This window comes from Rhinichthys klamathensis, unplaced genomic scaffold, assembly GCF_029890125.1.
Source record: "Rhinichthys klamathensis goyatoka isolate OS25496 unplaced genomic scaffold, OSU_Roscu_1.1 h1tg000372l_1, whole genome shotgun sequence".
NCBI classification, from domain to species: Eukaryota; Metazoa; Chordata; class Actinopteri; order Cypriniformes; family Leuciscidae; genus Rhinichthys; species Rhinichthys klamathensis.
The window spans coordinates 2,239,754-2,383,932 of record NW_026606879.1 but is presented as its reverse complement, the minus strand read 5'-3'; the positions used below and the strand labels follow the sequence as shown (position 1 = coordinate 2,383,932).

Genomic DNA, 144,179 nt, shown 5'->3' with positions numbered 1-144,179 from the left:
TCTACACGGTCTGCCAGTGGTGTCAGAAGCGTGTCTGGGGTCATAATCCAGAACAGTTTTTCTACTTCGTGTCAGGTGGTGCTGGATGTGGCAAATCACACGTCATCAAGTGCATATACACGGAAGCGACCAAGATTCTGCGTCAACTGCCTCGACTGCGGGAGGAAGGAGATCTGTCCGTGCCTACGGTGCTCTTGAGTGCGTTTACCGGAACCGCGAGCTTCAATATTAATGGAAAAACGTTACATTCGATTTTAAAACTTCCAAGGAATCTGAAGCCACCGTATCAAGGACTTGGAAATGCCCTAGATGAACTACGAGCAACACTACGCGACGTGGAGATTCTTATCATCGATGAAGTGTCCATGATTTCGAAGGATCTTTTTGCCTACATAAACTGGAGATGTCAACAAATCAAAGGCAGCAAGAAACCTTTCGGGGGAATCTCTGTCCTCGCCGTGGGAGACTTTTATCAACTGCCACCTCTGGGCAAAGCCAAACCACTCTGCGTGTACGAAGACGATGTTTTGGACTTCTGGAAAGACCATTTCCAAATGGTTACTCTCTCCGAGATCATGCGTCAGAAAGAAGACTTGGCTTTTGCCCAACTTTTAAACCGCATACGGGTGAAGCAGAAGACCGACGAGCTTGCCGAAGAAGATCGAGCTTTGTTGCTCCAGGCTGTGAAGGACCCCAAAGACTGCCCGTGTGATGCACTGCACGTATTTGCCACCAACAAGGAAGTCCACAGACACAACACTGAAACAATCCATGCTCTTCACACTGACATCATTACCATCGATGCCGAAGACTACAGGAAAGACCCAAGAACGGGAGGGATGAAGAGACAAACGAAGCCCGTCACCGGTAAAAAGGACGACTTGCCTGACACCATACAAATTGCGTTGGGAGCACGCATAATGTTGACTAGGAATTTGGATGTCGAGGACGGGTTATGCAATGGGTGCTTTGGGAAGATTTCTCGTATTGTCAATAAGACAAAAGATGGAATCGACACCGTACACATGCTAGGGCTTCAGCTCGACAATCCACATGCAGGCAAGAAACACCGCAAAAGGGTGCAAGGTGAAGAAGACGACTTTGTGTACATCGAGAGATCCGAAGAAAGTCTAAGGAAAGGAGCGGTTCGTCGACAATTCCCCATCAAGTTGGCCTACGCCTGCACAGCTCACAAAGTCCAAGGCATGACGTTGGAGAATGCCGTGGTTTCACTGAAGAAGATTTTCGAGCCGGGAATGGCCTACGTTGCCCTCAGCAGAACGACCTCGCTTCGTGGACTACACATCACGGACTTCAGCGAAAAGAAGATCTATGCCGATGCTACAGTCACAGCATCGTTGGGAAAGATGACAAGAGCATCATTCGAAGGAATCATGCCGCTTTTACAGCAGGTGAGGGAAACCAAATTGGATCAAACACTTAAAATAATTCATCACAACACAGAAGGACTGTCATCCCACATCGAAGATATCCGATGCCATCACGAACTGCTTCTGTCGGATATTCTTTGCATGACGGAAACTCACCTGACCGGGTCACTCATATCACCCCACGTCCAATTGGAAGGGTACAACGCATTTATGCGAAACAGACATGCCTCCTACTCGACACACCAAGAAATTGCAAAGAAAGCTGGTGGTGGAGTCGCAATCTATTGCAAAGAGCATATTTCAGCTCAGGCTAGGCAGTTTGTGCAAAATGTGACCGATCTGGAGTATGTCGTCATCAAAGTGGATAGCCCGATCAAAGCAACAATCGCTGCTGTGTACAGGCCGCCACACTACGGATTTGAAGAGTTCTCGAAAAACTTGAAGAGTCTGCTGGATTATTTGGACATGGTGGACGAACATCCCACAGTAATCTGTGGAGATTTTAATGAGGATCTCCTCTGCGCAGGGAAAAAAACTGTTCTGGAATTGTTTCAGTCTAAAGGATACACGCAACTGATCACCACAGCAACAACCAAAAAGAACACCCTATTGGATCATATTTACGTCTCTCGTCCGGATTTGTGCCTTCAGGCAGGTGTCTTGCATACCTATCATAGCTATCACAATCCCGTGTACTGTGTTTTGCGTTAATTCGTCTTTTTTTGGTGGACCGATATTGTTGTGTTTGGTGGTAGGTTAGTATGCCATACGGAACCGTTTGCCACTGAAACTGCTTTATAACGCACCAGTGGGGCTTCTACGGCCTTATTCAAACGGGTTGGCGCGTATGGTCGGGTTGTTATGCCATACGGAACCGTTGCCAATGGACCTGGATACGTGACATCAGCGGATCTTCGAAAGCCTTCATCAAACGGGTTGGCGCGTATGGTCGTGTTGCGGTTAGATTGTGGCGTTAGAGATTGTGGTTAGGAGATTGTGGTTAGGTCATGCCAAGGGTTTATACCACTGAGCTACGAAGGAGCAACCTCAGCAGCAGCAGGAAGGACGGAGGAGGAGTGTGACAGCTCCAGGGAGGACACAGACAGTCAGAGCAACAGTGGCAGTAAGTTATAAAAGACAAGGGAAAGAGAGAAGTAGCCACCATTGTAATGTTTGATTTTGACCTTATAACATACATTGTAATTTCAATTGATGTTCAATCTACACAATTTGTGACAATCTGTGCGGGGTATGCAGTCCCCTGCTATTCTATGATTGATATGTACTCTTCTGTAAAGTTGCAGGAAGAATTGGGAGACCATAGCAGTCCTGTCTGTGTGCAATATACCTTCTAAAGCTAAGTGTTAAAAGATTTTGCTTCAGTCTGTGTACTACTGCTTTTCATAACTGCGTTTGAATGGAAATGTTATATTTGAATCTCTAATTTTGATTTTTATGTTTTTTAGGAACCAGCCAAATGAAGTGAGATTGTCTGAGAAGATCACGTGTGCTACATCAATGACGATGACGAGCTGGATACCAGATTATGTGCCAATTTCTTTCCGTAAGTTTTATTTCTGAGTTTTTTTTTTTTTTTTTATTACTACGGGTGTTTTAGTGATCCCATTGTTCATTTATTCATTTCTTTACCAGAGAACAGGTCCAAATATCTATGGCATTGAAGACAACTCTGAAGAATGAAGAAGCAGAGGAAGAAGCACACTGAGGTCAATACTACTGATAAGGTGTAGTATTTCAGTGCATTTTATTATACAATGGTTTCAGGCGTTTTCCCTGGTCAAAAAATGTCTTCGTTGGTGGCCAACAGACACTGTTGTCCTATCTTGCTCTCTTATTAAAAAAAAGATTTTAGCACTGGATTTCATAATTTTGTTATATAATCATATTGCTATTAAAAAGTTAAACTAAAAATAATTGCATCAAAAGGTTTAAGTGACCACAAGAGATTGTGGTTAGGTCTCAGCAGCAGGAGGGACGTAGAGGTCAGTAAGCTGGGCTGAGTTGAGTGGGGGACGGAGGGGGGTGATTTTGGGACGCAAGAGTCAATGTCTTCATGTTTGTGGTTAGGAGATTGTGGTTAGGTCATGCCAAGGGTTTATACCACTGAGCTACGAAGGAGCAACCTCAGCAGTAGCAGGAAGGACGGAGGAGGAGTGTGACAGCTCCAGGGAGGACACAGACAGTCAGAGCAACAGTGGCAGTAAGTTATAAAAGACAAGGGAAAGAGAGAAGTAGCCACCATTGTAATGTTTGATTTTGACCTTATAACATACATTGTAATTTCAATTGATGTTCAATCTACACAATTTGTGACAATCTGTGCGGGATATGCAGTCCCCTGCTATTCTATGATTGATATGTACTCTTCTGTAAAGTTGCAGGAAGAATTGGGAGACCATAGCAGTCCTGTCTGTGTGCAATATACCTTCTAAAGCTAAGTGTTAAAAGATTTTGCTTCAGTCTGTGTACTACTGCTTTTCATAACTGCGTTTGAATGGAAATGTTATATTTGAATCTCTAATTTTGATTTTTATGTTTTTTAGGAACCAGCCAAATGAAGTGAGATTGTCTGAGAAGATCACGTGTGCTACATCAATGACGATGACGAGCTGGATACCAGATTATGTGCCAATTTCTTTCCGTAAGTTTTATTTCTGAGTTTTTTTGTTTTGTTTATTACTACGGGTGTTTTAGTGATCCCATTGTTCATTTATTCATTTCTTTACCAGAGAACAGGTCCAAATATCTATGGCATTGAAGACAACTCTGAAGAATGAAGAAGCAGAGGAAGAAGCACACTGAGGTCAATACTACTGATAAGGTGTAGTATTTCAGTGCATTTTATTATACAATGGTTTCAGGCGTTTTCCCTGGTCAAAAAATGTCTTCGTTGGTGGCCAACAGACACTGTTGTCCTATCTTGCTCTCTTATTAAAAAAAAGATTTTAGCACTGGATTTCATAATTTTGTTATATAATCATATTGCTATTAAAAAGTTAAACTAAAAATAATTGCATCAAAAGGTTTAAGTGACCACAAGAGATTGTGGTTAGGTCTCAGCAGCAGGAGGGACGTAGAGGTCAGTAAGCTGGGCTGAGTTGAGTGGGGGACGGAGGGGGGTGATTTTGGGACGCAAGAGTCAATGTCTTCATGTTTTGTCTTTTACGCCTGTGTTATGGAAATCATCATTATGAACAGCAGCTACGCTAATTATTTTCCCTTTGCTTTTCTGCTGTTATCTCGGGACGCGAGTCCCGAGAAAATGGCGTTCGTCAGCTCCAGTTTGTATCCAGCCTCTCACGGAGACTTCAGATGCTCCAATCACAAAGCCTATGAAGTGACGACTCAACACGGGCGATATGGACTCTCTATGGTGGACGGCACTGATCCTCAACAACTCGTCTTAAGACCGGCGTGCATACTTGGACTTCCAAAAAATACTCTAAATGTTCCGATCCAATCTGACTTGTAATGCTGCCCGAATCATGCACTGTTCCTTCGTTGGCCAGAGGAGAACTGGCCCCCCGACTGAGTCTGGTTTCTCCCAAGGTTTTTTTCTCCATTCCGTCACCTGATGGAGTTTTGGTTCCTTGCCACTGTTGCCTTGGCTTTTGGCTTGCTTAGTTGGGGACATTTAACATTTAATATTCAATAATATTATTGATCTGCCTTACTTAAGGTGGACGTTGACGCAATTTCTTTTAGAAACAAACTTTGTTATATTGTTATATTGTTTTTGTTATATTGTTTTCATGTTATCACTGTGAAGCGCTTTGATACAATCTGTATTGTAAAAAGCGCTATATAAATAAAGGTGACATGACTTGACTTGACTTAAGTAATAGTCTTAATTTTCTAACATATAGCTAACAATTGAATAAAATTAACAGCTAGCTAACAACAATGTGCTTTATGATTTTAATCACTCCAGTATGAACTTTTTGACAATGTTATTTATTTTAAAAACTGCTGTTCAATGTTTATTCATGTTAGTTCACTGTATTTACTAATGTTAACACTTACAACTTTAGATTTGAACAATGTACCGTATTAGTAAATGTAAAAATCACTAACAAAGATTAATAAATGCTAAAAAAGTTAAATGCAGGAAAAACCATGGGTTTTGTTCAAAGATGTATGATTTGATGTAAAAACTAAAGCCTTACATCTGACCCATCAACTATGCTGCTCAATAAGTCTTGGAGAATCTGAACAATTCAAATAAATGTACTAACATTAGCATATATGTTTTACCTCCTCTGCCCTCAGGATATCCAGGGAGACAGATGCGTGCCATTCAGCATAGAAACATCAGAAACAGAGATCACCTGAGCGCAGAGAGAAACCAGCTTCTCCTGAGCAAACCTGAGAGACGTTCTGCGGGTGGAACTCCAAAGTTGAAACCAAATGTCTTTTTAAAGGCAACAACGGCTCTTTTCAGAGCTACCCACTCATTCAAATAAAGAGCATTTTTACAAATGTATTCACAACAAAATTCTCAGCACTATAGGCTAAACTAGTACATAATAAAAAATAAAAAAAAGATTTTTATAATCTTAGGGGTAATGCTGTATATCTAATAACTAGTAAAACACTAATCCATTTGCTGGGTGAAATTTGACACAACAGGCATTTTAAAAAAATCTTTTTTAAATAAACATTTGGTTAATTGGCACACACTGTGTTTTTGTCTTTATTGAATGTTATTGAAAGTTAGTCAGTGTCACATTATGAATATTTTCTTGTGAACTTCAGAGAAGATCCAGGTATATTCACAGATGGTTCTTTAAGATGGTAAGTGGCCGGGTCATTTAAAAGCTTACATTTAAATGAGCTTTATATACTCAACATTTATCAAATCAAGACCGCTACATGTACAGGATATCAACGGTCAGTTAATGTTTGATGCTTTGAACAGAATAACATGTATTCATATTCAGACACACTTGTGTCTTCACACAGCTTCACTGAACAACATCCAAATGGCATTTTAATTCAGAAGTGTGCATAATTGGAGGGATATTGATATATTTAGACGATCATAAATTTGTATTCCAATAAATTTTGCGACCTGATGACCATTGGCGTCAAGCGATCGCTGAACAAGCTCATGAAAATGATGACCAGATGGTGTACTATGGAATTGTAACATTTTCTCATTTCTTAATTCTAAACTTTAAAATAGACTTCTTTTTTATTTATTTCAACTACAAATGAAATTGAAAATGAAATATAATCTAACAGTTAAGTATTAATGTGCAGTTAAGTATTAATGTAATAATGTATACATATACTAGTGCATCTAATTTAAAACAATGATAGGAAATCTTGTTATGACTTTATAATAAATAAATACAATTGGAACTTAGTTAAAAATATATCAAAATATATATAGTGTTCACTCAAAACACCATAGCGACCGTTTAGAGCCACCTAGAAGCAACATTTCCAAGCCATATTTCAGCTCCAGAAAATAGAAGAAACATGGAGTTTGGCTTTTTTGACTTAGACTGTCAACTAGTCTTTAAATATCATCTCATAAACTGTATGAGCACACCATAGCAACCATATAGAGTACCCTAGTAAGCACCTGAACACATGAATAAGCCATATCTCAGCACCAGAACATCGTAGACACATGGTTGTTGGCTCGTATGCAATAATGTACCACACTCTAGCAACCGAGCGGCGAGTTTTGCCACTGCAAGCACCACTTCACATTTTCTTCTGGAAATGTACATTCTAGTTAGTGGTGCTTGCCTATGGCGAAGCAACACTATTGTTATCTCACATACTTATTATTCTTCTTCTTCTTATTATTATTATTCTTCTGGCCACTTTTTGACGCGCTACTCCTCCCGCAGTTTTTGTCACAGACCCATGAATGAGGTGTCAAAACGTGCGGCCTGTTCGGGAATGGTGTGCTATGACTTTTCTAAGAGATCGGGGGTACGATGGTCGCCACAGGGGCGAAAAACGGCCCAAAAAAATCCCATAGACTTAACATTGCGAAAAACTTTGACGAGCCGTAGCTCGGAACGAGGATGTCGCAGAAACGTGAAATTTGCCACATTTGAAGAGGCTGACAGGCTCTGTAAGAACATACCACACAATGGGGTAAAAGTTGCACCCCTGGGGCGCAGGAGCGGCCCAAAGTTGCCCCATTGACTTACTATGGTGTAGGACGGCCCATGAAATGGGCCGTCCTACACCATAGAAACCGCTTTTATATTGAACATAACTCTGGATCACAGTGTCATAGAGACAAGAGGGTGGGCTCATTTTACTCAGACAACCAATCAGTCTCTCAGGATCATTGTGAAGCTATTAAGCCACGCCCTAGCAACCATTTAGAGCACCTTAGCAACAACTCCCATAGACTTCCATTGAAAGAGATCGAAGGGATATCTCTGGACTCAATTGTCATAGAAACATGAGGGTGGTCTCGTTTGACTCGGGGCAGCAAACAGCCAATCATGAGTCACCTCAACACTTCCTAGCCACGCCCTAGCAACCATTGTCGAGCACCTTAGCAACCAAAATCCAAAGAGGAATATCGTCCATTCTGAATGTCACAGAGGCATGGGAGTTGGTTTATATCATTCATACTGACAAGCAGCCTTTGGAGTTTCATGATTGGCAGCTGCCAAGCCACTCCCTAGCAACCAAACAGAGTACCCTAGCAACCATTTTGCAAGACCTACATCTCTGCATCAGAACATCGTATAGAGATGGGGGTTGGTTTATACATTCACATTGACTTTGGAGCTTCATGATTGGCAGCTGCCAAGCCACTCCCTAGCAACCAAACAGTGTACCCTAGCAACCGTTTTGCAAGACCGATATCTCTGCATCAGAACATCGTATAGAGATGGGGGTTGGCTATTTTGACTCATGCTAGCAAACAGGACTTGCTACATGCTACACATGCTAGCAGTGAATAGCTACATGCTAATATTGATTAGCTAAGTGCTAAATCATGCCAATAAAATGCTACAAACTCAACAGTAACCATCTTTGACAACTACCAACCACCTAGTAACACCATAGCAACCACACAGATTACCCTAGCAACCACCCAGAACACCCTAGCAACTGCCTAGCAACGCCCTAGCAACCACCCAGAACACCCTAGCAACCGCCTAGCAACCACCCAGGATACCCTAGCAACTGCCTAGCAACACCCTAGCAACCACCCAAATTACCCTAGCAACCGCCTAGCAACCACCCAGGATACCCTAGCAACTGCCTAGCAACGCCCTAGCAACCACCCAGAACACCCTAGCAACCGCCTAGCAACCACCCAGAACACCCTAGCAACCAACCAGAATACCTTAGCAACAACCTAGCAACACCCTAGCAACCACCCTGAACACCCTAGGAATGCCCTAGCAACCACACAAATTACCCTAGCAACCGCTTAGCAACCACCCAGGATACCCTAGCAACTGCCTAGCAACGCCCTAGCAACCACCCAGAACACCCTAGCAACCGCCTAGCAACACCCTAGCAACCACCTAGTAATACCTTAGCAACCATGCTAGCAACATGCTAAACATGCTAGCATCATGCTAGCAACATGCTAATCATGCTAGCATAATGCTAGCAACATGCTAATCATGCTAGCATGATGCTAGAAACATGCTAATAATGCTAGCAACTAGCTACAAACATGCTAGCAACAGGCTAATCATGCTAGCATCATGCTAGCAACATGCTAATCATGCTACTAACATGGTAGCAACATGCTAATCATGCTACAAATATGCTAGAAACATGCTAATCATGCTAGCATCATGCTAGCAACATGCTAATCATGCTAGCATCATGCTAGCAACATGGTAATCATGCTAGCATCATGCTAGCATCATGCTAGCAACATGCTAATCATGCTAGCAACATGCTAGCAATATGCTAGCAACATGCTAATCATGCTAGCATCATGCTAGCAACATGCTAATCATGCTAGCATTATGCTAGCAACATGCTAGCAACATGCTAAACATGCTAGCATCATGCTAGCAACATGCTAATCATGCTAGCATCATGCTAGCAACATGCTAAACATGCTAGCATCATGCTAGCAAGATGCTAGCAACATGCTAGCAACATGCTAAACATGCTAGCATCATGCTAGCAACATGCTAAACATGCTAGCATGATGCTAGCAATATGCTAATCATGCTAGCATGATGCTAGCAATATGCTAATCATGCTAGCATGATGCTAGCAATATGCTAATCATGCTAGCATGATGCAAATAATGCTAGCATCTAACTAAAACATGTTTGCAACATTCTTATTTTTGCTAGCATCATGCTAGCAACATGCTAGCATAATGGGAGAATCTAACTAAAACATGCTAGTAACATGCCTATAATGCTAGCATGATGCTAGCAACATGCTAATCATGCTAGCATGATGCTAGCAACATGCTAATCATGCTAATCATGCTAGCATCTTGGTAAAAACTAGCTAACCGCACGCTAGCAACCGAGCGGCGAGTTTTGCCACTGCAAGCACCACTTCACATTTTCTTCTGGAAATGTACATTCTAGTATTGTGATTACTATTCACCAAGACAAAACTTCGGCACGCTACTCCTCCCGCATTTTTTGTCGTAGACCCATGAATGAGGTGTCAAATCGACCGGCTCATTGAGGAGAGGTGTGCTATGACTTTTCTAAGTGATCGGTTGTACGATGTTCGTTCAGCAGCCGATAAATCGGACGAAAAAATTCCCATAGACTTAACATTGGGACAACATTTGTGAGATCATATCTTTTGACTAGAAGGTCACAGAGACTTGGGGTTGGGCTCTTTTGACTCGGCCTATCAAGCAGCCAATAAGTAGTGACATAATAACTTCATATTCCCGCCCTAGCAACCACTTATGCCACCCTAGCAACTATAAAACAACATATTCAAGCCATATCTCAGCTCCAGAAAATAGAGGAAACATGGAGTTTGCCTTTTTTGACTCAGTCAACTAGTCTTTAAATATCATCTCATAAACTCTATAAGCACACCATAGCAACCATATAGGGAACCCTAGTAACCATACAAACACATGAATAAGCCATATCTCAGCACCACAATATCGTACAGACATGGTTCTTTGCTCGTATGCAATCATTTACCACACCGTAGCAACCGAGCAGCGAGTTTTGCCACTGCAAGCACCACTTCACATTTTCTTCTGGAAATGTACATTCTAGTTCTTATTCTTCTTATTCTTCTTATTCTTCTGGCCACTTTTTGACGCGCTACTCCTCCCGCAGTTTTTGTCACAGATCCACGAATGAGGCGTCAAAACGTGCGGCCTGTTCGGGAATGGTGTGCTATGACTTTTATAAGGGATCGGGGGTACGATGTTCGCCCCAGGGGCGAAAAACCGGCCGAAAAATCCCATAGACTTAACATTGCGTCAAACTTTGACGAGTCGTAGGTCGGAACGTGGATGTCGCAGAAACGTGTAATTTACCACATTTGAAGAGGCTGACAGGCTCTGTAAGAATATACCACACAATGGGGTAAAAGTTGCACCCCTGGGGTGCAGGAGCTGCCCAAAGTTTCCCCATTGACTTACTATGGTGTAGGACGGCCCATGAAATGGGCCGTCCTACACCATAGAAACCGCTTTTATATTGAACATAACTCTGGATCACAGTGTCATAGAGACAAGGGGGCGGGCTCATTTTACTCAGACAACCAATCAGTCTCTCAGGATCATTTTGAAGCTATCAAGCCACGCCCTAGCAACCATTTAGAGCACCTTAGCAACAACTCCCATAGACTTCCATTGAAAGAGATCGAAGGGATATCTCTGGACTGAATTGTCATAGAAACATGAGGGTGGTCTCGTTTGACTCGGGGCAGCAAACAGCCAATCATGAATCACCTCAACACTTCCTAGCCACGCCCTAGCAACCATTGTCGAGCACCTTAGCGACCAAAATCCAAAGAGGAATATCGTCCATTCTGAATGTCACAGAGGCATGGGAGTTGGTTTATATCATTCATACTGACAAGCAGCCTTTGGAGTTTCATGATTGGCAGCTGCCAAGCCACTCCCTAGCAACCAAACAGAGTACCCTAGCAACCATTTTGCAAGACCTACATCTCTATATCAGAACATCGTATAGAGATGGGGGTTGGTTTATATCATTCATACTGACAAGCAGCCTTTGGAGTTTCATCATTGGCAGCTGCCAAGCCACTCCCTAGCAACCAATCAGAGTACCCTAGCAACCATTTTGCAAGACCTACATCTCTGCATCAGAACATCGTATAGAGATGGGGGTTGGGTCTTTTGACTCATGCTAGCACACAGGACTTTCAAAATGCTAAACATGCTAGCTGTGAATAGCTACATGCTAATATTGATTAGCTAAGTGCTAAATCATGCCATGAACATTATAAAAACTCTAAAGTAACCAAATGTGAACACTACCAACCACCTAGTAACACCATAGCAACCATCCAGAATACCATAGCAACCACCCAAAACACCCTAGCAACCGCCTAGCAACACCATAGCAACCACCCAGAATACCCTAGCAACCGCCTAGCAACACCCTAGCAACCACCCAGAATACCCTAGCAACCACCCAAAACACCCTAGCAACCACCTAGCAACCCCCTAGCAACACCCTAGCAACCACCTAGAAGACCCTAGCAACCGCCTAGCAACAACCCAAAAAACCTTAGCAACCACCCAGAAGACCCTAGCAACCGCCTAGCAACACCCTAGCAACACCCTAGCAACCACTCAGAACACCCTAGCAACCGCCTAGCAACACCCTAGCAACCACCCAGAACACCCTAGCAACCGCCTAGCAACACCCTAGCAACCACCCAGAATACCCTAGCAACCACCTAGCAACACCCTAGCAACCACTCAGAACACCCTAGCAACACCCTAGCAACCACCCAGAACACCCTAGCAACCGCCTAGCAACACCCTAGCAACCACTCAGAACACCCTAGCAACCGCCTAGCAACCACCCAGAACACCCTAGCAACCGCCTAGCAACCACCCAGAACACCCTAGCAACCGCCTAGCAACACCCTAAAACCACCCAAAACACCCTAGCAACCGCCTAGCAACCACCCAAAACACCTTAGCAACCACCCAAAATACCCTAGCAACCGCATAGCAAAACCATAGCAACCACCCAGAACACCCTAGCAACCGCCTAGCAACGCCCTAGCAACCACCCATAATACCCTTGCAACCACCTAGTAACACTTTAGCAACCATGCTAGCATCATTTTAGCAACATGCTAAACATGCTAGCATGATGCTAGCAATATGCTAATCATGCTAGCATCTACCTAAAACATGTTTGCAACATGCTTATTTTTGCTAGCATCATGCTAGCAATATGCTAATCATGCTAGCAACATGCTAATCATGCTAGCATCATGCTAGCAACATGCTAGCAAAATGCTAATCATGCTAGCAACATGCTAATAATGCTAACAGAATGCTAACAACATGCTAATCATGCTAGCATGATGTTAGCAACATGCTAATCATGCTAGCATCTTGGTAAAAACTAGCTAACCGCACGCTAGCAACCGAGCGGCGAGTTTTGCCACTGCAAGCACCACTTCACATTTTCTTCTGGAAATGTACATTCTAGTTCTTTATAATATGCTCTATGGGAGGAAAACTATATAGCCTACAGACAAGAGACTACATGAACGCAATGTACGGCGTTTCAAGTTAATAACATTTCCTTCCCGAGCCTGTTAAAAAGAAAAAGCTTAACATGAAATAAAAATTCTGCAGTTGCGTTTAACTTTGCATGTGAATGGGAGAGCAACCGGTCCGAGAGTGCAGTGAAGTAAGTTTTAGGTTTGATATTCGCCTCATTTTATAAAGGGACCATCTGCAAACTCCACTCACAGTCAAAAAATAAACGCCCAGTCCAGGGCCGGCTCTAGCCCTTTGGTTGCCTTAGGCGAGATTGATTTTTGCGCCTTACTCATTACATAAATCATATACATAAATAATGAGTATTTATTTAACTAAACAAAAATGCTCTTATAGTCACTCCAAAACTTCAACAAGCAAATTATGACTTGAACTGTAATAAATTGTTTATACAAATGCTAAAAAAGAACGTTCAAGGATATTTCAATCATCCTACATAGTTGCATTGTTTAAATACATATTATCTGACCATGTAACTTGTAGTAGATAAATTACAATTACTACCACCACTACTATTATTACTAATCCATTAGGCTGCTACAAGGCTAGGGTGGTACGGGGGCATGATCCCCCGTAAGAAAATTTTGTGAATTTTAATGTTAAATTCATCAATCTGGTGCACTTTGAGAGTTCAAAATTAAAAGCTCCAACCCATATTCAGTGTTCAAATTAAACAAAGAAAAATTCAAACCTCTTTTAGTTAGTGTCTGTCTACATTACATAATAATAGTTATAATATTAATCCCATGATAATACTCATTGTAAAACAATGCACTGAAAAATAAAGGAAACTTTCATAAGTTTTGTACTAATTTCTATACTAATAGAAAGAGTATTTGTCTGTACTTCACATTAAAGATGTGATTGGGCCAGCCCAGTGTCAATCAAGAAAACAACCAATGGGCCGCTGATCTACGCGTTTCATGCGGTGTCAGAAAAAAAGCTTTTTTTTTACCAATGCATTACACCAGCACTAACCCAGCGCCGCCGATTAAGCAAAACAAAACGAATGGGCTATTTCTATTTTAGTCCCCGGCCGCTTTTTTGCTTTATCTATCTTTTTCGACGACAACTCACTACTTGTGCCTGTTCGCTCAGCGCTCACGGCGCCCGCGCCCGCTCGCGATATTATTGGAGGGGGGTCCCCTGTCAAAATTCTATGATGAAATCTTATGAGGGCGCCTACTCCGCTACACATACCGGTATACCCACTTTTTGCGCCACTGGCAGGCTTATGTAATTGCTCCACTCGTTGCAGTGTTAATGAAGTAGGCTACAATAAAAGCGGAAAGTTCCTTACGCGGCTCTGGCGCCCTCCCCTAGGGTTTAAGGCGCTTGCGCCCTTAGCATTTGCCTATACTGCCTATGCCACGGGCCGGCCCTGAAACATATTTCCAAAGTCTAGTGGGCAGACTGACTTAGCCTACTGTTACTGTACTATGTCCAGCCAATATCTCGATTGAACAGTAGCCTACAATTGTTTAATTTACTGTAAATTGTTTTTCTATTCATGTTCCAAAGGTTGTAGTACGTTCCTAGTGACAAGTCAGGTGAAATTTTACATTATTCACTTGTAGTAAGTCACCAAAAACCCGTTTGGTTAATTACAGTAATTTTTTTATAAAATAATAATTGTTTACTAAATAGGCTACATGAAGGGAGTTATTGGGGCAATTTCACCTGTAGTAAGCCAGTCTAGTCACTGAACATACTACAACCATTTTGAACATGAAAAAACCCTTTTGGTGAATTACAGTATTTTTCTGCAGAATACAGGCTACATGAAGGGAAGTATTGTCCAAATTTTACTTGTAAGTCAGTCTTACAGAAACCTTCTACGAGCTTTGGAATTTGAAAATGTCTGTTATTAAATTTAAAAAGTAATTTGAATTAAAACAAATTATACGTTTTAACCACTGATCTATATAGAATGACATTATAGATCAGTGGTTTTAACGCAGTTAGTGGAATTGGCAGACGTTCCCTTGTGCATCATGAGCTGTGGTTAGCGCGTCAAAGCATTCTCATGTAGAAATATGCAGCTACAGGCCCGCTACGCCAGTTGATTTTCAATTAATATTTCATGTCGATATACAATGGTTGCATATTGTTAAAACTCATCGTGCTATAGTAAGACTATATATGGCTTAAGGCTCAAGGGAAAACAAATGTACTGCGAAAATCGTCTTTAATATTTAAAAACAGACATTTTCAAATTCCTGCTTGTATACTATGTACACAATGTGTAGTCAGATAAAAATAAGCATATAATATGAACGCAACTGCGAAATTTCACCTTTTTTTTAACAGGAAGGAAAATTGTATTAACTTGAAACGCCGTGCGTTGCGTTCATGTAGTCTCTTGTCTGTAGGCTATATAGTTTTCCTCCCATAGAGCATATTATAAAGAAAAAGCTTAACGTCAATGCAGTAAGACGGTGATATTTAAACTCAGTAGCCAATACACCTTACTGAACATGCAACGCGCGATTGCACGTTAAGCGTTTTATAATGGTTTTCTATGGGTGTTGTTCATAATCTGACGTAATGTTTGCCTCTATAAAGTATGCTTTATTAATAGGGTAGGCCTATATTATTGTGTACTAAATTTGGTGCTTCAATATCACTCTCATTAAGCGTCTTAAATGCGGAAGAACGCTTGATTATGCTGCCGTTGTCTGTTTTAGCAGAATACTGCCATCTAGTGGTAGCAGCTTTTCTCAGACAGCTGTGTGTGGATCGTGCAAGGCGAAACCCGCGAAATGAAAGTCTCAAAATCCAAATGAATCAAATAGGATCGACTCAATGAATCGAGTCAATGAATGCACGCGCGTCACCTGATCCACACATGCACGTCTTCTGTGTTGCATGTGCAAATTATGATACACTAATACAAAGGAAAACATTTGTATTCACAAAAATGTCTCTATTTGTACAAATTGCTTCACATTCATTCAATTTTGAATTTTGCACACACAAGTTGAAAGGCATGGATAAAACATTTCTGCAACATGTATCAAGTTCATTGATAAGTGTGCTTGCACGTGTTAATCATTTTGATACTAAAATCATCCCATAAGAACAGGTTCAAGAAAAACAGATAAAAGAAAGGATGGTTCAATAAACTATATCTGACCATAGTAATTCAGATGATTCTGTAACAGGAAGTGAGTGTGAATCAGTGAGCTCAGTTGACTCAGTCTCTCAAAGAAGATCTGGGAGGAGTGTTTATACCCTTGATAAAATTAAGACCTTTTTGCAGAATACAAAAGAAATGAAGGGAGTTCAAGTACAAGAGTTTTTTTCCTGATCGTGAATTATTTATAGAGTCAGTAAGAATGTCAATGAAAGAAATAGGGCTCACAGAACAGGAAGTGTAGAGGTTAAAGAAAATTGTTCAAAAGTTGAGATCCAATATGCTAAATGATGAAAAAGAAGTGTTTTAATTTTTCTTTGTTAGTTTTTTGTTTTTGTTTTGTGCAGTTTCTTTTCTTATTTATTAGTCATTTAAGACTGGGCAGCCTGCACATAAATGGTGCAAGGGATTATAGAAGAAGAGCAATGCTTTTGGAATTAATAAGGCAAAAAAAAGATTGATGTTATGTAGGGCTGCAACTAACGACTATTTTAATAGTCGACTAGTCACCGACTATTGAAACGATTAGTCGACTAATCGAATAATTATTAAATTCTTCTAAAATTTAGCATGAGATTGCTTTAATTCTGTGGAAAATGATAGTAAACACAAGAAAGAAGGGGGTACTTCAATGAAAAATGCATATTTTATTGAACTTTGCTGCTGATAGGCTGATTCATACTAAAAGTAAATAAAAATGCCCTGTCTAAAACCAATTAGGCACAATGCTCGGTCAGTATAGACATAAATGCATAAATAAAGAAACTCTATCATTTTTATAAAGGACAGGCACATTTGTTTTATAAGAAAAAATACATTAAAATCAAGTAAACATTTTCTTCCTGTAAACCAGCACATTAGCAGCAACAGTAAACAAAAATATTAAGTGCATTTTGTGAGATACATTCAGTGGTCAATCTGTTGCAAAAGAACTTTACAACTCGTCTCAACATTATGAAATCTAACGGTTTTAAAATAAGCTTTCAGAGTCGTCTGAATTTAAGTTGTAACTATGGACTGTGTGATACTACCTGGACACAAACCTGTCATGGTGGACAGACCAAGTTTAAAATCAACATGAGGCTTTACCGAAAATACGCTTATATTATAATTAGGGCTGTCAAATGATTAATCGTGATTAATCACATCCAAAATAAAAGTTTTTTTTTTACATAATATATGTGGGTGCACTGTGTATAATTATTTTATATATATAAATACACACACATGCTTGTATATATTTAAGAAATATTTTCATGTATATACTGTATATAGATTTATATATAATTTATATTATATATAAATATAAATATTTTATATATAAATAATATTTTTTTCTTAAATATACATGCATGTGTGTGTATTTATATATATACAAAATAATTATACACAGTGCACCCACATATATTATGTAAAAAAAACTTTTATTTTGGATGTGATTAATCACGATTAATCATTTGTCAGCCCTAATTATAATACGCAACTTTACCGAAAATACGCTTATAAAATGTACAATGTACATCCAAAACAAAACGTATTGGCTTCCATGTTATTTAAATCTTACCGAGGTGAGTCAAACTCCGTTTCATTCAACTGTCCGACGTGCTTTCTCTTTAAATGTTCGTGCATCACCGAGGTGCTGCCGTGATACGCAAGGACTGCTTTGCAAACCATGCAGGTAATCTTTTTATTCGCCGTATCCAGGCTAAAATGCTCCCAAACTTTAGATGTTTTGGTATGCGCAGCTGCTGCGTTGGACGCCGCCATTTCTGTATGTTATCGCTCAGCAGAGAAGCTAATGCGCATGTGCGACTCTCGGCAGAGATTGTAATGAAGACAGCAGCCATATGTGTCTGTCATTAATGTTGTCGTCAAAACAACAAAAGATAGCTTTAATTGTAAGGAATGAGAATTAATAGCCCATGTATTTAATTTAGTCAGGAATCAGAACTAAAAGACTGTTATTTTACATTTGATTACTTTATTCAGTTTCTTTAGTATTTCTGAATACTAGTGTTAGACCTACCCAAAAACGTTTTTCTTTATTTGTATCTTTATTATTTGTATACATTTTTGCTACTTTTTTCAATTTAATTCAAAGATTGAAATCAAGCTTCCTTGTGTTGTGTAAACTCTTAAAGGGGTCATATAATGGTACATGCACTTTTACAAGTTGATTGTACTGAAATGTGTGTTGGCAGTGTCTGTACACAACCATCATATAATGATAAAAATCCATCCAGTGGTTTTGTTTTAATCTCCTTATATGTTTTCCCCTGCCTCAAATCGAGCCGTTCGACCGTGTGACGTCACACGGTCGGAAGCCCCTCCCACGATTGTTGATTGACAGGAGCGTTTCAACACAGACCCGCCCTCGCTCATGAGGGAGCTGTCAATCATAGTCTGCGCGGCGCGGACCGGCGCGGACCGGCGCGGTCATTGTTGATATGCTGGAGCACTGTCTATGAGCAGAATGGCATCTAAGCGATTGTGGTGTTCTGTTCTTGGGTGTAATAACGAACACAGCAGTCATTTTAATGTTCCTAAATCCGAACCGCTGAAGACGCAGTGGCTGTGTTTGTTTTCGAAGGGAATATTCCCCACGAGCAACGTCAATGCTCTCATGTTTGCGCGAATCATTTCACACACCAGACTGCTTTATAAACGAGGATCAGTATAAAGCTGGATTTGCTAAGAAGCTGCTCATGAAAAAAGGATCGGTACCAGATATTCGTGTTCCTGCTGAATCTCCAGAAGAACGGAAGTGAGTGTAACGTTTTATTAAACTTTATATTAATATATTAATCTTTGCAAATCGCTAGCTGCACGCTTCACAATGAATGCGTCTAAGGTTTACACTCAGGGTACATTACGGCATGTTTTCTATGTATGACGTTCTCAATATAATTCATAATCCCACGTTTATACTGAACAACGCGTTATGGTTATTGTGTTATTGAGTTACAAATGGTGTATGCACAGCACAGAGAGGCGGGGTGAGCAAAGCTCATTATCATTTAAAGTCATATGCACTGAAACGGCGTGCTGAAAACAGAGCTGTTTTTGACCAGGTAAAATAAGTGTTTTCTTACAATACTAATGAGAATTTTTAATTAAAGTATATTACAAACTTTTAATTTAGACCCTAAAGAATCATATTAGCTTGTACAAAAATGGCATTATATGACCCCTTTAACAAAATTACCCCATTGTAAAAACACGAGTGAGCAAACATTTAGGTGAGATAAACGTAATAATAACATTTTCGACAAAAAAAAAAAAAGTCTATATCGTCATAAATATCATTATCGCAAATATTCTTGAAATATCGTGATATAATTTTTAGGCTATATCGCCCACCCCTAGAGAGATGCCTCGGTCGGAAAAAAAACATAAAAATATGTCTGGCGACAACTTCGACAATTAAATTCATTGTCGACTATTTCTATTATCGATTTTTGTCGACGAATCGTTGCAGCCCTAATGTTATGTTTCTTCAAGAAACACATAGTGACCTGAAAAATTAAAATTAAAAATGGATGATGGAATGGGAGGAAGAAGTGATAATGAGCCATAAGTCTAATACTAGTGGAGGTGTAGCAATTTTACTAAGGAATAATATCAATCCTGTTTCATGTGAAGTAGAACATGTAGTTGGGGAAACAGTTGTTGAAACTACGGCTCAAGTTTGACCATTTTACTGTTGTATTTATAAATCAGTATGGCCTATTATTGGGAGGTGAAAGAGTCTTGTTTTTAAATAAAGTTAGAGACATTGTAAAAAGTTGTAAATCTGAAGAGTATTTTTTCATAGCAGGTGATTTTAATTGCACAGAAGATGATAACATTGATAGGAACCACAAAGAACCACCTATGGCTTCACAGCGTGCTTTGAGACAAATTCTGAAAGAATATGAATTATATGACATTTGGAGGGTGTTGAATAAAACACAGAAACAATATACATGGACACAAGTGAGAGAACATTATGTGACAATGGGTAGACCAGACAGGTGGTATTGTTTTAAGCATCACTTTAATATTATTAAACATTGTGCAATTTAACCTGTAGGCTTTTCAGTTCATAGTTTAGTCAGTTGTAATATCGTTATCACTAATGTAAAGCCAAGAAGTGCTTATTGGCACTTTAATACTATTTTATTGCAGGGTAATTTTTTTGTGAGGTGTTTGGTTATTTTTGGAAACAATTGAAGAATAGGAAGTCATCATTTGATTATATGCAGCAATGGTGGGATAATGCAAAAATAGAGAGCAATTGTGCCGTATTTATACATTCAATGCTTCTAGAGACATTTCCCGATCTCTGGAAGATCTAGAGAGAGAAATAATATAAATTCAAAATTTAATGGAATACGTTAGAGACAGAGAATGTGTTAAAGTTCTCAAAAATAAAAATAAAAGTTTTGGATGATTTGTTGGGTGTTAAAGCACAGGGTGCTCTGGTGCGCTCACGCTTTCAAAGTGTTCCGCAGATGGATGGCCCAACCAAAGAAAAATAGCCAAAAATCCACAGCGTTGTGAATTTTTGAAATTTGTAAAAATTTGTGAAATTCACAGCGTTTTGAAATAGGCACAAAAATGTTGTCTATTTTAAAAAACAGGATAAAATCAAGAGTGTGGATTGATTTTAAATTTTTTAAGATGATGAAAGACTTGATGTTTTTTTCTTGATGTTATAATGATGCAGTTTGCTCTGTTATTTTTTTCTTGTGTTACAATGAATATCACTAATGTAATGTGTATTATTGTGGTTATATTTATATTGGAATTGTGTTGTGTATAAGAATTGTAAAATAAATGCCATCCATCCATCCATCTTCTTCCGCTTATCTGGGGCCGGGTCTCGGGGGCAGCTGTCTAAGCAGAGATGCCCAGACTTCCCTCTCACTAGACACTTCCTCCAACTCTTCCGGGGGGACACCGAGGCGTTCCCAGGCCAGCCAGGAGACATAGTCCCTCCAGCGTGTCCTAGGTCTTCCCAGGGGCCTCCTCCCGGTGGGACGCGCCCATAATACCTTCCCGGGAAGGCGTACAGGAAGCATCCGGAACAGATGCTCGAGCCACTTCAGCTGGTCCCTATCGATGTGGAGGAGCAGTGGCTCTACTCTGAGCTCCTCCCGAGTGACCGAGCTTCTCACCCTATCTCTAAGGGATGGCCCAGCCACCCTGCGGAGAAAGCTCATTTCGGCCTCCTGTATCCGGGATCTTGTCCTTTCGGTCATGACCCAAAGCTCATGACCATAGGTGAGAGTAGGAATGTAGATTGACCGGTAAATTGAGAGCTTAACCTTGCGGCTCAGCTCTTTCTTCACCACGACAGACCGGTACATCGACCGCATTACTGCAGAAGCTGCACCAATCCGTCTGTCAATCTCCCGTTCCATCCTTCCCTCACTCGTGAACAAGGCCCCAAGATACTTGAACTCCTCCACTTGAGGCAGGAACTCTCTACCAACCTGAAGTGGGCAAGCCACGCTTTTCCGACTGAGAACCATGGCCTCGGATTTGGAGGCGCTGATTCTCATCCCAGCCGCTTCACACTCAGCTGCAAACCATCCCAGTGCATGCTGAAGGTCCTGGTCTAAAGGGGCAAGCACGACAACATCATCCGCAAAGAGCAGAGACGAAATCGTGTGGTCCCCAAACTTGACACCCTCCGGCCCCTGGCTGCGCCTAGAAATTCTGTCCATAAAAATTATGAACAGAACCAGCGACAAAGGGCAGCCCTGCCAGAGTCCAACATGCACCTGGAACAAGTCTGACTTACTGCCGGCAATGCGAACCAAGCTCCTGCTCCGGTCGTACAGGGACCGGACAGCCCTTAGCAAAGGGCCCCGGACCCCATACTCCCGGAGCACCCTCCACAGGACACCGCGAGGGACACAATCGAATGCCTTCTCCAAATTCACAAAGCACATGTGGATCGGTTGGACAAACTCCCATGAACCCAGCACCCTGGATATAGAAGGGTATAGAGCTGGTCCAGTGTTCCACGGCCGGGACGAAAACCGCACTGTTCCTCCTGAATCCGAGGTTCTACTATCGGCTGTATTCTCCTCTCCAGTACCTTGGCATAGACTTTCCCAGGGAGGCTGAGGAGTGTGATCCCCCTGTAGTTGGAACACACCCTCCACCTCCGGTCCCCCTTCTTAAAAAGAGGGACCACCACGCCGGTCTGCCATCCCAGAGGTACTGTCCCCGACCGTCACACGATGCTGCAGAGGCTTGTCAACCAAGACAGCCCCACAGCATCCAGAGACTTGAGGTATTCAGGACGGTTGAGCATAAATACCTCTGGCAGACGCTGAGAGAGTTTGGTTTCAGCCTGGGTTTCATCAAAATGATTGGGTTGTTGTATGTAACGATTGAGAGTGTACTTAAAATGAATGGAGGGTTGAGTGCTCCTTTTAAGATCACAAGAGGTATAAGACAAGGGTGTGCACTATCAGGCATGTTGTATTCTTTAACCATTGAACCTCTGTTATCAAGAATTAGAGCAAACATTGATGGGTGGAGTATACCGCTTACTGAATGTAAGAATAAGTTATCAGCTTATGCTGATGATATTGTTGTCATGATAAAAAATCAAGAAGTAGACACTCTGCAAGTAATAATAAATGAGTTTGGTCAAATGTCTTCAGCTAAGGTAAACTGGATGAAGCAATAATAGGTGGAAAGTAGGAAGGTAAATGCCTTCCTAAACTACCTGCTGGACTTGAGTGGAAGAAAAATGGTTTTAAATATTTAGGTGTATATCTTGGGGACGACAGAATGTTGCAAAGAAACTTGGAAGGGGTTTTGGAAAAAACAAAAGGACGTCTAGAAAAATGGCGATGGTTGTGGCCAAATATGTCTTTCAGAGGACGTGTGACAATCATTAATAATTTGGTGGCTTCAACATTCTGGCATCGCTTGGCATGTACTGGGCCGCCAAGTGGACTTCTTGCAAAACTGCAGGCTGTCATAGTATACTTTTTTGGACTAAGCTTCATTGGAAACCACAGAGTGTACTCTATCTTCCTAGAGAAGAAGGGGGACAAGGACTAATACTCCTGGTCGGCAGAGGAGCAACCTTTCGCTTACAGTTTATTCAAAGACTTTTAACAGGTCCTGAAGATCTGGTCTGGAGAAATGTTGCTAATTCTATTTTAAGACAAGCTGGAGGTTTGGACTCTACTTTGTTTCTAATCGACTCTAACAAGAATCAATTGAATGGACTGACGCCCTTTTATAAAGGGATCTTTAGAGTGTGGAGCTTATTTAAAAAGAGAAGAGGGGTTTCTGAGTCGTCTTTATTTTGGTTATTAGAAGAACCGACTGTGTTTGGAGCCAGGTTGGATGTATCAAGTAAAATTGCATGGGGTTTTGAAAATGTAATGTGTACATCAAGAAAGGTTAAATTGTATGATCGAATAGCTCACAAGGGGTAGCCTCTTGTCTAAGATTAAAATCGGAAAGATTAGCAGGGAAACTGTTGGCTGTTTTAAAGGGGTCATATAATGGTACATGCACTTTTTCAAGTTGATTGTACTGAAATGTATGTTGGTAAATGGTAAATGGACTGCATTTATATAGCGCTTTCACAGACCTAATGGCCACCAAAGCGCTTTACAATTTGCCTCACATTCACCCATTCACTCACTCACTCATACAGTTCTATTCATGTTGGCAGTGCCTGTACACTACCATCATATAATGACAAAAATCCATCCAGTGTTTTTGTTTTAATCTCTTTATATGTTTTTCCCAGTCTCAAATCGAGCCGTTCGACCGTGTGACGTCACACGGTCGGACGCCCCTCCCACGATTGTTGATTGACAGCAGCGTTTCAACACATCCCCGCCAAAGAACGTATATTCCTCGCCCTGAGCGAGCTGTCATCATAGTCTGTCATTGTTGATACGCTGGAGCAGAATGGCGTCTAAGCGATTGTGGTGTTCTGTTCTTGGGTGTAATAACGAACACAGCAGTCATTCTGATGTTCCTAAATCTGAACCGCTGAATACACAGTGGCTGAGTTTTGTTTTCGAAGGGAATATTCCCCACAAGCAACGTCAATGCTTTCATGTTTGCGCGATTCACGAATCTTTTCTCACCACCAGACTGCTTTATAAACGAGGATCAGCATAAAGCTGGTTTTGCTAAGAAGCTGCTCCTGAAAAAAGAATCGGTGCCAACTATTCATGTCCCTGCTGCACCTCCAGAAGAAGTGAGTGTAAAATTTTATTAACCTTTATAATATTAATCTTTGCAAATCGCTTGCACGCTTCACGATGAATGTGGCTAAGGTTTACACTCAGGGTACATTACGGCATGTTTTCTATGTAACGTTATGACGTTCTCAATATAATTCATAATCCCACGTTTATAATGAACAACGCGTTATGGTTATTGTGTTATTATAAACTGAGTACGTATACATCAGTAAACGCATAGCATTCGTACATCTCACTAAGTTACTCTAACGTTACCCTGCCAGTACATACAAAGATAGATCAAAGTGACATTATGTTAACCAACCATTCAGAAACGTCCTGTTCGAGTCTTAATTGTCGAACTTCTTTGCGGCCGTCATCTTGTACCGGGCCCGACTCCGGTTCAAACTGATACGATTGCACAGATGTGTCCTCAGAGACTCCTGCTGTCATTCTTTCTCCAAAATACACCCTCAACTGTTGTCAAGGCAACACTCCACGTGCATTATGTCAAAACGCCTGCAGAACAGAGGGGCGGAGTGAGCGAAGCTCATTATCATTTAAAGGCATATGCACTGAAACGGCGTGCTGAAAACAGAGCTGTTTTTGACCAGGTAAAATGAGTGTTTTCTTACAATACTAATGAGAATTTTTAATTAAAGTATATTACAAACTTTTCATTTAGACCCTAAAGAATCAAATTAACTTGTATGAAAATGGCATTACATTACCCCTTTAAAGCAGAAACTTATGGTAGAAGAAAAATCTCTCCTTGTGAGTTATGGTGAAGGAAAGGTGTTTCCAAACAATAAAGATCCTTTTCCAGAAGTTCACATTATTCCTGATCTTAAAGGAGCTAACGGGGAGATGTTGGAGAATTTAGAAGATCTAAGTATTCACGAGGCTGACCCGAAAAAATTGTATAGAAGTTGTGTTAAAGTTTTAAATAAGAAAACCTTAAATGGAAGAGTAGACACTGTTTGGAGAGACAAATTTGGTTTGGATCAGAGTGTAAAACCTGTGTGGAGAATTTTGTATAAACCTCCTTTAGAAAAAAGAGTGGGGGATCTCCAATGGAGAATTTTACAAGGCGCAGTTGCTGTTAATTCTTTTGTGAGTGTTATTAATCCAAATGTGTGTAATGTGTGTCCTTTCTGTGAAAAAAGGGAGAGACTCTTTAATTGTTTTATGGATTGTACAAGATTGTGTTCTTGTTTTTTTTACTTTCTCAAATTGTTGTTTAGGAAGTTAAATGAAGTTTTTACTGTTCAGAGTTTTATTCTTGGCTATCGATATGCAGCAAAAAAATAGAATAAAATGTCAACTTTTAAATTTTATTATAGGTGAAGCAAAAATGGCAATATATTTAAGCAGGAGGAACAAAATCGAAGGGTCAGAAGGGTCAGAAGGATGTTAAAATCAGTGGTGTTATAATGATGCAGTTTGCTCTGTTGTAGACGACCTTTTATTTTGTTCTTGTGTTACAATGAATATCACTAATGTAATGTGTATTATTGTGGTTATATGTATATTGGAATTGTGGTGTGTATAAGAATTGTAAAATAAATGTTTTGTTGAAATTCAATTCTCTCTCTCCCTCTCTCTCTCTGGCCTTTTACAGCCACATTTTCAAAATGTGCTTCATGTGCATTTTCTGTTTGCTTAGAGGCATTTGTAAACTGCCATACTAAAGTTCAGCAGTAATAAAATAACTTTAAATTTTCAACATCTTTTCACATCATGTCTTTTTGCACCAAACTATAGAGAGTAGTATCAATAACATAACAGTATTGATAAGTACAGGTATTGATAAAATTTAAACAATACCCATCCTGCGAGACAAAGCATCGGTCTTGATGTTTTTAGAGCCCGGACGGTACGAGATCGCACCCGGCCAAAAAAAGCACCCACCGAGCCTGCCTAGAGTTCAAGCGTTTAGCGGATCTAAGATAATCCAGATAAACATATATGAACTGATCAACCATGTCTCTCAGCACATCATTGACGAATGCTAGGAAAACCGCGGGAGCATTGGACAACCCAAACCATGACCAGATATTCAAAATGCCCCCTGGGGTATTAAAGGCGGTCTTCTGTTTCATGCCCCTCCCTGACCAAATGATAAACGTTACAGAGATCCAACTTTGTGAAAAAAGAAGCCCCCTGCAACTGCTCGAAGGCCGAAGACATCAACGGCAAAGGATAGATATTCTTTGCCGTGATGTTATTCAACCCCCGATAGTCAATGCAAGGTCGCAGAGAACCATCCTTCTTATCCACGAAGAAGAACACCGAGCCAGCAGGAGAGGAAGAAGGGCGGATGATCTTGGCTGCAAGAGAATCAGAAATATATTTCTCCATGGCCTCCCTTTCAGGAGCAGAAAGCGAGTATAACCTGCCCTTAGGCAGAGACGTACTAATCAGCGATCATGGGTTGCCCAGCAACGCAGATGACAAACACACACACAAAATCACAGAATACAAGGAAGAATCCACAGACCTGCGAACCGTGACATAGTGGGCCTAAGTAACTATAAAGTTTACTCTATTCTTCTCGCAGTTCACTGGAGAAACTGATGAATCCACGTGCTGTAAATCCGACCGACAGAACTCTCTGAACTGCTGCGCAAACAAATATGGCAGTGCCCATCTCACGTTGTAGATCAAGATAAAGATCATTATAAAAGATTTTTAATGACAAAACACACTCACTTACACGTATGTGAGAATCAGAATATCAGATAGTTGATGCAGGGGCGGACTGGGACAAAAAGTCAGCCCTGGCACTGTAGCCACTGTATCACTCCTTGTGCTAGGCTTTGCCTCATTCTGTTTTTTAATAAATATATGCGCTTATGAAACAATTACAGGGGACTTAATTAATAATTATTAATAATTACCTAATGTACAGTCAAGTTCAAATGTATCTACATGTAGACATCATTAGGATTATTGTCATATGTGTTCCCCTCTACTGTAGAGTTAATTACAAATCCAAAGTACATTTGTGTGTCACTGTTTTTTCCTACCTCTACCACACTCCTCCCTGTCTCTGCTAGGCCTACCATAGCATCCTACCTCACAGTACAGGTATTGGAAGACATGGGGTCTCTGGCTGTACTTATTCCAGCAACATCCTAGTAAATGAACACATCATAGGATGTTAACATTGCAGCAAAATGTTTTCTTACTGACTGCTCTCAACATTGGAACACACATGTAATAACAATAGCACAAAAGGGAATAGAATATATAGCAAAAACTATAAATAGTAGCAGCAGCAATAGTTGTGTGCGTGTGTGTGTGTGTGTGTGTGTGTGTGTGTGTGTGTGATTGTTTGTGTGTACCAACAGATTTTTACATTTTTAAATCCTATATACAATTATTTGTGAAATAAAGTTTGCTGAGGTGTTGCTAGTGTGTGCTGCATGTGCATTTGTGTGTGCGGTGTAAGGGTTTGTGTATGAGTGTTATCTGTGTGTGTGACTGTAGTGAGGTTAGATGTTGTGGGATGAAGGAGACGGGAACCGGCGAACATTCAACAGACTTTAATAACAAAACAAAACAAATACAAAACGAAAGTAAAAGACAGTAGCCCCTCATGGACGACTGCTGTCACATATAATAAAACAAACAAAACACAAGTCCAGGCCTGTCCTCTCTCGATCTCCACTGTCGTCGCTCCCCCTTTCTGCTTCCGCTCCTCTGTGAGAGATATGAGATCGGTTCGTCGTGCAGGTGTCGCTCATCAGCAATCACGCCACCGGCCTCACGCCGTTCTCTCACGGCCCTCTGCCTCGTCCTGCTTGCCACAGTGACATATGTTCTTCCTATCCTAAGAGTTAATTGATAGTTAATTAGAGCCACAGTATTAAGAAACTGGCAGCATCTGTGTCAGGGTGTGTCTCTCTCATTGCTGTCTTCCTATGACACTTGACTGGTGCAGAAGCTGAGCTGTCTGCACTGGGTCGAGCAACATTCTAGTTTTGAATAGATGAACACACGATTCAGACAGAACTTAAGTAAGCAAATGGCTTATATAATACCTAATCTAACTATTGCATATGAGTGCCTTTAATAGAAACCTATGTTCCACACTACCTAAGGATTAATTACATACTGTAACCTATGTATGCATCAGTGGCGAGCGGTGACTTTTTTAACCATGTATGCTGGGTGAAGCATTCTGTCAAAAATGCACCTGGTGCACGTTGGATGGATTTATAATAAGCGAGTTTGCTCTAGACAGTGTTAGCTGCTCAGTTTTTTATTCTCATAACACATATGGCAACACATCTACAAGTTTCCTATATTTGAGCATTTTTTGAAAGTAGCCTACATTTACCTGTTCATGCCTTCACAAGAACCCGCAAAAGCTATTGAGTTGGGTCACGCGCGTTGGCTATATTAAATTTACAAAATTATATTAATTGGCTTTAAGTATGTACATTGAAATTAATAATTTGATACAATGGACGTATTGTGTACATACATGTTTTTACATTGTACTTATATTTTAAAAATACCTGCATGTAATTACAGCTGTAATTAATGTATGTAATTTAATTTGTAATTACACTGTTGATCCTTCCTTTACACCATAACCCGCCCTTAAACCTACCCATACCACCACACCAGCCCCTAACCTTACCCGTATCACACCTCAATAGCAGCAAAAGTGTTTTACAATACAACATGAACACAATAAGTACATTGTACATATTTTTCAAGTTAAGTTCATAATACTTAAAGCCGCTTAATATAAAGTGGGACAGCCCTTTTTTGTTATTTTTGTTATTCTGCTAGGTGGCACTAATGTCGCAGAAACTACATGCTTCACCTTTTAACAGTACGGCGCAACAGAACATGTGTATCTTTTTGTAATAATTGTGTACCAATACAAACTGTATAGGCTTTAAAAAAATTATAGGGTACCTTTTCTATGCATTTATACAGGTTTTTTTTTTTTTTTTTTTTTGATAGCAAAAGTGCAGATGTTTAAGTTTTGGGCTTACATGTTTCAAGGCAAGTAAAGCTAAAACTATAGCATTTTTTTTTTAATACTGGGTAATATACTCTTGTTCCATGTAGTTACAGGGTAAGTGTGATTTTGCGGGCCGTAAATTAAAGTGGTGCTTGTTACCCTCTTGTTCCATGTAGTTACAGGGTAAGTGTGATATTGCGGGCCGTAAATTAAAGTGGTGCTTGTTACCCTCTTGTTCCATGTAGTTACAGGGTAAGTACAATAAAAATACATACACAATCTATCACTGACTCGGAAACCTTTATTTGAAAAACAACTTATTACAGTTGGTCTGAAGCGATCCTCTACAGTTTAAAAAGTGTAAAATATTGTAATTTTTCTTACAAACACTTATCTTTCACTTCAGAAGACATTGATCCATCCATTGATGGTCGTATGGATTACTACAGTTATTGCAGTATGTGCTGTTTGATGCTCCAACTTTTAGGAACACATGAGCTTGCATTATATGTATTCCCATGTTTTTTTTTCTTCTAAAAACCTTCATTTGTGTTAATCTGAAGATTGAAAGTCATATACATCTTGGATGGCATGAGGGTAAAAGATGAGTAAATGGTGAGGACGGATTTCTGGGTGTACAGTATTTTCTTATAATAATACAGAATAGCAAGAGACATAATTTCTTCTTCAGATTCGTCGAAAGAAAAAGGAGAGGAACAAAAGGAAGAAGCCAAGCAAGAGAAAAAAGGGTGGACAAAACGTGTGTAACGTCACGCCAGCAGAGGGAGCCCTCTCCCGAGTTCTGACTGTGTTCCTCGCCCTCTGCTTCACTGGTTACTTCCTGTTTGTATGACTTTAAAGCATGGCCTGGTTAGTAGGTCATTTGCGAAGTATTGCCAGTCTACCTGTGCTACCGAGCGTTATCTTGTCTTTGTCATGTTTATCTTGTGTACGACCCTTGCCAGCTTTATACTGTTTACGCCTCTTGGATTATCCCTTTGTACCATTGTTTGGATTGGACTGCCTCTTTGTGAGTTACCTCAGCCTGTTTCAAGTTTATGCTATCTGCCTACCGATTCTGATCTGTTTTCTATGGATTCAAATAAACATCTGCATATGGAGTCTGCCTCAGCGTCCGCTTCGTCACATAATACTTCGCCTCCGATGACTCCAGCAGAAATGGCTAATCTACAGACAACTATAGCTTTCCAAAACGACCTCCTCAAGGGATATCAAGACCAGCTGGGTAAGGTGCAGGCTGCTAATGATTACCTCACGCAATATCTCCATTCTTTACCACCTCCTTCATCCAAGAAGGTACATTTTGCATTACCTGACAAGTTTGATGGTTCAGCAGAGCAATGCAAGGGGTTTCTCCGGCAAGTAGAAATCTTTTTCAGACATCAAAGGGATGATTTTGACTCTGATGAGAAGAAATGTGCTTTTTTAATGACTCTGTTATCTGGTAAGGCTATTGATTGGGCAGCAGCGGTCTGGGAGACTGACAGCGGGATTCAAAGATCATATACATATTTTATTCAACAAATCAGAGAAGTATTTGAATATCCGGCGGGGGGCATGGACGTTTCTACACAACTCCTGCAATTGAATCAGGGTCGCAGATCAGCCGCTGATTTTGCTATTGAGTTTAGAACGATTGCTGCTCAGAGTGGTTGGAATGATGTTGCGCTCAAAGCCATGTTTCAACGAAGTCTTAATGTTGAGTTACAAGCGGAACTTGCATGCAAGGGAGAGAACCAGTCATTCTCAGAGTATGTGACACTGGCTATCAAGATTGATAACCTTATGCGTAATAGTCCTGCTAAATCCAAATCATCATCACAGAGAATCACTCCGATAAGTCAATCTTTTCAAATACCCAATCCTGTGCTACCTACTGATCAATCCAGTACCGAACCAATGCAACTAGGAGTTACCAAGCTTTCTTTGGAGGAGAAATCACGACGGCTGATACAACGTTTGTGTTTTTATTGTGGGGAGGCAGGCCACATCAATGCTGTATGTCCACATAAGGCCCAGAGGACTACAACACGTGTAAGCCGGGTGAGTGTTGACCAATTTCCGCCCTTTACCACTAAATTCCCCACTATCCGTGTCAAGATTACCATTGAAAATGACTGTGTTGATTCCTCAGCGTTGATTGACTCTGGATCAGCCCTAAATTTAATTCACCAAGACCTCATCAAGAAGTTCAACATTCCCACGCAACCCTGTGATCCACCACTCAGGATCAACGCTGTTAACAATAAGCCTATTGGAGATGGCATCAACCAACAAACTCTACCCATGCAACTTCAAGTAGGACCATATCATTTGGAAACCACTTCATTCTACGTGATTGATTCCCCACGTCATGAAATCATTCTAGGATACCCATGGTTATCAATGCACGATCCAATCATCTCTTGGCGTCAGGGTGAAGTTAAGCAATGGTCACAATTCTGCAGTACACACTGTCTAAGCACCATAGTTACCAAGCCGTGTTGTACTACAAGTATTGAAAGTCCTGATTCCAAAGTTGTCACCATTCCATCATGTTATCAAGAATATCAAGGAGTCTTTAGCAAAATTAAAGCGACCATTCTTCCACCGCATCGTCCCTGGGATTGTGCTATTGACCTTTTATCCAATGTAATGCCCCCCAAAAGCAAAGTTTATCCTCTATCACGCCCAGAATCTCAGGCCATGGAGGAATACATTGAAGAAGCTCTCAGTTCCGGCTTCATTCGACCATCTACTTCTCCGGCGGCTGCAGGCTTTTTCTTCGTGGAAAAGAAGGATGGGGGATTACGGCCTTGCATTGACTACAGAGGTTTGAACAATGTCACCGTTAAATTCAGTTATCCATTACCATTGGTACCTTCTGCCCTAGAACAGCTCCGAGAGGCAACAATTTACACCAAGTTAGACCTCAGGAGTGCCTATAACCTCATCAGAATCAAGGAGGGGGATGAGTGGAAGACGGCATTTCTGACCACTAGGGGGCACTACGAATACCAGGTCATGCCATATGGTCTCGTCAATGCACAGGCAGTCTTCCAGTCTTTTATCAATGAGATCTTCAAGGACATTCTGAACGAGTATGTGGTTGCATACATTGACGATATTCTTATTTATTCCAAGTCTGAAGGTGAACATCAAGATCATGTCAAGACTGTGCTTTCCAGACTACTAAAGAATCAACTTTATGTAAAAGCTGAGAAGTGTGAGTTCCATGTCAAGCGTACCTCTTTCCTGGGATATAACATCAGCCATCAGGGTGTAGAAATGGACAATTCAAAGATTACTGCAGTCACTGAATGGCCCCAACCAACCACAATCAAGGAACTTCAACGTTTCTTAGGATTTGCCAACTTCTATCGACGCTTTATCCGTAATTATAGTATCACTGCAGCTCCACTGACTTCCATGCTGAAGGGTAAACCTTCAAAATTAAAATGGACTGAAAATGCCACACAGGCTTTCATTAAGCTCAAGAACAGTTTCACAACTGCACCCATCCTCAAGCATCCAGATCCCAACCTGCAGTTTATAATAGAAGTTGACGCTTCGGACAATGGTATTGGTGCAGTGCTATCTCAACGCCATGGACAGCCGGGCAAGCTTTACCCTTGCGCATACTTTTCAAGAAAGCTCACAGACGCAGAACGCAACTATGATGTCGGCAACAAGGAACTTCTTTCCATGAAAGCCGCAATAGAGGAATGGAGACATTGGTTGGAGGGGTCCACTCTCCCATTCCAGGTTATCACGGACCATAAGAATCTGGAATATGTCAAGAGTGCCAAGAGACTTAATCCACGACAAGCGCGTTGGTCACTTTTCTTCACAAGATTTCAATTTACGGTAACTTACAGACCTGGCAGTAAAAACAGTAAGGCTGATGCCTTATCCAGGCGTCATGATCATCCCCAAGCAGAATCCACACCAGAATTCATTCTGTCACCATCTGTGATTATTGCTCCCATTACATGGGATTTGATGGAGGAGATTCAAGGAGAACAACAGAATGAACCTACTCCGAAGGGTTGTCCCCCCAACAAGCAGTATGTTCCTACAAAGCTTCGTACCAGAGTCATTCAATGGGTCCATACATCACTCTGTTCAGGTCATCCTGGCATCTCAAGGACTCTTGGTCTCACACAGAATTCATTCTGGTGGCCATCTATGTTTAAAGATGTGGCCATCTATGTCAAGTCCTGCTCGATCTGCGCCCAGTCAAAGACACCTAAACAATTACCCTCTGGTTTATTACAGCCATTGCCCATTCCACAACGACCTTGGTCACATCTTTCTATAGACTTTGTTACTGATCTCCCTCCATCAAATGAATTTACGACTGTCCTAGTTATCATTGATCGCTTCTCTAAATCCTGTCGGCTTATACCCATGAAGGGCCTCCCCACGGCCATGGAAACCGCGCAAGCTCTGTTCCAACATGTCTTCAGAGTTTATGGAATACCCGAAGACATTGTTTCGGATAGAGGAACACAATTCACCTCACAAGTATGGCGAGCCTTTTGCAGGCAGCTAGACATCAATGTTAGCTTGACCTCGGGATATCATCCCCAGTCGAATGGTCAAGTGGAAAGATTAAATCAAGAGGTTGGTAGATATTTACGGTCGTACTGTGGTTATGATCAGCATCGTTGGTCAGAGTTTTTACCATGGGCTGAGTACGCACAGAATTCTTTAAAACATTCATCTACTGATATCACTCCATTTCAATGCGTGCTTGGATACCAACCCCCCATGTTTCCATGGTCTGGAGAACCATCCATGGTACCTGCAGTCGATGACTGGATTCGTCGTAGTGAGAGGGTGTGGAATGCTTCACATGTACGTCTGCAAAGGGCTGTCAGAAACCAGGAGATCCAGGCCAATAGACGACGTCGTCCACACCCCCCATACCAGCTTGGACAAAGGGTTTGGCTCTCCACACGGGACCTCAAGTTGCGGCTACCTAGCAAGAAATTAAGCCCAAGGTATGTAGGCCCATTTAAAATTATAAGACAAATAAATGAGGTCACATATCAGTTGGAGCTTCCTATAAATTATCGAATCTCTCCATCTTTCCATGTTTCCCTCCTGAAACCGGCTCACCCGGGTGCTGACCCCAACATTGAGAACTCGGAGCCACCTCCACCGCTGGATATTGATGGATCCCCTGCTTATGCGGTAAAGGAGTTGTTGGACTCAAGAAGGAGAGGGGGTCAGCTCCAATATTTGGTGGACTGGGACGGGTACGGACCTGAGGAGAGATCTTGGGTGACAACCCATGACATCTTGGATCCATCGTTAATCAGAGACTTTCATCGAGCCAGACCCGATCGTCCAGCACCACGACCACGGGGTCGCCCTCGTCGAGCGCCAGGGGTCGCTCCTAGGAGGAGGGATTCTGTAACGTCACGCCAGCAGAGGGAGCCCTCTCCCGAGTTCTGACTGTGTTCCTCGCCCTCTGCTTCACTGGTTACTTCCTGTTTGTATGACTTTAAAGCATGGCCTGGTTAGTAGGTCATTGCGAAGTATTGCCAGTCTACCTGTGCTACCGAGCGTTATCTTGTCTTTGTCATGTTTATCTTGTGTACGACCCTTGCCAGCTTTATACTGTTTACGCCTCTTGGATTATCCCTTTGTACCATTGTTTGGATTGGACTGCCTCTTTGTGAGTTACCTCAGCCTGTTTCAAGTTTATGCTATCTGCCTACCGATTCTGATCTGTTTTCTATGGATTCAAATAAACATCTGCATATGGAGTCTGCCTCAGCGTCCGCTTCGTCACAACGTGTTACTTTCTGTCAAGACTTAAGCATTTGAAATAAATTTCTGATTTAAAAAAGCAGTTTTAAATGAAAAAGAAGTGTTGTGAATCTGTTTTGAATTAAGTTGTTTTTCAAATAAAGGTTTCCGAGTCAGTGATATTAGACTGTGTGTATGTATTTTTTTGTACACCCTGTAACTACATGGAACAAGAGGGTAACAAGCACCACTTTAATTTACGGCCCGCAATGTCACACTTACCCTGTAACAACATGGAACAAGAGGGTAACAAGCACCACTACATGGAAAAAAAGTATATTGCCCCAATATTTATGCAAAAGTTGCAATTGTTTTAATTTTCAGTGCACTTTTGTTAAAAATATTATTGTATAAATGCATAGATATGTACCCTGTATAAAAAGCCTACAGAATTACAGTATACATTATTACAAAAAGGTACGGAGTGTATGTTCTTGCTAAATTGCTCCCAAATTTAAGATTGTTGTATCATAATAGTAGAATAAGTACCCCTTCTATAATACTTACATATAAGTATAAAGTATAAATTTTTTTTTTTAATTCTCCTGGTTGTTACCCCTTTAATCCCCAAACTTTACATATTGTTCCCTTATACTTACATGTAAGTACTTTATAGGTACACTATAATTACCGAAAGTTACGCTGTAAAATCCCTTTAATTATGCAGTACTTTCCGGGCTGTAATCTAAAGCGTTACCGAATGTAACTCTACACCCTTGCCTTGTTTAGTGTTGTTCTATGAATTTGCAAATTAGCCCTGCCTCCACTAACTTGCACCGGTTCAGAGATCCACTCGTTGATGATCACAAGTTGACGTGATTGGTTATGGTTACCAGGTAGTTTGTGACGTCAGAATCACCAACGATTTCAAACCATGATTTTGAGACTGTCTTCGGTTCACTGCAGTTTTAAGGAGAAAATACTCAGCAAAGGTGTTGACTTATGCATTTGTACATGGTTTGTCTTAAAGCATACTAAAAACACCACATAGACATATAAACAACATTAAAAGCTTGATTTTTCACCACAGGTAAACTTTAAAACATTATCTGAGACTGAACAGATAACGGTACACTACCCACCCAAAAAAATGAAATACTTGCTTGTCTGGATTTAAATTGGCAAATGCTTAAAGGGGTCATACAATGCCATTTTTGCACAAGCTAATATGATTCTTTAGGGTCTAAATTAAAAGTTTGTAATATACTTTAATAAAAAATTCTCATTAGTATTGTAAGAAAACAGTTATTTTACCTGGTCAAAAACAGCTCTGTTTTCAGCACGCCGTTTCAGTGCATATGCCTTTAAATGATCATGAGCTTTGCTCACTCCGCCCCTCTGTTCTGCGTACACGTTTGTAACACAATAACCATAACGCGTTGTTCATTATAAACGTGGGATTATGAATTATATTGAGAACGTCGTACATAGAAAACATGCCGTAATGTACCCTGAGTGTAAACCTTAGACTCATTCATCGTGAAGTGTGCAAGCGATTTGCAAAGATATAAATATTAATATAAAGGTTAATAAAACGTTACACTCACTTCAGTTGTTCTAGAGGTTCAGCAGGAACACGAATAGCTGGTACCGATCTATTTTTTACAGTCTATGGTACCGATCCTTTATTCAGGAGTAGCTTCTTAGCAAAACTAGCTTTATACTGACCCTCGTTTATAAAGCAGTCTGCTGAGAAATGATTTGCGCAAACATGAGAGCATTGACGTTGCTCGTGGGGAATATTCCCTTCGAAAACAAACTCAGCCACTGCGTCATTTAGCGGTTCGGATTTAGGAACATTAAAATGACTGCTGTGTTCGTTATTACACCCAAGAACAGAACACCACAATCGCTTAGACGCCATTCTGCTCATAGACAGTGCTCCAGCATATCAACAATGACCGCGCCGGTCCGCGCAGACTATGATTGACAGCTGGCTCACGAGCGAGGGCGGTTCTGTGTTGAAACCCGGCTGTCAATCAACAATCGCGGGAGGGGCGTCCGACCGTGTGACGTCACACGGTCGAACGGCTCGATTTGAGGCAGGGGAAAACATATAAGGAGATTAAAACAAAAACACTGGATGGATTTTTATCATTATATGATGGTTGTGTACAGGCACTGCCAACACACATTTCAGTACAATCAACTTGAAAAAGTGCATGTACCATTATATGACCCCTTTAACAGTAAATTATTGGATAATTATTGCAGGGATATGTTTCTAGAATGTCATATGTTTGGCAGCAGTTCATTTAACCCTTAACCCCTTAGCTGTCACCCCCCTTTTTGAGAATGGGGGTTAAAATGCACTATTCAAACTTAAATGGTTGTAATTCAAGAATGCTTTGGAATATATACCCAAGTTTGGTCTTGTTTTAAAGAAAACACTCAGCAGATTATTGCTGAAGTGAGAACACTTCAAAAAATTAAAGTATGAAAAAGTTATGGAAGTTTAAATTTACAGTAAATCAAATATACTGTACTATATATTTTTTATTTTATATAATATATATTTTACAAAATATTTTTTAGTCTAAAATTACTATAAAATTAAAGCCATAAATCTAACCAAGTTATGTTCCAAATTTGAAGTTGATATCACAAAAATTGAAGTTCCCATGAGATTTTGTTTAGGCGTAGTACCAAAAATAGCCACCGGGTGCCATTGAATTCCATTGAATTTAGTTGTATATATTCTGCCTTAACAAATTAATACATTTCTGTCCAAATATCAATTCTGTCACAAAATTTGGAACTTTGAGACACAGACCTTTCTGACAATATGTGTTTTGTCAAGATTAGAAAAGGTTTTGATCATAAATTATGAAATATAATGATGCCTAAAAGGGGAGGAGCCTGATAAAATAATTTGGAGTACCGTTTCTATGGTAACACAACGTTCAATCATAAAACGGTTTTCACAGGATGAATTCTGAGTTTATAAGCTTTCAAATGATACCTAATTTATGATAACTGTGATATAATAAAAAAGGCGATAAAAAAAAAAAATTATATTTTAGAGGATAATATATATATATTATAATTTTTAGAGGATAATATTATATTATAATTTTTTATTGAAAAATACTAGATTATATGTTTTATTATGAACTTTTAGCATAAAAACAGAAGTTTCAATCATTAAAAGTGGGTGCATCAACTTTTTGTGACAAAGGTCAGACCTCCTATTATGATGCAGATTTTTTGAGGTGCACTCTTGTCATAAATTCATCAATTACTCTTCCTACATAATTTGTAACACAAAACAGGGGTAGAATATCTATTTAGAAGTCTTTGACCTTTCCAACGATATATAATTTGTCATAATTAGATTAGGATTTAATAGAAATATAGTGAAGTAAAGTTAGGCGTCCCGGTAGCGGGACGGTGACAGTTAAGGGGTTAATTGATGGAGTATGTAGCTTTTCATTTCTTACACAACCATGTAGGAAGACACATCATGGCCTCCAGGATGACAATCTCAAGATTCGTCAGGCTCAAATTATGAAAGAATGGTTGGGAGGGAGGATGAAGAATAATTTTCATACATAAATTGACACTTCTGAGTCCAGATCTTAAATTCATTGGAAGTCACTGGGATGTTCTGGAGTAGACTTTACAGAGTGATTGACTCTAGCATTATCAATACAAGATGTTGACCAAAAATGTATGCACCTTTTGATGGAAATAACATCACAACATTTATACATATAACATAGAACATGCTGGAAACATATTAATCTCCGCAATAATGATCCATAGGCTCTTCAGCATTTGCCTCTTTAAATCCAAACAGCTACTTTTTTGGACTGGGCAGTGTATTATGTAATATTTCTGTTAAGCTGACATGAACACTGATGGCCTTGTTGTTGAGATGGAACATAGCTCAAAAAAGTAATATGCATAATTATTATTGATCAACTGTGTTTTTTTGTAGAAGTGTCCTGCACAGTCCCATCCTATTGAAAATGGTTTTATGACTGCTGTTCTTATGAGGATAGAGCATGTCAGATATGGCTAAATGGGTAATAAAGGTTAGAAAATGTGGAGTTGTCTCAAAGAGAGTAAAAACTGTAAACAGTAATCTGTAGCTCCCTGACCTCACCTGCGTTGGCCAGTTCCCTTTCGAGGGAACTTGAACTGCGTCGGTGACGACACTAGGGGAACGCCTTTCAGCGTAGCGCGTCTGAATTCATGAATGAAATCGAATCCAATCCTATTGGCGTTGCGTGATGACGTAGCGTGTGACGGCATATGCGGATGTATATAAAGAGCACGCCAGCACAAGCAAAGTCAGCTTTTTGCTATTCAGCAAGCGCTCTGTGTGTTTGAAACTGTGAGTCTTATTTGGTGTTGTTTGTCCTGTTATTTCTCTCATCATGGCAAGCGAACAGTTCAGGAAATGTGTGTTCCCCTGCCCACGCTATCTCACATCTGTGTCTTGTCTGGGAAGGCAGCACGCTCAAGCAGCTCTCGAGGGGGCTGCTTGCGCTCATTGTGAATGTATGTCAGTTAGAGTGCTGCGTTCTCGGTTGGCTTTGTTCACTGATGATGGCCAAATGCGTTCTCCCCGCGGTTCAGGTCCCGCATCTGCCGAGGCAATGCGGCAGCTTAGATCGTGGGGATCGCAGAGAGATCTTTTAGACGAAAGTGGAACTGCTGAGGCACTTTCCCACTCTTTGTCTGAAAGCTCAGGTTCCCCTATTCCCCGTTTGGGAGCCCGTCTTCCAGTTCCTCTCATCGCCAGGCACAGAAAGCGAGTGTCGCCTCTAGAGCTCCCCCTAATAAAGTTTGGGACTCTAGACGTCGCTCGTACCCGCAGCCTCCTGAGAGGGTGAATCTGAGGACCGTCCTTCAGTCAAGGAAGGCTAATAGTCTAGATGGGATGTACCCAAAAAGTGAAAGTGAGGAGCATTTGTGGGTACAAGTCGGGAACCGGCCTACTTTACATATTTCAAGGGTGCTGAATCCAAAAAAACTGGTACCCAAGCGTAATTGTGAGTTTTTGACCTTCTAATTTGCATATCAAAATGGCCGCCAAATTGCCTATCTTGCTCAGTCGTTGGACCATTTTCCACTAGTTTTTTTGTAAGTAGGCAATCAAGATGAGGAAATTAAGTTTCTAGATCGATAGTCAAGGGTCAGAGCAAAGATATAATGGAGGATCACTGTCTTTTTTATGTACAGTATATATGCAAAATACCAACTTTTAAGGTGAAATTAGGCATTATTTGTGTCATTTTTTAAGGCCGACATAAATATTCAATCAATATCACTCTTAAATGTTCCCAGTGTATATATGATATGTGATGTATTCCATATTACATAATAACTAAGAAAAACACCATTGCAAGTTGTCTGAGATTTCATTTTTTTATGCAAACAAAGCATTCCCTAGACTGTACATTTCCTGAAGAAAATGTGAAGTGGTGCTTGCAGTGGCAAAATTGCATACGAGCCAACAAACATGTCTGTACGATGTTCTGGTGCTGAGATATGGCTTATTCATGTTGTTCAGGTGGTTGCTAGGCAGTTGCTAGGGTGTTCTGGGTGGTTGCTATGGTGTTTCTAGGCGGCTTCTAGGGTATTCTGGGTGGTTGCTAGGGCGTTACTAGGCAGTTGCTAGGGTGTTCTAGGTGGTTGCTATGGTGTTGATAGGCAGTTGCTAGGGTATTCTGGGTGGTTGCTAGGGTATTCTGGGTGGTTGCTAGCATGTTGCTAGGGTGTTCTGGGTGGTTGATATGGTGTTCCCAGGGTGTTCTGGGTGGTTGCTAAGGTGTTGCTAGGCGGTTGCTAAGGTATTCTGGGTGGTTGCTAGGGTGTTATGGGTGGTTGCTAGGGTGTTATGGGTGGTTGCTATGGTGTTACCAGGTGGTTGGTAGTTGTCACAGATGGTTACTATGGAGTTTTTATAGAGTTCTTAGCATGTTCTAGGCATGATTTAGCACTTACCTAATCACTAATAGCATGTAGCTATTCACAGCTAGCATGTGTAGCATGTTGGAAGTCCTCTTTGCTAGCATAGCTTGTCCAATCACACATCATAGCAACCGTTACTATGTGAGCAGGTCCGTCAAACATTGACTCCAAGCAAGATGGTGAAGCGGTGTGCCTACGGCGTTTGTAAATCGGACACTAGGTACTCCGAGAGATTGTCTGGAGGAGTTGTGTTCTTTCCGTTTCCAAAGCCGACAATGGATAAAACAGTGTGGACGGCCCCACTCCCAGTTAAATGTGTCGAACATGGTTAACTCGCGTGCAGCGTGTGTGAGACTGAGACACTGAGATTAGTCAAAGAAACATGGAGAAAGCAGATTAAGAGGATCCACGAAGGAATTACGTTTTCTAAAGGGTTGTTGTTAACATGATATTTTCGGGGGGAAATGAGCAGCAGTCAACTAGCAGTGCAGCACCTGTAGACTACAGTTTAGAGGAGAGCAAGTTCGCAACGGGGAAAGCATGAAGCTTACTTGACAACATCAGTTCATATATCAATATCGTAACAAATAGAAATAACCTTAAATAATGTATGGTTATCTGCATCTTTCCGTCTCTTATGTATAACGTTAGTTACTTTTTAAACACAAAAATCACATTCAGCATGACACGCAAGTGGTTGTTGTGGTAATGAACAACCTGCTTGTTAAAGCGAATGTATAATCCTGTATCTGAGGCAAAATTACTAAGTTAAATATGCAGCGCAAGTTATATATTTCTAACTCCAAACAATTGGCCACTGAACCAGCTTATAAAATCTTCTTCAAGGCCGTGCTGGTTGCATTTGAGGTACAGGTCGTTACAGTAAGCATTATAGCCTTTTTTTTATTTTTTATATTTTGAATATATCCCTTCACTGCATAATGTAACCCCTTTTGCCTCGATCTGGAGGATATCGCGGAGGTATTGCTCCAAAAAAGGTCACTGACACGCACGGGTATACCTCTTCTCGTCATGGCAATCTGTCGCGCTGGTCGTGTTTGACCATTTGTTTGTCGGACGTAGCAACAGTAACTAAGGGGGTCGGGGCTCGGCGAAAGGCTAATTTCTCATTAATGCAATTATCTAATCAACCAATCACATGGCAGTTGCTTCAATGCATTTAGGGGTGTGGTCCTGGTCAAGACAATCTCCTGAACTCCAAACTGAATGTCAGAATGGGAAAGAAAGGTGATTTAAGCAATTTTGAGCGTGGCATGGTTGTTGGTGCCAGACGGGCCGGTCTGAGTATTTCACAATCTGCTCAGTTACTGGGATTTTCACGCACAACCATTTCTAGGGTTTACAAAGAATGGTGTGAAAAGGGAAAAACATCCAGTATGCGGCAGTCCTGTGGGCGAAAATGCCTTGTTGATGCTAGAGGTCAGAGGAGAATGGGCCGACTGATTCAAGCTGATAGAAGAGCAACTTTGACTGAAATAACCACTCGTTACAACCGAGGTATGCAGCAAAGCATTTGTGAAGCCACAACACGCACAACCTTGAGGCGGATGGGCTACAACAGCAGAAGACCCCACCGGGTACCACTCATCTCCACTACAAATAGGAAAAAGAGGCTACAATTTGCAAGAGCTTACCAAAATTGGACAGTTGAAGACTGGAAAAATGTTGCCTGGTCTGATGAGTCTCGATTTCTGTTGAGACATTCAGATGGTAGAGTCAGAATTTGGCGTAAACAGAATGAGAACATGGATCCATCATGCCTTGTTACCACTGTGCAGGCTGGTGGTGGTGGTGTAATGGTGTGGGGGATGTTTTCTTGGCACACTTTAGGCCCCTTAGTGCCAATTGGGCATCGTTTAAATGCCACGGCCTACCAGAGCATTGTTTCTGACCATGTCCATCCCTTTATGGCCACCATGTACCCATCCTCTGATGGCTACTTCCAGCAGGATAATGCACCATGTCACAAAGCTCGAACCATTTCAAATGGGTTTCTTGAACATGACAATGAGTTCACTGTACTAAAATGGCCCCCACCACATCTCAACCCAATAGAGCATCTTTGGGATGTGGTGGAACGGGAGCTTCGTGTCCTGGATGTGCATCCCACAAGTCTCCATCAACTGCAAGATGCTATCCTATCAATATGGGCCAACATTTCTAAAGAATGCTTTAACCCTCTGGGGACCAGAAACGCGCGGGCGCGTTTTGCTCGTTTTTTTTCACATAGCAGAAAAATAGACTTAAAGTACTACCATCATTTCTGTTCATATAGAGTTAAGAAATATGAGAAAATAATCTGTTAAATGTCTACTTTTTTTATGTGCCCACATACAATCGAAATAAAATATTGTGCTTTTGTAAAATAAAGAAAATAAACAGGGTGTGCGTTCTGCCTCTCGGTCACCGTGAACTTTTTTTCTGGAGCACGTCTCTAATCTTCAACACAACTCAGCTAAAACTATTCACCCAGCCATAAGCAATATATCTTTTAAATCATTTGAGTTTGTACTTTTAAATGATCCGATTCAAAACTAAAATTATTATTCTCCGTTTATGTCATCTATATAAAAAGAGAGACGTGTCAGCCCGTCTCATTATCGTTCTCTCAGCTGATTATCCCTGGTAATGTGACACGCCCACGGAGAGCACGCGCTATTCAAACGCAAATATGTGAAGCAACACATTGAGACGCGTTAACGCCCATAAACTCTGAAAACACACATTATTTTTTAGTCAGATTAATCTACTGTCGTCTTGCGCGGCTATATGAGGAACAATCCTGGGACACTTACCACTGGATTTATTTTCACTGCGAGGATGAACAGATTCAGCTGAGAAGTAAGTGTTTTATGCAAGTGCTTTGTTCTAATCGCGATATAGAATAACGTAGTGTCTGTAAACGGAAAAATAGCATACTGTTAAATGTGAATCGTGTGTGTGTGTGTGTGAATGAATGAATGAATGAATGAACGCACAGATACGCACTGTTACAGACTAAATAACAGACAACATTTCTCGTTTTGGATAAAGTTTTTACTCTAAAATAGACATCAAATAAGCTTTTTTAGGAGTTTCTGCTCATATGTTAAATATATAGTAGGCCTATGTTTTGTCAATAAACTAATCAACTAAGATGTTATAGTGTTTGTTCAAGCTATATCAAAATAATGAATCCTCAACTTTGAAATATGTATGATCAAACTAAGACATTTATGGAGAAAGACAATTTTCTTTTCAAGATGTTTCCAACTCTAACTTTGAACTGAAATAAAACCATGTCTATATGGTGAAGGGTGTGTGATAGAAGTGTCCAGACGTATGCACCCTGTATTTTCCTTATATAAATCCAAACAATCTAAAAGCCATTCTTTTTTAAATCTCCTCATTCTTTGTGCAAGGCTCCTGTAATGATATGGCCTGATAGCACCTAATAGGGCCATTATGGGAGGGTCTTTGTCTTTCTCAGGTGTGGAATGCCATACATATTAATGAGAGATCAAGCCTCCTGCATAAAGCTTTCTCAAACAAAACACGTCATTAAAAATGTAAAAGACTTTATTGACTTATCTGAATGAGTAGTCAGGATGATTCTCACATAGTTTTGGAGCAAATATTCTAGGCTATGTGATACAATTTTCAAAAGTCTTGTGAAGAAATAATCAATATGTGTTTTGTGGTCTTATTTCAGCAACTTTTATTTTTATTTTTTTCAATAACCACGCATAAACATTATTCTATTAAAAATACAAACATGTACATACATGTTGCTCAGATATCATGGATGCCAAGTTTGTGCTATATAGAGTGAATTTACACCTTTGCCATTAACATGTTTATAAATAACTGAAAAAAGCACAAATGTCAGTGCATGTCAAAACATCCCAAGGGCCCCAAAAACACTCTGGTCCCCAGAGGGTTAAGCACCTTGTTGAATCAATGCCACGTAGAATTAAGGCAGTTCTGAAGGCGAAAGGGGGTCAAACACAGTATTAGTATGGTGTTCCTAATAATCCTTTAGGTGAGTGTAGGTCTTTCAAAATGGTTGCTAGGGTACTCTGTTTGGTTGCTAGGGAGTGGATAATCATGAAATGCCAAAGGCTGCATTTCAGTGTGAATTATATAAACCAACCCCTATCTCTATATGATGTTCTGATGCAGAGATATAGGTCTTGCAAAATGGTTGCTAGGGTACTCTGTTTGGTTGCTAGGGAGTGGCTTGGAAGCTGCCAATGATGAATCTCCAAAGGCTGCTTGTCAGTGTGAATGATATAAACCAACCCCCAACTCTATACGATGTTCTGATGCAGAGATATAGGTCTTGCAAAATGGTTGCTAGGGTACTCTGTTTGGTTGCTAGGGAGTGGCTAATCATGAAACACCAAAGGCTGCTTGTCAGTATGAATGATATAACCCAACCCCTATCTCTATATGATGTTCTGATGCAGAGATATAGGTCTTGCAAAATGGTTGCTATGGTACTCTGTTTGGTTGCTAGGGAGTGGCTTAACAGCTGCCAATCATGAAACTCCAAAGGCTGCTTGTCAGTGTGAATGATATAAACCAACCCCCATCTCTATACGATGTTCTGATGCAGAGATATAGGTTTTGCAAAATGGTTGCTAGGGTACTCTGTCTGGTTGCTAGAGAGTGGCCAATCATGAGTTGCCTCCATTATATCTTTGCTCTGACCCTTGACTATCGATCTAGAAACTTAATTTCCTCATCTTGATTGCCTACTTACAAAAAAACTAGGGGAAAATGGTCCAACGACTGAGCAAGATAGGCAATTTGGCGGCCATTTTGATATGCAAATTAGAAGCTAAAAAACTCAAAATTTCGCTTGGGTACCATTTTTTTGGGACTCAGCACCCTTGAAATATGTAAAGTAGGCCGGTTCCCGACTTGTACCCATAAATGCTCCTCACTTCTTATAGAAGGCCATTTTTCTGAAATCCGTCTAGTCTATAAGGGAAAGAGGTCCTAACTTTTATGAGACCTCAAAGGGCCGCCCCCCCCCAGAGAGAGAGCGATTGCGGTCCCCTCTCTCGCTGGGCACTCGGGAAGCTGGCGTCAGTATCCCGCCGTCTCTGACGCTTCGGGACACGCTAGCTTCCAGCGAGCACACACTGGTCTGTCTTCCCCAAAGGCTTGCAGTCAGTCAGTGTTCAGGCTCGCACACTGTAAGTCGTTGTCGGTTCTCCCCTGCCGGTCCTCCGCTTCAGGGGGCCATCAAAGACCTGCAAAAAACACTGGACACCAGCCCCGAGGGCTGCAGTTCCAGGTCCGCCCACCAAAATTCAACGGGGTGGTCTGGACTTCAGTGCACCCAGAGCAGGGTCTAGTGTTGGAACAGGAAGTTCACTCGCTGCTGGAAAAAGGGGTCATAGAGCGTGTTCCCCCACCAGTCAGGGAGTCCGGGAGAACTACTTCATAGTTCCAAAGAAGGATGGAGGGTTGCGTCCAGTTTTAGATGTGAGGCATCTGAATCGGTCTCTGAGGAGATTCAGGTTCAAGATGCTCACTATTCCCATCATCGTGAGTCAAATCCAATCTGAGGATTGGTTTGTCACGATAGATCTAAAAGAAGCCTCCGTTCACATCTCCATCCTTCCATCTCACAGGAAGTTCCTGAGGTTTGGTTTCGGGGGCAAAGCTTACCAATATCGGGTTCTTTACGTTCGGCCTAGCACTCTCCCCTCACACCTTTACCAAGTGTATGGATGCAGCTCTAGCACCCGTGAGGCTCGAGGGCATCAGGGTGCTCAATTACATCGACGACTGGTTGATATTGGCCCAGTCGCGAGAGCTGGCGATTCGGCATCGAGATGGGGTTGAGACTCAACACGAAGAAGAGCATGTTGACACCAGCCCAGAGAACCACGTTCCTGGGAGTGGTGTGGGACTCGGTCACGATGCGGGCACAGTTGTCTTCTGCTCGGATCGAGTCTATCCTGACCACAGTGTCCAGGATAAAGCTAGGCCAGGCCGTCACTGTCAAACACTTTCAGAGAGTGTTGGGTCTCATGGCAGCAGCGTCCAGCGTGATACCTTCTGGCCTGCAACACATGAGAGCTTTACAGTGGTGGTTGAGAACCAAGGGGTTATCCCCGAGGGGAAATCCATTCCGCTTGATAAGGGTTACGCGCAGATGGCTTCGTTCCCTATCAATTTGGAAGGAGCCTTGGTTCTTGTCCCAGGGTCCCAAATTAGGAGCGTTATGTCGCCGATTATCTATTTCGACAGACGCCTCCCTCACGGGCTGGGGCGCGGTCATGGACGGCCGCTTTGTGAGAGGTCCCTGGCAGTACCATCATTCCTCTTGGCACATAAATTGTGCCTCACACATCCAGCCCCGCTGGGGTTGGATGCCATCGTGCAGACATGGCCAAGGCTGCGTGTGTATACTTTTCCCCCGATCGCTCTGCTCCCAGCAGTTCTGGAAAGGGTCCGTCGAGACGGGGTCAGCCTACTATTAGTAGCCCCGTTTTGGCCGGCCCGAGTATGGTTCTCGGACATCATCCTACTTCTGGCAGGCCCGCCATGGCAGATCCCTCTGAGGAGGGACCTGTTGTCTCAGGCGGAGGGCTCAGTTCTCCACCCTTGGCCCGAGCTGTGGAAACTGTCGATCTGGCCCCTGAGGGGGCACAGTACCTAGAAGCCGGCCTGTCAGCAGAAGTGGTTGAAACTATACTCACTTCCAGAGCTCCCTCCACGAGGAAGTTATACAGCCTTAAGTGGAATGTTTTTTTTTCCCATTTGGTGCAGAGAGTGTGAATTGGATCCAGTTATCTGCCCAGTTGCTTCAGTACTGGAGTTTCTCCAAGACCGCTTTTCTGCCGGGCTTACCCCGTCCACACTCAAGGTTTATGTGGCTGCCATTGCGGCTTTCCACGCTCCTCTGAGTGATGGTCCTCTGGGGAGGCATCACCTGGTCGTACGTTTCCTCCGTGGAGCTTGGAGGATGAGACCTGCGACTCGCACCAGGGTTCCCTCTTGGGACCTGGCAGTGGTTCTCGAAGGGCTGGCCGAGGTCCTCTTCGAACCACTGGAGTCGGCTGAGGCCAAGAACCTTTCGTTTAAGGTGGTCTTTTTGTTGGCCATTACTTCTCTGAGGAGGGTAGGAGATCTCCAGGTGCTCTCTATTTCCACTGGGTGCTTGGAGTTTGCTCCAGGCAACATTAACCCTCTGGGGACCAGAAACGCGCCGGCGCGTTTTGCTCGTTTTTTTTTCACATAGCAGAAAAATAGACTTAAAGTACTACCATCATTTCTGTTCATATAGAGCTAAGAAATATGAGAAAATAATCTGTTAAATGTCTACTTTTTTATGTGCCCACATACAATCGAAATAAAATATTGTGCTTTTGTAAAATAAAGAAAATAAACAGGGTGTGCGTTCTGCCTCTCCGTCACCGTGAACTTTTTTTCTGGAGCACGTCTCTAATCTTCAACACAACTCAGCTAATACTATTAACCCAGCCATAAGCAAATATCTTTTAAATCATTTGAGTTTGTACTTTTAAATGATCCGATTCAAAACTAAAATTAATATTCTCCGTTTATGTCATCTATATAAAAAGAAAGACGTGTCAGCCCGTCTCATTATCGTTCTCTCAGCTGATTATCTCTGGTAATGTGACACGCCCACGGAGAGCACGCGCTATTCAAACGCAAATATGTGAAGCAACACATTGAGACGCGTTAACGCCCATAAACTCTGAAAACACACATTATTTTTTAGTCAGATTAATCTACTGTCGTCTTGCGCGGCTATATGAGGAACAATCCTGGGACAATTTACCACAGAACAAGTGCTGGTTTATTTTCACTTCGAGGAGGAGCAACAGATTAAGCTGAGAAGTAAGTGTTTTATGCAAGTGCTTTGTTCTAATCGCGATATAGAATAACGTTAGTGTCTGTAAACGGAAAAATAGCATACTGTTTAAATGTGAATGATGTTTGTGTGTGTGTGTGTGTGTGTGTGTGTGTGTGTGTGTGTGTGTGTGTGTGTGTGTGTGTGTGTGTGTGTGTGTGTGTGTGTGAATGAATGAACGCACAGATACTTACAGACTAAATAAAAGACAACATTTCGTTGACTAGTTTTGGATAAAGTTTTTACTCTAAAATAGACATCAAATAAGCTTTTGTTAGGAGTTTCTGCTCATATGTTAAATATATAGTATGTTTTGTCAATAAACTAATCAACTAAGATGTTATAGTGTTTGTTCAAGCTATATCAAAATAATGAATCCTCAACTTTGAAATATGTATGATCAAACTAAGACATTTATGGAAAAAGACAATTTTCTTTTCAAGATGTTTCCAACTCTAACTTTGAACTTTGAACTGAAATAAAACCATGTCTATATGGTGAAGGGTGTGTGATAGAAGTGTCCAGACGTATGCACCCTGTATTTTCCTTATATAAATCCAAACAATCTAAAAGCCATTCTTTTTTTAAATCTCCTCAGTCTTTGTGCAAGGCTCCTGTAATGATATGGCCTGATAGCACCTAATAGGGCCATTATGGGGAGGGTCCTTGTCTTTCTCAGGTGTGAAATGCCACACATATTAATGAGAGATCACGCCTCCTCGCATAAAGCTTTCTCAAACAAAACACGTCATTAAAAATGTAAAAGACTTTATTGACTTATCTGAATGAGTAGTCAGGATGATTCTCACATAGTTTTGGAGCAAATATTCTAGACTATGTGATACAATTTTCAAAAGTATTGTGAAGAAATAATCAATATTTGTTTTGTGGTCTTATTTCAGCAACTTTCATTTTTATTTTTTTTCAATAACCACGCATAAACATTATTTTCTTAAAAATACAAACATGTACATACATGTTGCTCACTTATCATGGTAGTCCCGTCTGTGCTATATACACTGTAAGAAAAGATACACCATATCTACTCAATAAAAATGAGGCAACAGATTACAAGTGTTGTGATGTCTGTCTGTGTTCCCCCTGTCTTTGTGCATTTGGTTCAGTCCTGTTCCCTGTTTTCCCGCTCCTCGTTTGTGTTCATGTATACCACGCCCCTTGTTATCTTGTTTAGCTTGTTTGCCCTTGTATTTAAGCCCTGTGTTTCAGTTCAGTCCTTGTGAGTTCTTGTGTTGTTACTGTCGATGTTGGTTTTACTGCGCCTGAGTCTTGTTCCTGGCCTGAGTCTTTGTATTGTTTTCAGTTTATGGAATAAAGTGTGCTGCATGTGGATCCTGCTTCCTCCTTGTTTCTGCTGCATCGTTACAGAAGAACTCACCAACACTGAATCCAGCAGCATGTTCGCCAGTGTCTCTTCTCCAGCCACCGAGCGGAGGAGAGGCCACTCATTTGAGGGGACCCGGTTGGTCAAGTTTCGTGGTACACGTGGAGGCCTCAGTAGAGGAGGTGGTCGAGAGGAGCCCCGACACCACTCTCCACGCTGGCCACTCTTCGACCCTGGGTTGGTGATGTCTAGCCCAGGGCCCCATTCGCCGCTGGTTCCGTCCAGCCCAGAGCTTCACGTCAGCCACGTCCAGCCAGAGCTTCACGTCAGCCACGTCCAGCCAGAGCTTCACGTCAGCCACGTCCAGCCAGAGCTTCACGTCAGCCACGTCCAGCCAGCGCTTCACATCAGCCACGTCCAGCCAGAGCTTCACGTCAGCCACGTCCAGCCAGAGCTTCACGTCAGCCACGTCCAGCCAGAGCTTCACGTCAGCCACGTCCAGCCAGAGCTTCACGTCAGCCACGTCCAGCCAGAGCTTCACGTCAGCCACGTCCAGCCAGAGCTTCACGTCAGCCACGTCCAGCCAGAGACTGCCCAGATCACGTCTGCCCAGCCAGAGACTGTTCACGCCACGCGTGCGCTGCCTGAGCCCACAGTGACCGCAACACTGGCCATTATGGCCACAGCCATGTGGTGTGTGGGCTGCGCACACACTTGCGCCAGAGCCCGCTGATCCTGCGCCAGAGCCCGCTGATCCTGCGCCAGAGCCCGCTGATCCTGCGCCCGCTGATCCTGCGCCAGAGCCCGCTGATCCTGCTCCCGCTGATCCTGCGCCAGAGCCCGCTGATCCTGCGCCCGCTGATCCTGCGCCAGAGCCCGCTGATCCTGCGCCGGTGTCTGTTCCTGTTGATGACCCCATGGCTGCCCCTAAGAAAATTTTGGGGGGGTGCAGTAGGACCCTGGATGGGACCGTGAAGGCCGCACCGCCATGGCCGCCCGAAGGGTCTACTCCGCCGTGGCCGCCCGAGGGGTCTTCACCGCCGTGGCCGCCCGAGGGGTCTTCACCGCCGCCCGAGGGGTCTTCACCGCCGTGGCCGCCCGAAGGGTCTTCACCGCCCTGGCCGCCCGAAGGGTCTTCACCGCCCTGGCCGCCCGAAGGGTCTTCACCGCCCTGGCCGCCCGAGGGGTCTTCACCGCCGTGGCCGCCCGAGGGGTCTTCACCGCCGTGGCCGCCCGAGGGGTCTTCACCGCCCTGGCCGCCCGAGGGGTCTTCACCGCCCTGGCCGCCCGAAGGGTCTTCACCGCCCTGGCCGCCCGGAGGGTCTTCTCCACCGTGGCCGCCTGAACTGCCTGCTCCACCCTGGTCGCCTGCACAGCCTGGTCTGCCCACGCTCCATGGCCCATGTCCACCATGACTATGTCCTGGTCCCGTTCCCCTGTGCGGGCCTGGCCCTCCATCCCTCCCCCGGGACCACCTCCGCGTCACCACCCTCCTGAACTATTTTTGTTTTGTTTTGATGGGCGTCGGGAGCCGCCCATAGGGGGGGGGGGGGGGGGGGGGGGCTATGTCACGATGTGGGTTCATGTCTTGTTCCTGTCTGTCTTGTGTTCCCCCCATTATTGTGTATTTGGTTTAGTCCTTTCTAGTTTTCCCGCTCCTCGTTTGTGTTCATGTTTTCCACCTGTGTTCTTAGTTAATTGCCCAGCTGTGTCTTGTTTCACTCACCCGGTCCTCTGTATTTAAGCCCTGTGTTTTAGTTCAGTCCTTGTGAGTTCTTAATGTTGTAATGGTTGCTTTTTTCTGTGGTCCTAGTCTGAGTTTCTTTTGTTTGTTTTATTATTAAATGTGCTTGCAATTGGATTCATCTCTCCGCTTCATTCCTGCCTGCTTCGTTACAGAAGAACTCACCAAAGATGGATCCAGCAGTTGCCAGCAATGGAGTGCTAATAAGAATGCTTTCTTCAATGTTCCAAGACGGACAGCCGATAGAGTAGTATGTGAGGGACTTTGTGAATTGCTGTCATCTGGGATCCTTGGATGACACCCAACTCTTGGACCTGTTCTGGAGCGGGCTGGATGCGGATATTGCTCAGCGGATGCCGGACGACTATACCAGCTGGACCCTAGAAGGGTATATCGACCTGGCCCTTTACTTGAGCGGTTCAGCTTTTACTGTGGGCTTGGCCGATGAAACACCCCGCAAGCTCACAGTACCCCCTGAGTCAGTTCATGTCAGCCCCGTCCAGCCTGAGTTCCTTCACGTCAGCCTTACAGAGACCGTCCAGCCAGAGACCGTCCAGCCAGAGACCGTCCAGCCAGAGACCGTCCACGTCACGTCTGCCCAGCCAGAGACTGATCACGCCACGCATGCGCCGCCTGAGCCCTCAGTGACCGCAACACTGGCCATTATGGCCACAGCCATGTGGTGTGTGTGGGCTACGCACACACTTGAGCCGGTGTCCGCTGATCCTGCGCCAGAGCCCGCTGATCCTGCGCCGGTGTCTGTTCCTGCTGATGACCCCATGGCTGCCCATAAGAAAATTTTGGGAGGGGGCAGTAGGACCCTGGATGGGACTGTGAAGGCCGCACCGCCATGGCCGGCCGAAGGGTCCTCTCCACCATGGCCGCCCGAAGGGTCTTCACCGCCGTGGCCGCCCGAAGGGTCTTCACCGCCGTGGCCGCCCGAAGGGTCTTCACCGCCGTGGCCGCCCGAGGGGTCTTCACCGCCGTGGCCGCCCGAAGGGTCTTCACCGCCGTGGCCGCCCAAAGGGTCTTCACCGCCGTGGCCGCCCGAGGGGTCTTCTCCGCCGTGGCCGCCCGAAGGGTCTTCTCCGCCGTGGCCGCCCGAAGGGTCTTCTCCGCCGTGGCCGCCCGAAGGGTCTTCACCGCCGTGGCCGCCCGAGGGGTCTTCTCCACCCTGGAAGCCTGAGGGTCCGACAGCTCCGCCCTGGATGCCCGAGGGTCCACAGCCTGCTCCGCCCTGGTCACGCCCACAGCCTGCTCCGCCGTTGCCTCTCCCTCAGCCTGCTCCGTCGTGGAAACGCCCACAGCCTGCTCCGCCCTGGCAGTCTGTTCGTCCTGCTCCGCCCACGTTCCATGGCCCAGGTCCGCCCACATTCCATGGCTCATGCCCGTCATTGCAAGGCCCTGGTCCCGTTCCCTGCGCGGACCTGGCCCTCCATCCCTCCCCCGGGACCGCCTCCGCTCCACCACCCTCCCGAACTGTCTTGTTTCCTGTTTTGTTGGGCGTCGGGAGCCGCCCATAGAGGGGGGGCTATGTTGTGATGTCTGTCTGTGTTCCCCCTGTCTTTGTGCATTTGGTTCAATCCTGTTCCCTGTTTTCCCGCTCCTCGTTTGTGTTCATGTATACCACGCCCCTTGTTATCTTGTTTAGCTTGTTTGCCCTTGTATTTAAGCCCTGTGTTTCAGTTCAGTCCTTGTGAGTTCTTGTGTTGTTACTGTCGATGTTGGTTTTACTGCGCCTGAGTCTTGTTCCTGGCCTGAGTATTTGTATTGTTTTCAGTTTATGGAATAAAGTGTGCTGCATGTGGATCCTGCTTCCTCCTTGTTTCTGCTGCATCGTGACAACAAGCAATATTATTAATTAAATTTCACAAGGTTTGGTATTGAGTAAATATTAATTAAACGAGACCCTTAATAGTTATCCATTTAATATGAGTAGATTCGAATAGAAAACGGTACAGAATTAATTATAACCTAAACAAAAATATTGAGTTGATTTGAAAAAGATAAACTCCCTAATGTGTAAATAGTACTAATAAAAATTAATTTAATTTTACATATCAATGATACATAACTGAGTAATAATAATCTACATTAATCTGCACATTGATTTGAATTTAATCAATGCAATTAATTAAATATAAATATTGCTTTCTTAGGAATAATATGGCCCAGAAAGTACAGAACTTAAATACTCAATTAAGAATTTTATTAACAATTCACTTTTGTGCTTTCAACACATTGTAGCACATCATTGTACACTGCAACCCACAGTCTCATTTCAAGCCAGAAGTTGAATCTTGCATTTCAAACCAGACATTTGAAAAGGACAGAATGCTGACTTCAAACTATTTTGTAAAAATAAATGCCATACATGTGTCCATAAACCTGTTTCCAAGCTTTTTCACCTCACTTAGCCACTAAATTGGGTCAATAAAGATCTTAAAGGATAATTCCAGTATTTAGCACTGAGTCTATTTTCTAGTGTGTTTTGGATGAACTAGAGTGGTGGACACAGACATGTTGACGATGGGTCCTGTCTCGACTTTTTGACTCTTTTAGAATCGCCTCTGAGCGCTTCAGAGTGGCTGTCTATGGGCATGTCCTTAAAACAACCCTTAACGTTCGTTTCCAAAACTGTGACACTCACCGAGTGGTTAGTGGTGTTTGTTAATGATCCAAAACAAGTAGCGTAGCGAAATACAGTTTCTGTTGTGTTTTATTTGGCATTTTGTATCGAGCGGAAGTTTATACGCGGTTGTGAGTAGGGGTGGGAGAAAAAATCGATCCATCGATGCATCGCGATTCTCTCTCCAACGATTCTGAATCGATTCTGAGAATTCCAGAATCGATTCTGAGCTTAGTTTTTAACCAGATGTGCGATGACGTTGAGTTGACTTTAGAAACACCCGTATTCTGGTTGCTTCCAATTCCTCACACACATACACCACTCGAACCTTCCGTAAAATAATCTTTCATAAAGTTCGGATAGGTTGAAGCGAATTACAAGGACATTCACAGGCTTCATTGCACAGGATACGCTGTGAGAGCGCTTTCTTTGATGTTACACTTGAAGTGTGCTGTCTCACCCGTCGGTATTTTCCTTACAAATGCTCTACGAAGTCATCATTTATGTGGTTTGGAATGCAGTGGACTTATATATTTAAAATATGAACCTCACTAACAGAAGGCTGCTTTCAATTTCAAATGCTGACGCGCGCTTTGTTTGTGAGACTGCTCGCGCATGCGGCTGTGCGACTCCGTGTAGTGGTTTAATGTACTTGTGCAAAATTAATGTAAACACAGCCAGTTATGTCTTAAGGGATTAAACGGACAGGACACACCGCATTACTTCTTTTACTTCAAAAGAGATGCGTGCGTGAATGCAGCTTAATAGATCTCCCGCAGTCTATAATGTCATAGTAAAAAACAACAGTAAAGATGGAGAAAAATCACTCACAGTTCTTGAATGGAAAACGTTCAGATCATCTATAGGCTACTGAAAGCACTTTTTGTTTAATGTTTTTTATATTTTTCTATGCTCCTCTTTATTATTTGTTATATTAGTTATATTAGTTTAACATTCTTAACATACAACTGTTTTAATAAAAACAAATTAATTTGTAATTATTTTTTAAAAAGTACTTAATTACTTATGTAAACTAATGAATTAATAATTTGGAAGGTAGATAAAGAATCGTTCTGGAATCGGATCGTGACTCCCAGAATCGGAATCGGATCGGATCGTGAGGTGACCAAAGATGCCCACCCCTAGTTGTGAGGTATCTGAAAAAATAGTTCCACTATAGCAAATAACACGGATTGAAATCATACATTGCGCCGATAAATTTGTTTTTAAATCATCAACGAACACCACTAACCACTCGGTGAGTGTCACAGTTTTGAAAACAAACGTTAAGGGTTGTTTTAAGGACATGTTTGAGCATGCCCGTAGACAGCCACTCTGAAGCGCACAGAGGCGATTCTAAAAGAGTCAAAAAGTCGAGACAGGACCCATCGTCAAAATTTCTGTGTCCACCACTCTAGTTCATCCAAAACACACTAGAAAATAGACTCAAAGTGCTAAATACCGAAATTATCCTTTAAAGAAAAATACTCCATAACGGCATGTGCCAAAACATAAATCATAAAAGTGCAATTTGTACAGAGTAAAATACATTTGTACTTTGAAATTCCAACAATTGAAATGTCATGACATTCATGGGACAAATCAGTGCTAACTTACAAACATAGCACTTTCAAATGTGCAATTCTCAAGCTCTGTAGAAGATGGACATTGTGTAGCACAAAAGTCTGCACTGCAATACAGTCATTTCAAGCCTGAAGTTTGCTCTTGAGGCACTGGACTTTGACCGCTTTGAATCATCCAGTTCCAAGAAGTTTTTGGAATACCTCAAAGGTGTACTTCAGCTGTCTGGGATAATCAAGATTCAGCGCGTAGGTCAAGCCAAGCCCTTGCAATAATTCCAAGTCCTGTGATGAGTTCAACAGGACTATGACGATTCCAATGTTCTTTGGGTTGTTGCTTGAAGAAGCTCCAGGCTTTGGGGTCACAGTAATGGCCATTATGACCTGTTCAAGTTCCTCCAAGTTCTCAGTGTCCTGCAACATGAAATTGTTAGTGTCTTAGTATAAAACTGTAAGAAGTATATTGCAAGCATATCGCATTACTAGAAAATACATTCATTATCGTTTTCATAGCTTATAAATCTATTTTATTAGATTTTATTTTCTTGCAAGCCTTGGCTTTCAAACTGTTCGTTGTGTTCTTCTCTATTTTGATGTTTTTGTAGTCTACAAATGTTCTTCCATTATAATAAGTGATTTATGCTGTTCTACTATTATATCCCTCTCTATGTACAGTATCTTCATCCCTCTAGTTGAGTTCAGAGATTTAGAGAATATATGGCAAGGAGCACTGAAGCTGTTAAAAAAAAGATACTACAAAAAACAAAGGTCACAGATCTAAATCAAGCACCTACTTGAGGAATTAAGGAAATAGTCCTTGAATTAAAGTAATGCAAATTAAGTTCAGATGTCCCCCTTGTTCTCCAAGGTATTCTATAAGACACAGAAGAACCTCTCTGGTCCTCTCAACCGAAGAGTGCACCGAGTCCTGGGGAGGAATGCAACAACTGATGTCAATCACACACACAAAAAAAAGCTAATAATATAGGCTATATATTTTTTAAATCACTGAATGTTTCTGTAATTTAGAAATGAAAACACAACACCTATCAATTTTGATCGTACTTTACATGCCTGCTTTACTTAATGTATAAAGCTTCGTCAGACATCTCATTTTATATTGTATTACATGGCTTGGTTGAATTCTAATGCAGAATGCGGTCTGTTATTTCTTGATAACAGACCGCTGCTAAGTATAACCAGAGACTATTTATATCCTAAAAGGACTTTGGTATAACACACTGCCATGAAAAACAGAGCGTTGCCATGGATTCTAACCGTAGAGATCATGGAACGGACTTTTTTTTTTAGCGGAAGCAATACAATCGTTTTTAAATCAATAAACTAATTTTTAAATCAATATTTTGTCAAATTATTGATTTGGTAGGTAGCCATGTAATAAGCGGGATAATATAGAGCGAGGCGGTTGCTATAGCGAATACAACCCCTTCAGGCTGATTCAAGACCCCTCAGCCTGTCGGGGTTGTAACGTTCGCTATAACAACCCCGGTGTTCACACACCGAACGCGAATTTAATTATTTGCGCGAGTAAATTACAAAGTCAATGCAAAGACGCGAATAGACGCATCATTCGCACCGGGCGTCGCGAATTGGGCGACGCGTTTGCCGCGAACGTCTTCCGCGCAAGTTAAAACATTTTAACTCGAGGGAATGTTCAAGCGTCTAACTAGACGCGATAGACGCGTATTTGGTGTGAACACACCACATATACCACCAAATGCGTTCTTTTTACTAGCCCAGTGATAACAAAAGAAGTTTTCTTACCTTAGTAAACCAGTTGCAAGATGAACAATGTGGAAGAAGACGAACATTCACGGTCTGTAGGCAGCTTGAAATGTCTAGCCTGCTGCATTTAAAAAAGGCGCACTCTGACAGGAAGTGCACTTTGACAGGAAGTGCTTTTCAATTAAAATTGGCCTGATTACATTAATTTGAATTCACTCAATATTCTCTCCATTTGGGATTAAATAAATAAAATGCTTAAGTTTTATTTAACTACAATGGGTGGTTTTTATTCCAAACATTTTTATTTGAAATTTAATTAAATATTTGCCTCAAAATCAAAAACACAATTAAATTGAATATATTTTAACCAAAAACATTAATTCAAATCTACATGACCACAGAATCATTTCTTACAGTGTAGAGTGAATTTACACCTTTGCCATTAACATGTTTATAAATAACTGAAAAAAGCACAAATGTCAGTGCATGTCAAAACATCCCAAGGGCCCCAAAAACACTCTGGTCCCCAGAGGGTTAAGGCCATCTTACATCCCAGGCCCGGCTATTTGCCCAAGGTGCCATCTAGTGTGGCACAGCCTATGGTTCTGCAGGCATTTCTTCCTCCACCTCATGTGACGGCGGATGAGGAGAGACTTCATCTGCTCTGCCCTGTCAGATGTTGAAGATTTTATTATTCAGAAAACAAGTAATTCAGCCGTATAAGAATACACAATTATTTCTGTCTAGGTGACTTTGAAAGCTGCAAAGACCTTCTGTAAAAAGACCCTGAATGTCAATTCTATTCTGAGAAGTCACATGGTGCAAGACCTTCACCCAAAACTATCTATAAGTGTATGACCATCTTTGGAAAAGGATGTATGCATATATGTGAGAAGCTGGGCACTGATCAGGAGTGATCGCCTGCAGGAGGAAGGGATCTCCTGTTGGAGGGAGTGATCCCCTGCAGAAGATGCTCGGCTTTGTTTGTTAATAAAGTCTAATATTTCTGGCATCAAAGATCTCTGCGAAGTTATTTTACAGAACAATTGAAACCACTTCAAATGGCGACCCCGGCAGGACTGGCTTAGGAGCTGCGGGAACCACGAAAGGCGACACTGGTGACTCACAGACAACAGTGGCCACTGTAATTTAAGGTGAGCAATTTTTTGCTTTTGAAAAAGTATGTGTTGTCACCAGTGAGCCAGAGTGGTAAGACCCTTTAAAAAGCTTCTCCAAATTTAAAGAACTAAAACCTTGGAAAAAAGTATCTTTGATTCCAGAAATAATTGCATGCATTGTCTCTGTAGATGTCAAGTAGTTTGTAATAGCGCGGGGGAGCTCCCACTAGTCTTTGCCAGTGCTTAAATAATCCTGTGTGGATTGTTTGAACTACTGGTACTGATGATTTAGCGCAAAGGTTTTGTCGTACGTACGCAAGGATTTGTATTTGCTGATAAGGATATCAGTGGTTTATCTGTGTTTACTTTAAGTATAGCATGTGCACAGATGGTTAACTTCCGGTTACCGTTTTGTTAAAGATTTAACAGAAGCTGCTCGGGGAAGTTATGTTTAGCTTAACAGTTACCGCCTCGACTAGCGAGGGACTGCTCGGGTTAAGCTAAATCCTATGGAATAGGGGAGTTAGAAGTTTTTTAGCCTGCGGTTACCGCTGTTCATGGTGAACAGGTCTGCTCGGGTAGGCTGTTTTATATAGTTGTTTTTTCACTGTGTTGGGGAAGTGTATCAGTGATGTATTGTTGTAAAAACAGTGAGTAACACTGTAAGTAGAATATAGCTTTTGTGTGTGTGTCTGGGGATCCTGTGTCTGCTTGACTGTGACTGTGGTTAAAAATAGGTGACAAGGAATGTGTGTATGAGCTTGAGAGACAAGTAATGTATAAATGAGTATTAAAAGTAAAGAACATAGTAAAGGAAAACAATTGTTTCAATATATTAATCTTGCAGATTATTGTAGTATGAAATAAGTTAAAATAATAAAATATATATTTAATAAATAAATGTAATGATATATATTAATAGAGAAATATAAATAAGATTGCACGTGCTTAAAATATTATATCTTATATCTGAAGACGTCTAAAATTTGTATCTCATTATCCCTGAAGACAAAGTGAGAAAAATGATTCCATTGCAGAGTTTGAGTAAAAAAAAAAAAAAAAAAAAAAACTTGTGCAGTGTGCTAAAAGTGAACAAGATTGGGTGACCAAGTTTCAGCAGTTAAAAATAATTTACAGCAATCTTAGAATTGTAGTAAATGGGAATTGTTGAAAATGGGTGAGGAAAAGTTTATTCACCATGTGAAATTATCTTGAACACAGCATGCACATATAGGAGAAAGATTGAAGTCTGATTTTTTGATAGGGAAAACTATTTGAATGTATTCAGATAATCAAAGGTAGATTATTGCTGATATTGCAATAAAGAAATAGCTTGCTCTTTTCTGCAACGAAGAACTTGCTTTACTAAAAAAAGAATGGGAGAACTGCTGTTGTCAACCAGTGATTATTATAGTATAAAAGAACTAGGAAAAAGATGGTTAAAAGTGGAATTTCGATAAAGAGCCAATTGCTCAGGAACAAATATTTATAAAGTTAATTTGATTCATGCAGTTCTCTAAGTGTTCAAATTTCAGATGGCTTCAGTGTCGAATGGAAGAGGTGAAAGGTCAAAGAGACGACTGCAGAGAGAAGGAGTGGGTGAGGGGCTTTCAGCTCCCTCCTGAAGATGACCACTTTCTGGAAACTCAGCATGGAGAAAGACTGATTTAATGCTGGAAAAGGTGAAACTTTCACTTGAGACTTTTCCTGAGAACAAAGAGACAATCCTGAGATGCAAAACTGTGGCAGAATCTTTCAATGCCCAAACTGAGAAGAGGCAGAGAAACAACAGAGCCTATTCCAGTCTCCGACACCAGACCTTTGAGTGACAGGCTGACGACACATGCAGAGCGACAGCCGAGAAGCTTCAACAGACTGATGATCTGAGAACAGAAGAACTGACTGACATCCTTCCCTTACGGGCACCACAGGTGCGGCAACTCCAGTGATCACTCTAGAGAAACTGCTGCATATTTAGTTAATTATTATATTAACTTTATTCTTCTTGATTATTCACTGGTCTCATAAGCAATTCTTTATATTCTCTGCTAAACTAACCCTCTCTGCTTTACCAGTAGGTACAAGTCCAGCTCTATAAGAAAAAGAAAGTCCATTGACAAAGAGAAGTGAGTCCTTAACTCACCAAATAGTTCAAACTGAGGCTGGATTTGGTATAGTGAGGGCTATTATATTCAAAAAAGTTCATAGGGCTAAAAGCATGAGAAAAATGATTCTGTAGCAAAGAAAAAAGATAGGAAAAAATTGTCAAAGAATAATTATTATTGTTGGCAAAACAATGATACTGGTCACTCCATTTTGTTTTGGTAATTTTCTAGAGATAGATTGGAGAAAAAATTACTCCAAAGTCCAAAATTATGAAAGCGCAAATGCTGTCAAAACTGGGATAATGAGATGGAAATGTTGTTGGCCATGGATCCAAGATTATGCAGAGATCTCCAAGTTTATTCTTTAAGCAGCTCATGAGCAAAGACAAAAAGAATATAAAAATTAGACAAACAAATGACAAATTGCATTTGAGAAATTACAAGTGGCTAGCCTATTATTCTACAATATTCAATCTATTAGAATTAGAAAAAAGAAAAGAAACGAAAAGAAAAGGGGTTAAAAACAACAGTGTTAACCTAAACCTTATGATCACTGACACTTCTCAATAGTGTTTGACATAGTTGTGTTGACCTGATCAGACCTTGTGGCTAAAATTATAAGATGCCACATTTAGAGCACAACTTGCAAGAATGAATGCTGGCCAGTGTGTGCGACAGTGACTGAGTATGAATGGGGTGAGAGATGGTGTTTGAAGAAACAATAAGGCAAATCAATTATTTTGCCAATACAGCTGTATCCAAAATTTAATATGTGGGCCCACAGGGCAAATTCTGCCCAATAAAATAATGACCATGGATGAATTTGGTTAAAATTCCTGGTTGGAACTATAGTGGCAATATGAAAAAACAAAGAATGAAAAAAGAAAAGAAAAAAAGAAAAAAAAGATGAAAAAGAAAACAAAAAATTAAAAAAAAACAGTGCCATAATTGCGCAGTGCATAACATATTTGACTTTCTTTGCAGCATAATACATCTGAATTTCTTTACAGCATATCAAAAGGGGCTGATCTTTGTCAAAAGTGTGAAATATTGTCTGGTAACTTTTGTCTTGTAACAAAGTGGGTTGAGTGTTATCCAAGATGCCTAATAAATAGTGTGCTGATAGTGGAACTCAAGACAATGAGATAACTGAGGTGAATTAACTAATTATAAGTGTACATTTGAAATTTATTGTGAGAAAATGTACAAAAGTTGCAAATACAATGATGAAAAGTCAAATTTATGAAAAAACAAATAGGAATATATGGATTAAAGTCCTGCTGTTAATAAAAGCAGAAAGGACAGCACTCAGCCCTACATGATCTTTTCTACAGGGAACACCAAGAAGGACAATAGGCCAGATGAGCAGATGATTGAAATTAGATGTTGTTGTCACTAACAGAAATAATGAAGCTTTAATTCACAGATGAAGGAAGCTCAATTCCAGGAAGGTTTCTGGGACAAGTCTAACAAAAAGAGCCATTGACTATGTTTTGTAATTTCAGAAGAAGCTTGTGCATTGATCAACAGAGTGACATTTGAGTCCATGCCTCTCAAATTAAAATACACCAACAGACTCCCCACAACAGGGAGTGAGGGATCAAGGACATGCTGACAATGACAGAAAAAAGTCCATTGCAACGAACGACTCAAGAGTCACACTGGTGAAAGATGTAAAGATGACAAGAGACCTAACAGAGTAATCAAATCAGGAATGGAAAAAGAAGACAAACTTGACCAGAAACACAGGAATGACAGAAGCTGTTCAAAGAAGAGAGACTCAACAGAGATGAGTACAAGTTCAACAACAGTCAACATCAACCAAATTTCCTAAAAGCCCTTGATTAGATTCAGTAGCAACTTAATAATAACCCCGCCAGAACAAAACTTATTGAAGAGAAAAATATATTAAAGCAACATAAAAACAATGATAATGACAAATTAAGAAAATAAACTAAAATAATGATAACGATTAATTTAAGAAATTGATATAGCATAGTGAGACAATTAAGACAATTCATGAAGGAAAAAAATTGAACTAAAAATAACTTTTAAAATAAATCTTAATGGGTACTCAGATGCAATTGGGCAATACAAGGGTATACCTAATTAATTCAAGGCTACAGTTGAAATTGAAGCAAGTATTAACATTGGATATTAACAAATATTAGATTTTCATTCATAAGATTATGAACTGATTCAATATGCTATTGACTAATTATAAATTATATCAAATAGTGTTTATAGAAAGTTTATAGACTTACAGGAAGTTATTGAAACAATAACAAACAGGCCCTTCTGAACAATCTAAATGGTACCAGAGGGGGTCAAAAATAGATATTTGGCATTCACATGAAGGACAGATTATTGAAACAACAATACTTTTGAATATTCTCAATCCAAATGCGCAATGGTATTAAACCAGTGCGCAAAGGGGGGAGTAAGGTAAGGAAATTAAAATTAAGGAAAACTTAATTAAGAATAAGGAAATTAAATTAAAATGAAGTTAAAATTAAAGGCATTTTAAAAAGGCATTTTTGCAAAGTTTTGTGAAATTTGTGGCAAAAACAAAGTTAAGAAAAGAACAGCGACAAAAATAGGCCATATGTCAGTATACCAGAAGAACTATTAAAACATTTGGTAAGGAATATGTGGACATGATATAGATGGGTAAAGGCAATAAAATCAACAGAGGAGGGGCAGGAACAGAAATTAAATCTCTAACAGAGAAGTAATCCTTAGATTGGAAGTCTATCAGAAATAAGGTCAGACAATGGGTCAGCCAAACAGAAATATTGAATATTAAAAATAAGTTGCATACGAACACAAGGAAGTTTTAATAATAAGGAAGTTATGATGCTAATGGTTTAAATGGTTGATATAAAAACTTTTAGATTGTTAGATATACAGAAAAAGAAATGTACATATAAGGAATATGTAAGAGTGCAAAAAGTTGTTCTCTAGAGTTATTTTTCTAATTGTCTAAAGAGTTTATTGAATGACTTTTATGATGTAAATGTAACATTGCTCTAAAGCTTTCTTAGGTAGAATGATTACATGAGACATAATTAGTTTATTCATGATGGTTTATTTAGAAATTAGTAAAGAAGAAAAGGTATTCAGTTGAGGTAGTCTTGAACTGAAGAGTATACAATGAGAATGAGAAGCTACAATACGTGAGATTAAAAAAGTCAAAGAGTATTTGTTGTTTAAATTTGGAAATAAAATTGACAGAATGTGAAATGTAAAACTTTATGACAACTATTAAAGCGTATTGCGATTAATTAAATAGAAGATTCACTAAAGTGTTCTGTTTGCTCATCAACTAAAAATGACTGACTAAAAAGATTGATTCTTCGAATTTAAGAATTGATATTCCTTCATAAAAATAAGAAGCGATTAAAAATAGGAAAGAGGTATTTTTACCCAGCCATATTTTGATCCCATATTAATATGGATCATGCGAAACAAAAATGCAGAATGAATCAATTAGAATACTATAATAAGAAGAGATTTATTATAATGCTTTGTCTGCATTAGGAGAAAAACAATTATGTGAAAAAAGTAGAATAACTTATGTTTGGAGATCAGTTTTTTACTAAATAATACTGCGGAGGGAAAATTTAGCGATTACGATTAAGTGGGAGAAAAAAAACTTAAGAGCAGAAGTTAAGGAAAACTTAATGTAAAGTTATGAGAATTATGGTTTGCTCAATTAGGGATTTTTTTGGAGATGCAATATTGAAAGGGTTATTATTCTGTTGTGTACTTTGCATATTAAGATCACTAGTTGGAAAACCACGGTTAAATGAATGGAAATGCAGGAAAAAAGAAAATGAAAACTAATTTGTGAGGGCAACCAAATTGATATTTACAACCCCTGGATGTTGATTCAAGTTCCTCAATTGAGGATGAAGAAGATGATTGATGAGCCAGACCCTGGGTGTATGTGCTAGCATAACCTCTCCCCAGAAGGGTGACCCTTTACGATGCGCAAAGTGTCTGGGTCGAAGAAGATGTCTACACTGCAAGAAACCTTTTAATAGTATAATGTATTTTTATGTTTGACATATTTTACATAACTGTGACAATAACAGACAATGCTGAACCAATTTCATCCTCACACTTGTAACCATGTTTAATTTTTGTTTGATTAGGGAGCAGAGAGTCTTTTACTTTCTCCATTGAAAGAAAAAGAAAAACAACTGAAAGAAAGAAAAATGTATGGAGAGAGATGTTTGGCTCGAATGCTCCTCCGGAGTGTGGGGGCATGATCCAGTTATTGGAAAGGAGACTGCGTGACTTAATTTAGTCACTAGGTAGCATAACTGAGGGGGCTGGATTTTGAAACTACACTCTGGAAAAGGATAGTGAATGTGGGGCTTAGATAAGCCCCAGAGGAGGGAATGTTGAAGATTTTATTATTCAGAAAACAAGTAACTCAGCCGTATAAGAATACACAATTATTTCTCTGTCTAGGTGACTTTGAAAGCTGCAAAGACCTTCTGTAAAAAGACCCTGAATGTCAATTCTATTCTGAGAAGTCACATGGTGCAAGACCTTCACCCAAAACTATCTATAAGTGTATGACCATCTTTGGAAAAGGATGTATGCATATATGTGAGAAGCTGGGCACTGATCAGGAGTGATCGCCTGCAGGAGGAAGGGATCTCCTGTTGGAGGGAGTGATCCCCTGCAGAAGATGCTCGGCTTTGTTTGTTAATAAAGTATAATATTTCTGGCATCAAAGATCTCTGCGAAGTTATTTTACAGAACAATTGAAACCACTTCACAGAGCACTGCAGTGTTATATCCAGAGGTCCTCCTCATGGCGGAAGTCGGACCAGTTGCTGGTGTGTTTTGGGTCGCCCAAGAAGGGGCTTCCCGCCTCTAAGCAGACCATCAGCAACTGGATCGTTCAGACTATTTCCCTGGCCTATCAGGTGGGCAATTTGCCTTCACTTATGGCCGTGAGGGCTCACTCCACCAGAGGCATAGCATCCTCTAGAGCCCTCCTTTCAGGGGTTTCTATACATGACATATGTGAGGCGGCTGGCTGGGCCACTCTGCACACATTCGTGAGGTTTTACAGTCTGGACCTTCCCTCTACACCCGGTTGTTGTGCCTGAAGACAGCTTCACACTAGGATGAGCAGGGTTCGTTGTGGTATAGTGGGTATCTCGTTCCCCTAGTGTCGTCACCGACGCAGTTCGAGTTCCCTCGAAAGGGAACTTCTCGGGTTACGTATGTAACCCTTGTTCCCTGAGCAGGGGCGGACTTAACCATTAGGCAAAGGTCGGCAATTGCCTTGGGCCCCGAGCTAGCTAGGGGCCCCCAAAATGCCCCATTAAATTATACTTATGTTTTTATTTATTTTTTACTTTTCGCAAATTATATATTTCTAAAAAACATTTGCGACAAAAGGCATCAAATCATTAGTGTCGCAGACAGGAGGGGCCCCCCACCTCACTACATTGGACTATTCCATTATCTCACTTTCTGCGTGCGAAAGTGACAAGGCTAATGCGCCAAAAAACTGACGGAGAAAAATAAGTTATTGACAGACAGTGTAGGCTACAGAGTGACAGACAGAGAAGCTACCCAAGCGGTGCTGAAAAAGCAGGAAGCGAGAGGAAAGCAAAACGTTTTTAGCAAAATTGCAGAAGGTAACAAACTTTTTTGTGATGCCCGGTATGTGCTAACGATATGTTGCAAGTCCATGGCCGTAACCAGCTATGAGGTGACCGAGGTCCGGAACTCTGTCATATTTTACATTCAAAAATAAAATGTCAAGCTCTCTGAATGATTAATTAGCCGTTTAAACCACCCCATATGAGTGTTTGCAATGCATGTTGCTGCGAGAAGCTAGCGCAGTGAACGGGGCTTGAGAGCGTTGTGAGTGAGGGCGCGCGTGCAGCCTCCGTGTTGCCAGATCCACCTAATGGAAAGGTGGCAGTAGTCTTCTGGACTTGTTTTTTCTGATTTAATGTGACACTTTAGGAAATTATTAAAGTGGAAAGTTGCATGTTAGGGTTAGTGATATATTAATCTTATTTCCAAAACACAAGCTTTGAACTTATTTCGGATTATTATTATTTTGTTTTCTTGTTTTTCGTAGCAATATCTGGTAACATTTTACTGTCGGCATTAATAAAAAAAAAGCTTATAGACAAACTGTAATTGCATAAAGCTACCACATTCGGTAAGACAAACGCAATGATCATCATCGTGATTATCTGTAAGAAATGTATAACACTATCAAAAACTATAGCATAATACAGATCTGTATGAATGAAATTTGCCAAATAACTTACTGGCCAGCAGGAAGACGGCTCATACTGTTTAGTTAACCTTTCACAAAGTCATCATAAAAAACATTAATTAAAGCAGTGTTTCTCAACTAGCAATCTATTCAGTCAGCATTTGTGTTTGATGATCTCTGTGAATTACAGAAATATAAGACTTGCTAGACCTACCTTTTTTCTATATTTCTTTGCACAAAACTCTCCAGAAAGTGCCATGTAATAGTTTATTTAAAAAAAAAAAATCTGATTTTTTTTTTTCGTTCTCTTTTAAAGATTGGATGGGGGGGCCCCAAACTACCTTCGCCTTGGGCCCCCAATTTGCTAAATCCGCCACTGTCCCTGAGAAAGGGAACGAGACACTGTGTCGGTTCGCCACACCTCACCCCGCCTGGAGCACTTGCTTCAAAGCAAACAGCTGACTTTGCTTGTGCCAGCGTGCTCTTATACACATCCGCGTATGCCGTTACACGCTACATCATCACGCAACACCAATAGGATTGCATTTGATTTCATTCATTAATTCAGACGCGCTACGCTGAAGGGCGTTCCCCTAGTGTCGTCACCGACGCAGTGTCTCGTTCCCTTTCTCAGGGAACAAGGGTTACATACGTAACCTGAGTTGTATAAAGTTGGTTGAAAAAAAGGACTCTGTAAATGTGTATAGTACATTAGTATAGTGAATAATAGCAAAGGCACTCACCCCTGTAATACTCTCTTCAATACACATTTTACACAAACACCACTAATATATATTTATTTATTGTATTTTAGTTACATTGTTACATTTATTTCTTTTTTAAGGAAAGAAAACAATAGAGAAAGTGTAAAAGTTTTACCATTTTGCGACGATGGAAGTTATAATTTACAGTCAAATTACATTAATGTGATACCATTAAACATGTTTATTTATATAGTTATACACTCACCTAAAGGATTATTAGGAACACCATACTAATACTGTGTTTGACCCCCTTTCGCCTTCAGAACTCCCTTAATTCTACGTGGCATTGATTCAACAAGGTGCTGAAAGCATTCTTTAGAAATGTTGGCCCATATTGATAGGATAGCATCTTGCAGTTGATGGAGATTTGTGGGATGCACATCCAGGGCACGAAGCTCCCTTTCCACCACATCCCAAAGATGCTCTATTGGGTTGAGATCTGGTGACTGTGGGGGCCATTTTAGTACAGTGAACTCATTGTCATGTTCAAGAAACCAATTTGAAATGATTCGAGCTTTGTGACATGGTGCATTATCCTGCTGGAAGTAGCCATCAGAGGATGGGTGCATGGTGGCCATAAAGGGATGGACATGGTCAGAAACAATGCTCAGGTAGGCCGTGACATTTAAACGATGCCCAATTTGCACTAAGAGGCCTATAGTGTGCCAAGAAAACATCCCCCACACCATTACACCACCACCACCAGCCTGCACAGTGGTAACAAGGCATGATGGATCCATGTTCTCATTCCGTTTACGCCAAATTCTGACTCTACCATCTGAATGTCTCAACAGAAATCGAGACTAATCAGACCAGGCAACATTTTTCCAGTCTTCAACTGTCCAATTTTGGTGAGCTCTTGCAAATTGTAGCCTCTTTTTCCTATTTGTAGTGGAGATGAGTGGTACCCAGTGGGGTCTTCTGCTGTTGTAGCCCATCCGCCTCAAGGTTGTGCGCAAGGTTGTGGCTTCACAAATGCTTTGCTGCATACCTCGGTTGTAACGAGTTGTTATTTCAGTCAAAGTTGCTCTTCTATCAGCATGAATCAGTCGGCCCATTCTCCTCTGACCTCTAGCATCAACAAGGCATTTTCGCCCACAGGACTGCCGCATACTGGATGTTTTTCCCTTTTCACACCATTCTTTGTAAACCCTAGAAATGGTTGTGCGTGAAAATCCCAGTAAATGAGCAGATTGTGAAATACTCGGACCGGCCCGTCTGGCACCAACAACCATGCCACGCTCAAAATTCCTTAAATCACCTTTCTTTCCCATTCTGACATTCAGTTTGGAGTTCAGGAGATTGTCTTGACCAGGACCACACCCCTAAATGCATTGAAGCAACTGCCATGTGATTGGTTGATTAGATAATTGCATTAATGAGAAATTGAACAGGTGTTCCTAATAATCCTTTAGGTGAGTGTATTACTGTTTATACAGAAGTAAATAATTCACAAAAATGCTTTTAGAAACAAAAGCAAGATATAAATCTACAAGTAAAACATTTTTTTTAGTTTGCCCAAGCTGTGAAACAGGCCACCATCATTTAATGTTGTAACTGCTTGATGACACATGTAGGCGTTACCATTTGTGCCTCCGCTTTCTCATCCTCATCAATGAGATGCTGAATATAACATGAAGTACCCACTAATACATGGCCAGTGGTCTGCATAGTGAACAGGGTCCATCTTAGGGCTTCCCTTTTAACAGAAAACAAGAACAGTGAGACATAAGCCTTTCGTGTTTACTCTCTTAGCACTTTATATGTTCATGTAAATTACCTTTTTAAAAGATAATTTCTTTTTAAAAGATAATAATCTACTGTTTTTTAAATATAATTTATAATTGACTGCACTTCAATAATAATTTTTGTCATATAGAAGCCCTCAGAAGCCATTCATTATTTTTTTGTCTTGTTTTCTTGGGATTTTGAAAATGAAGAGGTTAAGAGTAACATTTAAAATATAAATAAATATAGAATATATTATATGTTTATCTAAGAATATACATCATTTTAAAAATTATATTTTACTTAATTTCAATCTGTTGGACCAAAAAACTATGGTTTATGTACTGTATATGTATAGCAGCCGAATGAGTAAGTATAAGCCTGGTTACTGACAAATCGTCTCTAATTGCTTATGCCTCCTGGTTCCCTGAGAAGGGGAATGCTGCTTCTTGGTGTTGACGCTATGGGGAACGCCATCAGCATGACCGGCACGTGTAAACAAATGCCAATATTCATTGGTAGATGGCAGTACATGACATCACAGGCAGAGTATAAAAAGGGAGCCTGAGTCACACATCATCAACTCTTTTGTCTGTAGGAGACGTTCAGGCAAGCCCGAAGCAGGGCAATGGCACACAGCTTCTTGTTGCTCAATGACTTCTCAGGGAACTGGGTTGCATACACAACCTGAGACATTCCCTTTTGAAGTGGAACTTAGATGCTGTGTCTTAGTGTTGACGCTATGGGGAACCAATACCAACTACATCATGCTTAAGGAATGCCTGCCCTTCTATGCTGTTAATACGCACAAAAATAGTGGGCATAACATCAAAGACTCTACGGAATTCAGCTGGAGTGCATCAACTCTAAGGGCGTGACTTGCAAAAAGCTACATACTCCCTAAGCCAATAAAAATCCCCAAGCTTCTATTCTCCAGAACAAGGGAAGTCCTGGTATGTACTCGCTTCCTCCCTACCTAGTGGAACAGGCCTCAGACCAAAGCCCCAAGAGCAGAGCTCTCCCGAGAGCTCACCCGAGGCATCATCCTGTAGCCATTATCTCTCGCCCCTGCGATGTTACTATAATCAAGGATAGGGGGGTTGGACAAGCGAGATGATGGCAACAGAGCTCGTAGGAGAAGCCCAACAGGGAAAAACTCCCATCAGACTCCTCCCTTCACTCCACCTAGAATCCCCGTGATCAATCCCACCATGCCACATTGACGGCAATGGGACCTGAATAGATTTTCATCCCTCAAGAGAGAATCAAGCATGTGTGGAGCTTTCCACAGCGAAAGCAACACAATGAATGCATTCAACTCTCTCAAGATATGCTTGATTCTCATCCCTCAAGAGAGAATCAAGCATGTGTGGACCTTCCCACAGTTAACGCATCACAATGAATGCATTCAACTCCCACGAGAGCTGAACACACTGTGGAATAGGCAAGAAATGACTGAGGTGCCCTTGAGCAAGGCACCTAACTCCCAATCTAGCTTTCTAGCATCTAGCTCCATGTGTGTGTGATGGAACTACTTTGGATAGGTTAAATGCAGATGACAAATTCCGAGTATGGCTTACTGTGATAGGGACCCGAGCAGTCACAAGGATAATCACACCAGGCATCCGTTTAAAGGTCATTCCAAAAGAAACATTAAATGCAATTAAGTGAAAGGGGTCCATAAACAGTGAATAATAGCAAAAAAAAAGAAACAAAGGTTACAAAAACAGTCTTTAAACTAGCACTGTTGAGGTACTAAAACTAGAACCAACTTCTCTCACTAACTGTTGGAGACCGAAGTTTCTCATGCTCAAGCAGCATTTACAACCTTTGCATTAAGCACCAAACCACTCTCTATTCCCCCATCTCCCTTCTGATCACTCTTAAATGCATAATTTCCCCACCTTTAGTTAATTGAAATATACCATTTTCTGTAAAACTAACTCTCTGATGATTGCACTCTTGTCTCTCTCTACATTTCAGCAAGTTCCCTCAATGATAGTTAAGACAAAGAGTTTAAAAACAATCAGTAAATGCAACATACAGGCAATAGAAAAACAAATATTGTCATTTGCACAACTGATATTTCTTAAATTAGTAAAATGAACATTTCTCACCACCCAGGGTGAGCACATCCCTAGAGGTTATGCTCAATCCTCTACCCACAGGAAATAAAACAGTAAAAATCCACATGAACAATTACAATATGCATGATCTGGAGAACAATAATAACACAGTTTTGAGGAATGGAGATGCAACACTGGATAGTGTACATTCATCCGTTTGTTATCTCAGAATAAACAACTTCAGGCTGATGCAAGAGATAACAACCGGCTGGATGTACATTATCCCTTATATATCAGGTGCGAATGCTCTGCATACCCAAGCCATTAGTAGACTTGCTGATTAGTATTGGCACCATACATTACTATAAATTCACTTTTTGAGGTGTACCATAAAGCTTACTTGATAAAATGTTGGGAATATGTATATTACTGTCTGTCATTTATTTATTTGCCAAACGACGGTAATTTTCTTCAAATCTCCAAATTATTGTAGAAATTATTCGGGTAAGCGGATCCACAGCAGCTTTGGCGCCTACACTCTGTTATGTTTCGTCATCATTGACCCATTGTTCTCATTGATTTGCTGGCATATGGGGGATTTCATGCGCAGAGAAAGCTGTCCATGGCATGGATCGCTCTAGCCTGGTTCTACCAGACTCTCGAACATTTCATTTGTACAGAGAGTCTGGCACCGCTCCATTGACAATCGTTAACTTCCTTGTAGGCGGCTAATCTATTGAAGTGTAAAACTATTGGATCTGCCCAGAGTCACTCTGGATCTGCCACCAATCGCTAACGTTTGCTCGTGATGTATGTCGAACCCCGTGGGGAGGAGGGCCACAACATCATGGCCAAAACAAAACTAAGCAAAGATTGTTTTTGCTCCGGCTTTAACTTCTTGATATTCGGCAGCGTTGCTACAACGGACCGAATGGCTTCGCTCGCATCTTTCTCCGCTGCCATTACTGAACTACAACTCAAAATAATGCACGATGTCATCGGTCTCAGCCACTCCCTCTGTTCGCTGATTGACCCTACACAAAATTGATAGGAGAAAACCAAAGTCTACAGCAGAATCCCAGACGTAGTACTGAAGGAAAATGAAATTGAGCGGAAGTGCGTGGGAGGGCGCAGCCAGGCTAGGATCGCTCGCCCAAGAGGAAAAATGTGCTGCTGCTGCGAGATCTCGATCAACTGAAATCACATTGTTTTTGATACAAAACTAAATTAAGTGAAAATAGTTTGTTGAAGTCATCAATTTGCATCATTGCAATTTATTTTTAAAGAATACTTATATTTTTATTATACTAACATTTATTGTAATTATATTTTACTTTTATTTTATTTATTTATTACAGGCTGCTAATATTTATTATATTATACTATACTATACTATACTTATATTTAATTATTTTTGTTTAGCCCTTGACACCCCCTAATGGCCATTTTTAAAGGTGTTGTATCTCCATAAGGAGTACTGTATCTTGTGATCGATGCAAGTGATTATGTTGATTTTGGACTCATTTCAATTGGGAGCATCCACTGTAAGTAATTATTTACCATTTTCTACGATCTGTGCATGTTTCATGAAGTTACAAGTGAAAACGCCACGTGAAAGCTAAAATTGATTTTACTTGGCTACATGTGTGCCTGTGGAGTTTTATGTGTTTTAACTCCGTGAGCAGTATCTCGTGATAGACGCTATGGATTGTTGATTTTTGACTCTTTTTGACTTTTAATCGAATCTGAATCTGCTGTAAATAATGATGTGTCATTTTCCACAATCGGAGCATGTTTCATGACGTTACGAGCGAAAACGCCACATGAATGCAGCATACGTATACTATTTACATATGACCTTTCAAATGACATATGGATGACACATGACATCTTTCTAGTACATTGCAGTACATAGTACAAAACATATTTCATATATTATGAAAAAGTTTTTTTTATTTAACAGCAAACAACTCAGCACAACTTAGGAGTAAATCAAATTGGCTACATGCATTGTACAATTCAGATTTCAAATTACAGCTATTTTGTGTTGATCAAGGCAGTATTTCTGAAAAATATGATTATTCATTTTTGAGTGGTTAGGTGGCACCCACCGGTGGTACACTCCGTTTTTGAGGGATTTCTCAGTTCTGGTTAAAGAGTTGATCAAAATGGTTTGATGAAAAGCTGAGTTTCTAAACTTTAAAATGTAAACAGTATACAATGCAAAACAACTACAGTATCTCACGAAAGTGAGTACACCCCTCATATTTCAGCAAACATTTTAGTATATCTTCTCAAGGGACAATACTATAGAAATGAAACTTGGATATTTTTAGAGTAGTCAATGTGCTGCTTGTATAGCCGTGTATATTTACTGTCCTCTGAAAATAACTCAACATACAGCCATTATTGTCAAAATAGCTGGCAACAAAAGTGACTATATAAAAAACTGTATATAAAAATAAAACACTCAATTTCTTGGAAATATGCATGTTCATTCATAGAAATGTTTGTCAATGAATTAATGGAAAGGCCCCTTTTTAAGGGCCTTATAGCCGCGTTCCCATCGATATTACCCGGAACAACTTTTTTTCCCTCAGACCTGTTGCTGTCTGCGTTTCCACCATGGTCTAAGTACCGGGAAGATTAGGCAAATAGTCGGGTGATGTAGGACTGCGCTACTTTCCAGTTCCCTATGGATTTCATCCTCTGAATTTAAGCTTAATAAAGCCTGAACCTCATCATCGGTCCATCAGCCGTATTTTTCAAACTCCATTGTTGATTAGAATAGCAAACAACTGTCACTGCACGCACCGCAACAGATGAAATGCTGCGTGGAGTCAACCAATCAAAATGCGGCAAGAACTCAACCAATCAGCATGTTCAGCGCCCAAGTCCCACCCCTAAAAGTTCCTGAACTTTGAAAAAGTACTACCGGAGCCCGTCTACGGAGAGTCTGGCCACTCCCTATTAAGTCCTATTGTACCGAATTTTGGTTGTAGTTCCACCAGAATTCCACTGGGGGCGATCGCCTGAGTGCAAAATTAATGGGAGTCTATGGAGCTAGACAGCTAAATTTGTTTCTTTCACCCGATTACCGTTGAGAAATCTCAGATTTTATTGTATGTTTTGAAAGTTCAACATGGGTTATAGGTCGAAAGTTGAATGAACGAGTACTTATGTCCTTTCGATTTCTTACAGGTTGAGTTGTTGTTTTGCATAACACGCTAGCATTCTGCTAGTGAACGCTGATTGGTCAGTGAAGGACTGATTACGACCAGAGATACCGCTTGATGACATTGTGGCATCCGAAGCGGGACCAGAATGTTAAGAACTTTAGTTTAACAAAAACTCTTCTAGCACGTGTCAGCTGTGTTGTCGATGCCTCGAGAGAGAAAAAAAGTGCAGAGTGCAAAAGCACCAAAGTGACTAAAGGATTGCCGTAAAGCAGTATCTCTGGTCGTACGATGTGTATGACGTCATTGACATTTTAAAATACGTTTTAAAGCAAATAAGTGACTTTAAAAAATCGAACACCCAGCAATGTGTAATTTCTTTGCATCTCCTTTCGAATACAACATTCAAATTACTAGACAAAAAATTATATCCTGAGAAAAGTGGATTTTGAGGGGTATAGCTCCATAGACATCCATTCATTCTGCACTCGTCCTGTGAACTGTAACCAGTTCAGAAGCCGGAAGTTTACTGAGAGTGGAAGTTCTCCCCTTATTAGACATTCTATGGTACTACCTCGCAAGCAGGGACTTTCTGAGGGGGAAATATTTACCCGGAACTTCATTTAGACCCTGGTTCCTGTGCTGGAAACACACAGAGTACCACCCTAAAGTCCATAGTTCCTGGGGAAAGTTCCTGCGGTGGAAACGCGGCTTATTTCTTTTTCAATAGGGAATGCAGTTGAGAGCGAACTCGTCCTAAATTCATTTGGGTCCTAAAACCGTCTTTTCTCGCTGATCTGTATTTGTTGCCATGGTAACCAGAGGCCTTTTCTGCCTTTTGGATTTTTTTTACAGACACCATGGCACCTAGTTTTGACACCATAGCACCTAGTGATTACAGCAGTTTGTAGAAAACAGACAGAAAATAAAGGTTGTAATCTTAAAAAATTATTTCACTATAATTTTATAAATTCTTCCCTTAGTTTGGTTACATTTTTTTAGGTTACATTTAATTAAATTTCACAAGTTTGTGTGCCATCTTTTGCAGTTCTAACTACTATGTCACATTCATTAATATAATATTTATTGATCTCAAGAAAGCATTTTTTGTTATTGTTGATATCGTAAGAAAATTAGAATTGTAAATGACTTAATGACTTATTTTGCCTGTGATTTTGAGAAAACAAGACAAAAAGTAATAAAAATGGCCTGTGTCGACTTACATACTTTAATTGTTATATTATTTCTTTCTCTTACTATCTCAAACTGGATGATTCTCAACGCATGGACACGCATGCACACACAAACTTACCTTAGCATCCTTTTTGCCTTATAGCACTGCAAATCATATGAAACAGAGTACATTCCATACAAGGTTGCCTGTACATTTAAGGATCCAATAAAATCATTTGGATGGTTTTTGTAAAGATCAAAGGTCAGTTTGGCTACATCCTTCCTCATCTGTGTCCAGCCGAATCCAGGATCACTCTTCGTTGTATTTTTCTGTGTAGTAATGATAAGGAAACAAAAACAAGATTTCACTTAAATGTGTTATCAGGTATTCAGTCAAAAACGTCTCGGTTACGTATGTAACCCTAGTTCCCTGATAGGGAACGAGACGCTGCGTCAAACGCTGCGGGAACGCCCCTGCGTTGTGCGTCATGAAGCACGTATGGAATCAGCCCAATGGAGAGATGAAACGTCATAGGCGGGTGACGTCATCGACCAGGAAACTATAAAGCACCCCAAAAACACAAGCGCATTAGCTTCTGATAGGCTTGAAGGAAGCGCTAACGGGAGTGCCGGGAGTATGGCGGAGCGACGCAGCGTCTCGTTCCCTATCAGGGAACTAGGGTTACATACGTAACCGAGACGTTCCCTTTAAAGGGAACTTCGAGCTGCGTCAAACGCTGCGGGAACGCGAATACCCACGTCGCCATAGGACCAAATGACCGTCATGTGAGACTAGCGCACAGAGGACGAGAGCACCTGTGCCCCAGAGGTAGAGCTTAAGTCTAGGTCATAGAACTTAATAAAAGTATGCGGTGAAGACCATCCAGCCGCATCACAAACATTACTCAGGGAAACCCCCGACAAAAGAGCTTTAGAAGCAGCCATACTCCTGGTAGAGTGAGCTCGGACAACCAAAGGTGAAGGCTGGCCAGCCGACTCATAAGCAAGTGAGATAGCCTCAACCACCCACTTGCTCATTCTCTGTTTAGACGCAGGACACCCTTTCCTGGGTGGCCCGAAACATACAAAAAGTTGTTCTGATCTCCTCCACAGGGCAGCTCTGTGGACATAAGCGTCTAATGCCCTAACAGGGCAGAGTGAATTAAGTTTCTCCTGGTCCGATGACATAAATGGAGGAGGACAGAAAGCCTGCAGAACCGTAGGTCTAACAATATTAGTAGGAACCTTAGGAACGTAACCTGGTCTAGGATGCAGAAAAGCTTTAACCATGCCAGGTGCAAATTCCAGGCACGAGGGTGAAACCGACAGAGCCTGCAAATCTCCGATTCTTTTTAGTGAAGAGATAGCAAGCAAAAAGATAGTCTTAAAAGTGAGAAACTTCTCGGGAACTTCTTCGATAGGTTCAAAAGGAGCTAGGGAAAGACCTTCTAATACAATGGCCAGATCCCAAGTCGGCACCCTCGTACGAACTGCTGGCCTCAGCCTCAAAGTGCCACGGAGGAAACGAGTTATAAGCGGGTGTCTCCCAAGAGAAACTCCACTGAAAGGGACGTGGTAAGCAGCTAGTGCCGCCACATACACCTTTAGTGTGGAGGGGGATAACCCTGTGGAGAAGCGCTCCTGCAGGAATTCCAGCACTGCACCCACTGGGCAGTTAACTGGGTCCTGCAGGTGTTCTCCACACCAAGAAGTGAAAAGTTTCCACTTCAAGGCATAAAGCTTCCTCGTGGATGGAGCTCTGGAGTTAAGAATGGTCTCAACAACCTCGGTTGAGAGACCGGAGTCTATGAGCTGGGCCCCCTCAGAGGCCAAGCCCACAGTTTCCACAATTCTGGGCGGGGGTGAAGTATCGTGCCCCCCGCCTGGGAGAGTAGATCCCTCCTGACCGGGAGCTCCAAAGGAGAACCGTCCAGGAGAGAAATCAGGTCCGCAAACCATACTCGGGCCGGCCAGAACGGGGCTACTAGTAGTAGACTGACCCCGTCCCGGCGGACCCTCTCCAGAACTCCTGGTAACAGAGCAATCGGGGGAAAGGCGTACAGACGTGACCTCGGCCACGGCTGCACCATAGCATCCAACCCCAGGGGGGCTGGAAGAGTGATGGAGAACCACCGATGACAATGAGTGGTCTCCTTGGAAGCGAATAGGTCCACCTCGGCGCGACCGAAACTCAACCAAAGGAGCTCCACCACCTCGGGGTGGAGTCTCCATTCCCCTGGCCTCGGCCCCTGCCTCGACAGGGAGTCTGCTACCACATTCAAATACCCAGGGAGATACATTGCTCTCAGAGATAGTAGCTTCCCTTGGGACCACAGGAGGATCTGACGGGCCAACTTGTAAAGCCGGCGAGACCGCAGGCCCCCCTGATGATTTATATAAGAGACCACCGACGTGTTGTCTGATTGAACTAACACATGATGGCCTCTCAGGTCTGTTAGGAAGTGTTTCAGAGCCTGAAACACAGCCAACATCTCTAGACAATTTATGTGCCACGAAAGATGATGATCCTGCCACAGACCTTGGGCTGGGCGACCACTCATGACCGCCCCCCACCCTGTGAGGGAAGCATCCGTCGTTAGCGTTATGCGACGACAAAGAGCCCCCAGCACAGGACCTTTGGATAGGAACCAAGTTTCTCTCCACATGACCAGAGCACGAAGGCAGCGCCGCGTGACTTTGAACGTGCGGAGCGGATTTCCCCTCGGGGAGAATCCCTTGGTCCTGAGCCACCACTGTAGCGGTCTCATGTACAACAGGCCGCAAGGTATAACGTTGGACGCTGCTGCCATCAGACCCAACAGTCTCTGAAACTGCTTGACAGTGAGTAGCTGGCCTAACTTCACTTGTTTCACAGCTGAGAGAATCGAAGCGATGCGGGTCGGAGAGAGTCGCGCCCGCATCGATACCGAATCCCAAACGACACCCAGAAAAGTGGTCTTCTGGGAAGGAGATAATACACTTTTCTTTGCGTTCAGCCTCAACCCCAACTTTCTGATATGAGCGAGGACGACATCTCGATGCCGAACCGCCATCTGCTCGGTCTGAGCTAAAATCAACCAATCGTCGATGTAATTGAGAATCCGAATGCCCTGAAGCCTCAGAGGCACTAGTGCTGCATCCATGCATTTCGTGAAAGTGCGGGGAGATAAAGCTAGGCCAAACGGAAGAACCCTGTACTGGTATGCCTCGCCCCCGAAGGCGAACCTCAGGAACTTCCTGTGTTGTGGAAGGATGGACACATGGAAGTATGCGTCCTTCAGATCTATCGTGACAAACCAGTCCTCGGACCTGATTTGAGACACGATCTGCTTGATAGTGAGCATCTTGAATTTTAGCTTCCCTACCGAGCGATTCAATATGCGCAGGTCTAAAATTGGACGCAACCCCCCATCCTTCTTTGGAACGATGAAATATCGGCTGTAATAACCTGACTCCAAACTGGGAGGAGGAACCCGTTCTATAGCCTCTTTTTGAAGGAGCGTTTTCACCTCTTGTTCCAATACCAGAGCCTGCTCGGGGCCCACCACTGTGTGCAGAACCCCTCTGAATTTTGGTGGACGACACCTGAACTGGATAGCATAACCCTTTTCTACTGTCTGCAGGACCCAATGAGATATTTTTGGAAGGCTTTTCCACTCTGCCAGAAATTCTACTAAGGGTACCAGCCTCTCGAGACTGGCCTCTGGTGTAACTTGAGCAGCAGACGCAGCGCCCTGTAACGGCGCACCGGCAGGGAACAACTGGTCTGACCACTCTGAGACCCTCCTCAGAGGGAGCGAGCGTCCCTCGGGAAAGCGCTCGCTGGGATCGTCTGTGCCCCGGCATAAAGGCGGGGTTGGCAGAACGAGCCCCTGAGGGCACCGAGGAGGAATGGGCACCGTAAAAAGAGGTGAACACCTTTCCGCCTCGGTGGGGACCACCCTCAGCATCCTGAACGGCTTGGCGTCAGGACTTCTTCTTAGCCGAAGCCTTCTTAGCCAATATAACTGTCCTCAGATCAGTTCTACTGGGAGAAGGCTTCGGCTGAGAGTGTCGCGGCTGAGCCCACTGTCCAGCAGGGGGAGCACGAGACGCGACACTCTGCCTCTGCTGCGCTCTATGTGATGAGCTCGAAGACGGCCGGGGCTGCTCCCGCCCAGCAGCCCCAGGGACATGAACTTTAAGGGGAAGAAACTTTTTAAAAGCTGCAGTTTGTTTCTTTTCTTCTTGGAATTTATCGATAACTGAATTCACAGCATCACCAAACAACCCCATGGGAGAAAGAGGAGCATCTAAAAGAAAAGCTTTTTCTCTCTCTTTAATATTAGTCTGATTTAACCACAAATGTCTTTCTGCGGCCACCAGAGCTGCCATAGAACGACCCATTAATTTGGCCGATTCTCTGGTGGCACGCAGGGATAAATCAGCAGCCTGACGCAGTTCGCGAACTACGTCAGTACTGACCTCCTCACTCTCACTCATGTCCCTTAGCAGATCAGCCTGGTATGCCTGCAAGATTGACATAGTATGCAGACATGACGCAGCCTGACCTGCTGCCGAATATGCTTTACCCACCAAAGCCGAAGTGTTTCTTAAAGGCTTGGTGGGTAATGCCGGTGCCTTAAAAGATGATGCTGCTTCGGGGGAGAGATGGCTCGCAAGCGTCTCTTCTACACGAGGCAAAGCACCATAACCATGAGCCTTGGCTCCCATAATATTAGCGTATGTTGAAGTCTGGGGACTAAACACTCTATATGACACCGGTTTTCTCCATGATTTCGACACCTCGGTGTGGAGATCATGGAAAAACGGCAGGCACCGGCGTGGAGGCTGCACACGTGACGGCAAAAATCTCTCATCCAACTTTGATTTAGAAACAGACTCCTGTCTAGTCACTGGCCATTCAATATTAAGTTTTTCAACAGCTCTTGTTAACACCTCCATAAGCTCATCACTCTCAGGAGTGTGGGGTGGCGAATCCTCCACATCTCCCTCAACACTAACAACATCAAGTTCCTCAGAACTGGATAGCTGCAGCATTGGTGCCTCAGCCCGAGCGGAAGAAACCGCAGCGCGTGCTTCCGAACCCGGGACTGAGGCACTGGATCTCACAGGTGAAGGGAGAGATAAGGCAGAGCCCGTCTCAAACCCCGCTGTGAGATCCATCTGCGATCCCCACGATAAGCGCCGCCGCTCTGCCTCGGCAGAAGCGGGACCCGAACCGCGGGGAGCGCGCACCGAACCGCTCTCCTCAAAGAGCGATCGGCGGGAGCGGAGCGTCCTTAACGGCAAACGCTCGCAATGCTCACAGTCTGCTCCCTCGAGAGCAAACTGGGCATGCTGAACTCCCAAACAAACAACACAAAGATCATGTGTATCCCCGCTCGTTAAATAACGCGAGCAGGGAGGAACACACTTTCTAAACTGCTGTTCGTCCGCCATAATCTCTCAATATATAGGGATAAATTGTTTGTGTGGTGCAGGGTATGTAAGACAGACAATATCACACAGGGACAGATTCACATGTAGCGCGACTGAAAGCACAGAAGCTAATGCTCTTGTGTTTTTGGGGTGCTTTATAGTTTCCTGGTCGATGACGTCACCCGCCTATGACGTTTCATCTCTCCATTGGGCTGATTCCATACGTGCTTCATGACGCACAACGCAGGGGCGTTCCCGCAGCGTTTGACGCAGCTCGAAGTTCCCTTGAAAGGGAACTAAAAATGTTGGAAAAGGATAGATGAGGAAAAGGGTGATGTGTGCAGGATATAGATGAATATAATGATGAAAGCGCTAAAAAGTGTAATTTCCTTTTAAATGCTCTAACGTATGGAAGCATATGTGACCCTGGATCACAAAACCAGTCACAAGTAGCACGGGTATATTTGTGGCAATAGCTAACAATACATTGTATGGGTCAAAATTATCGATTTTTCTTGTATGCCAAAAATCATTAGGATATTAAGTAAAGATCATGTTCCATGAAGATATTTTGTAAATTTCCTACCGTAAATATATAAAAACATTTATTTTTATGAGTGAATGCAGCACAATCGCGAACATAAATGGACAACTTTAAAGATGATTTTCTCAATGTTTCGACTTTTTTGCACCCTCAGATTCCAGATTTTCAAATAGTTGTATCTTGGCCAAATATTGTCCTATCCTAACAAACCGTGCATCAATGGAAAGCTTATTTATTCAGCTTATTTATCCAGATAATGTATAAATCTGTAAAAAAATACACAGACAATGAGCAGTCGTAGGCAAGCACAACATTTAAGATTAAATAGCACAACTGGCAGCCCAAAAGTTGCCTGATGTTAATGTAATTGTCATAAAACAGGAGTTGAGACACAGAGATTAACTTAAAAGGTCTTTATTTACAGATAGTTTAGATCGTTCAGGATCATCAAGCAGGTAAGTGATGAATAAGCAGTTCAATGAACAGTTACACTTAACTGAAGAGTCTTTTGGCGCTTTTCCACTGCATGGTACGGCTCGGCACGGCGTGGCATGGCACAGCTCGGCTTGCTTTTCCACTGTGTGGTACGACTCGTCTCGGCACGGCTCGGCTTGGCTCGCTTTAGCTCGGTTTGCTTTTCCACAGCAGTTTAGTACCAATTCAAAGTGGGTGGGATTATAGACTGATCATTATAGTTGATGAAAAACAAGGTTATTATTTTCTTTTTTCAAGCAAGTTGTTAAAAAAATTGTGCAAACAAATAATACTGCGGTGGCTGTTGCTAACTATTTAAATCTAGCGGGTTTGGCGTTTCGTGTTGCAAATCCAATGACACTGTTAATGACGATTCTCACTGACCAATCAGTAATCTGTTTTCACGTCACATTTTAGTATCGGTACGGCATGCTTGGAACCTTAAAAGAGGTGGTACCATTTAAAGCGAGCCGTACCATACAGTGGAAAAGCGCCACAAAGTGAGCCGTACCGTACCGTACCATGCAGTGGAAAAGCACCAAAGCAAGCCGTACTGAACCGTACCATGCAGTGTAAAGTGCCATTTGTTCCCTTTCATAGGTTCTCTCGACACTGCAAGACCGTCACTATAGGAAAACCTTCGGTGTGAGGAATGTTGAAGCCCTTTTACCATCACGCCAATTCGAATGGCCAATAGCGCTTAGCACCGCCCCAAGAATACGTAATGTATGCTTCATATCAGGGTGCTCACGCTATTTCATCAGATTTTATTCCTTCAGGAAGTGGATTTTCTGTTGCCAGTAAGAACGTGTATTTATAGTGTTCTTTGCTGTACTCCAGAGCAGTTTTTGCACTCCTCTCAAGCAGACACGATGAGTTTCAGGAAATACATCGACCCGTGCGACAGGTTCATCGCAGGAGGAGACACTCACGACAGGTGCGTGCAATGTTTGGGCCTTAAACATGCCCAGGTGGCTCTTAACGGCCTATCTGACTGTTGACACTGTGATATCCTGTGTCTAAAAGTTTTGCGCTCTAGACTCACTTGCTTTCTGAGGAAAGAAGGCCTCGCGTCTAACCCACGCCTCTCCATTTCTGAGTGAGCAGAGTGAGCAGACGTGAGCAGACGTAATATTCGCCCTTTCTCTCTCTCTCACCAAGCCGCTTGCTCGCAGACGAGCACGGCGCAGCCCCGTCGTTTTCACCCGTGACGATTTGCGGCCTTACCCAGAAGCTTGCGACGCGATTTCTTTTGGCTGCGGCCCCTTTGATGATGACGTGTTGTCACAGCGGCCTTTAATTCTGAGGAGCTCATAGGCGATTTGTGTGGCTCTCTCCCTCCGAGCGGACAGGAGAAGCGCTCTTCTCCGTCGTATAACGAGCTGTTAAGCTGGGGCTAGAATGGGACAGCGAGCATGCTCAAACTCAGGCCCAGTCGAAACTGGACGATCGGTATTTGACTAGTCGCAGCCCAGCCCAGCCCTGTAAGCCTCTCCCCTTCTTTCAAGACCTCCACCACGAGGTTTCGAAGTCTTGGAAGCAGCCTTTTTTGCCGTGCATCACAAATCCCGCTGCCGCTGATTTCGCCACTGTTTCTAATATCTCGCGCTGTCTTCGGCTCCAGCTTGGAAGTCACGACCCCTGCTGCCATCTAAATTTCTTAACCCCCTGGGGTCGGCGGTATCGCCGGCGATACCAGCTCACTTTTTTTCTTATAAGTGCAAAAGAGACTCAAAATACTCTACTGATTTTGATCTTACATATAAGTGTTATACATCATTCGATCCTGTTAAGTGTCTATTTTTTTTTGTGTATACTCACAATAAAAACAAAGTGTTGTGCTTTTTGTCAATTAAAGAGAAATAAACATGATGCGAATTTTGCCTTCTCTCTGTCAGTGAAGTCCATTCTGAAACGCGTCCGAAAATAAACTGTAACTCAGTCAATACTTGTCACAGAGACACAAAGATTTCTCTTTATGAAGCTGAAATTCTCTTCTTTTAAATTAAGTAATTTTTATAAAAAACAAATATTCTCAGTTTATGTAATCTGTATGAAAAGAGAGAGATCTTTTTCCTTTCAGCTCATTATAGTTTATTAAGTGTTAATCTGACCACGCCCACGGAGAGCGCGCTCTATTCAAACGCAAATGTTGAGGCAAGCCATGCCAACGCCCACATCAGCTGGATAAAGCATCCAGTTTTATAAGAATCTTGTACTTTACCTCGTCTTGCTGCGCTGTGAGGAATAATACTATCGTAATAATCCTGGAAAAGTTACCTCAGAAGTGCTGATAGTTTCATTTTGTGGAGCACGGATTCAGCTGATGTAGTAAGTCATTTATTCTTAACCCCTTTTTTTTAATATACATGAAAATGCACATTTCAAACTTAAATGGTTGTAATTCAAGAATGCTTTGGAATATAGACGTACGATTGGTCTCATTTTAACCTGTTAACCCTCTGGGGACCAGAAACGCGCCGGCGCGTTTTGCTCGTTTTTTTTCACATAGCAGAAAAATAGACTTAAAGTACTACCATCATTTCTGTTCATATAGAGTTAAGAAATATGAGAAAATAATCTGTTAAATGTCTACTTTTTTATGTGCCCACATACAATCGAAATAAAATATTGTGCTTTTGTAAAATAAAGAAAATAAACAGGGTGTGCGTTCTGCCTCTCGGTCACCGTGAACTTTTTTTCTGGAGCACGTCTCTAATCTTCAACACAACTCAGCTAATACTATTCACCCAGCCATAAGCAATATATCTTTTAAATCATTTGAGTTTGTACTTTTAAATGATCCGATTCAAAACTAAAATTATTATTCTCCGTTTATGTCATCTATATAAAAAGAGAGACGTGTCAGCCCATCTCATTATCGTTCTCTCAGCTGATTATCTGTGGTAATGTGACACGCCCACGGAGAGCACGCGCTATTCAAACGCAAATATGTGAAGCAACACATTGAGACGCGTTAACGCCCATAAACTCTGAAAACACACATTATTTTTTAGTCAGATTAATCTACTGTCGTCTTGCGCGGCTATATGTGGAACAATCCTGGGACATTTACCACTGGGTTATTTTCACTTCGAGGATGAACAGATTCAGCTGAGAAGTAAGTGTTTTTTGCAAGTGCTTTGTTCTAATCGCGATATAGAATAACGTAGTGTCTGTAAACGGAAAAATAGCATACTGTTAAATGTGAATCATGTTTGTGTCACACAGTTTGTGTGTGTGTGTGTGAATGAATGAATGAACGCACAGATACGCACTGTTACAGACTAAATAACAGACAACATTTCGTTGACTCGTTTTGGATAAAGTTTTTACTCTAAAATAGACATCAAATAAGCTTTTTTAGGAGTTTCTGCTCATATGTTAAATATATAGTATGTTTTGTCAATAAACTAATCAACTAAGATGTTATAGTGTTTGTTCAAGCTATATCAAAATAATGAATCCTCAACTTTGAAATATGTATGATCAAACTAAGACATTTATGGAGAAAGACAATTTTCTTTTCAAGATGTTTCCAACTCTAACTTTGAACTGAAATAAAACCATGTCTATATGGTGAAGGGTGTGTGATAGAAGTGTCCAGACGTATGCACCCTGTATTTTCCTTATAATATCCAAACAATCTAAAAGCCATTCTTTTTTAAATCTCCTCATTCTTTGTGCAAGGCTCCTGTAATGATATGGCCTGATAGCACCTAATAGGGCCATTATGGGAGGGTCTTTGTCTTTCTCAGGTGTGGAATGCCATACATATTAATGAGAGATCAAGCCTCCTGCATAAAGCTTTCTCAAACAAAACACGTCATTAAAAATGTAAAAGACTTTATTGACTTATCTGAATGAGTAGTCAGGATGATTCTCACGTAGTTTTGGAGCAAATATTCTAGGCTATGTGATACAATTTTCAAAAGTCTTGTGAAGAAATAATCAATATGTGTTTTGTGGTCTTATTTCAGCAACTTTCATTTTTATTTTTTTCAATAACCACGCATAAACATTATTCTATTAAAAATACAAACATGTACATACATGTTGCTCAGATCTCATGGTAGCCAAGTTTGTGCTATATAGAGTGAATTTACACCTTTGCCATTAACATGTTTATAAATAACTGAAAAAAGCACAAATGTCAGTGCATGTCAAAACATCCCAAGGGCCCCAAAAACACTCTGGTCCCCAGAGGGTTAACCTTCACCAGTGCGTGGGCGCTCTGAAGCGTTTTTTTTTTAAAATAGTTCAAAGTTACTATCATATTTAATGTTATTAACTTGACAAACTATACATCATTAAAACAATATAAGACTCAAGTTTCAGTATTTGACCACTATTGTATTCTGAGAAACTTATAGTGACAGTTATGTCTTAATTTGTGTCAGGAGTTATGAAATTAAAAAACGAGTCGTTACCTTTAATATGAATTATGAGCGTCAGCTGCTCTCATTCAGAAAAAAACTCCCGTGCGATCGTCATGACAGCGCTTGACAAAACAACGTCCCTCAGGGCTTTTAGCTCAAACATGTGCAGATTTGGAGAAATATTGATAGATTCTCATAAGTTTAGATCAGATTTCTATAGACAGGAATAATATTTATTGAATTTATACCCAAATGCGTCGATGTAATCATTTTGAGCGCTGGATACTCTGATGTACTGTATTATCAATTCATACTGAAGTCTGGGGCGCTGTTGCACAGTAAAGTCCATATATGGATCACATGAAGAAGAGCCATAATCATGTGACATTCAGGAAGTCCTGACACAACAAAGCTATCAGAGATCGCTGCAAAGTGCAGATAAAGATGTTTTGAAGACAATAAACATGATTGCAATGATATTTGATTTACCTGTGTTCTTCGAGTCATGTCAGGTATTTTCATAATAATAGATTATATGTATAATGTAATGCTAATCGAGATAGACTTTCAAATTGTGCAGAATACAATAAAATAATATATTTTCTATCTGATTTTTTTATCTGAAGCCAAATCAGATTACAGAAAGTTATTAAAAACACTCGACTTGCGCTGTAAAGTAAGTTTGGAGCACAAACATAGTTTTATTCTCATAAATTGTCGTGTATTGATGGTGTGCTAAGCTAACATGCTAGCTAGTACTGAGCACCTGCTACCTAACTTCGGTGTAATTTTTATGATTTTTTTTTCTAAATAAGAATGCTTACTAAAATGTTTCGTTTTTCAAAAAGGGCATTTGATACAGTTTCACTGTGAAGTGAGAACTTTTATAAAAGAAATGAGGGATTGAAACAGTGTGAATTGCTAGTCGTTAGTGATTATAATGCAGACAAAAGAAAAGCATATTTAGAGCAATAAACAGGCTGGAGAGGTGTGAATATGTGCAGGGGAGACTGACACTGAATGGGGCTCGTTTTTGCATCACAAAACAATAGAGGCAATAGACTGAATAGATGCTTATAAGATGACAATAAACACCAGTCTAATCAAAATAAAGTCATATGACATGATCTTGAAAAACATTGAACTAAATACAGAGTTTTAGACTTATCATCTTCAGATTTTAAATATAACATGGTCAGACATGTGGCTTTAGCTGCAGTGCATTTCTAAATTGCTACAATGCCAACTTCAATTTTATTTTCATGAAGATGTTTCATAAAAATAAATGTATAATAATTTTACAAAACTTTGAAGCTATTTATAACTATTTTTTTTTCATTATGACAATAATTAATTCTACATTTACAATAAACTTCCAGGTGTCAGCTTTCAAATGAGATCTTACTTGTGCTTTTAGTACAAAGGGTTCATGAACTGTTTCGGTTTGGGAATGCCATATCTGGGGATTTTTCAAAAATGGGGTTGCAGGTTAACAGGTTAACCCCTTAAGTGTCACCGGCCCACCGGTGGGCCCAAATCCATTATATTTTTAAAACAGTAATATCCTATACTAAACCTAAACTAATCTTGACAAACTATATATCATTTGAAAGCTTACAATCTCTAGTTTCCATATTTGGTGATTGATTTTCAAAATGAATTACAGACGAGCCATAATTTATCAATTTGCAACATGAATATTTCCATACTCCTAAGGCATGTTTAGACCTTTATTTTGAAATAGTGATGAACATGAAAAATCATGAAAGAAGGGTCGAAACCTCAGTGTGTTTTCATGCCAAGAGTTCAAAAGATAGCATCCATTCAATTATTTTAGAAAAAAAGGTCTGAAATTGTTTTAAATATAAAGAAAAAAATTATAGATTCACCATTTGTGATGTGGCAGCGAGCTATAACGCACATACTTGTTCTTTTTGTGTTTCTTAGAGGTTGAATTCATATCAAAATCTGCCATACTTCTCATATTACTTCTGAATAGGATGTGTACTTCATAAATTGTATGAAAATTGTGGAAATAATGGTTCATATCACTCAAAACACATTTGGAAATGGAGGCGCCCTTATATGGGCAGTAATGGAGTCTGGTTGTCATCTAGTGAAATTTTTTTTTGAGATGTCAACCTAAAATTTGAAACACAACTTGTTCAGATTGTTGACTTTGATTCTTTTGCAGTTTTAGAGTCGCCCAGGTTTTGAGAATATATATTTTCTATAAAATATGAATAATTAAATTTTTTACATTGTACATTTTCATAAACTCAAACTTCTATAACTTTTTTTCTGTTTCACTTTCTTAGTTTATTTTACTTCTACAAAAATCTGCCAAATGTCTTCTTTAAGTGCTTTGTTCTAATCGCGTTATTGAATAGTGTCTGTAAACTGCACAAAGACTGTTTAAATATGAATTGCATGTCTGTGTGTGAATGAATGAATGGCACAGACGCCCGCATGATGTTGCTTACTACAGCTGTACATCGCATATGTGTGTTCATTCACTCTCGCTCCTACATTAGTAAACGTAGTTTTTACATGAACACATCCAAACTATATTGCTATAGCCTTCTGTGATTTGTTCTAATCGCGATATAGAATAGTGTCTGTAATGACAACATTTCGTTGACTAGTTTTGGATAGATTATAAAGTTTTTACTATAAAATAGAGATAAAATAAGCTTTTGTTAGACAGTTTCTGCTCATATGTTAAATATACAGTATGTTTTGTCAAAAATAAAGGCTGTTAAGGAGCTCAGACGGTCTACTGATTTGGCGCTTAGAGCTACCAAGCACACTGCCCGGGCAGTAGGCTGGTCCATGGCGGGTATGGTATCAGTAGAGCGCCATCTTTGGCTCACTCTTACTGACATCAAAGAAAGAGACAAGACATTCCTCTTAGATGCCCCTATGTCTAAGGATGGCCTATTTGGTGAGTCTGTGACCGCTGTGGTGGAGAAATTTCGGGCAGCGAAATGGCAATCTGCGGTTTTCTGACAGCTCATTCCACGCAGGCCTAGGGAAAGCGAGCGACCACCACCTACAGTCTGTTCGTGCTCGTCTTCCCTACAGCGCCCCGTGAGGTGCAACGAAGTGAACCATTGACTATGGAGCCCCCTCGCAGAGACTGGGGTCCTATGATGCGTCCACCGTTCCATCGTGAACGGACGCAGACGGATAAGCAGATAGGGCCCTACACAGGGGGACCAGTCTATGACAAAAAAGCTTCCTGTTTCCTCAGACGCCAGAGGCTCTCTGCAATTAGTGAATGTACTGGCACCTGTAGTTCTGCGGGTTCCAGAAGTAGAACGGCTAACACCCCTAACGAAGTACTGGGCCACGTGGCAGCACCTGCCTGAAGTCTCACAATGGGTGTTACGTACCATTCGGCACGGTTACACCATCCAAATTCAGGAAAGGCCCACCTCATTTCGGTGGAATCCTTCTTACGACGGTGTGTCCTTGGGAGGTCTCGACTTTGTATCAGGTTTTTGTGTCACTCCTAGAGAAAGGGGCAATAGAAGAAACATTTTCACAAGGGACGAGACGACTTAGGCCTTTCCGACCTGTACGGCTATCATCATGGAAGGCCTGGCAGATCATCCATTTTAACCATTAGTGTCTGTGTCAGAAATAGTTTTGACCCTTAAGAGGTCTCTTTTGGTGGCTCTTTCCTCTCTTAAGAAAATAGGGGACCTGCAGGCTCTTTCTATCAGCCCTTCCTGTATGGACTTTGCCCCGGGGCTGGTTAAAGCCTTGCTGCGACCTAGGCCAGGGTATGTTCCCAAGGTTGTATCAACCCCTTTTCATTCCCACCAAGTAGTTTTGGGGGCTTTATCTCCTTCTGACTAGGAGGCAGGGAATGATGCGCAGTCTCTTTGGCTCTGCCCGGTGAGGGCGTTGAAGATCTATGTCGACCAATTGTTTCGTGGTTTTGTTTCGCCTCTAGGTGTGCATGCTCATTTTACTAGAGGAATGGCCTCTTCTCAGGCTCTTTTTACAGGCTCTTCTTTGGAGGATATTTGTGTTGTGGCAGGATGGTCCTCTCCGAACACCTTTATCAAGTTCTACGGTCTGGACGTGAGGATGGCTCCTGGCTCCCAGGTCTTATCTGCTTGAGCGGACTCTTTCCTCGGTCTTCAAGCTATTCTCAGGTATGTGAAAGCGTTATGGTATATTGTTCCCATAGCGACGGTCTTGCAGTGTCGAGAGAACCTATAAAAGGGAACGTCTCAGTTACGTATGTAACCTTGGTTCCCTGAGTAGACACTGCTTGCCGGCCTTCCCATAATTTTCGACTGGTGCTTCCTTCATCATGGAGATCTTATGAAATACTGATATGAAGAATACGTTACGTATTCTTGGGGCGTTGCTAAGCACTATTGGCCAATCAAATTGAAGTGACGGTAAAAGGGCTTCAGACAGCGACGGTCTCGCAATGTATCATTCCCTACTAAGGGAACCAAGGTTACATATGTAACCGAGACATTACTTTGCAGGATGGTTAGATGGGCACACAGACTATGAATGACAGGTGTGACAGATTAATATTCTGGTGATTGTGAACGAGTAACTTTCCCAAGCCTTTTGGTTGTTATTTAAATATTTTAAGTTTGTTTATATATATATAATTTTTTTATTTAAATTTTTTTTTTTAAATAGGCATTTTTTATTTATTTCTGATTCATTTCCTTTTTAAGGCATTGTAGGTACGCTATGCAAAGGTTGTTTCAAAAGTCAGGTATCTTAATTATGCTGCCTCCTAAGAAACCTAATTTTGGTAAAATTCTAATGAATCATCGAATGTTCCCTTCGTTGGGTAGGTGATTCCTACGGTTCACTTAGTTTTGTTGTGGGAACATGATAATCTGATGTGGCCAAGAGATATTCATTCATGGGAACTTGATACTATGTTGTGGCCACAAGATCGTTTTGTTGAGGTAACGACATCCTTATGTCGTGGACATGCTTTAAGAAGTCGAGAAGTCGTAAATTGCGAACACTATAATAGTAGTCCTATAGACCTAATGTAGCCCCACCCCTTTACAGCCCTGTGCTCGTTGTGTCCTGTCCCCGGTTTGTATTTCCACAGCATGAAGGCAAGATCTTACTACACTAAAAAATGCTGGGTTGTTTCAACCCAAAGTTGGGTCAAATATGGACAAACCCAAATGTTGGGTTAAAAATGTAATTAAAAATGTACAGTTGAAAGTGAAAGTTGAAGTTGGGTTAAAATTTTAAATTACATTTTTAACCCAACATTTGGGTTTGTCCATATTTGACCCAACTTTGGGTTGAAACAACCCAGCATTTTTTAGAGTGTAGTTTAGGAATGAACCGCTCTTTTTAAAATCTTCCCAGTCTACTGACATTTGTTATGACATCCGCTTCAAACATTACAATGCCATGACAACTATTGTTAACTCTACAATAAGTAAATCCGCTTCACCAGCGAATAACTCATTGATAGCATCGATGGAAATATAAGCAATATACAGAACTAAGTAAAAAAATTAATCTAAAGATGGTTGCATGGTTGTTTCTCTGGCACATTAGATTAAAATAATCTTTTCTTAACTCTGCACTTTTTGGTCATGCTTAATTCAAAATGAAATATTAATTTATGAATAAACCGTAGGTTTTTATTTGAAACAGTGGCTAAATTAACGAAAAATAAAGCTTCAACCCCAGATGTTTCCAAGCAGCACAGCAGTAATGACTTTATGAACTTCTTTACTTACAAAATTGATACTATCAGGGAGAAAATTATAACTATGCAACCTATACTACAGTATCGCATCAGGCAGTGCATTGTAGTCTCATTGAGGAAAAAATGTATTCATTCATTGCTATAGGAGAGGAAGAATTTTCTAAACTTGTTAAATCATCTAAATCGACAACGTATGTTAGACCCTATACCGACTAAGCTATCTCTATTAAAGAATTGCTTCCAGAGGTCATAGATCCTCTTCTTAATATCATTAATTAATCTTTGTCATTAGGATACGTACCTAAAACTTTTAAGCTGGCTATGATTAAATCGCATGTTAAAAAAACGCAACTTGATCCTACAGAATTAGTCAATTACAGGCCGATCTCGAATCTACCTTTTCTGTCAAAGATACTAGAAAAGGCAGTATCCTCACGACTATGTTAAAATTATGTTGGCATTAGTGGAATTGCATTAGCATGGTTTAAATCATACTTGTCTGACTGTTATCAGTTTGTAGCAGTAAATGAAGAGATGTCTTATCGATCAAAAGATCAGTATGGCGTACCACAAGGCTCAGGACTAGGATAGTTGCTGTTCACTCTGTACATGCTACCCTTAGGGGATATCATTAGGAAGCATGGCATTCGTTTTCACTGTTATGCTGATGATACTCAGCTCTATATTTCTTCACGCCCTGACGAAACTTACCAATTCACAAAATTAACGGAATGGATAGCTGAAATATAAAAAAACTGGATGACTAGTAGTAATTTCCTACTACTTAATTCTGAAAAAACAGAGATTCTAATTATTGGACAAAAAACGTCCTCACATACTAACCTAGAATACTGTCTAACACTTGATTGCTGCTCTGTCAAGTCTTCGTCGTCGGTTAGGAACCTGGGTGTGCTCTTTGATACCAATCTTTCATTTGAAAGTCACGTGTCTAGTATCTGTAAAACCGCATTTTTCGATCTTAATAAATATATCTAAATTACGTCATATGCTCTCAATGACAAATGCGGAACAGTTAGTTAATGCATTCATGATATCAAGGCTAGATTATTGTAATGCTCTTATGGGTGGTTGCCCTGCACGCTTGATAAACAAACTACAGCTGGTCTGAAACGCAGCAGCTCAAGTTCTTACCAGAACCAGGAAGTATGACCATATTAGCCCGGTTCTGTTAACACTGCATTGGCTCCCTATTAAACATCGTATAAATTAAATATTGCTGATTACTTACAAAGCACTAAATGGTTTAGCTCCCCAGTACTTGAGCGAGCTCTTAACGCATTATAGTCCGTCACGTCTATTGCGATCTCAAAATTACGGCCAGTTGATAATGAATATCAAAATCGGTAGATCCTTTTCCTATTTAGCACCAAAACTTTGGAACAATCTTTGTAACACAGAAGCAATCCTGGCTGGTGTAGCTACATTTAATGAGTTTTGATTAGGTCCACACTGGTTCCTTTGCTTCGTCCATGCAGTCACCATCAGCAGAAAAAACCCTCTCTACGAATGTATAGTTTGGATATTTTCTCGCTCTAGCTAGAGAACATTGTCCGGGAAGCAGACAAACTCTGTCAGTTCAAATCTAGACTAAAACACATCTCTTTGACCTAGCATACACATAACACATTACAGAATTACACATTACACATAACACAACACAGGCCTCCTTCCCTTCTCTTTACCTCTGTACAGATAAAACATTGTCAGGAAAATTCCGGTTCACGTGGCTACGCGGAAGCGATAAAAAAATCTGTATTATAAAATTTTCAAAGGCTTGTACCTTGGAACCTATTTCATGGTTTGCGTTCTCGAGCCACCTGGCACTGTTTTGTGCAAATGAGCGGCCGTATCACATTAAGGGTTTCCTGTTAGAATGGTGTCGTGTTAGCGCCCCCTAAGTTAATAACTAATGATCGTTGCGACGGAAATTAATCAATCAAAACTAACTTTAGCTGGACAATAACTTTATTCAAGAGCTGCTGTAAAGCCAAAACAATCTCTGTTATTTTAATTTACTATTATCACTGTAAAACTGTTTTGAAACGATCTATATTGTTAAAAGCGCTATATAAATGAAGGTGACTTGACTTGACTAATAGTATCATTTCTGATTATCCCAGGTTGCTATGGTCACGCAGGTTTGTTTACGCATTAAACTTGTGGCCATGAGAAAAAAATTGTGAAAAGATTGTTCACTCAGCATAGGATCTCGAAGCCAAGACTTCACATCGCGTGGCCACAACATAAGGATGTTGTTACCTTGACAAAATTATTTTGTGGCCACAACGTATTGTCATGTTCCCACAAGTTAAAGGGATAGTTCACCAAAAAAATTATTTCGACATAATTTAATCACCCTCAAGTTCTTCCAAACCTGGATGAATTTATTTCTTCTGCTGAACACAAAATAAGACATTTTGAAGAATATTGGTAACCAAACAGTTGAAAACCTTTGACTTCCATAGTATTGCAAAAAAACAACAAAAAAACAACGGCTCGGGTTACGACTGTAACCCCTGTTCCCTGAGAAGGGAACGAGACACTGTGTCGACTACGACACTTTGGGGAACGCCCAAGCATAGCGTCTCTGAATCATGAATGAAACTAAGCCAATCGTGATTGGTGTTGCGTCATAACGTAACGTGTGACAGCATACAAGGAAGCTACAAAGGGACGCCGGCACACAATAGCGTCAGCTTCTGTGATGAAGCAAGTTACTCCCAGGCAGGGGACGGCGTGGCGAAGGGACGCAGTGTCTCGTTCCCTTCTCAGGGAACAGGCGTTACAGTCATAACCCAAGACGTTCCCTTTCGAGGGAACTCGAACTGCGTCGACTATGACACTTTGGGGAACGAGTACCCACTATGCCACAACGAGCCCTGCCTGTCCCAGTGTGAAGCTGTGCCCAGGCACACTTAGGACGAGAGCACTAGAGCACTAGAGTGCCAGGCATAGAAAGGATGTCCAGACTGTAAAATTGAATAAAAGTGTGAGGGGTGGCCCATCCAGCTGCATCGCACACTTCTTGGATCGGGGCCCCTGAAAAAATGGCTCTAGAGGACGCCATGCCTCTGGTTGAATGAGCCCTCACGGCCAAAGGTGAAGGCAAACTGCGCACCTGATAGGCCATAGATATAGCCTGAACGATCCAGTTGCTGATGGTCTATTTGGGTCGCCCCTTCTTGGGTGACCCAAAACACACCAGCAACTGGTCTGACTTCCGCCATGAAGAGGACGTCTGAATTTAAATCTTGAGAGCTCTGACAGGGCAGAGCAAATTAAGTCTCTCTTCAACCACTGTCACGTGAGGTGGAGAATGAAAAGCCCGCAGAACTATAGGCCGTGCCACATTAGATGGCACTTTAGGCATATAGCCCGGCCTGGGATGCAAGATAGCCTTAATCTCGCCTCGAGCAAACTCCAGAGGCCCATCACCCAGAGGACCGTGGAAAGCCGCAATGGCAGTCACGTACACCTTGAGTGTGGACGGGGTAAGACCAGCCGAGAAGCTATCTTGGAGGAACTCCAGTATTGAAGCCACCGGGCAGTTAACTGGGTCCACCTCACGCTCTCTACACCAACCGGTAAAAACATTCCATTTCAGGCCGTACAAGGGAGCTCTAGAGCTGAATATGGTCTGAGAATTATACTCAGGCCGGCCACAACGGGGCTACTAACAGTAGACTGACCCCGTCGTGACGGACCCTCTAGAACTCCCGGGGGCAGAGCAATCGGGGGAAATGCGTACAGACGCAGCCTCGGCCACGTCTGCACCATGGCATCCAACCCCAGCGGGGCTGGATGTGTGAGGGAGAACCGCAGTGGACAGTGTGTCTTTTCTCGAGACATGAACAGATTCACTTCCACTTTGCTAAACCTCTGACATATTGACTCCACCACCTCCACATTCCCTGGGCCTCAGCCCCTGCCTAGAGAGGATGTCTGCTCCCTGATTCTGATCCCCTGGAATGTATGTTGCTCTGAGAGACAACAGTCTCCCCTGGGGCCACAGGAGGATCTGATGCGCCAGTCTGTACAGAGGGCGGGATCTCAGATCCCACTGATGATTTATATAAGCCACCACTGACATATTGTCTGACCTCACAAGGACGTGGTGACCCTTGAGGTCTGTCAGAAAACTCCTCAGAGCTCGGAACACCACCAACATTTCCAGGCAATTTATGTGCCAGGAGGAATGATGGTCCTGCCATAGACCTCTCGTAAAGCGGCCGTCCATGACCGCGCCCCAGCCGCGAGGGAAGCGTCTGTCGAAACAGCTTTCTGGCGTCATGACGCTCCCAGCACGGGACCTTGGGACAGAAACCAAGCTAAAAAAAAAAAAAAAAAAAAAAAAGGAACGAAGGCATCTGCGCGTAACCCTGATCATGCGGAACGGGTCCCTCCGAGGGGAAAACCCCTTTTCAACCACCACTGCATGGCCCTCATGTGCAGCAGGCTGAATGGAATGATGATGGACTCTGCTGCCATGAGCCCGAACACACTCTGAAAATGTTTCAGAGTGATGGCTTGGCCTAGCTTTATCCTGGTCACCGTGGCCAGGGTGGACTCGATCCGTGCAGGAGACAATTGTGCCCGCATCTCGACCGAGTCCCACTCTACTCCCAGGAACGTGGTTCTCTGAGCTGGTGCCAACATGATCTTTTTCGTGTTGAGTCTCAACCCCAGGCTCTGGATGTGGGCAAGGACAACATATTGATGCCGAACTGCCAGCTCTTGTGACTGGGCCATAATAAGCCTGTCGTCTATATAATTTAGCACCCTGATACCCTTAAGCCTAAGCGGAGCTAGAGCTGCATCCATATATTTGGTAAATGTGAGGGGAGAGAGTAGACTAGGCCGAACGGAAGAACCCGATATTGGAACGCTTCGCCCTCAAGCGAACCTCAGGAACTTCCTGTGAGATGGAAGAATGGATATGTGGAAGTATGCGTCCTTCAGATCTATCGTGACAAACCAATCCTCGGATTGACTTTGATTCACGATGATGGAAATAGTGAGCATCTTGAACCTGAACCTCCTCAGAGACCGATTCAAGTTCCTGAGATCTATTATTGGACGCAACCCCCCATCCTTCTTGGGAACTATGAAGTAGCGGCTGTAAAACCCGGACTTCCGGTCCGGCGGAGGAACGCGTTCTATGGCCTCTTGATTTTCTTGTGGGCTCCATGGAGGAGATGACCTCGATTGCTCCGCCATGGGCGGGGCAGCCCGAAGGGATCCTAAGTTTGCTAGGATCTCTTCCCAAAGCCTTTTTCGTCTGCAGGACGACCCTCAGGTCTACAAGTGTACTGTGGTCCCAGGCAGAGAGCGCTTGCTGAAGACGCTGTTGCCTGCCGGCGTCCCTTTGTAGCTTCCGTGTATGCCGTCACACGTTATGTCAAGACGCAACACCAATAACGATTGGCTTAGTTTCATTCATGCTTCAGAGGCGCTACTCTGGGGGGGCGTTCCCCAAAGTGTCGTAGTAGACGCAGTGTCTCGTTCCCTCGAAAGGGAAACTGTTTGGTTATTCACCTTTACAATACGGAAGTATGTGAGCACCTATTTTTCCAGCAATATTAGATTTTGGGCATATACTCTCCCACACCTACAGGATCAACTGTGATTTGTGCTAATGTTGGATACTTTTATCGTCAGCATATTAGTAGACAAAAGTAGATCATTCACAGCTGTCTCGTGAAGAACGATTATTAATCACTTTCCAATTACCTAGAGCGTCCAGGCATCCTCAAATGAAAGCAAGAGCACTCTCAGTTGATACTGTAATAATATCATATTGGCGAAAAAGTTCGGGCAAACTTTTTTTTTTTTTTTTTTTTGCTCCAATGTTATATCTGTCACAGTCATCGTCTGTCTTTGTCTCTGTCCCTGTGTCTTGTTAATCATCATCTGTTTCACCTGTCTTCACCACGTTATTGTTCATCAGTCTCTGTATTTAGTTTGCTTCAGTTCAGTTTGTCTTTGTCGGTCGTCGTCTATGTATAGTTGTGTGTCTGAAGTCCTGGAGTGTTTCCCTTCATCGCTGTAAAGTTAAATTTGTAATTAAAGCATTTACTTTGAGTTCCTTTTGTCCTCGTCTTCTGCATCCTGCACAATGCCTGACAGACCGACCGACCAAAACGATATGAGCTGGGAGCTCGTTGGACAGATCGCGGCGTTGGCTCTGGATAGCCGCGATCTGTTCACCTTCACCGGGAGGTTTGTTCTTCTGGCTGCCTCCAGCCCTCTGGACAACAGGGCCATCATGGCATGTTATCGGCTGGGGGGTGGAGACCGTGGACCCGAGGGAGCTCCCAGACATCTCCGGCCTGGACTGGAGAGAGGCTCTCTCCAGATGTCTGGAGAGCTTCCTCCCATGGCATGCTATGACCACCTGCCCAGACCCTTCACCGCTCGTCCAGCCCGAGACCGTCCAGCCCGAGACCGTCCAGCCAGAGACCGTCCAGCCAGAGACCGTCCAGCCAGAAACCGTCCAGCCAGAGACCGTCCAGCCAGAGACCGTCCAAGCCAGCGCCAAGCCCTCTTCCCCGCTGGTTCCGTCCAGCACCAAGCCCTCTTCGCCGCTGGTTCCGTCCAGCACCAAGCCCTCTGCGCCGCTGGTTACGTCCAGCACCAAGCCCTCTTCACTGCTGGTGTACGTCAGGCACGCAGAGACTGGTCACGTCAGTCTCTGCCCAGCCAGAGACTGTTCGCGTCACGTCTGCCCAGTCTGTCGTAGTCCCAGAGCCTGTCCATAATCCGGTTACTCACCCCAAGTATTTTTTTTTGGGGGGGGGGGGCATATGTCTTCGCCCCGGCCGTCCAAAGGGCCACGGCCGCCCGAAGGGTCCTCACCGCCGTGGCCGCCCGAAGGGTCCTCACCGCCATGGCCGCCCGAAGGGTCCTCACCGGCCGTGGTCGCCCGAAGGGTCCTCACTGCCGTGGTCGCCCGAAGGTCCGACTGCTCCGCCATGGCCACGCCCACAGCCTGCACCGCCCTGGACGCCCGAGGGTCCAACAGCTCCAGGAGGGTTCGTCTGCTCCACCCTGGCCACGCCCACGTCCTGCTCCGCCATGGCCACCTGGACCATCCTGGAGTCCGTCCAGCTGCACCCTGTCTGCCTTCCCATCACGGACTAGGATGCCCACCCCCCCTCCTGTGTTCTGTCTTGTACGGCGCGGGTCGCGCCTAGCGGGAGGGGGGAGTTATGTCACAGTCATCGTCTGTCTTTGTCTCTGCACTACACTTCCCAGCATCCCTCATGTTTACACACCTGCCCGTCATCATCGTTGTCACCTGTGTCTTGTTAATCATCATCTGTTTCACCTGTCTTCACCTCGTTATTGTTCATCAGTCTCTGTATTTAGTTTGCTTCAGTTCAGTTTGTCTTTGTCGGTCGTCGTCTATGTATAGTTGTGTGTCTGAAGTCCTGGAGTGTTTCCCTTCATCGCTGTAAAGTTAAATTTGTAATTAAAGCATTTACTTTGAGTTCCTTTTGTCCTCATCTTCTGCATCCTGCACAACGCCTGACAATATCTGTGTAGAATGTCAAATGTTTCTATTTGTGGCGTGTTTTTGCAGTGGTGAGCAGTGTGGCCAGTCACACATTTCTGTTGATCATTGAATGTGGTGGCCACCAGAGGTGTTTAATAGCAGAATAGAGTATTTTTATAGCGCTAAAATGGAACTGTATAAAACCAAGCGTCATGTTTTTGTCATGCATTTGATGCAGGAGTAAATTACAAAGCATATAAGTAGCAGCAATTTATGTAATCTACTGTTATCAAATAAGCATCGCAGACATGAGAAAACGTTTAAGTGAAACAGGCTTTGCGCATGTATACACATTCAACCGGAGCTCACCATATTTTACTCAACCGCCAACAACACCATCCATTTCCCGAGGGCAATGTTTTTTCCTTTTACGTGAGTGCGGTTGGGGCTGATTTCAGCTGCACGCAGTGTCAGAGTCATGCTCTGTTATTCATCTATTTTTTCAAACAACTTCCACATATACAAATCGAAGGATAGAGGGTTTTGACAGTTGCTGGGGTGGTTTTTCTACTTCTCTCATCTCTATCAGTCTGCAATGTGATACAATTTGTTAAAGCTCACATAGTGTGCATTCTAATTAGTTACGTTTGAGCCATATTGGCTCACACATAGCATAGTCCACTAGTATTAAGCCATGCGGCAAAAAAACTACAAAAATATGATAAAACAATAGTGGCACGCATGCACTGGTATTTAGGCTAGGGCCCTATGAAATCCATTTAATTTTTTTCCAAAATTCCATTTTATTTTTTCCCCCCAATTTTTTTTTTTTTCATTTTAATTTTTCTGGATTACATTTATATTTTTCTGTTTTAATTTTGTGGACTCAATTTTAATGGTTAAATTAAACTTCAGTAATCCAAAAGCATGTTTAATTAATTGAAATCATTAAACTTATACAATTTCACAACAATTTTTTACAAAAATTAAGTTTAGGGCCCTATGAATGAAGGCATAAATTATTAGTTTAATTGATCTTTTAATCATATGCAATTAAACAAACTTTTATAAAAAAAAAAAAAAGTTTTAATACTAATTTATTATTATTAATGTTAGTATTGTTATTACATTGAGACATAGTTCTACTGTACAGCAGTAATATATTTCTGTCACAATTGCAAGTTAAAACCGAACTTTTATTTTGACGGGTTGCTATGAAGACCTTTGAGTTTTTGTGTGTTTATGATATGGTAATAATTTTTCTCAAAAGAAATGGTGAAATTCTGATGAAGTGACTCTCAGAGCGGCTCTGGATATGAAGTTCATGCATTCATGTCCTCATATTGAGGCGGCAGAGGCTGAAAACATGGATGCTTCAGTGTGTGTGTGGTAAATTAAACCACGCGTCTGGTGACCACCTGGTTATTGCTCTGTTACAGGATGTAGATGTGATATTGTGGGACAACGCTGGACATGTGTGTGAGAGATAACGTTTTAAATCGCCAATAAGCTTTGTTAATTGTGAACGGCTCAGTGACTGGCATTCTATTTGCCCAGGTTCGAATCGAGAGATATCAAACCATACCGCCAACACTAACTGTATGCTATTATTGCAATAAATTTATATACTTGGCAAAGTGGTCCTGACTTGTAATTTTTCTAGGGACCTATTCAGTCTACAAAATATAATTAACTGAATAACAGGCTAGTATATTTAAAAATCACATTTTATACTAAAACAAATGTCCTTAAGTAGCAACTAGTCTTTTCCTTTATTAGACTATGCAAACAATAAATGCGTTTCACCAGATTCAGCGAATCTTGAACGTGTATGTTTTTTGTTGGATCTGGCAAGTTAATCAGGATGTTCTTATCCAGAAGCAATCCTGGCTGGTGTAGCTACATTTAATGAGTTTTGATTAGGTCCACACTGGTTCCTTTGCTTCGTCCATGCAGTCACCATCAGCAGAAAAAACCCTCTCTACGAATGCATAGTTTGGATATTTTCTCGCTCTAGCTAGAACATGATGGCTGTGCAAATTGATTTTAAAACGCCAATCGCATTTTTTTATATTATATTTATTAATGTGGTATTGTAATTTCAGGGAAGAAATTAAATTATACAGACATAATTGGCATGCAGGACACTGATTACATCTTGCGGGACACGGGACAAAGCTCCCAATTTCGGGACTGTACCCCATTTGTCACCCTAGTCTTAACTATTCCTTCACACAGAGACATGCAGAACATTCATCCATGTATATGAAATCATAGCAATTTATATGCTATTTTGTACTGCAGCAGCATGTCTGTCTTGCTCACTGCTGCATGTTTTCCATGTTTTGGCAGTAACAAGTTTGCTTGCTCTGCAGCAGCAGCAATAACGTCTCAGGTTACATATGTAACCCTGGTTCCCTGAGAGGGAACGAGACGCTGCGTTTGAGACGCGGTGGGAACGCCCTGCGTGATTGCGTCGTGAAGCACGTGTATAATCAGTCCAATGGTAGAACGAGACGTCATAGGCGGGTGACGTCATGACCAGGAAACTATAAAGCACCCCAGAAAACAGACCGCATCAGCTTCTGAAAAGGCCTGAAGCAAGTCGATCACAGGCATGCTGGGAGTATGGCAAAGCAACGCAGCGTCTCATTCCCTCTCAGGGAACCAGGGTTACATACGTAACCTGAGACGTTCCCTTTCAAGGGAACTCGAGCTGCGTTTGAGACGCGGTGGGAACCCCATACCCACGATGCCATATGACAAATGCCTGTACTGTATGAATAAAAAAAGCACACTTAGACACAAGCACCCTAGACCCAGGAGTGGAGCCTAGGTCCAAGTCATAAAAACGAACAAATGTATGCGGTGAGGACCAACCTGCCGCACTACAAATGTCGTGCAGCGAAACCCCAGATATTAAGGCTTTCGAGGCCGCCATACTCCTAGTAGAGTGGGCGCGGACAGCCAAAGGTGAAGGCTGTCCGGCCGCTTCGTAAGCAAGTGTAATAGCCTTAGAGTTCTCAACGGGCCTGAAAATTACAACCCGACCCGACCCGGCCCGTGGCTTTTAAAGCCCGGACCCGATGTAACCCGACACATCAACATGAATTATCTGCCCGAACCCGACCCGCGGCCCGACGCCACCCTTTTGATCGGTGAGTGATGCATGTAGAATGACTGCTGCGCTTGACGCAGAGAGAGAGAGAGCCCCGGCCGCGCGCGCGCGCGCACTCTCACGTCTCACACATTCCGCCCATCCAGCTGACATAAACCACATTTCAATAAACGAAAAAAACTATCCAGTGATTAAATGTTTTCTGTATTGACGCAAATCTTGTGCGATGTCCTAAACTGCCCAGATAATCACACAACGTGTCGCGCCGCCCCTGAGCAACGGTGATTTCACCTGCAGCAAGTTTACTTTTCACCAACTCCATCTTCTTCTCCGGGCTAAAGGCTAGCACGCAGCGGCGTCAGGTCTGCCCTCGCGTCGCGATGCACGTTGCACGCAGCAGCCAGACTTTCTTTACAGTGAACAGCAGCGATGAATAATAAATGTTTTTTTTTCTTTCACTGTACAATTCAAAAGATTAAGCCCGAGGTCCGACCCGACCCGAGTCATTTGCAAATATTTTCGACCCGAACCCGCGGGTCCCGTCGGGTTTGTCGGGCCGACCCGACCCGTTGAGAACTCTAAATAGCCTCAACTACCCACTTGCTCATAACCTGCTTGGAGGCAGGGCAACCTCTCTTAGTTGACCCGAAACAGACAAATAACTGATCTGATTTACGCCACAGGGCAGCTCTGTGGACATAAGCATCCAAAGCCCGAACAGGGCACAGCAGATTAAGCTTTTCCTGATCAGGAGATTGAAAAGGTGGAGGACAAAACCGAACCGTCCTCCTCAAAGAACGCCCGGCGGGAGCGGAGCGTCTTCACAGACAGCTTCTCGCAATGCTCACAGTCAGCTCCCTCGAGAACTGACTGGGCATGCTCCACTCCTAAACAAGCAACACAAAGCTGATGTGTGTCCCCACCCGTGATGAAACGAGGGCAGGGAACAACACAACGCTTGTACTCTTGTTTCGCCATTATAGATATATATTGTGCAAGACAGACAACAATAAATCAAACAGGGACTGCTGATGCGGTCTGTTTTCTGGGGTGCTTTATAGTTTCCTGGTCATGACGTCTACCGCCTATGACGTCTTGTTCTACCATTGGACTGATTATACACGTGCTTCATGACGCAATCACGCAGGGCGTTCCCACCGCGTCTCAAACGCAGCTCGAGTTCCCTTGAAAGGGAACCAAGAGCAGCAGCGTAGCAGATCTATTCAGCCAAGACCAATCATATCAACATTGCCATATCCATTACCATGCCAAACACTCCGAGAGTTGTCATAACAGAAATAAATGTAAGAATACAAACAATATACAAACGATAACAACATTCACCAATACTACTTTTGTGTTGATTTTATTTTTTATTTGTTAAAGTGGTGCTTTTCAAAGGCAGCAATTAACCTCTGGCCTCAACTCTGTATAGCTACTCTTTGATCTTCATTTTTATCTGGTGTAGAATCACTAAGACCCCATTTACACCTGGTATTAAAATGCCATCTGTATCCAGATAAGTTATCCGAATAATAAAAAACGCATGTTAATGCAAGGTGTAAATACGTTGTGATCGGATTGTGATCGGATCTGCCTGACCACATCTGGAGGTAGTCTGGCTCACATTGTGTTCGGATCTTTACTAGGTGTAAACGCAATCCGTACGACGTGATGGCATTCGTACCTGCCAAACGTCATTTTTTTTGTCATTTTTTTTTTCTGGAGGACAGAGATCCGAACTCAATGTGGATAACGAGAACGCATTAAAAATACAAGGTGTAAACGCAAAGGTAAGATCAGAACACTTATTATCCGGATAACTTATCTTGATACAGATCTCATTTTAATACCAGGTGTAAATGGGGTCAAAAAGATAATTCCCAAAATACCATAAATGTTTTCATCCTAATCTTATCTGAAATTCAACATGAAAGCAGGGTCTCTTAATCTGATCATGAAGAGCATGTGCTAAATGTAGAAGAATCACATGACTGAGATGTTGACTATGTAGAGCATTCCATATTGATCACTTTAAGGTACTGACATACCGTGACGTTTCATAGAAGGCAGGAAGGGACAAGGCATTTAACTATTAGTTTGGAGCAGAGCCACAGTATGTTAAAAAAACCCTGTGGTGAAAATCAAGTTTTGTTTTTAATGTTGTTTATATGACTATATGTGGTGTTTTTAATATGCTTTAAGACAAACCATGTGCAAATTCATAAGTCAACACCATTGCTGAGTATTTTCTCCTTAAAACTGCAGTGAACCAAAGACAGTCTCAAAAACGTGGTTTGAAATCGCCAGTGTTTCTTAGGTCAGAAACTACCTTGTAATCAATCACGTCAATGTGCGAGCGGGCTTTAGCATATCATCATTACTATGCTGCGAAGCAGGGAAGACTAAAGAGAAGCCAGTTATCCCGGTAGCCAATATTTTTCTGTTGATATGAAAAATCAGATACTTTTAGCTATAGTGGGTGAATTATGTATATGATATTACGATGTTATGATGTAATGATGTAATGATGTAATCTTTCTCCAATGATGTTCTAAGTTGTTCAAAGCGCTTGTAAGGATGCTGATTTTCAGAAGGCAGCTGTCCGACTTTGAGATGGCGAATGGGAACGTTTTGTTATAACATTAGCAACATTATTACCTGTTTGCTAGCGTAGTCAAGCAAAAGGCTAATTAAATGAATTACCGTTATGTGTCTGACGCTGTAGAGAGTGATACATAAAACACAGTACCATTCTGATACATCGACTTATAAACTAGCCTGTATGAGTGAGTGGAGGTGGGGCTCATTTGCATATTCATGCTTTTTTTCATCCTCTACAGGAGAGAAATGACAGAAAAACAGCTTGACATAACTTAAGATATGCTTTGAGGTGTCCCTTCCAATCCAGTCTTCTCACTTACTCTTTCTACTTTCTTCTGACCCGGTAGGTGTCTCTGAAAAAGAAAACAAGAATGTGTCCTTCATGTGTGTTGACACCTATGCTATAGTTACTACTTCCACATGTACATAGGTTCACACTTTAGATAATCAATCTAAAATCTTTGTCTGTGTCTGCAAACTCACAAAAAAGTATTACTTTTGGCCTTTAGTAATTCAAAACTAAGTAAGTAAACTAAGTAAAGTAAACAAGAAAATTAAACATAGAAAACGTCCTCGGGTTACGACCGTAACCCTTGTTCCCTGAGAAGGGAACGAGAACTGCGTCGAATGACACTTTGGGGGAACGCCCCTCAGCGTAGCGCCTCTGAAGCATGAATGAAACTGAGCCGATCTCCGATTGGTGCAACGTCATGACGTAATGTGTGACGACACATAGGCGGAACTATAAAGGGACGCCGGCAAAACAAAATGTCAGCCTCTGTGATGAGGCAAGCGCTCCCAGGCAGGGGAAGGCGTGGCCAAGGGACGCAATTCTCGTTCCCTTCTCAGGGAACAAGGGTTACAGTCGTAACCCGAGGACGTTCCCTTTCGAGGGAACTCCAACTGCGTCGAATGACACTTTGGGGGAACGGGTACCCACTACGCCACAACGTACCCTGCCTGCCCTAGTGTGAAGCTGCTCACAGGCACACTTAGGACGCGAGCACAAGAGAGCCGAGTGTCGACGGAATGTCCAGACTGTAAAACCTAATAAAGGTATGGGGGGTAGCCCATCCTGCTGCATCGCAGATCTCCTGGATGGGGGCCCCCGCGAGAAGGGCTCTAGAGGACGCCATGGCTCTGGTGGAATGAGCCCTCACGGCCAAAGGTGAAGGCAAACCGCGCACCTGGTAGGCCGTGGAAATCGCATGGACAATCCAGTTGCTGATGGTCTGTTTTGAGGCGGGAAGCCCCTTCCTGGGCGACCCGAAACACACCAGCAACTGGTCCGACTTCCGCCATGAAGAGGACCTCTGAATGTAAATACTCAGTGCTCTGACAGGGCAGAGCAAGTGAAGTCTCTCTTCATCTGCCGTCACGTGAGGTGGAGGATGAAAAGCCTGCAGAACCGTAGGCCGTGCCGCACTGGACGGCACCTTAGGCAAATAGCCGGGCCTAGGGTGAAGAATGGCCTTAATGTTGCCTGGAGCAAACTCCAGGCACCCGTTAGATATGGAGAGCGCCTGGAGATCTCCTACCCTCCTCAGAGAAGTAATAGCCAACAGAAAAGCCACCTTCAGCGACAAGTTCTTGGCCTCAGCCGACTCTAGCGGTTCGAAGGGGCCTCAGCCAACCCTTCAAGAACCACTGCCAGGTCCCATGTGGGAACCCTGGTACGAGCCACAGGTCTCATCCTCCATGCCCCATGGAGGAAACGTACGACCAACTGGTGTCTCCCCAGAGGCCCATCACTCAGAGGAGCGTGGAAAGCCGCAATGGCAGCCACGTACACCTTGAGTGTGGACGGGGTAAGACCAGTGGAGAAGCGATCTTGGAGGAACTCCAGCACTGAAGCCACTGGGCAGTTAACTGGGTCCACCTCACGCTCCCTACACCAAACGGTGAAGACGTTCCACTTTAAGCCGTACAATTTCCTCGTGGATGGAGCTCTAGAGCTGAGTATGGTCTCCACTACTCCAGCTGATAGGCCGGCCTCTAGGTACTGTGCCCCCTCAGGGGCCAGACCCACAGTTTCCATAACTCGGGCCGAGGGTGAAATATTGAGCCCTCTGCCTGTGTCAGCAGGTCCCTCCTGAAGGGAATCTTCCAAGGAGGGCCGTCCAGGAGCAAAATTATGTCGGAGAACCATACTCGGGCCGGCCACAACGGGGCTACCAACAGTAGACTGATCCCGTCGCGACGGACTCTCTCTAGAACTCCCGGGAGCAGAGCGATCGGGGGAAATGTGTACAGACGTAGCCTCGGCCACGTCTGCACCATGGCATCCAACCCCAGCGGGGCTGGATGGGAGAGGGAAAACCACAGTGGACAGTGGGTCGTCTCTCGAGACGCGAACAAGTCCACTTCCACTGGGCCGAACCTCTGAGATATTGACTCCACCACCTCGGGGTGGAGTCTCCACTCCCCGGGCCTCAGCCCCTGTCTCGACAGGATGTCTGCTCCCTGATTTTGACTCCCCGGGATGAATGTTGCTCTTAGAGACAACAACTTCCCCTGGGACCACAGGAGGATCTGATGCGCCAGTCTGCATAGAGGGCGAGACCTCAGACCCCCCTGATGGTTTATATAGGCCACTACCGACATATTGTCTGACCTCACAAGGACATGATGACCTTTGAGGTCCGGCAGGAAGCTCCTCAGAGCTCGGAACACCGCCAACATCTCCAGGCAGTTTATGTGCCAGGAGGCATGATGGTCCTGCCATAGGCCTGTCGTAAAGCGGCCGTCCATGACCGCGCCCCAGCCCGTGAGGGAGGCGTCTGTCGAAACGGTTCTCCGGCGACATGACGCTCCCAACACTGGCCCTTGGGACAGAAACCAAGCTTTCTTCCACATAGATAGGGAACGAAGGCATCTGCGCGTAACCCTGATCATGCGGAACGGGTTTCCCCTCGGGGAGAACCCCTTGGTTTTTAACCACCACTGAAGGGCCCTCATGTGCAGCAGGCCGAATGGAATGATACTGGACGCTGCTGCCATGAGCCCCAACACTCTCTGGAAGTGCTTTACAGTGATGGCTTGGCCTAGCCTTATCCCGGACACTGTGGTCAGGATGGACTCGATCCTCGCGGGAGACAATTGTGCCCGCATCGTGACCGAGTCCCACACCACTCCCAGGAACGTAGTTCTCTGGGCTGGTGTCAACACGCTCTTTTTTGTGTTGAGTCTCAACCCCAGGCTCTGGATGTGGGCGAGGACGACATCTCGATGCCGAAACGCCAGCTCCTGTGACTGTGCTAAAATCAGCCAGTCGTCGATATAATTGAGCACCCTGATGCCCTGAAGCCACAGCGGTGCCAGAGCTGCATCCATACATTTGGTAAATGTGCGAGGGGAGAGAGCTAGGCCGAACGGAAGAACCCGATATTGGTACGCTTTGCCCCCGAAAGCGAACCTCAGGAACTTCCTGTGAGATGGAAGGATGGATATGTGGAAGTGTGCGTCCTTTAGATCTATCGTGACAAACCAATCCTCGGACTGGATTTGACTCACGATAATGGGAATAGTGAGCATCTTGAACCTGAATCTCCTCAGAGAACGGTTCAGGTGCCTGAGATCTATTATTGGACGCAACCCCCCATCCTTCTTGGGAACTATGAAGTAGCGGCTGTAAAACCCGGACTCCCTGTCCGGTGGAGGAATACGATCTATAGCCTCCTTTGCCAGCAGGGAGTTTACTTCCTGTTCCAATACCCGACCCTGCACTGGGTCGACTACAGTCCAGACCACCCCGTTGAATCTGGGTGGGCGGGAACTGAACTGCAGCCTGTACCCATTTTGAATGGTGCGCAGGGCCCAAGGAGAAATATTCGTCAGATTTTTCCATGCCTCGAAATATTTTACCAAGGGAACCAGGCTCTCGAGCTTATTAATCGGGATTCGTTCTCGGCCCCCTGAAGCGGATTCCCGGCAGGGCTGAACCGACAACGATTCTCGATGGGCGGACGCGAATGCTGCCTGACCGCAAGCCTGTGGGGCGGACAGTGCAGCCTGCGTTCGCTGGATACCGATGTGTCCCGAAGCGTGTTTAACGGCGGGAGAGCAACATCGATTTCCTGCGGGCTCCGTGAAGGAGACGACCTCGGTCGTTCCACCACGGGTGGGGCCGCCCGCAGAGATCCTAGACCAGCTAGGACCTCTTCGACGAAGCCTTTTTAGCCTGCAGGACGGCCCTCAGGTCGCCCTGCTTCTGCTGAGGCTTCGCCTGAGAGCGCTGTCTATGCCCCCAGGCTCCTTGAGGGGGGGCTCTAGACGAAACGCTCTGTTTTTGAGCCTGTCTATAGGCGGAGGACCTGGTGGATGGCGGTGGCTGCCCACTTGGAGCAGACTTCTTAGACACCGAGCGGCGAGGGAGATATTGCTTGAAGGCCGCTGATTGTCTTTTCGCCTCCTGAAACCTGTCGACAACGGTATTAACGGCGTCGCCGAACAGGCCAGAAGGCGAAATCGGGGCATCAAGGAGGAAAGCCCTGTCTTTCTCCTTGATGCCCGTAAGGTTTAACCATAAATGTCTCTCCGAGACCACCATTGCCGCCATGGAGCGACCGACCGCGCGGGTCGTCTCCTTGGTGACTCAGAGAGACAAATCAGCGACCTTCCTCAACTCCGAAATGTCTTCTGGAGTTGGGCCCTCGCCCTCATCGATGTCTTTAAGAAGGTCGGCCTGGTACGCTTGGAGCATAGCCATGGTGTGAAGACTCGCACCAGCCCGACCCGCAGCCATATAAGCCCTGCCCACTAGCTATGATGTGTCTCTACACGGCTTAGTGGGCAGCACCGGCTTTAAGGGATGACGCCGACTCAGGGGATAAATAATTCGCTAGAGGCTGTTCCACCCGCGGCATCATCCCATAACCGTTCTCTCGTGCCCCCATGATGTTACTGTAGTTCAAAACAGGGGGATTGGAAACACGAGAGGAATGCGGTTTCTTCCACGATTTACACAACTCGTTGTGCAAATGGGGAAAAAACGGCAAGCCCCGGTGATGCGGTTGTTCCCTGTGCTGCAGGAAGCGCTCATCCAGCTTACTTTTAGTATGCCTTCCTGCTTATCTTGTGGCCAGCTGATATTTAAATGGGCCACTGCACGGGAAACAACCTCCACCAACTCCTCATACGCGGGGACACGGGGCGGCGAGTCGTCCCCGAAATCCCCGCCCTCGATGCTGAGCACGTCTACCTCCTCAGAGGCAGACAGCTCAAACATCGGATCCTCGACTCGAGGCTCGAGGACATCAGAACTGCCCGATGAATCCCGAGAAGGTGCCTATGCAGCCTCGGGATCCCCGGACAGATCTCTTTGCGAGCCCCATGAAGAGCGTCGCCGCGCCGCCTCAGCGGACGCGGGTCCCGCACCACGGGGCTCGCGAGGCTGACCATCTTCGTCGAAGATAGCCAGCCGGGAACGCAGCACACGGATTGTCATTTTCTCACAATCCTCGCAAGCAGCCCCCTCGAGAGCTGCCTGCGCGTGCTGCATTCCCAAACAATGTGTGCACAGTTGGTGTGTGTCCCCGCCCGTGATGTAGCGAGGGCAAGGATGCACACACTTCCTGAAGCTCACACTCGCCATTTCACTCACTCAGTAACAGACAACAATAAATAAGACAAACAGTCACAGATAGCACTCATGACGTTGCACCAATCGGAGATCGGCTCAGTTTCATTCGTGCTTCAGAGGCGCTACGCTGAGGGGCGTTCCCCCAAAGTGTCATTCGACGCAGTTGGAGTTCCCTCGAAAGGGAACTATATTTTGTGAGCAGTATGTCTGTAAAGTGTAATGCAAAATGTCATGAATGTGAGGTCATTGCAATGGAGATTTTGAATTTGAGCAAGCAGATGAAAAAGTGTAAGCAAAAGTGGTTTGGCAAAGTGGGTAGTGTACATGATATAAAATTGTAAAATGGAAGACTTGGTAGGCACATCGGGATCCATGTGCAGAGTTTAATAAAGGGCAGACAAGAGTCATACAATAGGTGAGAGTTCAATCCAGTGAGACAGTCCAACCAGGCAACCAAATCCAAATCATAAGGCAAAGAGAATAACACAAGGACAGCAAGGTAATACACAGAAATTCCACAGGTAGTATAAATGCTCAGTAATGCACTCGAGAGATACAAGACTTTGCAAAGCTAGAGGGGAAGACCGTGGGGCGTATTACAGAAACTTTCTATCTTAAGTCTAAGTTAATTTAGGATTTTTCATAAATTCGTATTACAGAAGTAAATCTTAAAGGCATAGTTCACCCAAAAATGAAAATTAGCCCATGATTTACTCACCCTGAACCATCCTAGGTGTATATGACTTTCTTCTTTCAGACGAATACAATCGTAGTTATATTAAAAAATGTCCTGGTTCTTCCAAGCCTTATAATGTGAGTCAATGGGTATATTTTTTTGGAAGTCCTTCAAACCATATTCTTCTGTGATAGAAGTACTCGAAACGGCTCTTGGGGGGTTAACAAAGGCCTTCTGAAGCGAAGCGATGTGTTCGTGTAAAAAAAATAACCATATTTAAAACTTTATCGACTAAAATAACTAGCTTCCGGCAGACGACCGTACGCAAGTCGACTTACGCCAAAAGAGCAACCCTTGAAAACCCTTACACGAACGCATCGCTTCGCTTCAGAAGGCCTTTATTAACCTAAAGGGTGAACTATCCCTTTAAGTTGATTTAGGATTCTTATCCTATCTTACAAAATCTCATCTTATCTGTAATTAGGAAATTTTAAGCCCCTTCATCGAGTTCGGTAATCAACTCTCGGGTCTGTTACCAAGCAACCAATGACACGCAAACAGCTGCTGTGAAGTAAAATGGAAAATTATAGAGATTAAAAATGGAGAAACAAAATAAGTGGTGCTTTTCATTAGATGAAGTTTTTATAAGCTTGGTAGAAAAGGCAAAGCCTAATCCTTTTATTTAATTTGGAGTCAGTAATAACATCATTTGGGAGTTCACAAAGTATTTCCACCATCAAACATCGCTGTTCTTCCTCTTGTATCATTAATAAATGTGATGATATTCTCAGACAGGGCTATTATTATGTGATTTTTACAGTTGGCTTTCAAATAATTTTGAAGTTAGGACACCTATAACGATTGAAGTCCAATGGAGGCAAGTTGAGGTGAGAACCCAAGCACAAATTTATTTACAACAAGAACACAATAAAACAAAACAAAACCACGAAAAGGCATGAAAACTCTGAACTAAAGCAGGAACACAGACTTAGAGAACAAGATACTGAAGCCAGGGCATAGAACAAACAATACTGAACAAAGACACAGGGCAAACAAGAGGGCTTAAATACACACAATACTAATGACAAGACCAGGGACACCTGTGAACAATTAATAATAAAGGAATTACAACATGACACAACAGACAAGGGAACGAACACATGGGGCATGATCACAAGACTAAGGCCCTGTCCACACGGACACGGGTATTTTTATAACCGTGACTTTTTTTACGCGGTTCGGCCGTTCGTCCACACGAAAACGCACTGAAACCGAACATTTTTGAAAACCCCTGCCAGGGTGAGGATTTTCAGAAACGCCGGTTACAGTTCTGTCGTGTAGACAGTGAAACCGGGGTTTTTGCCTTGCGACGTCAGAGTGTGCGCCGTTATCCGCTGTGTTTGACGTCAGATTTGCGCTTCTGATTGGCCAACGAGGCTTTACGGTCAAGGTTTATATCGCCGCCTGCTGGAGTGGCATGCTCTTGACCGCGCTTGATAGCGTGTTTTTGCGTTTTCATGTAGACGGAGACCGAGCATGTGTGGACGGGATTTTTTTTTAAAACGCTGTAGGAAAAACTCCGGTTATAAAAATACCCGTGTCAGTGTGGACAAGGCCTAAAACCAGGGGATCACATGACAGACAAAACACTCCAAGTAACAAACACACAAAACGTGACAACCATAGACATAATAAATACATAGACGCCCTATTGGCCACTTTGGAACGTTGCTGCGATACGTCAACGCGTCCGCCATTTTGCGGAGGGCAAGACTGCACTGTAATCAAATGCAAGTAAACGGTGAGCTGCGGTTTTTCTAAAAAAAAAAAAAAAAAAAAAAAAAAAAAAAACTGATTTCAGTGGTTTGTACGTGGTGTACAAAAAGTTCCATCTCTAGTTATTTAAAATCTCGATAGTTAGACTTATAAAACATTTTTTTTAATAAGGAATTGTCAAAGCTCATAGTTTAGTCAATAAAATAAACAAACAGTATACGGCAAATAAAATAGTAATGAGTAGTATAATTATGTAATATCATAAGAACATAATATAATAATACAAATATTGATAATAGCATATAGTTTAATATGTATAATACTATAATAATAGCAATGGAATCAGCAGAGCAATATAATTATGGCTTTGTGAATATTGTTAATTATTAATTATTAGGGATGGGCGTTTTTGTAAATTTTTCATTTCGAGTAGGGGAGAGCAGGGCACAACCCACAACACTTTTTGACTTTCTCAGTATGTGTAAATTCACTTGGGGTTCAGAGTATTTATTTTTTCCCACATTAATTTCACACGTCTAGTATAGTACAATTATGTGGTTTTGTTTCATTAATACAGTGTATACTTTTAATTTTTTTATTTACCTCGAAAGAATGGAAGTAAAATGTGACAACATGCCATATAGGTGGGGCACGTTGTAATGAGGGGCACATTGTAACACGACCATATGACAACTTAAAATTGTATCTGATCTAATCAAAAACAATATACAAGACAAACTAAAATATTTAGTCAATAAAATACAATTACTATCATTTTCATATAAAATAAGGGCATATTTTAATAATTAAAAACATATATTTTTTGAGTTTGATAACAAACACCACAAAACACAACTATGCAGCATAGTTAAAAACTTAATTAATCATTTCTGAACATTGACTCTTAGGGCCAGATGTACGTACATTTGCGAACGCAGCATTAATAGCGCCATGGCCAAGACGCAGAAAGCGCTTGATGTGAAACCGCAGTGTGCGTGTTATGTACCGAACCTGCAGTTCATCAGGTAATCAGCGCCTGTCCCCACCCTCTATACCGTAAATTGCGCATATTTAAACGCGCAATTGAATGGGCCTCCTCCTCTCACTGCTGATTAGGGTTGGGTACCGAAACTCGGTACCAATAGGGAACCGGTTCCGACGTAAACGGTAGTAACCAGACCGAATAAGAACGACAATTTCGGTGCCTGATTTCGGTGCCTGACTTAATTAGGCACACAAGCGCGCGCACACACACGCACAGTCTCTTCTGTCTCGCATGCGCGCTCTTGCTCGCAAGGTTTGGCTGCATTTCACGTGTAAAATTACGCGTCAGAACGCCCTCTGAGTGTGCCGATAGTCTGAATCCATATAGAATCAAGCCAATGCATTGGCTGATGGCGCGGACGCCGCCTCGACGCACTTACGTCGTCATATTATGTTGGCGCGCGCGTGTCATCTGCTCCTCAGATTTCTCTGCCGAAAAAGGAAGCTGGTCGGCAGCGCAAGGAGCTTGGCAGCGTCTCGTTCCCTATTGAGAGATATGTTACACCAGTAACCAGAGATGTTCTCTTTCATAGGTTCACTCAACAACGCTGCGTAGCTAAGAAGCAGTGGATTTGTATTTGTAGGCTGCTGTATCACGTGCCGTTTGAACTGACGCGCTACAGCGATCTGTCACATTTCAAAGAGCCAAAACGTTATTTATTATGTGAATCTCGTAAAAATATTGACAGAATCTGACAGCTGTAGATTTGTTCCATATCAAAAGTAACCTGTCTGTCGGTGTCAGTGTCCTCTTTGTCCGCGATTTTTTTCTGCGTGAGAAAATGGATGTGTGGCGTGGGTGAGAGCGTGTGAAAAGGGTCAATTGCGTGAGTCTCACGGTCAATGCGTGAGAGTTGGCAGCTCTGCCTGCTAGTAATCTATATTAATCTCCAGTATTATTACATTGTTTGATACAATATTGTTTTATTTGATATTATGTAAATGTGAATTTTTATTTTATATTGGTTTTATTATTATTTGTATTTATATTGTTTAAAGATTTAAGTTAATATTGTGTCCAGTTTGGCCCTGTAAATTAAAGGGTATTATTTTTTGATAAAGTGTGTGCGGTTTCGTTTTCTTAAGTACCGTTTCAAGAACCGTTTAGGCACCGGAACCGTTTGAAAAATACCGAGTAGGTACTGGTATCGGATAAAACCCAACCGATACCCAACCCTACTGCTGATTCTATGACTGTTTGAAATGATCCTGATGCCAATAATTGCAATGTAACTTGAGTAGTTTAACAACTGCTGGAATGGAATGTGAATGCTGAGTCGGAGATTCGATGTCATCTTTGATTTCTTCCAGTAACTGTAATATTGCGTAGCTGCTTAATCTGTAACGCTTAATGATTTTGTTTTCACACAACTGAAAAAGTGTGATTCTTGTGGCAAAAATCTTTTCAGCTTGTCTCCTTAGCCTATGTCTTCGTCTTGCTCGGATTACTGCTGCGATTTCACCAGGAGGCATATGCCAGGAAACCCGCTTCCTAAGTTACACCTGCTTTTAAGAGGTGGATAATTATCAGCGCAAAATAGAGGCGCGCTTTCACCGGCTTTTTCTGTACATAACGCGGAATACATAATTAGGCGCAGTTTACGCTTCCCCTCCCATCTCTTTATGTGACACTCCCACTTTCCCCTTGACCATCCCATGAATGCATATGCATGACACGAAAAGCGCATTTTGCCATTTTTTGTTCCCGCGACAGGCAGTCTGCGCTTTCATCTGTGCGTCCCGTTCGTACATACCTCGCCATGGTTTTATGCGCACTTTGCGAAACAAATATGCCTGAAGTGGGCGCAAAAGCGTAAGTACATCTGGCCCAAAGTCTTTATTCACCTTTTTCTCTTGGTTTCTCAATAGAATTTATAAAAGTATAGAATAGAATTGCACAGTTCTAATAGGGGCACGTTGTAACGCAGTGTTGATTTTTATAAGCCACCACTAACATATTTTCTGACCTCACAATGACGTGGTGACCTTTGAGGTCTGGCAGGAAACTCCTCAGAGCTCGGAACACTGCCAGCATTTCCAGGCAATGTATGTGCCAGGAGGAATGATCCTGCCATAGACCTCTAGTAAAGTGGACTTCCATGACCGCGCCCCAGCCCCTGCTTTCTGGCGACATGACGCTCACAGCACGGGACCTTGGGACAGAAACCAAGCTTTTTTCCACATAGATAGGGAACGAAGGCGTCTGCGCGTAACCTTGATCATGCGGAACGGGTTCCCCCTAGGGGAAAACCCCTTGGTTTTCAACCACCACTGCAGGGCCCTCATGTGCAGCAGGCCGAATGGAATGATGTTGGACGCTGCTGCCATGAACCCTAACACTCTCTGAAAATGTATTACAGTGATGGCTTGGCCTAGCTTTATCCTGGTCACCGTGGCCAGGATGGTATCAATCTGTGCAGGAGACAATTGTGCCCGTATCGTGACCGAATCCCACACCACTCCCAGGAACGTGGTTCTCTGGGCTGGTGCCAATACACTTTTCTTTGTGTTGAGTCTCAACCCCAAGTTCTGGATGTGGGCAAGGATGACATCTCGATGCCGAACTACCAGCTCTCGTGACTGGGCCATAATAAGCCAGTTCTCAACGCTCTCCTTTTGTGCCTGTCTGTAGGCGGAATAGCTGGCGGATGGCTGTGGCTGCCCATTGGGGGCAGACTTCTTAGATTTAGAGCGGTGATGTCTGCAGACTGTTTATTCGCCTCCTGAAACCTGTCGACGACGGTGTTTAGGGCGTCGCTGAACAGGCCATAAGGCGAAATCGGGGCATCAAGGAGGAAAGCCCTGTCTTTCTCCTTGATGCCCAACATATTTAAGCCAAAAATGTCTCTCCAAGACCACCATAGCCGCCATGGAACAGCCGATTGCGCGGGTCGTTTCCTTGGTGACTCGGAGAGACAGGTCTGCAGCCTTACTCAACTACACGATGTCTTCGGAAGTTGGTCCCTCGCCCTCATATATAACTTTAAGAAGGTCGGGCTGGTATGCCTTCAGTACTGCCATTGTGTGCAGACTAGCACCAGCCCAACCCGCAGCCATGTAAGCCCTGCCCACCAAAGAAGATGTATCACGGCAGGGTTTGGTGGGCAGTGCCGTGGTTTTTAGGGATGACGCAGCGTCGGGGAAATGATAGCTGGCCAGAGGCTCTTCCACCCGCGGGCATCATCCCATAGCCACTCTCTCTCGCCCCCACAATATTACTGTAGTCTAATATGGGGGGATTGGCCAGACTGTGTGTGCTGACGTCTTTCCACGGTTAAAACAACATTCCTTATTATGTTCATTCATGTTTATTTGATGCTATAAATAACTAGAAAGAAGAGATGATCGGTTCACGAGCTTCAAATCGGTTTAACTAAGGCTCTACAGCGATCTGTCTCTCCACAGACCTCTCCTGAGGGTTGGGGTCCCTAACTTTGCATGGCTAGTGGGTTTGCACGCTACGATCACCTTTTTCGCATGAGCAGCTTACTGTGCTTCACGGAGACTTGGTTGTCCAATAAGATACCAGAGTCTCATGTAAAAATGGGAGGATTTTCACTCCACAGACTGGACAGAGACTCAGAGAGGACTGGTAAAAAACTAGAAGGAGGTGTTTGCCTCTATGCGAACGATCAGTGGTGTCAGACAGTCACATGTTACGGTGAAAGAGAAAATTTGTGACCAGAACATTGAACTGCTTGCGGTAAGTTGCCGACCTTATTACTTGCCCAGAGAGCATCAGGAAATGGAAGGTTGGCCACGGAAACAATTTAGAGAGTTACCTATGATATGCAACGCGCTTCCCCGGATGCATTGGTTATAATTAATGGGGATTTTAACCACAGTTCACTCTCTGCTACCTTACCCTCCTTTAAGCAAATGGTGACATGTCCTACGAGGGATGGTAAAATGATTGACCTGTTTTATACAAACGTTAAGGAGAGTTATAGTGCAAATAGGCTTCCACCACTGGGGCAATCGGACCATAATTGAATATCCTTGGCATCCAGATTCTCTCCTGCCATCCGAAATCAGCCTATTGGCTCTAAGACTGTGTGTCTGTGTGTGTGGTTAGAGGACGCATGTGAAAGGTTAAAAGGATGTTTTGAATGTACAGACTGGTCAGTGTTTTTTGATGATGATGATTTGGATACTATTTCAGACAAAGTCACCTTTTATATAAATTACCGTGTCGAATCTGTCATTCCACGTAAACAAAATTTTTTTTTTCCTAATAATAAACCATGGGTGACTAGGGAGGTTAAAGCAACTATTAATAGGAAAAAAGCAGCTTTTTTTTAGTGGTGACAGGGATCAGATTAAAATTCCTCAAAAGGAACTGAAGAGAGTTATTAAACAGAGTAAGTTTAAATATAAGGAAAGAGTTGAAGAACAAATGTCTAATTGGAATGCATGGGGCCTTTGGAATGGTTTGAAATCTCTCGCTGGTTATGGAACTAAAAATAACAGTGTTTGCTGCTTTGGACTGAATGTAAATGAGGTAAATACGTTTGCAAGGTTTGATGACTTTGATTTCTCTTTTCCTTTTAAAAGAAAAAAAAAAGTGATATTACCAGTGATAATTAAAGGTCAGAAAATAGAGATTGATCAGTCTTATACATATATTGTTGTCCATTTGGACTGCAAATTAAACTGGAAGAAGAATAGTCAGGCTGTTTTTAAGAAGGCACAATCAAGACTATTCTTTTTGGGGAAGTTGAGTTCTATTGGTGTCAGGAAGCTTCTTTATGTTTTTTTATCAGGGAATCATGGTTAGTGTTTTGTTTTATGTAGTGCTCTGTTGAGGATGTAGTATCACTGTAGATGATAAAAATAGGATTAATAAATTGATTAAAGGCTGGCCTGGTTATGGCCTTAATCCTGATTCACTTGAAGTCATTGTAGAGAAGAGAACAAGGGCAAAATTAAAAATGATTCTGTGTTACAAAGGTCATGCACTACACTGTATCTTTGGACTTTCACTAAGCTCATTTAGTGGAAGATTAGTAATGCCTCAGTTTTCTACAGAGCGATTTAGAAGGTCTTTTATTCCTACTGCAGTTAGGTTTTTAATGAAGTTGTGTAATTTTTACATGTACTTATTGTTTTTTATGTTTATTTGTCTATTTGTGGTGTTTGTAATGTGCAATGGTGGCAAATGAGTTTCCCCTTATATGGATTAATAAAGTTAATCTAATCTAAAAAATTAACCGCAAACTGTTTTTAACCAGCCGCTACGAGCATTCATGCTTGCGGTTGCCAGATTTAAAAAATGTAAATCCCCAATCAGAGCTTTTCTGTTAAAAGAACACGTTTTCTACCAGGTGTTTTACTTAATCTTTGCAATCTGGCAACCATGCGCACGAGCTCTCTCTATACTGATGAAGCAGCACAGTTGATCTGAAAACATCGACAAACAAGTAAACTGCGGTTTAGCGATCTCCATTCTCCATTTGAGATTTTCTGCTTAAAGCTGCAGTCCGCAGTTTTTCCTCTTTGTTGCCATCTCTGTTCGAAATCTGGAATTGCAGTTATTCGCGGAATTATCAACTTTCCGTGAGTTGTACTTCGACACGGCACAGCGCGGATGAACACAATGTTTGAGGAGAGTGTGCAGCTGTCAGTCACCGTGCCGATGTTGTGCCGAATTCTGACCCCTGCCAAATTATTACCCCCCTAGTATTGGTAGGTTTAGGATTAGTTGTGGGGGGGGGGTTAGGATTAGGGGTGGGTTTAGGATTAGGCAATCAGGTACTGACATCAACGAGGGGGGTAATAATTTGGCAGGGAGTCGAAATTCGGCACAACACCGGTGTGGATAATGGCATTCAGAATCACAGATTATTCTTTGGAATAATTATTATGTTGGTCACACTTGGAAGTGTGACCAACATAATAATTTTCACCGGAAAATGTCATCTGAACAAGTAAGTAACATCCACTTTTGTTCTGGTTCTGACATTGCAGTAAATAGCGCTGATTAAATCTAAAAATCGCTTATTATATCACGCAAAACCGTGCAAATTATAATTTTTACTCAAATTGTTAATGTTAACAACGTCAGCATTGCGTGACTACATGTAATGTCCTTCCGATATGTATCCTTGTTTTCGCATGGGCCGGTTGCAGTCTCTTTTTTTCTGTAGCCACTCCGAAGTCCGAACGAAGTCTTTTGCATTTTACAACGGGTGAATGTCCAGTTGTCACTGTTGATTGTCGTTTGAACCTTTCTGGATCCGCCATCAAATTGATAAGTTTAATTATATCAAGTGCTGTGAGAAAAGGCTATAAATCTCCACCTCCAACATCCTCACACGCAATATAGCTGTCAGGATTCCATCCACGTCACGATCGCCATCACCACCCACTCATTCCCAATCACCCAGTCGGACACTCCCCCGTTCACAATCACCTGATTACTGATCACCGTCACCTGTGTCCCATCACCCACATGCACTATAAAGCACTCACCTTCACTTGTCTGGTCTCGTCGTTACATGACTCAGACTCTCCTTCCACTCACCTGCTACTTACCAGTTTCCCGATCCTTCCGTATCATCCATCTCCAGTGTGACTGCTTCCAAACCACCTGCAAGAGAGAAAGGGACATTACCATTCAGCTAAGCCTGTTCTATGTTTCCATATCATTTGATCCTTACCTGTTATCTCCGACTGAGTATCCATCTGCACAAATAAACGACAATAACTTACCATCCAGTCTGTTTCCTCTGTGAACCCTGACAGAAGACCAGACCCTAAAAAGATGCAGAATCAGCCGGAGCCTGAGGATCTTCCTCTCAGTCAACCACCAGCAGATGCAGCGATCAATACACCACCATCACTTCCGCAATCACCTGCTGCTTCGTTCACTGCCTCCGCGAGTCCCATGGCCCGGCCAGCGACCTTCTCTGGAGAGGCGGAGAACTGCAGTGGGTTTCTGTTGCAAGTATCGCTATACATCACTATGAATGAGCATCAGTTCCGCACTGACGAAGCCTGTGTGGCGTTTCTGATTTCCTTGCTGTCCGGTCCAGCGCTTCGTTGGGCAAGGTCATTGTGGGATTCTAATTCACCTGTGATTAAGTCTTTTAATTCCTTCAAACAGCACTTCAGAGAGGTATTTGAGCAAGCTGTGTCCGAGCTGTCCATTCATGACCAGCTATTCAATCTTCGTCAAGGTAATTCATCTGTAAGCTGATATGCCCTGCAGTTTCACACTCTCGCCGCTTCCTGCGGCTGGAACGAGAGTCCTTTGATCTCCGCCTTCCGTCATGGCTTAAACTCGAGGATGGTTGTATATGATGACAGCGCGGGTCTGGAAAACATGATCCAACTAACGCTTCGGATTTCTCAGCGTCTCACTGCCTGCACCCTGAGCGAACCCACTGTAAGTTCTCCGCCTTCGACTCCATCTGTCACTCCTCCAGCACCCATACCAAGGGAAGTGGATTCTACACATATATCCGCAGCGGAGAGACAGTGTCGAGTACAACATTCTCTCTGTCTCTACTGCGCCTCCGACAAGCACCTCATCAGTTCCTGCCCAGTGCGTCCACCGCGTCAAGAGGTAAGTGTCATCCAGTTTGCTCCAAGGGTAGAACGTTTGATACGTACCAGTGTGCATATTCTGACCCCTTCTGTCTGTCTCCCTGCGCAAGCCCTTGTTGACTCTGGTTCCGCGGGGAACTTCATCTCCAGCCTCTGCCTTCAAACACTGAACATCCGTCAACGGCGCTTATCACAAGACCTGCTTATCCATACCATTTAAGGCAAGCCATTAGGAAGAGGTCGTATTCGCCACTTCACACCCACTCTCATCCTTCGGATCGGATGTTTACACTCGGAGGAAATCTCTTTTATGGTGCTGGAGGAGTCCACCGCAGACATCATCCTGGGACGCCCGTGGCTTATCCAACATCAGCCAGTGCTTCACTGGGCAACCGGAGAGGTACTCCAGTGGGGTGAGAACTGTCATCATTCCTGTCTCGGTTCCATTCAGAAAAGCCCTTCTTCTCTTCAGTCCACGCCAGTAATGGGCGAATCAAAAATTCCAGTCTGCTCTACATCCGTAGAAAGCCCCGAGGTCCAGAGCCAGGTCGAGATCCCAGTGGAGTACCGGGCGTTCCAGGATGTCTTCAGCAAGCAACTGGCAACCATGTTACCACCGCACCGGCCATGGGACTGCGCAATCGACTTGCTACCCGGAGCTACCCTTCGCAAAGGTCGTATCTACCCTCTGTCCATCCCGGAACAGAAGGCCATGGAGGAGTATGTGGAAGAACCACTCAACCAACACTTCATTCAACCATCGACCTTCCCGTGCCGCTTCGAGTTTCTTCTTCGTGGCCAAGAAGGACGGAGGCTTGCGGCCGTGCATTGACCATCGTCACCTCAATTCCCAAACCATCAAATTCAGTTATCCCCTTCCTCTGGTCCCTGCCGCTCTGGAACAGCTCAGTGGAGCTCGCATTTTCTCAAAGTTCGACCTAAGAAGTGCATACAACCTGATCCGCATTCGGCGAGGTGACGAGTGGAAGAGCGCCTTTGTGACCCCTACAGGCCACTATGAATATCAAGTTATGCCCTTCGGATTGGCCAACGCTCCTGCCGTCTTTCAGGGATACATGAATGAAGTCCTCCGTGAGTTCCTCAATCGCTTTGTGATGGTCTATATTGATGGCATCCTCATATACTCTTCATCCCTGGCGGAACATCATCAGCATGTCATTCAAGTTCTGGAAAAGTTAAGAGAACATCAGTTGTACTTAAAGTTGGAGAAATGCGAGTTCCACACCTCCACGGTCACCTTCCTGGGGTACGTGATCTCCCCACGCGGGGTAGAAATGGACCAGAGGAAGGTGGAATCCATCCAAGACTGGCCACAACCCAACTCCATAAAGGAACTCCAGCGTTTCCTTGGTTTCGCAAACTTCTATCGAAGATTCATCCGTAACCACAGTCTGATCAGTGCTCCTCTCACCTCTGCGCTCAAAGGCCGGCCCAAGTCTCTGTCCTTGTCCTCTGATGCTGTCCAGGCCTTCCAGCGGCTGAAGGAGACCTTCATTACTGCTCCCATTCTCAGCCATCCCAATCCGGACCTCCCGTTTGTGGTCGGGGTGGACGCATCTTCCACAGGAGTGGGAGCAGTATTATCTCAGCGGCAGGGTGAGCCATCCAAACTCCTTCCATGCGCCTTCTTCTCGAGGAAGCTGTCCCCGGCGGAGCGTAATTATGACATCGGCAACCGGGAACTGTTGGCCATCAAGATGGCCCTCGAGGAGTGGAGGCACTGGCTGGAGGGAGCGAATCATCAATTCACTGTCATCACTGATCACCGAAATTTGGAGTCCCTCCGCGAAGCTAAGAGACTGAATCCCCGACAGGCCCGCTGGGCTCTGTTTTTCACTCGCTTCAACTTCACAGTGTACTATCATCCAGGCAGCAAGAATTGTAAGGCAGACGCCTTGTCTTGACTCCATCATCCCTCCTTGGAAGATGTTCGTCCGGAACCTATTCTCCCTCCAGCCATAATCCTCAGTCCCATCGTCTGGGATATTGACCAGCAGATCAACCAGGAAATGACTCACCAACCTGCTCCGCCGGGAGGTCCAGAAGGGTGTATCTTCGTGCCACCTCATCTTCGGACTCCCCTTCTGGACTCAGCTCACTCAGTTCTGGGCTCTGGACATCCGGGTAGCAAGCGTACCCTCTCGCTCCTCAGTCAACGGTATTGGTGGCCATCCATCGCCAGAGATGTCTCCAGGTGTGTCTGCGGGTGCTCAGTCTGTGCCATTACCAACACACCAAGAAGACTTCCAGAAGGTAAACTGGTGCCGTTGCCGATTCCCAGACGACCCTGGTCCCACATCGGGATTGACTTCATTACCGACCTACCCAATTCTGAAGGCTTCACCTGTGTTTTCGTGGTAGTGGATCGATTCTCTAAAGGATGTAAGCTGATCCCCTTACCTGGACTCCCTACTGCATTGGAAGCAGCGGAAGCTCTATTCCAACATGTCTTCCGGAACTTCGGTCTCCCTGAAGATATCGTCTCAGATCGGGGTCCACAGTTCATCTCACGTGTGTGGCAAGCCTTCTTCAGACTTCTCGGGATCACCATCAGCCTTTCTTCAGGTTACCATCCGCAGACTAATGGCCAGACTGAGCGTAAGATACAGGAGATTGGTCGTTACCTGCGGACATACTGCCACCAGTACCAAGACAGCTGGAACCGTTACCTCCCCTGGGCGGAGTACACTCAAAACTCCCTGCGACAGAACTCCACCGGGCTCACCCCCTTCCAGTGTGTCCTTGGATACCAGCCTCGACTCTTTCCTTGGTCGGGTGAGCCCTCTGAGGTTCCAGCTGTCGACTTCTGGTTCCATCAGAGCGAGGGGGTATGGGACTCAGCTCACGTGCATCTACAACAGGCAGTTCGGAGACACAAGGAGCAAGCTGACCGTCACCGACTCGACACTCCCTTATACCAACCAGGTCAGAAGGTATGGTTGTCGACTCGGGACATTCGTCTCCGTCTGCCTTGCCGTAAGTTGAGTCCTCGATTCATTGGACCTTTCACCATCCAGAGGCAGTTGAACGAAGTCACCTACAGGCTCAATCTTCCCCGTCATTACAGAATCTCTCCTTCTTTCCATGTGTCCTTACTCAAACCCTTCACTGACCCTGTCACTCCTGTTCCCGCAGATAATCCTCCCACAGACGTACCTCCTCCTCCCGTCCCCGTCGAGGAGGATCCAATCTACAGAGTCCGCTCCATTCTGGATTCCCGGCGGCGAGGTCCTAGGCTGGAGTAGCTGGTCGATTGGGAGGACTACGGGCCAGAGGAACGATCTTGGGTCTTGCGTGACGACATCTCGGACCCTGCCCTTCTCGTCCAATTCCACAATGATCATCCGGATCGTCCCGCTCCCAGGGGTAATGGTAGACCTCGCCGCCGGCAGCGCTCCTCTCAGGCGTCAAGAGCCGCCTCTGGAGGGGGGGGGGGTACTGTCAGGATTCCATCCACGTCACGATCGCCATCACCACCCACTCATTACCAATCACCCAGTCGGACACTCCCCCGTTCACAATCACCTGATTACTGATCACCGTCACCTGTGTCCCATCACCCACATGCACTATAAAGCCCTCACCTTCACTGCAGTCACTTGTCTGGTCTTGTCGTTACATGACTCACAGACTCTCCTTCCACTCACCTGCTACTTACCAGTTTCCTGATCCTTCCGTATCATCCATCTCCAGTGTGACTGCTTCCAAACCACCTGCAAGAGAGAAAGGGACATTACCATTCAGCTAAGCCTGTTCTATGTTTCCATATCATTTGATCCTTACCTGTTATCTCCGACTGAGTATCCATCTGCACAAATAAACGACAATAACTTACCATCCAGTCTGTTTCCTCTGTGAACCCTGACAATAGCCTACTAGCCGAAAAACCTTCTTTATGTGTACAGATGTGACGTAATGACGCAAAGACGAATCTCCCGCGGAAATCCACCAGTACCACTGGAATTAAAACATTATTACAAGCTTAACGTTTTGAATCGAGCTAAGGCAAGCAGAGAGTTTTGAACACTGGCTGGTTATGTATTTTCTCAAATATGTATTTTGGATAATTTTTAACCCAAAAGAAGCTACGGACTGCAGCTTTAATGAAAGTGTCATTCAGTCTGCCTGTGTTCTGTACGAGCCGCTTGCGCGGTTTGCTGCGACTAAATCTGCGATAAAACTTTCTAAGTGATGAGCTGCAATAAATCCAAACATGGATCTTGACTAAAGCCTATTGATTGTGATTGTGGTTGCTGAATACCTGCGCTTACGCAGCTCTGTATGACAAGAAGTCTTTTTTGCTGTTGTTTTAATATAAACCTTAAAGTAATTTGGATTTATTGGATTACTAGGAATTTCACTGTTTTAATTTTTGAGAGAAGTTTCTTGTTTTACCAGTTGGCCTGATAAATAGACTATAATAAATCAGGAAACAAGTTGAGGTAAAATAAGCCATGTGTATGGGTTGACATTCTCTTGATTTGTGCTTGTAGGTGAAAGTGCAATAATTCTGATGAAATACATGTCTCAAATGACAATAATTGTTTGCTAGCTGTCTTACGTCACTGAGGTCAGATAAATCCCATCACATAGAGCCTCTTTCACCTAGATATCATCATATAGAGACTGTTCCCCGAATTAGGAACTACAAAAAAACTCCCAAACCCATAAGAGTAAAAATTGAATTGATGTTCAACAAATAAAAAATATAACACAGATTAACAAATTATAAATCTCGGGTTGCTGAATATTCCATCCCTTACTTCAAAGGCACTTATTGTTAATGATATGATTACAGATTATAACCTAGATGTGCTGTGTTTGACAGAAACCTGGCTAAAACCAGATGATTACATTACTTTAAATGAGTCCACCCCCCAAGATTACTGTTATAAAAATGAGCCACGTCTGAAAGGAAAAGGGGGTGGTATTGTTGTAATTAGTAATATCTTCAGAATTACTGAGAAGTCTGGGTGTCATCTTCGATAGTACCCTATCTTTTACGTCTCATTTAATAATGTTACCCGGTCTGCTTAACATCTTAGAAACATCAACCGTCTGCGTCCTTTCCTCACGCCTCACTCCACTGCCATTCACTGCCATTCTTGTTCATAGTTTAGTCACTTCTCGTTTAGATTACTGCAATTCCATTTTGTTTGGCCTCCCGCATAAAACCCTCCATAAACTTTCAACTGGTCCAAAACTCAGCTATTCTAAACAGATGGGTTTTGAGTTTGAATTTAAAATGTGAGAGGGAAACAATATTACAGAGAGCCGGTGGAAGCGAGTTCCAGAGCTGAGGAGCAGAGCAGCTGAAAGCTCTGCTCCACATAGGTACAAGGCGTACACGGTAAACAGTCAAATGGATGGAAGAAGAGGATCTAAGAGTGCGAGCGGGTGTGGGTATATGGAGGAGGTCAAAAAGATATGAAGGGGCAAGAGAATGACTTTAAAAGTGTGAAGTATTTTATAGTTGGTACGGTAAATGATGGAGAGCCAATGGAGCTGTTGTAAGATAGGATGTGATGAATAGAGGGGCTACGAGTGATAATACGGCATGGTGCTAGCATGTTTGTAGTTAGATGCTAACATGATTAGCATGTTGATTGCATGATGCTAGAATGATTAGCATGTTGCTAGCATGATGCTAGCATGATAAGCATGTTGTTAGCATGTTTTTAGCTAGATGCTAGTATGGTTAACATGTTGCTAGCATATTTCTAGCTAGATACTAACACGATTAGCTTTTCTAGGTGGTTGCTAGGGTGTTCAGGGTGGTTGCTAAGGTATTCTGGGCAGTTGCTATGGTGTCACTAGGTGGTTAGTAGTTGTTACATATGGTTACTAATGGAGTTCTTAGCATTTTCTTGGCATGATTTAAGCTAGCATTTGTAGCATGTTGGAAGCATGAGTTTGCTAGCATGAGTCAAAAGAGCCAACCCCCATCTCTACACGATGTTCTGATGCAGAGATATAAGTCTTGCTAAATGGTTGCTAGGGTACTCTGTTTGGTTGCTATGGAGTAGCTCGGCAGCTGCCAGTGATGAAACTCCAAAGGCTTCTTGTCACTATGAATGATATAAACCAACTCCCATGCCTCTGTGACATTCAGAATGGAAGATATCCCTCTTTGGATTTTGGTTGCTAAGGTGCTCGATAATGGTTGCCAGGGCATGGCCTGAAATTGTTGAGGTGTTTCATGATTGGCTGTTTGCTACCCCGAGTCAAACGAGACCACCCTCGTGTTTTTATGACACTTCTATCTGGAGATATCCCTTTGATTTCTTTCAATGGAAGTCTGCGAAATCCTCGCTCTGAGCTACGAGCGGTCAAAGTTTGTCACAATGTTAAGTCCCTGGGGCAAATATCGTACCCCCTACCGCTTATAAAAGTCATAGCACACCATTCCCAATAATCCGCAAGATTTCACGCCTCATTCGTGGGTCTGTGACAAAAGCTGCGGGAGTAGCGCGCCAAACTTTTGTCCAAAAGTATGCAAGAGAACACTAGTGTTGCCTTGCCTTTGGCAAGCACCACTAATAATCAAATAATTTCCTGATTTTTTTATCAGAGTTAGTACTGGCTGCAGATAAAGTCCTAATTGTTGGTGATTTTAATCTACATGTACATAACAAAAAAAAACAAAAAACATTGGGATTGGCATTTAGAGACATTCTGAACTCTATTGGAGTTAGACAACACGTGTCAGGACCCACTCATTGTCATAATCATACTTTAGATCTGATATTGTCACATGGAATCAATGTTAATGCCGTTGAAATTCTACAGCAGAGTGATAACATCTCAGATCATTATCTAGTCTCATGTATACTCCATTTAGCCAAGGTTGCTAAGCCGACTTCGTGTTACAAATATGTTAGAACTATCACTTCTTCCACTAAAGATTGCTTTATTAATGATATTCCTGATCAGTTTCATCTCCTCAGCATTCCAGATAGCTTAGAAGCACTCGATATTGCGACAGAAACTTTTGACTCTCTCTTTTCGCACACTTTAGACACAGTTGCTTCTTTGCGCTTAAAGAAGATTAAAGAAAATAGTCCAACGCTGTGGTACAACGAGCACACTCGTTACAAATAGTGAAGCTGTTTCCGAATGGTATCAGTAGAATATCGTATGCTTGGAAAAGGCTCTCAGCCAATTAGATTTGAGAACCAGAACAAACTGTTTATATATATTCACAGAATTCATTTAATTAATTTAAAATGTTACAGTCAATATCAACAAATATTGATGTGTGCTGTTAATCCAGAACCTCAGTTTAAAACACTGACCTGCTGTGGGGCCCACTTTTGTCCTTTCCCTAAGACCATGAGGTCAGTGTTGTCCTTTAAGGTCTGGAAAAAGTCCTCAGTATCCACTCCAGTTCCATCCTCATCCAACACTAAAGCACTGACACAATGCATGTGAAATGCATCCATAACCTAGAAGGAAAAAATCATGCCTTCATTGAAAGAGCTTTGGAGCAACTGTGTTGGAATTTCATGCAGTGCTTCCATTCTAGAGCTGGATCTACATGTCACTAAATACCCAATATTTGAATGATCACATATATTACTTCAATTTGACCACTACAATGGTATAAGCCAAAGTAAGAAAGAGTTCTAATGGAAACATTATATTATATAGTGTAGTTAAATTTGATATACTTAGACATTTGTCTCCACTGTAATAGTGTGAATTACAAATATTTATTCATATTTCACTTTATTTCAATCTCCTCATTCTACCTTCTTCTGTTGCTGTGGTTTTCAGAGACTGAGGTAGCTAACAATACTGGAAAATGAATGATTAAGGATAAGACTAAAATACTTTGCTTGAAATATTTTGAAAGAGCATCTCCTGATCTACACATGTATCTAACAAAAAACACCTTCACTGTTAGAAATTATTCAATCACTAGTTTACAATTTTATGGACATTTTGAGTGTCATACAGGACCATGTAGTATTGTTTTAGAATATTTCAGACATGAAAAATATGCAAACTTATTGGACTGAATTTCCTATTTGTTATTTGAAGGAGATATTAGAATATGTTAGTATGCATCTTGAATGTATCGATGAACATTTTGCGATTGAGAGGTAGCAAAGATGTAGGGGTCTCAGATTTAAGACATACAGCCAATCTGTTTTAACCAAGATTAATAAACTAAATAAGACTCAATGCTTATTCTGACATAAATGATCATGCAGACAGAATAGGCAAGCACACTTTTCTAGTCTTTAAGATATTTATTCAAAGATAAAGATTTCATAAAGAAACAAATAATTATTTCTGATTCTTTTTGTTTCTCCGATCCTTTTAATTGGTGTCCTCACCTTATTCCGTAGGTCTCTCAGGTGACTTGCCATGATGCCTTTCTTAATGGAGCGATCAGAGTCGATGACCCGGAAGGGTCTGGCGTGTTGAGTCCAACGTGGTAAGAGCTGCTGGGTCATAGAACCACAGATTGATATGCATCTGTGGACAGTGACACACACACACACACACACACACACACACACACTTAGTCACAAAATGGCTTGCTTGAAAACTCAGTTCCCAGTTTTGCACAAACAAATATAAAGATGCTAATTCTAATTATGAATTCATAGAACAAAACATTGCATTTAAAAAGGACAATCATAATACAAACACTGTTACTTTGACAGGGAGGTTGAGAACACATCAAGAGATTTCTTGGCATTGTCCATTGGAATCAACTGTATAGCTCCAGTAACCTTCAAAATTACAGAAAATATACCATAAGTAAATAAATACCATTAATATCATATCTTTACAGTAGATGATCAAAGACAAACAATGTCTTACCCAAGTAAGAAACAGGGACACACATACTGTAGCACTGTCTAAATAATACACATAGGACAAGAGGACACTGCAACTGTGAACAGTACATCTAGTTTCTGTTCATTCTGTCCATACAATATATTATATTATTGTATTATATTAAAATATATTATATCTATTGTAAAGCTAAAACTCTTTTGTAAACCTAAACACATAATAAGGATAGATCTTATTAGCTTTCTTGACTTCACTAGCTATACAAACCTTAACACAATACAAATAATCACATACCTTAAAGCAAGCTCCGTGGCTCCGTTTTCTGCTCTGGTATTGTTCCGAATTTACATTAAATCTGCTTGTCTCATCTCTTTGTGGCTTTGAGTATCATTGCAAAACAATTTTTTTTCACCTTTGCTCCACACTGACAGCAAGAGTGTTTGGTCATGCTGTGTTGAGCAATAATGTCTAAGAGCCTCTCAGTTCCAGTTCACATCACACCACAACAAATAAAATATAATATTGTTCAATATGAAGTTCAAAAGTACTTCACTTCACATCCTCTAGCCCATAGCAGTAAGGCCAATCATTTGTATGGAAGCTTGTTTTTGCCACACAATAAAACTTTTTAAAAGATAATTGCAACTTTTTATCTCACAATTGCAAGTTTACATCTTGCAATTCTGATTTTATTTCTTAGAATTGTGAGATACAAACTCACAATTGCGTGTTATAAAGTTAGAATTGCGAGATATAAACTCGCAATTGCAAGATATATATACTCACAATTGCGAGAAATAAACTTGCAATTCTGACTTTATAACACACAATTGTAAGTTTATATCTCGAAATTCTAACATCTTTTCTCAGAAATTTGAGATATAAACTCGCAATTGCAAGTTATAAAGTCCAATTCTAAGGAAAAAAGACTTTATTCTGACTTTATAACACACAATTGTGACGTTATATCATGCAATTCTGACTATATCTCCCAATTGCATGTTATATAGTCAGAAATGCAAGATATAAACATCCAATTCTGAGAAAAAAAGTCAGAATTGCGTGATACTCGCAATTCTGACTTTATAACTCGCAATTGCGACTTTATATCACGCAAGATGTAAGATGCTGGATGTAAATCGCAATTGTGTAAAAAAAATCGGAATTGTGAGATAAAAAGTCGCAATTACCTTTATAATTTTTTGTTCTGTGGCGGAAACAAGCTCACTCACATTGTGTCGATGTGATAAGAGTCACACTTGGGAGCCCTTAACACCTCTGATTATTTCAGAAAAGGTCAATGAGAATTGGTGAGTGGAATTTACATGCCACTTCTTTCAGATTTGTTCTTCGGAGCCAGTCTCCCCACTTATGCACAGATAAGTGCAGGGAAGTTCCCCTGGATGCTCCGACTGTGATCTAAAGGAGCAAAATACTCTAAAAGAGCGAACAGCATCTTTTTAAAGATTTCCACCCATGTATTTCTGAATGTGGCCGACGTCTTTCTCCCTCGGAAGGCCAAGATCTGTGCATCAACTGTTTGGGCCGTGAGGCAGCGTTGTGAGAGTATGGCCATGGGGACGTTGTGGTACTTGTTCTTTTGTGGATGAGTTTAATTTCTCATTCAGGACTCGTGACGAGGATGAGTTATCAATCACAGCATCAGAGGGTGGGCTTATGTCTTCAGAGCCGGATGACTTGATTGGACTTGTTGGGTCTGGTGTGGTGGCTCAGACTGAGGCTAACATTCTTGCCCGGGCTGCCGCGAGCATCAGGTCAGAGAGGAATCCTCAGCCCTCTCCTAAGCATTCACGGCTAGATGATTGGTTTCTGGGCTCAGAGCCAGACTCACATCCGCTCTCACTACCATGGTCAGTGGTCAGCCACTACATGTAAAGCGACTGATTTGGCTCGCAGCCCTGTTCCTTTCCATTTATTTATTTACTTATTTATTATTACTCTATATTATACCGGCAGCCTAATAATCATGAATTACATCACTCTGCTATCTACATCTCCGGAAAAAGAAAAACTCGGTAACGCTTTAGATTACAGCCCGGAAAGTACTGTGTAATTAAGAGGAATTTACAGAGTAACTTTCAGTAATTATAGTGTACCTATAAAGTACTTACATGTAAGTATAAGGGAACAATATTTAAAGTTTGGGGAATAAAGGGGTAACAACCAGGAGAATTAAAAAAATATTTATACTTTAAGTATGATAGAACTAAGGGGTACTTATTCTACTATTATGATACAACAATCTTACATTTGGGAGCAATTTAGCGAGAACATACACTGCGTACCTTTTTGTAATAATTATGTACCAATACACTGTATAGGCTTTTTTACAATTACAGGGTACATATCTGTGCATTTATACTCTTTTTTTTTTTTTTTTTGTAGCAAAAGTGCAGGTGTTTAAGTTTGGGCTAACATGTTTCAAGGCAAAAGCTAAGACTATTGCAATTTTTTTTAAATACTGGGAAATATATCTTGTTTCATGTGGTTACAGGGTAAGTGGTGCTTGTATAATAAATAAAGGTTTCTGAGTCAGTGATATAAGATTGTGTATGCATTTTGATTGTACTTGCCCTGTAACTACATGGAACAATTGGGTAACAAGCACCTGTCAGGATCTGGGTTACTTATCTGCTCTTTCTCACTCTCATACCACCACACACACTCATTTACACACCCATTTCTCTCACTCTCCAGCGCACACACATACTGTCATGTTTGCGCTCTGCCTTCACCTGTTGATCATCAGTATCAGCGCTCTCGCTGCTGTCCGCTCACACCTGTGTCTTGTCTTGTCTAATTACTCAGTCTACTTCTAGTGTTTGTTCTCTCTGTTCTGTGTCGGATTATTGTGTGAGTACGTTCTCTCATTTTGTCAGTTTAAAGGAGTCTTACCTATGTCTTGTCTTGTGTAGCAGTATTCGCCTTGTTGTCTCCTGTCTCCTGTGACCTGCTTCGGTGAGATTCATCCGTTGTTCTCTCTGCTCTGCTGCCAGCTTCAAGGACCATTTACTCTGAGAGTATTTTCTGTTTTTCATAATCTCTCCCGACAAAGTATCCACTGAGAAGCTGTCTTTCTGGAGAGCACCTTTTTCTGTTCTAGTTCTGAGCTGATATTCTTAAAGCTGTTTTTGTTGGACATTAAAGACTTTGCATTGAACTTCCTTTGCTTTTGGATCCTTTTGTATCAACCCTGACAGAATAATCCGACCACGATGGATCCAGCAAAGGAGGAATCTTTTTTTTCTGCTGTAGAGATCCAAGGAGCTATGCTGGGTCGTCACGAGGAGGAATTATCTGCTGCCAGAAATGCGGTGGAATGTTTGGCCGCACAGGTTAATGATTTGTCTGCACGCCTCCTTCATGCTCACCAGGAATCACCGGTTGTTCAGAGTCGTCCTTCTCTTCCCGAACCTCGTGTGAACAATCCTCCATGTTATGCAGGTGAGCCTACGGAATGTAGAGCCTTTTTGACTCAGTGTGAGGTAGCTTTTTCCCTGCAACCACAGACTTATGCGGAGGATCGTGCCCGCATCGCCTATGTGATTTCGTTATTGACTGGACGCGCTCGTGAGTGGGGAACCTCCGTTTGGGAGGCTGGGACTTCCTGCTGTCACTGTTTTGATCTCTTTAAGGACGAGATGATTAAAGTTTTCGACCAGTCAGTTTTCGGACGCGAGGCTTCGCGTCTTCTCACCACGATTCGCCAGGGGAGGAGAACAGTGGCTGATTTCGCGATTGAATTCCACACCCTTTCCACCACAGCTGAATGGAATGAACCTGCTCTGGTCGCGCGCTTCCTGGAGGGTTTGAATGTGGATTTAAAGGAGGAGATTTATGCTTGCGGTTCTCCGGCCCAGCTTGACCAACTGATAGAGCTGGCGATTCGCCTCGATAGATGCTTTGAGCAACGGCGACGTGCCCGTGCAGCTTCCTCCACTCCTCGCGAACCTCCTTTTCCTGTCTCTGCTAGACCTGATCCAGAGCCCATGCAGTTGGGTGCCATTCGTCTTCTGCCAGAGGAGAAACAACGTCGCATCTCCAACAGACTGTGTCTTTATTGCGGCTCGGCTGGCCACTTCGCAGCTTCGTGTCCAGTAAAAGCCAGAGCTCGCCAGTAGACAGAGGAGTACTGGCGAGCGCGACTGTTTTGTCCTCTTCATCCAGATCCTGTACCACCCTGCCCGCCGTCCTTCGTTGGGCCGGTTCCACCGTTTCATGTCCCGCGTTGATCGACTCAGGGGCTGAGGGGAACTTTATTGATGAGAGATGGGCCCGGGAAAATAACATCCCCCTGGTGGACTTAAAGGGGAACACCACCGTCTTTGCCCTGGATGGTAGTATTCTCTCTAATGTTCGCCGTGTCACCAGTCCGGTGAGTCTCACCGTCTCAGGAAACCATCAAGAGACTATTTCTTTTCTCATTTTTCAGTCCCCCTATACCCCCATTGTGTTAGGACATCCCTGGCTAGTCCAGCATAGCCCTCATATTGACTGGGTCAAGAGTACCATTTTGTCTTGGAGTCTTTCATGTCATGTTAATTGTTTAGTGTCTGCTATTCCTGTGGTTTCTTCTGTGTCTGTTTTTCAGGAGGAACCTGGTGATCTGTCTGGGGTCCCGGAGGAGTACCACGATTTGCGGGCGGTTTTCAGTCGTTCCCGGGCCGTTTCTCTACCGCCTCACCGCCCCTACGATTGTTGCATCGATCTCCTTCCTGGCACCACGCCGCCTCGCGGTAGATTGTATTCTCTCTCGGCGCCTGAACGAGAGGCTTTAGAGAAGTATCTCTCTGAATCCCTTGACGCTGGAATTATTGTTCCGTCCTCCTCGCCAGCTGGTGCTGGTTTCTTCTTTGTTAAGAAGAAGGATGGATCTTTGCGTCCTTGCATTGATTATCGAGGGTTGAACGACATAACGGTCAAGAACCGCTATCCCTTGCCCCTTATGTCGTCAGCTTTCGAGATCTTGCAGGGCGCAAAGATCTTTACTAAATTGGATTTGCGAAATGCTTACCATCTTGTTCGTATAAAGCAGGGAGACGAATGGAAGACCGCGTTTAACACCCCTATAGGTCACTTTGAGTATCGCGTTCTTCCTTTCGGGCTGGTCAACGCTCCCGCTGTTTTTCAGGCGTTGGTCAACGACGTTTTGCGTGACATGTTAAATGTCTTTGTTTTCGTTTATCTGGACGACATCCTCATTTTCTCACCCTCACTCGAAGTACACGTTCAACACGTTCGTCGGGTTTTGCAACGTCTACTTGAGAACCGTCTCTTCGCTAAGTCTGAGAAATGTGTGTTTCATTCTCAGTCTGTCACCTTCCTTGGTTCGGTGGTCTCTGCTGAGGGAATCAGCATGGATCCCGAGAAGGTGCGGGCAGTCCTCGATTGGCCCGTTCCTAATTCTCGTGTTGCCCTCCAGCGATTTTTAGGTTTTGCTAATTTTTACAGACGATTCATTCGTAACTTCAGTCAGGTTGCCGCTCCTCTCTCTGCTCTCACCTCGACTAAGTCTCAGTTTGTTTGGTCAGAGATGGCACAAGATGCGTTCGATCGACTCAAGAGGTTGTTCACCTCCGCGCCCATTTTGGTTACCCCTGATCCTGAGAGACAATTTATAGTCGAGGTCGACGCTTCCGATGTAGGGGTTGGGGCTATTTTGTCGCAGCGTTCTTCTCTTGATGACAAGGTTCACCCGTGCGCCTTCTTTTCCCATCGCCTTTCACCGGCAGAGCGCAATTATGATGTTGGTAACCGGGAGCTTTTGGCGGTTCGGTTAGCCTTGGGGGAGTGGCGGCACTGGTTAGAGGGGACCAGTATTCCATTTATCGTTTGGACTGACCACCGTAACCTCGAATACATCCGCTCCGCCAAGAGACTTAACGCTCGTCAGGCCCGCTGGGCATTATTTTTTGGTCGTTTTGATTTTTCGATCTCTTTTAGGCCAGGTTCCAAGAACGTTAAGCCCGATGCTCTCTCGCGGCTGTTCGGCTCCACAGAGGCAGCTTCGACCAAGGAGGTTATCTTACCCCAGCACTGCGTGGTCGGAGCTGCCGTCTGGGGAGTTGAGCAGACTGTTAAGAGGGCTCTCTCACTCGCTGTCAGACCTCCTCATGCCCCGACAGGGACGTTATTTGTTCCTCCCACCGTTCGTTCATCCGTCCTCCAGTGGGGCCACACCTCTAAGTTAGTCGCCCATCCTGGTGTTAAGGGTACCTTGGCCACTATTCGTCGGAGATTTTGGTGGCCCACTAGAGAACGTGACATACGTCAGTTTGTAGCTTCTTGTCCTGTCTGTGCTCAGACTAAGTCTAGCAATACCCCGCCTGCGGGTCTCCTCAGACCACTCCCTATTCCGTCACGCCCCTGGTTGCACATTGCTTTGGATTTTGTTACCGGTCTTCCTTCGTCCGCCGGTAACACAGTGATTCTTACTGTAGTCGACCGTTTCTCTAAGACAGCTCGTTTTATCCCTCTTCCTAAGCTTCCGTCCGCCCGAGAGACCGCCCAGATCATGGTAGATCACGTTTTTAAGATTCATGGTCTTCCTTCGGACATTGTGTCTGACAGAGGGCCCCAATTCGCCTCTCAGTTCTGGAGGGAGTTCTGCCGACTGATTGGGGCGTCCCCCAGTCTGTTGTCAGGATTTCATCCTCAGACCAATGGACAAGCCGAACGGACTAATCAGATTCTCGGCCGTATGTTGCACAGCTTGACTTCACAGACCCCTGCATCCTGGTGCGATCAGCTTGCCTGGGCCGAATATGCCTATAATTCGCTCCCTTCGTCCGCTACTGGGTTATCCCCGTTTGAAAGTTGTCTCGGTTACCAACCCCCACTTTTTGCTTCTCAAGAGTCTGAGACTTCCGTGCCATCCGTTCAGGCTTTTATTCTTCGGTGCAAGCGTACTTGGAGGAGAGTGAGATCTGCGTTATGTCGTACTAGGGCGCGCACTCGTAAAGCTGCTAATCGTCGTCGGGTTAGGGCCCCTCGTTACGTTTGTGGGCAGAAGGTTTGGCTTTCCACCCAGAATCTTCCTGTTCACGAGGGCTCTAAGAAACTTATGCCCCGTTTTGTTGGTCCTTTTGCTATTTTGAAGGTCCTAAGTCCGGCGGCTGTCAAGCTCAGATTGTCCCGTCAGTTACGTCGGGTGCACCCTGTTTTTCATGTGTCCTGTATCAAGCCTGTTATTCGAGCTCCCGCCCGTCCCGCCCTTCCTCCTCCGCCTCTCGACGAGGTGGATCCCATTTACAGAGTTCGCAAGCTGCTTGACGTTCGTCCTCGGGGGCGTGGCCACCAGTTCCTGGTGGACTGGGAGGGCTATGGGCCTGAGGAGAGGCAGTGGATTCCGGCCCGGGACGTCCTGGACCGCTCGCTCATCGAGGATTTCTATCGGTCTCGCCAGACCTCTTCCTTGGGAGCGCCTGGTGGCGCTCGTTGAGGGAGGGGTACTGTCAGGATCTGGGTTACTTATCTGCTCTTTCTCACTCTCATACCACCACACACACTCATTTACACACCCATTTCTCTCACTCTCCAGCGCACACACATACTGTCATGTTTGCGCTCTGCCTTCACCTGTTGATCATCAGTATCAGCGCTCTCGCTGCTGTCCGCTCACACCTGTGTCTTGTCTTGTCTAATTACTCAGTCTACTTCTAGTGTTTGTTCTCTCTGTTCTGTGTCGGATTATTGTGTGAGTACGTTCTCTCATTTTGTCAGTTTAAAGGAGTCTTACCTATGTCTTGTCTTGTGTAGCAGTATTCGCCTTGTTGTCTCCTGTCTCCTGTGACCTGCTTCGGTGAGATTCATCCGTTGTTCTCTCTGCTCTGCTGCCAGCTTCAAGGACCATTTACTCTGAGAGTATTTTCTGTTCTTCATAATCTCTCCCGACAAAGTATCCACTGAGAAGCTGTCTTTCTGGAGAGCACCTTTTTCTGTTCTAGTTCTGAGCTGATATTCTTAAAGCTGTTTTTGTTGGACATTAAAGACTTTGCATTGAACTTCCTTTGCTTTTGGATCCTTTTGTATCAACCCTGACAGCACCACTTTAATTTATAGCCCGCAATGTCTCACTTACCCAGTAACTACATGAAACAAGAGGGTAACAAGCACCACTACATGAAACAAGAGTATCTTTCCCCAATATTTTAGCAAAAGTTGCAATAGTTTTTGTTTTCAGTGCACTTTAAAAAAAAAAAAGATTACTTTATAAATGCATAAATATGTACCCTGTAATTTTTAAAAAGCCTATACAGTATGTACTGGTTCACCATTATTTCAAAAAGGTACGCAGTGTATGTTCTCGCTAAATTGCTCCCAAATGTAAGATTGTCGTATCATAATAGTAGAATAAGTACCCCTTTAGTACTTAGTTTATGTACCCCTTGTACATAAACATTTCCGGTTGTAAGGGTACGCTGGCGCGCGTGGTGGCCGCTCCTTTCTCCGGGTTAATCATTTGGGTTTAATGTTCAAACTGAACATTTATATATTTTTATATGACCTCACAAGTTTAATAGGTAACTAGCCTGTACTTGTCACCCATGTTTTCCATCGTGATGTGGAATCGCGCTTCAGTCATTGGACTATTGCTGCTGTTTCTGGGTGTCTGTGGACTATTAACTGTCAACAGTTGTGTGATCCAGGACTTACACAATTGCGACATTGATATCTACATGGACTCCTCTACAATGGCCATAAGGTACACTTCTCGCCAGCTGCTGAACCTAAATGGGAAACATGCTCTGGGAACTGAACCACGCGCACTTTGCACTACCTATGGAATACTTCGCCCAAAACATTACCTGCATCGATCATCACGGTGTGGTTACCTAGGTTCGTCCCTAAATAATGTTTTTTATCCGACTGCCCCGCGTAAATCGCTGAAATCGCCATGGAGACCAACGGGGGCAAATTTTAATAATTTGGCAGTCTTCCGTGAGGAGACTACACCAGCCTCGGCTGCTCCGGCACGATTGCTGGAATCTGCACTGATAAACGTGCGCTCGATTAATAACAAAGCCTTGACTGTATGTGATCTAATTATGGACCAAAACTGGGATCTCGTATGCCTAACAGAAACCTGGCATAAAGAGTCCGATGGTCTACTCTTAAATGAACTGACTCCTGAGGGATATGGATTATGTGATCTTCCACGTTCAACTGGTAGAGGAGGTGGTATCATTGTGCTGTTTAAACAGCCTCTAGGACTGTGTTCTGTGGATATCCCTTCGTTTACCTCATTTGAATGCCTTGCCTTAAGTGTTTCTGCCTCATCATCTACGGTCATTGTGACTGTGTACAGGCCTCCCAAAGGTAACAAAGAATTTACATCTGATTTTGCTGAACTACTGTCTGTGTTGGTTTTAAAATTTCAGAAAATTTTAATTCTTGGTGATTTTAATATACACATGGACAAAAAAGACATTGCATCAACTAGAGACTTTGCATCTTTGTTAGAGTGTTTTGAGTTACATCAAGTCGTGGATTGTCCTACACACAACAAAGGCCACATGTTGGATCTTGTGATTCAAAATAGTACTCTTGTGTCTGGGTTGTCTGTATCTGATCTCGGGCTATCCGATCACTTAGCCATTCTTTTCAATCTGGAGCTACCTCATTCACTTACAACTACTAGCCGTATCATTCACTACCGTAAGTGGAGATCTATCGCACCCACTGACTTCTCTGACTTTATTGACCCTGCTATTAGTTGTATTCTACCATCTGATGCATTGGATGATAAAGTAAACTGGTTGAATACAATTCTTTCATCTGGCCTGGACACTTTTGCTCCTCTGATGTCACGTGCTGTATCTTTTAAACGATCTGCCCCGTGGTACAATGATGATCTGCGCGCAATGAAAACTCAGTGTCGCAATTTGGAGCGCAGATGGCGCTCTACTGGTCTAACTGTGTATTATCTGGCATGGAAAGATAGTTTGGGTGAATATAGAACTGGAATTGCATCGAGAAGATCTGATCATTTCTCCCAGATTATCGCAAGTAATCAAGATAACCCTAGAAAACTGTTTAATTCTATCAACAATCTTTTAAACAGAAATAACATCATCAACGTCCCTCCTTCTGTTCAATTATGCAACAAGTTTCTAGTGTTTTTTGGCAATAAGATCGAGGGGATAAGAGATCAGATTACTACTACTAGTACAGCTGTTACCCCAAAATCAAGCATCATGGAGTTTTCTGGTGTTTGTCTTTCAGAATTCTCCATGCTAGATTCTCAATCCCTGTGTGATGTGGTTTTAAAAATGAAGGCTGTCACTACAGGTGTTGATCCCATACCAGCTGGGTTGTTTCAGTCATGCTTTTCTTGTTTGTGTCCGGCTGTATTAAGTATTGTAAATGACTCTCTACTTTACGGTGTTATGCCATCTGCACTTAAAATTGCTGCTGTAACCCCTGTTCCAAAAACAAATTACAGTGACTTTGAGAATCTGGCAAATTTTCGTCCCATCTCTAGTCTCCCTTTTATTGCTAAAATCTTAGAACGTATTGTTGCTTCACAATTGCTTGCCCATTTGTCAGTAAATGACCTCTTCGAGTCTCTTCAATCTGGCTTTCGTAAAAAGCATAGCACTGAGACAGCATTAGTCAAAGTCACAAATGACTTACTGATGGCTTCCGATGCAGGATGCTTATCAATACTGATCCTGCTTGATCTCAGCGCTGCTTTTGATACTATTGATCATAGCATCTTACTCTTGCGCTTAGAGTCTGTCTTTGGTGTATCTGACACTGCTTTGAGTTGGTTTAAGTCTTATTTCTTAGATCGCAAACAATTCGTTGTGCTAGGTGGCTGTAGATCTGACGTTGGCATGGTAAAATTTGGTGTTCCTCAGGGTTCAATTTTGGGTCCCTTACTTTTCACTCTTTATATTTTTCCTCTTGGCCAGCTTTTGAGGTCTCTGGATCTTGATTTTCATTTTTATGCGGACGACACCCAGATATATGTTCACTCAAAATCTGATGTAAATGTGGCCGTATCACATCTTTCTAACTGTATCACAGTTATTAAAAATTGGATGTCTGCAAACTTTTTATGTTTAAATAGCGACAAGACTGAGGTGATGCTTATTGGTTCGCCTCACCATTTACGCAGTGTACAACCTGTATCGTTACATGTGGATGGCTTGGTAATTCAGTTCCAATCTAAATTAAAAAACTTGGGAGTAATTTTCGATCCTAATCTTGCATTTGATCTTCACGTACGTAATACTGTCAAAGTTTCTTTTTTTCATCTTAGAAACATATCCAGATTACGGCCCATGCTGTCTTTCCCTGTAGCAGAAAAATTAATTAACACTCTGGTTTTTTCTAGAATTGACTATTGCAATGCCTTGCTAGCAGGAGCATCAAAAACTATTCTGAACAAACTTCAGTGGGTACAAAACTCTGCCGCACGTATTCTGACCAGGACAAGACAAAGGGATCACATAAAACCTATTTTAGAGACCTTGCATTGGTTACCTGTTAAATTTCGTGTTGATTTTAAAATTCTTATGTTGACATATAAGGCATTGAATGGACTCGCTCCGCAATATCTCGTCGAGCTTTTAGTGCCCTACACTCCAACACGTAATCTCCGCTCGGCTGATGCAGGTCTCTTAGTTGTCCCGGTAACGAACAAAAAAACAATGGGTGATAGGGCGTTCGCTTCAGTTGCCCCAAAGTTATGGAACTCCTTGCCCCCTAAAATAAGATGTGCTCCATCTTTGAAAAGGTTCAAATCATCCCTTAAAACTCATTATTTTACGGAAGCATTTGGATAAAGGTGATATTGGTGGTTGTTAATGAGGTGTATCTTATGGTTTTCTCTTTTTTTTTTTTTTTTTTTTTTTTTTTTTTACACTTTGCTTCATTTTGTCAACACTTTGCTTGTATTATTGCCTCTTTTATGTGTCTTCTTAATTGTGCTTATGTAAAGCGCTCTGAGAATTAACTTTTAAAAGCGCTATATAAAATAAAGTTATTATTTAGTTCTATACTTACAGTATAAATATTTTTTTAATTCTCCTGGTTTTTACCCCTTTATTCCCCAAACTTAAAATATTGTTCCCTTATACTTATTGTAAGTACGTTATAGGTACACAATAATTACAGAAGGTTATGCTGTAAAATTGCTTTAATTACGCAGTACTTTCCGGGCTGTAATCTAAAGCGTTACCAAAACTCTTCATGAAGCGCAGTGGAATGCAGTGACCTGGATTCCACTGATAAAGCTCAAATGTGAGGTTTGTCTTTTCCATCTGCAGCTTTGCAAAATGACTTCATTGAGTGACTTTGAATTTTGTGTATGTTAACGTAGATAAGAAAGGGAGTTCATGTTTTCTTGTATTCAGATTTTCAAAAAGAATCAGA

The 144,179-nt window shown here is 42.7% G+C and overlaps 1 protein-coding gene and 1 long non-coding RNA gene across 3 annotated transcripts; one reads left to right on the top strand and one right to left on the bottom strand.

The window, feature by feature from the left end:
• Positions 1-3,830: 3,830 nt before the first annotated feature.
• Positions 3,831-5,735, top strand: LOC130069634 (uncharacterized). Its single transcript, XR_008803785.1, has 3 exons — positions 3,831-4,053; positions 4,142-4,233; positions 5,682-5,735. It is a non-coding gene; the product is annotated as an uncharacterized LOC130069634 (long non-coding RNA).
• Positions 5,736-69,823: 64,088 nt separating this feature from the next.
• On the bottom strand, positions 69,824-132,231 carry cidec (cell death inducing DFFA like effector c). Of its 2 annotated transcripts, XM_056233612.1 has the most exons (7): positions 132,072-132,231; positions 131,634-131,710; positions 131,309-131,450; positions 130,262-130,411; positions 106,641-106,673; positions 76,682-76,872; positions 69,824-70,098 (listed from the first exon to the last, which is right to left on the bottom strand). In XM_056233612.1, the coding sequence occupies exons 2-7, from the start codon at positions 131,681-131,683 to the stop codon at positions 69,945-69,947; spliced, it is 720 nt and encodes a 239-aa protein (XP_056089587.1). In that variant the 5' UTR covers positions 131,684-131,710; positions 132,072-132,231; the 3' UTR covers positions 69,824-69,944. The 2 variants fall into 2 exon arrangements, with proteins under 2 accessions (XP_056089587.1, XP_056089588.1); XM_056233613.1 differs by lacking the exon at positions 106,641-106,673.
• Positions 132,232-144,179: the final 11,948 nt, after the last annotated feature.

Excerpts from the sequence above, each read along its gene's own strand:
- cidec (XM_056233612.1), bottom strand. The coding sequence starts at position 131,683 with ATGGACAATGCCAAGAAATCTCTTGATGTGTTCTCAACCTCCCTGTCA. Across the intron at positions 106,674-130,261 it reads AAAAGTGGGCCCCACAGCAG|AGACACCTACCGGGTCAGAA; the intron begins GTCAGTGTTTTA and ends TTTCTTTTTCAG. Across the intron at positions 76,873-106,640 it reads GTCAGAAGAAAGTAGAAAGA|AAAAATACAACGAAGAGTGA; the intron begins GTAAGTGAGAAG and ends ATTACTACACAG.